This window comes from Chiloscyllium plagiosum, unplaced genomic scaffold (assembly GCF_037043375.1).
Source record: "Chiloscyllium plagiosum isolate Xiang-an unplaced genomic scaffold, Cpla_swu_hap1 HiC_scaffold_37, whole genome shotgun sequence".
In the NCBI taxonomy this organism is placed as follows: domain Eukaryota; kingdom Metazoa; phylum Chordata; class Chondrichthyes; order Orectolobiformes; family Hemiscylliidae; genus Chiloscyllium; species Chiloscyllium plagiosum.
Window position 1 is genome coordinate 101,131,369 of NW_028270175.1, and position 143,844 is coordinate 101,275,212.

The following is a 143,844-nucleotide window of genomic DNA, read 5'->3' on the forward strand; positions in this document are numbered from 1 at the left end:
TCTCTCTCTCTCTGTTCCTCTCTCTCTCTGTCCCTACCTATCTCTGTGTCCTCACTCTCTCTGTGTACCTCCCTCTCTCTCTGTGTACCTCTCTCTCCGTGTCACTCTCCTTCCGTGTCCCGCTCTCTCTCCGTGTCCCTCACTCTCTCCGTGTCCCTCTCTCTCCGTGTCTCTCTCTCTCCGTGACCCGCTCTCTCTCCCTGTCCCTCTCTATCCCTGTCCCTCACTCTCTCCGTGTCCCTCTCTCTCTCTGTGTCCCTCTCTCTCTCTCTCCCTGTCCCACTCTCTCTCCCTGTCCCTCTCTCTCTCCCTGTCCCTCTCTCTTCGTGTCCCTTTCTCTCTCCCTGTCCCTCTCTCTCTCTCTGAGTCCCTCTCTCTCCCTGTCCCTCTCTCTACTTGTCCCTCTCTCTCCCTGTCCCTCTCTCTCTCGGTCCCTCCCTCTCTCTGTGTGTCCCTCTCTCTCACTGTCCCTCTCTCTCTCCCTGTCCGTTTCTCTATCCCTGTCCCTCTCTCTCCCTGCCCCTCTCTTTCTCTCTGTCCCTCTCTCTCCCTGTCCCTCTCTCTCCCTGTCCCTCTCTCTCTCCCTGTCCCACTCTCTCCCTGTCCCTCTCTCTCCCTGTCCCTCTCTCTTTGTGTCCCTTTCTCTCTCCCTGTGCCTCTCTCTCTCTGTGTCCCTCACTCTCTCCGTGTCCCTCTCTCTTCCTGTCCCTCTCTCTCCGTGTCCCTCTCTCTCTCCCTGTCCCTCTCTCTCTCTATGTGTGCCCTTCTTTCTCCCTGTCCCTCTCTCTCCGTGTCCCTCTCTCTCCGTGACCCGCTCTCTTTCCCTGTCCCTCTCTATCCCTGTCCCTCACTCTCTCTGTGTCCCTCTCTCTCTATCCCTCAGTATCTCTGTGTCCTCACTCTCTCTGTGTACCTCTCTCTCCGTGTCCCTCTCCCACCGTGTCCCGCTCTCTCTCCGTGTCCCTCACGCTCTCCGTGTCCCTCTCTCTCTCTGTGTCCCTCTCTCTCTCTCTGTTCCTCTCTCTCTCTGTCTCTAACTATCTCTGTGTCCTCACTCTCTCTGTGTACCTCCCTCTCTCTCTGTGTACCTCTCTCTCCGTGTCACTCTTCTTCCGTGTCCCGCTCTCTCTCCGTGTCCCTCACTCTCTCCGTGTCCCTCTCTCTCCGTGTCTCTCTCTCTCCGTGACCCGCTCTCTCTCCCTGTCCCTCTCTATCCCTGTCCCTCACTCTGTCTGTGTCCCTCACTCTCTCTGTGTCCCTCACTCTCTCTGTGTCCTCACACTCTCTGTTTCCCTCTCTCTCTGTGTGTACCTCTCTCTCCGTGTCCCTCTCCCTCCGTGTCCCGCTCTCGCTCCGTGTCCCTCACTCTCTCCGTGTCCCTCTCTCTCTCTGTGTCCCTCTCTCTCTCTCTCCCTGTCCCACTCTCTCTCCCTGTCCCTCTCTCTCCCTGTCCCTCTCTCTTCTGGTCCCTTTCTCTCTCCCTGTGCCTCTCTCTCTCTGTGTCCCTCACTCTCTCCGTGTCCCTCTCTATCCCTGTCCCTATCTCTCCGTGTCCCTCTCTCTCCCTGACCCTCTCTCTCCCTGTCCGTCACAGTCTCTGTGTCCCTCTCTCTCCCTGTCCCTCTCTCTCTCAGTGTCTCACTCTCTCTCCGAGTCCCTCTCTCTGTGTCGCTCTCGCTCTCTACCTGTCCCTCTCTCTCTCTCTGTCCCTCTCTCTCTCTGTCCCTCTCTCTCTCTGTCCCTCTCTCTCTGTGTCTTTTTCTCTCTCCGTGTCTCTCTCTCTCTCCGTGTCCCTCTCTCTCTCCATGTCCCTCTCTCTCCCTGTCCCTCTCTCTCTCCAGGTCCCACTCTCTCCCTGTCCCTCTCTCTCCGTGTCCCTCTCTCTCTCCCTGTCCCTCTCTCTCTCTTTCTGTCCCCCTCTCTCTCTCTGTCCCTCTCTCTCTCCCTGTCCCTCTCTCTCTCCCTGTCCCGCTCTCTCTCTGTCCCTCTCTCTCCCTGTCCCTCTCTCTCTCTCTGAGTCCCTCTCTCTCCCTGTCCCTCTCTCTACTTGTCCCTCTCTCTCCCTGTCCCTCTCTCTCTCGGTCCCTCTCTCTCTCTCTGTGTCCCTCTCTCTCTCTCTGTTCGTCTCTCTCTCTGTCCCTAACTATCTCTGTGTCCTCACTCTCTCTGTGTACCTCCCTCTCTCTCTGTGTACCTCTCTCTCCGTGTCACTCTCCTTCCGTGTCCCGCTCTCTCTCCGTGTCCCTCACTCTCTCCGTGTCCCTCTCTCTCCGTGTCTCTCTCTCTCCGTGACCAGCTCTCTCTCCCTGTCCCTCTCTATCCCTGTCGCTCACTCTCTCTGTGTCCCTCACTCTCTCTGCGTCCCTCACTCTCTCTGTGTCCTCACACTCTCTGTTTCCCTCTCTCTCTCTCTCTGTGTACCTCTCTCTCCGTGTCCCTCTCCCTCCGTGTCCCGCTCTCGCTCCGTGTCCCTCACTCTCTCCGTGTCCCTCTCTCTCTCTGTGTCCCTCTCTCTCTCTCTCCCTGTCCCACTCTCTCTCCCTGTCCCTCTCTCTCCCTGTCCCTCTCTCTTCGTGTCCCTTTCTCTCTCCCTGTGCCTCTCTCTCTCTGTGTCCCTCACTCTCTCCGTGTCCCTCTCTCTCCCTGTCCCTCTCTCTCCGTGTCCCTCTCTCTCCCTGACCCTCTCTCTCCCTGTCCGTCACAGTCTCTGTGTCCCTCTCTCTCCCTGTCCCTCTCTCTCTCTGTGTGCCCTTCTCTCTCCCTGTCCCTCTCTCTCCGTGTCCCTCTCTCTCCGTGACCCGCTCTCTCTCCCTGTCCCTCTCTATCCCTGTCCCTCACTCTCTCTATGTCCCTCTCACTCTCTATCCCTCACTATCTCTGTGTCCTCACTCTCTCTGTGTCCCTCTCTCTCTCTGTGTACCTCTCTCTCCGTGTCCCTCTCCCTCCGTGTCCCGCTCTCTCTCCGTGTCCCTCTCTCTCTCTGTGTCCCTCTCTCTCTGTGTTCCTCTCTCTCTCTGTCCCTAACTATCTCTGTGTCCTCACTCTCTCTGTGTACCTCCCTCTCTCTCTGTGTACCTCTCTCTCCGTGTCACTCTCCGTCCGTGTCCCGCTCTCTCTCCGTGTCCCTCACTCTCTCCGTGTCCCTCTCTCTCCGTGTCCCTCTCTCTCCGTGATCCGCTCTCTCTCCCTGTCCCTCTCTATCCCTGTCCCTCACTCTCTCTGTGTCCCTCACTCTCTCTGTGTCCCTCACTCTCTCTGTGTCCTCACACTCTCTGTTTCCCTCTCTCTCTCTGTGTACCTCTCTCTCCGTGTCCCTCTCCCTCCATGTCCCGCACTCTCTCCGTGTCCCACACTCTCTCCGTGTCCCTCTCTCTCTCTGTGTCCCTCTCTCTCTCTGTCCCTCTCTCTCTCTCTGTGTCCCCCACCCACTCCGTGTCCCTGACTCTCCGTGTCCCTCTCTCTCCGTGTCCCTCTCTCTCCGTGACCCGCTCTCTCTCCCTGTCACTCTCTCTCCCTGTCCCTCTCTCTCTCTGTCCCTCTCTCTGTCTCTGTTCCTCTCTCGCTCCGTGTCCCTCTCACTCTCTTCCTGTCCCTCACTCTCTCTCTGTGTCCCTCTCTCTCTGTCCCTCTCTCTCACCTTGTCCATGTCTCTCCGTGTCCCTCTCACTCTCTCCCTGTCCCTCACTCTCTCTCTCTCTGTCCCTCTCTCATAATCCCTCTCTCTCTCCGTGTCCATGTCTCTCCGTTTCCCTCTCTCTCCGTGTCCCGCTCTTTCTCCCTGTCCCTCTCTCTCTCCCTGTCCCTCTCGCTCCGTGTCCCGCCCTCTCTCTCCCTGTCCCTATCTCTCTCTCTGTGTCCACCTCTCTCTCTGTCCCTCTCTCTCTCTGTGTCCCTCACCCATTCCGTGTCCCTCTCTCTCCGTGTCCCTCTCTCTCCGTGTCCCTCTCTCTCCGTGACCCGCTCTCTCTCCCTGTCCCTCTCTCTCCCTGTCCCTCTCTCTCTCTATCCCTCTCTCTCTCTGTCCCTCTCTCTCTCCGTTTCCCTCTCTCTCCGTGACCCGCTCTCTCTCCCTGTCCCTCTCTATCCCTGTCCCTCACTCTCTCTGTGTCCCTCACTCTCTCTGTGTCCCTCACTCTCTCTGTGTCCTCACTCTCTCTGTTTCCCTCTCTCTCTCTCTCTGTGTACCTCTCTCTCCGTGTCCCTCTCCCTCCGTGTTCCGCTCTCTCTCCGTGTCCCTCACTCTCTCCGTGTCCCTCTCTCCCTCTCTGTCCCTCTCTCTCTCTGTCCCTCTCTCTCTCTGTGTCCCCCACCCTCTCCGTGTCCCTCACTCTCCGTGTCCCTCTCTCTCCGTGTCCCTCTCTCTCCGTGACCCGCTCTCTCTCCCTGTCCCTCTCTCTCCCTGTCCCTGTCTCGCTCCGTGTCCCTCTCACTCTCACCCTGTCCCTCACTCTCTCTCTGTGTCTCTCTCTCTCTGTCCCTCTCTCTCTCCGTGTCCATGTCTCTCCGTGTCCCTCTCTCTCCATCTCCCGCTCTTTCGCCCTGTCCCTCTCTCTCTCCCTGTCCCTTTCGCTCCGTGTCCCGCTCTCTCTCCCTGTCCCTCTCTCTCTCTCTCTGTCCCTCTCTCTCTCCCTGCCTCTCTCTCTCCGTGTCTCACTCTCTCTCCGTGTCCCTCTCTCTCTCCATGTCCCTCTCTCTCTGTGTCGCTCTCTCTACCTGTCCCCCTCTCTCTCTCTCTGTCCCTCTCTCTCTCTGTCCCCCTCCCTCTCTGTCGCTCTCTCTCTCTCTGTCCCTCTCTCTCTCCGTGTACCTCTCCCTCTCCGTGTCCCACTCTCTCTCCATGTCCCTCTCTCTCCCTGTCCCTCTGTCTCTCCATGTCCCACTCTCTCCCTGTCCCTCTCTCTCCGTGTCCCATTCTCTCTCCCTGTTCCTCTCTCTCTTTCAATGCCTCTCTCTCTCTGTCCCTCTCTCTCTCCCTGTCCCTCTCTCTCCCTGTCCCTCTCTCTCTCTGTCCCTCTCTCTCCCTGCCCCTCTCTCTCTCTCTGTCCCTCTCACTCTCACTGTCCCTCTCTCTATGTGTCCCTTTCTCTCTCCCTGTCCCTCTCTCTTCCTGTCCCTCTCTCGCTCTGTCCCTCTCTCTCCCTGTCCCTCTCTCTCCCTGTCCCTCTCTCTCCCTGTCCCTTTCTCTCTCCCTGTCCCTCTCTCTCTTCCTGTCTCTCTGTCTCTCTCCCTGTCCCTCTCTCTCTCCCTGTCCCTCTCTCTCCCTGTCCCTCTCTCTCTCTCTGTCCCTCTCTCTCCCTGTCCCTCTCTCTCCCTGTCCCTCTCTCTCTCCCGTCCCTCTCTCTCTCCCTGTCCCTCTCTCTCCCTGTCCCTCTCTCTTCGTGTCCCTTTCTCTCTCCCTGTGCCTCTCTCTCTGTGTCCCTCACTCTCTCCGTGTCCCTCTCTCTCCCTGTCCCTCTCTCTCCGTGTCCCTCTCTCTTTCCCTGACCCTCTCTCTCTGTCTGTCCGTCTCAGTCTCTTTGTCCCTCTCTCTCCCTGTCCGTCTCTCTCTCCCTGTCCCTCTCTGTCTCTCTGTCCCTCTCTCTCCCTGTCCCTCTCTCTCTCCCTAACCATCTCTCTTCCTGTCCCACTCTCTCTCCCTCTCCCTCTCTCTCTCTGTGTCCCTCACTCTCTCCGTGTCCCTCTCTCTCCCTGTCCCTCTCTCTCTCTGTCCCTCTCTCTGTCTCTGTTCCTCTCTCGCTCCGTGTCCCTCTCACTCTCTTCCTGTCCCTCACTCTCTCTCTGTGTCCCTCTCTCTCTGTCCCTCTCTCTCACCTTGTCCATGTCTCTCCGTGTCCCTCTCACTCTCTCCCTGTCCCTCACTCTCTCTCTCTCTGTCCCTCTCTCATAATCCCTCTCTCTCTCCGTGTCCATGTCTCTCCGTTTCCCTCTCTCTCCGTGTCCCGCTCTTTCTCCCTGTCCCTCTCTCTCTCCCTGTCCCTCTCGCTCCGTGTCCCGCCCTCTCTCTCCCTGTCCCTATCTCTCTCTCTGTGTCCACCTCTCTCTCTGTCCCTCTCTCTCTCTGTGTCCCTCACCCATTCCGTGTCCCTCTCTCTCCGTGTCCCTCTCTCTCCGTGTCCCTCTCTCTCCGTGACCCGCTCTCTCTCCCTGTCCCTCTCTCTCCCTGTCCCTCTCTCTCTCTATCCCTCTCTCTCTCTGTCCCTCTCTCTCTCCGTTTCCCTCTCTCTCCGTGACCCGCTCTCTCTCCCTGTCCCTCTCTATCCCTGTCCCTCACTCTCTCTGTGTCCCTCACTCTCTCTGTGTCCCTCACTCTCTCTGTGTCCTCACTCTCTCTGTTTCCCTCTCTCTCTCTCTGTGTACCTCTCTCTCCGTGTCCCTCTCCCTCCGTGTTCCGCTCTCTCTCCGTGTCCCTCACTCTCTCCGTGTCCCTCTCTCCCTCTCTGTCCCTCTCTCTCTCTGTCCCTCTCTCTCTCTGTGTCCCCCACCCTCTCCGTGTCCCTCACTCTCCGTGTCCCTCTCTCTCCGTGTCCCTCTCTCTCCGTGACCCGCTCTCTCTCCCTGTCCCTCTCTCTCCCTGTCCCTGTCTCGCTCCGTGTCCCTCTCACTCTCACCCTGTCCCTCACTCTCTCTCTGTGTCTCTCTCTCTCTGTCCCTCTCTCTCTCCGTGTCCATGTCTCTCCGTGTCCCTCTCTCTCCATCTCCCGCTCTTTCGCCCTGTCCCTCTCTCTCTCCCTGTCCCTTTCGCTCCGTGTCCCGCTCTCTCTCCCTGTCCCTCTCTCTCTCTCTCTGTCCCTCTCTCTCTCCCTGCCTCTCTCTCTCCGTGTCTCACTCTCTCTCCGTGTCCCTCTCTCTCTCCATGTCCCTCTCTCTCTGTGTCGCTCTCTCTACCTGTCCCCCTCTCTCTCTCTCTGTCCCTCTCTCTCTCTGTCCCCCTCCCTCTCTGTCGCTCTCTCTCTCTCTGTCCCTCTCTCTCTCCGTGTACCTCTCCCTCTCCGTGTCCCACTCTCTCTCCATGTCCCTCTCTCTCCCTGTCCCTCTGTCTCTCCATGTCCCACTCTCTCCCTGTCCCTCTCTCTCCGTGTCCCATTCTCTCTCCCTGTTCCTCTCTCTCTTTCAATGCCTCTCTCTCTCTGTCCCTCTCTCTCTCCCTGTCCCTCTCTCTCCCTGTCCCTCTCTCTCTCTGTCCCTCTCTCTCCCTGCCCCTCTCTCTCTCTCTGTCCCTCTCACTCTCACTGTCCCTCTCTCTACGTGTCCCTTTCTCTCTCCCTGTCCCTCTCTCTTCCTGTCCCTCTCTCGCTCTGTCCCTCTCTCTCCCTGTCCCTCTCTCTCCCTGTCCCTCTCTCTCCCTGTCCCTTTCTCTCTCCCTGTCCCTCTCTCTCTTCCTGTCTCTCTGTCTCTCTCCCTGTCCCTCTCTCTCTCCCTGTCCCTCTCTCTCCCTGTCCCTCTCTCTCTCTCTGTCCCTCTCTCTCCCTGTCCCTCTCTCTCCCTGTCCCTCTCTCTCTCCCGTCCCTCTCTCTCTCCCTGTCCCTCTCTCTCCCTGTCCCTCTCTCTTCGTGTCCCTTTCTCTCTCCCTGTGCCTCTCTCTCTGTGTCCCTCACTCTCTCCGTGTCCCTCTCTCTCCCTGTCCCTCTCTCTCCGTGTCCCTCTCTCTTTCCCTGACCCTCTCTCTCTGTCTGTCCGTCTCAGTCTCTTTGTCCCTCTCTCTCCCTGTCCGTCTCTCTCTCCCTGTCCCTCTCTCTCTCTCTGTCCCTCTCTCTCCCTGTCCCTCTCTCTCTCCCTAACCATCTCTCTTCCTGTCCCACTCTCTCTCCCTCTCCCTCTCTCTCTCTGTGTCCCTCACTCTCTCCGTGTCCCTCTCTCTCCCTGTCCCTCCCTCTCCGTATCCCTCTCTCTCTCCCAGACGCTCTCTCTCTCTCTCTGTCCCTCTCAGTTTCTGTGTCCCTCTCTCTCTCTCTGTGTCCCTCTCTCTCCCTGTCCCTCTCTCTCTCTCCCTGTCCCTCTCTCTCTCTCCCTGTCCCTCTCTCTCTCCCTGTCCCTCTCTCTCTCCCTGTCCCTCTCTCTCTGTGTCCCTCTCTCTGAGTCCCTCTCTCTCCGTGTCCCGCTCTCTCTCCCTGTCCCTCACTCTCTCTGTGTGTCCCTCTCGCTCCCTGTCCCTCTCTCTCTCTCCCTGTCCCTTTCTCTCTCCCTGTCCCTCTCTCTCCCTGTCCCTCTCTCAGTCCCTCTCTCTCCCTCTCCCTCTCTCTCCCTGTCCCTCTATTTCTCCCTGACCCCCTCTCTCTCCCTGTCCCTCTCTCTCCCTGTCCCTCTCTCTCCCTGTCCCTTTCTCTCTCCCTGTCCCTCTCTCTCTTCCTGTCTCTCTGTCTCTCTCCCTGTCACTCTCTCTCTCCCTGTCCCTCTCTCTCCCTGTCCCTCTCTCTCTCTCTGTCCCTCTCTCTCCCTGTCCCTCTCTCTCCCTGTCCCTCTCTCTCTCCCATCCCTCTCTCTCTCCCTGTCCCTCTCTCTCCCTGTCCCTCTCTCTTCGTGTCCCTTTCTCTCTCCCTGTGCCTCTCTCTCTGTGTCCCTCACTCTCTCCGTGTCCCTCTCTCTCCCTGTCCCTCTCTCTCCGTGTCCCTCTCTCTTTCCCTGACCCTCTCTCTCTGTCTGTCCGTCTCAGTCTCTTTGTCCCTCTCTCTCCCTGTCCGTCTCTCTCTCCCTGTCCCTCTCTCTCTCTCTGTCCCTCTCTCTCCCTGTCCCTCTCTCTCTCCCTAACCATCTCTCTTCCTGTCCCACTCTCTCTCCCTCTCCCTCTCTCTCTCTGTGTCCCTCACTCTCTCCGTGTCCCTCTCTCTCCCTGTCCCTCCCTCTCCGTATCCCTCTCTCTCTCCCAGACGCTCTCTCTCTCTCTGTCCCTCTCAGTTTCTGTGTCCCTCTCTCTCTCTCTGTGTCCCTCTCTCTCCCTGTCCCTCTCTCTCTCTCCCTGTCCCTCTCTCCCTCTCCCTGTCCCTCTCTCTCTCCCTGTCCCTCTCTCTCTCCCTGTCCCTCTCTCTCTGTGTCCCTCTCTCTGAGTCCCTCTCTCTCCGTGTCCCGCTCTCTCTCCCTGTCCCTCTCTCTCTCTGTGTGTCCCTCTCGCTCCCTGTCCCTCTCTCTCTCTCCCTGTCCCTTTCTCTCTCCCTGTCCCTCTCTCTCCCTGTCCCTCTCTCAGTCCCTCTCTCTCCCTCTCCCTCTCTCTCCCTGTCCCTCTATTTCTCCCTGACCCCCTCTCTCTCCCTGTCCCTCTCTCTCCCTGTCCCTCTCTCTCCCTGTCCCTTTCTCTCTCCCTGTCCCTCTCTCTCTTCCTGTCTCTCTGTCTCTCTCCCTGTCACTCTCTCTCTCCCTGTCCCTCTCTCTCCCTGTCCCTCTCTCTCTCTCTGTCCCTCTCTCTCCCTGTCCCTCTCTCTCCCTGTCCCTCTCTCTCTCCCGTCCCTCTCTCTCTCCCTGTCCCTCTCTCTCCCTGTCCCTCTCTCTTCGTGTCCCTTTCTCTCTCCCTGTGCCTCTCTCTCTGTGTCCCTCACTCTCTCCGTGTCCCTCTCTCTCCCTGTCCCTCTCTCTCTCTCTGAGTCCCTCTCTCTCCCTGTCCCTCTCTCTACTTGTCCCTCTCTCTCCCTGTCCCTCTCTCTCTCGGTCCCTCCCTCTCTCTCTGTGTCCCTCTCTCTCTCTCTGTTCGTCTCTCTCTCTGTCCCTAACTATCTCTGTGTCCTCACTCTCTCTGTGTACCTCCCTCTCTCTCTGTGTACCTCTCTCTCCGTGTCACTCTCCTTCCGTGTCCCGCTCTCTCTCCGTGTCCCTCACTCTCTCCGTGTCCCTCTCTCTCCGTGTCTCTCTCTCTCCGTGACCAGCTCTCTCTCCCTGTCCCTCTCTATCCCTGTCGCTCACTCTCTCTGTGTCCCTCACTCTCTCTGCGTCCCTCACTCTCTCTGTGTCCTCACACTCTCTGTTTCCCTCTCCCTCTCTCTCTGTGTACCTCTCTCTCCGTGTCCCTCTCCCTCCGTGTCCCGCTCTCGCTCCGTGTCCCTCACTCTCTCCGTGTCCCTCTCTCTCTCTGTGTCCCTCTCTCTCTCTCTCCCTGTCCCACTCTCTCTCCCTGTCCCTCTCTCTCCCTGTCCCTCTCTCTTCGTGTCCCTTTCTCTCTCCCTGTGCCTCTCTCTCTCTGTGTCCCTCACTCTCTCCGTGTCCCTCTCTCTCCCTGTCCCTCTCTCTCCGTGTCCCTCTCTCTCCCTGACCCTCTCTCTCCCTGTCCGTCACAGTCTCTGTGTCCCTCTCTCTCCCTGTCCCTCTCTCTCTCTGTGTGCCCTTCTCTCTCCCTGTCCCTCTCTCTCCGTGTCCCTCTCTCTCCGTGACCCGCTCTCTCTCCCTGTCCCTCTCTATCCCTGTCCCTCACTCTCTCTATGTCCCTCTCACTCTCTATCCCTCACTATCTCTGTGTCCTCACTCTCTCTGTGTCCCTCTCTCTCTCTGTGTACCTCTCTCTCCGTGTCCCTCTCCCTCCGTGTCCCGCTCTCTCTCCGTGTCCCTCTCTCTCTCTGTGTCCCTCTCTCTCTGTGTTCCTCTCTCTCTCTGTCCCTAACTATCTCTGTGTCCTCACTCTCTCTGTGTACCTCCCTCTCTCTCTGTGTACCTCTCTCTCCGTGTCACTCTCCTTCCGTGTCCCGCTCTCTCTCCGTGTCCCTCACTCTCTCCGTGTCCCTCTCTCTCCGTGTCGCTCTCTCTCCGTGACCCGCTCTCTCTCCCTGTCCCTCTCTATCCCTGTCCCTCACTCTCTCTGTGTCCCTCACTCTCTCTGTGTCCCTCACTCTCTCTGTGTCCTCACACTCTCTGTTTCCCTCTCTCTCTCTGTGTACCTCTCTCTCCGTGTCCCTCTCCCTCCATGTCCCGCTCTCTCTCCGTGTCCCACACTCTCTCCGTGTCCCTCTCTCTCTCTGTGTCCCTCTCTCTCTCTGTCCCTCTCTCTCTCTGTGTCCCCCACCCACTCCGTGTCCCTGACTCTCCGTGTCCCTCTCTCTCCGTGTCCCTCTCTCTCCGTGACCCGCTCTCTCTCCCTGTCACTCTCTCTCCCTGTCCCTCTCTCTCTCTGTCCCTCTCTCTGTCTCTGTTCCTCTCTCGCTCCGTGTCCCTCTCACTCTCTTCCTGTCCCTCACTCTCTCTCTGTGTCCCTCTCTCTCTGTCCCTCTCTCTCACCTTGTCCATGTCTCTCCGTGTCCCTCTCACTCTCTCCCTGTCCCTCACTCTCTCTCTCTCTGTCCCTCTCTCATAATCTCTCTCTCTCTCCGTGTCCATGTCTCTCCGTTTCCCTCTCTCTCCGTGTCCCGCTCTTTCTCCCTGTCCCTCTCTCTCTCCCTGTCCCTCTCGCTCCGTGTCCCGCCCTCTCTCTCCCTGTCCCTATCTCTCTCTCTGTGTCCACCTCTCTCTCTGTCCCTCTCTCTCTCTGTGTCCCTCACCCTCTCCGTGTCCCTCTCTCTCCGTGTCCCTCTCTCTCCGTGTCCCTCTCTCTCCGTGACCCGCTCTCTCTCCCTGTCCCTCTCTCTCCCTGTCCCTCTCTCTCTCTATCCCTCTCTCTCTCTCTGTCCCTCTCTCTCTCCGTTTCCCTCTCTCTCCGTGACCCGCTCTCTCTCCCTGTCCCTCTCTATCCCTGTCCCTCACTCTCTCTGTGTCCCTCACTCTCTCTGTGTCCCTCACTCTCTCTGTGTCCTCACTCTCTCTGTTTCCCTCTCTCTCTCTCTGTGTACCTCTCTCTCCGTGTCCCTCTCCCTCCGTGTTCCGCTCTCTCTCCGTGTCCCTCACTCTCTCCGTGTCCCTCTCTCCCTCTCTGTCCCTCTCTCTCTCTCTGTCCCTCTCTCTCTCTGTGTCCCCCGCCCTCTCCGTGTCCCTCACTCTCCGTGTCCCTCTCTCTCCGTGTCCCTCTCTCTCCGTGACCCGCTCTCTCTCCCTGTCCCTCTCTCTCCCTGTCCCTGTCTCGCTCCGTGTCCCTCTCACTCTCACCCTGTCCCTCACTCTCTCTCTGTGTCCCTCTCTCTCTGTCCCTCTCTCTCTCCGTGTCCATGTCTCTCCGTGTCCCTCTCTCTCCATCTCCCGCTCTTTCGCCCTGTCCCTCTCTCTCTCCCTGTCCCTTTCGCTCCGTGTCCCGCTCTCTCTCCCTGTCCCTCTCTCTCTCTCTCTGTCCCTCTCTCTCTCCCTGCCTCTCTCTCTCCGTGTCTCACTCTCTCTCCGTGTCCCTCTCTCTCTCCATGTCCCTCTCTCTCTGTGTCGCTCTCTCTACCTGTCCCCCTCTCTCTCTCTCTGTCCCTCTCTCTCTCTGTCCCCCTCCCTCTCTGTCGCTCTCTCTCTCTCTGTCCCTCTCTCTCTCCGTGTACCTCTCCCTCTCCGTGTCCCACTCTCTCTCCATGTCCCTCTCTCTCCCTGTCCCTCTGTCTCTCCATGTCCCACTCTCTCCCTGTCCCTCTCTCTCCGTGTCCCATTCTCTCTCCCTGTTCCTCTCTCTCTTTCAATGCCTCTCTCTCTCTGTCCCTCTCTCTCTCCCTGTCCCTCTCTCTCCCTGTCCCTCTCTCTCTCTGTCCCTCTCTCTCCCTGCCCCTCTCTCTCTCTCTGTCCCTCTCACTCTCACTGTCCCTCTCTCTACGTGTCCCTTTCTCTCTCCCTGTCCCTCTCTCTTCCTGTCCCTCTCTCGCTCTGTCCCTCTCTCTCCCTGTCCCTCTCTCTCCCTTTCCCTCTCTCTCCCTGTCCCTTTCTCTCTCCCTGTCCCTCTCTCTCTTCCTGTCTCTCTGTCTCTCTCCCTGTCCCTCTCTCTCTCCCTGTCCCTCACTCTCTCTGTGTCCCTCACTCTCTCTGTGTCCCTCACTTTCTCTGTGTCCCTCTGTTTCTCTGTGTCCCTCACTATCTCTGTGTCCTCACTCTCTCTGTGTCCCTCTCTCTCTCTGTGTGTCCCTCTCTCTCCGTGTCCCTCTCCCTCCGTGTCCCGCTCTGTTTCCGTGTCCCGCTTCTCTCCGTGTCCCGCTCTCTCTCCGTTTCCCTCTCTCTCTCTCTGTGTCCCTCTCTCTCTCTGTCCCTCTCTCTCTCTCTGTGTCCCTCACCCTCTCCGTGTCCCTCTCTCTCCGTGTCCCTCTCTCTCCGTGTCACTCTCTCTCCGTGACCCGCTCTCTCTCCCTGTCCCTCTCTCTCCCTGTCCCTCTCTCTCTCTATCCCTCTCTCTCTCTGTCCCTCTCTCGCTCCGTGTCCCTTTCTCTCTCTCTCTGTCCCTCACTCTCTCTCTGTGTCCCTCTCTCTCCCTGTCGCTCACTCTCTCCGTGTCCATGTCTCTCCGTGTCCCTCTCTCTCCGTGTCCCGCTCTTTCTCCCTGTCCCTCTCTCTCTCACTGTCCCTCTCTCTCCGTGTCCCGCTCTCTCTCTCTCCCTGTCCCTATCTCTCTCTCTGTGTCCCTCTCTCTCTCTGTCCCTCTCTCTCTGTGTCCCTCTCTCTCTCCCTGTTTCTCTCTCTCTCTGTGTCCCTCACCCTCCCCGTGTCCCTCACTCTCTCTGTGTCCCTCACCCTCTCCGTGTCCCTCTCTCTCCGTGTCCCTCTCTCTCCGTGACCCGCTCTCTCTCCCTGTCCCTCTCTCTCCCTGTCCCTCTCTCTCTCTATCCCTCTCTCTCTCTGTCCCTCTCTCGCTCCGTGTCCCTCTCTCTCTCTCTGTCCCTCACTCTCTCTCTGTGTTCCTCTCTCTCCCTGTCGCTCACTCTCTCCGTGTCCATGTCTCTCCGTGTCCCTCTCTCTCCATGTCCCTCTCTCTCCGTGTCCCTCTCTCTCCGTGACCCGCTCTCTCTCCCTGTCCCTCTCTCCCTGTCCCTCTCTCTCTCTATCCCTCTCTCTCTCTGTCCATCTCTCGCTCCGTGTCCCTCTCTCTCTCTCTCTGTCCCTCACTCTCTCTCTGTGTCCCTCTCTCTCCCTGTCGCTCACTTTCCGTGTCCATGACTCTCCGTGTCCCTCTCTCTCCGTGTCCCGCTCTTTCTCCCTGTCCCTCTCTCTCTCCCTGTCCCTCTCTCTCCGTGTCCCGCTCTCTCTCTCTCCCTGTCCCTATCTCTCTCTGTGTGTCCCTCTCTCTCTCTGTCCCTCTCTCTCTGTGTCCCTCTCTCTCTCCCTGTTCCTCTCTCTCTCCGTGTCTCACTCTCTCTCCGTGTCCCTGTCTCTCTGTGTCGCTCTCTCTCTACCTGTCCCTCTCTGTCTCTCTCTGTCCCTCTCTCTCTCTGTCCCTCTCTCTCTCTGTCCCTCTCTCTCTGTGTCCCTCTCTCTCTCTGTGTCCCTTACTCTCTCCTGGTCCCTCTATCTCTCTCCATGTCCCTCTCTCTCCCTGTCCCTCTCTCTCTCCATGTCCCACTCTCTACCTGTCCCACTCTCTCCGTGTCCCTCTCTCTCTCCCTGTCCCTCTCTCTTTCTGGCCCTGTCTCTCCCTGTCCCTCTCTCCCGCTGTCCCTCTCTCTCCCTGTCCCTCTCTCTCCGTCTCCCTTACTCTCTCTGTGTCTCTCACTTTCTCTGTGTCCCTCTCTCTCTCTGTCCCTCTCTCTCTGTGTCCCTTACTCTCTCTGTGTCTCTCACTTTCTCTGTGTCCCTCTCTCTCTCTCTGTCCCTCTCTTTCTCTGTGTACCTCTCTCTCCCTGTCCCTCTCTCACCCTGTCCCTCTCTCTCCCTGTCCCTCTCTCTCCCTGTCCCTCTCTCCTTGTCCCTCTCTCTCTCCGTGTTCCTCACTCTCTCCCTGTCCCTCTCTCTCCCTGTCCCTCTCTCTCTCTGTCCCCCTCTCTCTCTGTGTCCCTCACTCTCTCTGTGTCCCTCACTCTTTCTGGGTCCCTCTCTCTCTCTCTCTGTGTGCCTGTCTCTCGCTGTCCCTCTCTCTCTCTCTCTGTGTCCCTCTCTCCCCCTGTTCCTCTCTCTCTCTCTGTGTCCCTCACCCTCCCCGTGTCCCTCTCTCTCTCTCCCTGTCCCGCTATCTCCCTGTCGGTCTCGCTCCCTGTCCCTCTCTCTCTCTCCCTGTCCCTCTCTCTCTCCCTGTCGGTCTCTATCTCTCCCTGTCCCTCTATCTCCCTGTCCCTCTCTCTCTCCCTGTCCCTCTCTCTCTGTGTCCCTCTCTCTCTCCCTGTCCCCTTCTCTCCGTGTCCCTCTCTCTCCCTGTCCCTCACTCTCTCTGTGTCCCTCTCTCTCTGTGTGTACCTCTCTCTCCCTGTCCCTCTCTCACCCTGTCCCTCTCTCTCCCTGTCCCTCTCTCTCCCTGTCCCTCTCTCCTTGTCCCTCTCTCTCTCCGTGTTCCTCACTCTCTCCCTGTCCCTCTCTCTCCCTGTCCCTCTCTCTCTCTGTCCCCCTCTCTCTCTGTATCCCTCACTCTCTCTGTGTCCCTCACTCTCTCTGGGTCCCTCTCTCTCTCTCTGTGCGCCTGTCTCTCCCTGTCCCTCTCTCTCCCTGTCCCTGTCTCTCCCTGTCCCTCTCTCTCCGTGTCCCTTACTCTCTGTGTGTCTCTCAATTTCTATGTGTCCCTCTCTCTCTCTGTCCCTCTCTCTCTGTGTTCCTTACTCTCTCTGTGTCTCTCACTTTCTCTGTGTCCCTCTCTCTCTCTGTTACCCTCTCTCTCTGTGTCCCTCTCTCTCTCTGTCCCTCTCTCTCTCTCTGTCCCTCATTCTCTCTGTGTCCCTCACTCTCTCTGTGTCCCTCACTCTCTCTGTGTCCTCACTCTCTCTGTGCCCTTCTCTCTCTCCCTGTCCCTCTCTCTACCTGTCCCTCTCTCTCCGTGTCCTGCTCTCTCTCCCTGTCCCTCCCTCTCTCCGTATCCCTCACTCTCTCTGTGTCTCTCCCTTTCTCTGTGTCCCTCTCTCTCTGTGTCCCTCTCTATCTGTGTGTCCCTCTCTCTCTTTCCCTCCCTCTCTCTGTGTGTCCCTCACTCTCTCTGTGTCCCGCTCATTCTCTGTGTTCCTCTCTCTGTCTGTGACCCTCTCTCTCTCTGTGCTCCTCTCTCTCCCTTTCCCTCACTCTCTCTGTGTCCCTCACTCTCTCTGTGTCCCTCACTTTCTCTGTGTCCCTCTCTTTCTCTGTGTCCCTCACTATCTCTGTGTCCTCACTCTCTCTGTGTCCCTCTCTCTGTGTGTCCCTCTCTCTCCGTGTCCCTCTCCCTCCGTGTCCCGCTCTGTCTCCGTGTCCCGCTTCTCTCCGTGTCCCGCTCTCTCTCCGTGTCCCTCTCTCTCTCTCTCTGTGTCCCTCTCTCTCTCTGTCCCTCTCTCTCTCTCTGTACCTCACCCTCTCCGTGTCCCTCTCTCTCCGTGTCCCTCTCTCTCCGTGTCCCTCTCTCTCCGTGACCCGCTCTCTCTCCCTGTCCCTCTCTCTCCCTGTCCCTCTCTCTCTCTATCTCTCTCTCTCTCTGTCCCTCTCTCGCTCCGTGTCCCTCTCTCTCTCTCTCTGTCCCTCACTCTCTCTCTGTGTCCCTCTCTCTCCCTGTCGCTCATTCTCTCCGTGTCCATGTCTCTCCGTGTCCCTCTCTCTCCATGTCCCGCTCTTTCTCCCTGTCCCTCTCTCTCTCCCTGTCCCTCTCTCTCCGTGTCCCGCTCTATCTCTCTCCCTGTCCCTATCTCTCTCTCTGTGTCCCTCTCTCTCTCTGTCCCTCTCTCTTTCCCTGTTCCTCTCTCTCTCCGTGTCTCACTCTCTCCGTGTCCCTCTCTCTCTCTGTCGCTCTCTCTCTCTACCTGTCCCTCTCTGTCTCTCTCTGTCCCTCTCTCTCTCTGTCCCTCTCTCTCTGTCCCTCTCTCTCTGTGTCCCTCTCTCTCTCCGTGTCCCTCTCTCTCTCCGTGTCCCTCTATCTCTCTCCATGTCCCTCTCTCTCCCTGTCCCTCTCTCTCTCCATGTCCCACTCTCTACCTGTCCCACTCTCTCCGTGTCCCTCTCACTCTCCCTGTCCCTCTCTCTTTCTGGCCCTGTCTCTCCCTGTCCCTCTCTCCCGCTGTACCTCTCTCTCCCTGTCCCTATCTCTCTCTCTGTGTCCCTCTCTCTCTCTGTCCCTCTCTCTTTCCCTGTTCCTCTCTCTCTCCGTGTCTCACTCTCTCTCCGTGTCCCTCTCTCTCTCTGTCGCTCTCTCTCTCTACCTGTCCCTCTCTGTCTCTCTCTGTCCCTCTCTCTCTCTGTCCCTCTCTCTCTGTCCCTCTCTCTCTGTGTCCCTCTCTCTCTCCGTCTCCCTCTCTCTCTCCGTGTCCCTCTATCTCTCTCCATGTCCCTCTCTCTCCCTGTCCCTCTCTCTCTCCATGTCCCACTCTCTACCTGTCCCACTCTCTCCGTGTCCCTCTCTCTCTCCCTGTCCCTCTCTCTTTCTGGCCCTGTCTCTCCCTGTCCCTCTCTCCCGCTGTCCCTCTCTCTCCCTGTCCCTATCTCTCTCTGTGTCCCTCTCTCTCTCTGTCCCTCTCTCTTTCCCTGTTCCTCTCTCTCTCCGTGTCTCACTCTCTCTCCGTGTCCCTCTCTCTCTCTGTCGCTCTCTCTCTCAACCTGTCCCTCTCTGTCTCTCTCTGTCCCTCTCTCTCTCTGTCCCTCTCTCTCTGTCCCTCTCTCTCTGTGTCCCTCTCTCTCTCCGTCTCCCTCTCTCTCTCCGTGTCCCTCTATCTCTCTCCATGTCCCTCTCTCTCCCTGTCCCTCTCTCTCTCCATGTCCCACTCTCTACCTGTCCCACTCTCTCCGTGTCCCTCTCTCTCTCCCTGTCCCTCTCTCTTTCTGGCCCTGTCTCTCCCTGTCCCTCTCTCCCGCTGTCCCTCTCTCTCCCTGTCCCTCTCTCTCCCTGTCCCTCTCTCTCTCTATCCCTCTCTCTCTCTGTCCCTCTCTCGCTCCGTGTCCCTCTCTCTCTCTCTGTCCCTCACTCTCTCTCTGTGTTCCTCTCTCTCCCTGTCGCTCACTCTCTCCGTGTCCATGTCTCTCCGTGTCCCTCTCTCTCCATGTCCCTCTCTCTCCGTGTCCCTCTCTCTCCGTGACCCGCTCTCTCTCCCTGTCCCTCTCTCCCTGTCCCTCTCTCTCTCTATCCCTCTCTCTCTCTGTCCATCTCTCGCTCCGTGTCCCTCTCTCTCTCTCTCTGTCCCTCACTCCCTCTCTGTGTCCCTCTCTCTCCCTGTCGCTCACTTTCCGTGTCCATGTCTCTCCGTGTCCCTCTCTCTCCGTGTCCCGCTCTTTCTCCCTGTCCCTCTCTCTCTCCCTGTCCCTCTCTCTCCGTGTCCCGCTCTCTCTCTCTCCCTGTCCCTATCTCTCTCTGTGTGTCCCTCTCTCTCTCTGTCCCTCTCTCTCTGTGTCCCTCGCTCTCTCCCTGTTCCTCTCTCTCTCCGTGTCTCACTCTCTCTCCGTGTCCCTGTCTCTCTGTGTCGCTCTCTCTCTACCTGTCCCTCTCTGTCTCTCTCTGTCCCTCTCTCTCTCTGTCCCTCTCTCTCTCTGTCCCTCTCTCTCTGTGTCCCTCTCTCTCTCTGTGTCCCTTACTCTCTCCGTGTCCCTCTATCTCTCTCCATGTCCCTCTCTCTCCCTGTCCCTCTCTCTCTCCATGTCCCACTCTCTACCTGTCCCACTCTCTCCGTGTCCCTCTCTCTCTCCCTGTCCCTCTCTCTTTCTGGCCCTGTCTCTCCCTGTCCCTCTCTCCCGCTGTCCCTCTCTCTCCCTGTCCCTCTCTCTCCGTCTCCCTTACTCTCTCTGTGTCTCTCACTTTCTCTGTGTCCCTCTCTCTCTCTGTCCCTCTCTCTCTGTGTCCCTTACTCTCTCTGTGTCTCTCACTTTCTCTGTGTCCCTCTCTCTCTCTCTGTCCCTCTCTCTCTCTGTGTACCTCTCTCTCCCTGTCCCTCTCTCACCCTGTCCCTCTCTCTCCCTGTCCCTCTCTCTCCCTGTCCCTCTCTCCTTGTCCCTCTCTCTCTCCGTGTTCCTCACTCTCTCCCTGTCCCTCTCTCTCCCTGTCCCTCTCTCTCTCTGTCCCCCTCTCTCTCTGTGTCCCTCACTCTCTCTGTGTCCCTCACTCTTTCTGGGTCCCTCTCTCTCTCTCTCTGTGTGCCTGTCTCTCCCTGTTCCTCTCTCTCTCTCTGTGTCCCTCACCCTCCCCGTGTCCCTCTCTCTCTCTCCCTGTCCCGCTATCTCCCTGTCTCTCTCGCTCCCTGTCCCTCTCTCTCTCTCCCTGTCCCTCTCTCTCTCCCTGTCGGTCTCTATCTCTCCCTGTCCCTCTATCTCCCTGTCCCTCTGTCTCTCCCTGTCCCTCTCTCTCTGTGTCCCTCTCTCTCTCCCTGTCCCCTTCTCTCCGTGTCCCTCTCTCTCCCTGTCCCTCACTCTCTCTGTGTCCCTCTCTCTCTGTGTGTACCTCTCTCTCCCTGTCCCTCTCTCACCCTGTCCCTCTCTCTCCCTGTCCCTCTCTCTCCCTGTCCCTCTCTCCTTGTCCCTCTCTCTCTCCGTGTTCCTCACTCTCTCCCTGTCCCTCTCTCTCCCTGTCCCTCTCTCTCTCTGTCCCCCTCTCTCTCTGTATCCCTCACTCTCTCTGTGTCCCTCACTCTCTCTGGGTCCCTCTCTCTCTCTCTCTGTGTGCCTGTCTCTCCCTGTCCCTCTCTCTCTCTCTCTGTGTCCCTCTCTCCCCCTGTTCCTCTCTCTCTCTCTGTGTCCCTCACCCTCCCCGTGTCCCTCTCTCTCTCTCCCTGTCCCGCTATCTCCCTGTCGGTCTCGCTCCCTGTCCCTCTCTCTCTCTCCCTGTCCCTCTCTCTCTCCCTGTCGGTCTCTATCTCTCCCTGTCCCTCTATCTCCCTGTCCCTCTGTCTCTCCCTGTCCCTCTCTCTCTGTGTCCCTCTCTCTCTCCCTGTCCCCTTCTCTCCGTGTCCCTCTCTCTCCCTGTCCCTCACTCTCTCTGTGTCCCTCTCTCTCTGTGTGTACCTCTCTCTCCCTGTCCCTCTCTCACCCTGTCCCTCTCTCTCCCTGTCCCTCTCTCTCCCTGTCCCTCTCTCCTTGTCCCTCTCTCTCTCCGTGTTCCTCACTCTCTCCCTGTCCCTCTCTCTCCCTGTCCCTCTCTCTCTCTGTCCCCCTCTCTCTCTGTATCCCTCACTCTCTCTGTGTCCCTCACTCTCTCTGGGTCCCTCTCTCTCTCTCTCTGTGTGCCTGTCTCTCCCTGTCCCTCTCTCTCCCTGTCCCTGTCTCTCCCTGTCCCTCTCTCTCCGTGTCCCTTACTCTCTGTGTGTCTCTCAATTTCTATGTGTCCCTCTCTCTCTCTGTCCCTCTCTCTCTGTGTTCCTTACTCTCTCTGTGTCTCTCACTTTCTCTGTGTCCCTCTCTCTCTCTGTTACCCTCTCTCTCTGTGTCCCTCTCTCTCTCTGTCCCTCTCTCTCTCTCTGTCCCTCATTCTCTCTGTGTCCCTCACTCTCTCTGTGTCCCTCACTCTCTCTGTGTCCTCACTCTCTCTGTGCCCTTCTCTCTCTCCCTGTCCCTCTCTCTACCTGTCCCTCTCTCTCCGTGTCCTGCTCTCTCTCCCTGTCCCTCCCTCTCTCCGTATCCCTCACTCTCTCTGTGTCTCTCCCTTTCTCTGTGTCCCTCTCTCTCTGTGTCCCTCTCTATCTGTGTGTCCCTCTCTCTCTTTCCCTCCCTCTCTCTGTGTGTCCCTCACTCTCTCTGTGTCCCGCTCATTCTCTGTGTTCCTCTCTCTGTCTGTGACCCTCTCTCTCTCTGTGCTCCTCTCTCTCCCTTTCCCTCACTCTCTCTGTGTCCCTCACTCTCTCTGTGTCCCTCACTTTCTCTGTGTCCCTCTCTTTCTCTGTGTCCCTCACTATCTCTGTGTCCTCACTCTCTCTGTGTCCCTCTCTCTGTGTGTCCCTCTCTCTCCGTGTCCCTCTCCCTCCGTGTCCCGCTCTGTCTCCGTGTCCCGCTTCTCTCCGTGTCCCGCTCTCTCTCCGTGTCCCTCTCTCTCTCTCTCTGTGTCCCTCTCTCTCTCTGTCCCTCTCTCTCTCTCTGTCCCTCACCCTCTCCGTGTCCCTCTCTCTCCGTGTCCCTCTCTCTCCGTGTCCCTCTCTCTCCGTGACCCGCTCTCTCTCCCTGTCCCTCTCTCTCCCTGTCCCTCTCTCTCTCTATCTCTCTCTCTCTCTCTGTCCCTCTCTCGCTCCGTGTCCCTCTCTCTCTCTCTGTCCCTCACTCTCTCTCTGTGTCCCTCTCTCTCCCTGTCGCTCATTCTCTCCGTGTCCATGTCTCTCCGTGTCCCTCTCTCTCCATGTCCCGCTCTTTCTCCCTGTCCCTCTCTCTCTCCCTGTCCCTCTCTCTCCGTGTCCCGCTCTCTCTCTCTCCCTGTCCCTATCTCTCTCTCTGTGTCCCTCTCTCTCTCTGTCCCTCTCTCTTTCCCTGTTCCTCTCTCTCTCCGTGTCTCACTCTCTCTCCGTGTCCCTCTCTCTCTCTGTCGCTCTCTCTCTCTACCTGTCCCTCTCTGTCTCTCTCTGTCCCTCTCTCTCTCTGTCCCTCTCTCTCTGTCCCTCTCTCTCTGTGTCCCTCTCTCTCTCCGTGTCCCTCTCTCTCTCCGTGTCCCTCTATCTCTCTCCATGTCCCTCTCTCTCCCTGTCCCTCTCTCTCTCCATGTCCCACTCTCTACCTGTCCCACTCTCTCCGTGTCCCTCTCTCTCTCCCTGTCCCTCTCTCTTTCTGTCCCTGTCTCTCCCTGTCCCTCTCTCCCACTGTCCCTCTCTCTCCCTGTCCCTCTCTCTCCGTGTCCCTTACTCTCTCTGTGTCTCTCACTTTCTCTGTGTCCCTCTCTCTCTCTGTTCCTCTCTCTCTCTGTCCCTCTCTCTCTCTGTGTCCCTTACTCTCTCTGTGTCTCTCACTTTCTCTGTGTCCCTCTCTCTCTCTCTGTCACTCTCTCTCCCTGTCCCTCTCTCTCTGTCTCCCTCTCTCTCCCTGTCCCTATCTCTCTCTGATTCCCTCTCTCTCTCCCTGTCCCTCTCTCTCTCTCTGTCCCTCTCTCTCTCCCTGTCCCTCTCTCTCTCTCCCCCTGTCCCTCTATCTCTCGCTGTCCGTATCTCTCTCTGTGTCCCTCTCTCTCCGTCTCCCTCTCTCTCCCTGTCCCTCTTCCTCTCCCTGTCCCTCTCTCTCTCCCTGTCCCTCTCTCTCCCTGTCCCTCTCTCTCTGTCCCTCCGTCTCCCTGTCCCTCTCTCTCTCTGTGTCCCTCTCTCTCTCTCTCTGTCCCTCTCTCAACCTGTCCATCTCTCTCTGTCTCCCTCTCTCTCCCTGTCCCTATCTCTCTCTGATTCCCTCTCTCTCTCCCTGTCCCTCTCTCTCTCTGTGTCCCTCTCTCTCTCCCTGTCCCTCTCTCTCCGTGTCCCCCTCTCTCCCTGTCCCTCTCTCTCCGTGTCCCTCTCTCTCTCCGTGTCCCTCTCAGTCTCTGTGTCCCTCTCTTTCCCTGTCCCTCTCTCTCTCCCTGTCCCTCTCTCTCTCTCTGTCCCTCTCTCTCTCTGTCCCTCTCTCTCTCTCTCTGTTTCCCTCTCTCCCCCTGTTCCTCTCTCTCTCTCTCTGTGTCCCTCACCCTCCCCGTGTCCATCTCTCTCTCTCCCTGTCCCGCTATCTCCCTGTCGGTCTCTCTCCCTGTCCCTCTCTCTCTCTCTCCCTGTCCCTCTCTCTCTCCCTGTCGGTCTCTATCTCTCCCTGTCCCTCTATCTCCCTGTCCCTCTGTCTCTCCCTGTCCCTCTCTCTCTGTGTCCCCCTCTCTCTCTCCCTGTCCCCTTCTCTCCGTGTTCCTCTCTCTCCCTGTCCCTCACTCTCTCTGTGTCCCTCTCTCTCTGTGTGTACCTCTCTCTCCCTGTCCCTCTCACCCTGTCCCTCTCTCTCCCTGTCCCTCTCTCTCCCTGTCCCTCTCTCCTTGTCCCTCTCTCTCTCTCCGTGTTCCTCACTCTCTCCCTGTCCCTCTCTCTCCCTGTCCCTCTCTCTCTCTGTCCCCCTCTCTCTCTGTGTCCCTCACTCTCTCTGTGTCCCTCACTCTCTCTGGGTCCCTCTCTCTCTCTCTGTGTGCCTGTCTCTCACTGTCCCTCTCTCTCCCTGTCCCTCTCTCTCCCTGTCCCTCTCTCTCCGTGTCCCTTACTCTCTCTGTGTCTCTCAATGTCTATGTGTCCCTCTCTCTCTCTGTCCCTCTTCCTCTGTGTTCCTTACTCTCTCTGTGTCTCTCACTTTCTCTGTGTCCCTCTCTCTCTCTGTTTCCCTCTCTCTCTGTGTCCCTCTCTCTCTCTGTCCCTCTCTCTCTCTCTGTCCCTCATTCTCTCTGTGTCCCTCACTCTCTCTGTGTCCCTCACTCTCTCTGTGTCCTCACTCTCTCGGTGCCCCTCTCTCTCTCCCTGTCCCTCTCTCTACCTGTCCCTCTCTCTCCGTGTCCTGCTCTCTCTCCCTGTCCCTCCCTCTCTCCGTGTCCCTCACTCTCTCTGTGTCTCTCACTTTCTCTGTGTCCCTCTCTCTCTGTGTCCATCTCTATCTGTGTGTCCCTCTCTCTCTTTCCCTCCCTCTCTCCGTGTGTCCCTCACTCTCTCTGTGTCCCGCTCTTTCTCTGTGTTCCTCTCACTGTCTGTGACCCTCTCTCTCTCTGTGCTCCTCTCTCTCCCTGTCCCTCAGTCTCTCTGTGTCCCTCACTCTCTCTGTGTCCCTCACTTTTTCTGTGTCCCTCTCTTTCTCTATGTCCCTCACTATCTCTGTGTCCTCACTCTCTCTGTGTCCCTCTCTCTCTGTGTGTGTCCCTTTCTCTCCGTGTCCCTCTCCCTCCGTGTCCCGCTCTGACTCCGTGTCCCGCTTCTCTCCGTGTCCCGCTCTCTCTCCGTGTCCCTCTCTCTCTCTCCGTGTCCCTCTCTCACCCTGTCCCTCTCTATCCCTGTCCCTCTCTCTCCCTGTCCCTCTCTTCTTGTCCCTCTCTCTCTCCGTATTCCTCACTCTCTCCCTGTCCCTCTCTCTCCCTGTCCCTCTCTCTCTCTGTCCCCCTCTCTCTCTGTGTCCCTTACTCTCTCTGTGTCCCTCACTCTCTGGGTCCCTCTCTCTCTCTGTGTGCCTGTCTCTCCCTGTTCCTCTCTCTCCTGTCCCTCTCTCTCCCTGTCCCTCTCTCTCCGTGTCCCTCTCTCTCTCTGTGTGTCCCTCTCTCTCTCTGTCGATCTCTCTCTACCAGTCCCTCTCTGTCTCTCTCTGTCCCTCTCTCTCTCTGTCCCTCTCTCTCTGTCCCTCTCTCTCTGTGTCCCTCTCTCTCTCCGTGTCCCTCTCTCTCTCCGTGTCCCTCTATCTCTCTCCATGTCCCTCTCTCTCCCTGTCCCTCTCTCTCTCCATGTCCCACTCTCTACCTGTCCCACTCTCTCCGTGTCCCTCTCTCTCTCCCTGTCCCTCTCTCTTTCTGTCCCTGTCTCTCCCTGTCCCTCTCTCCCACTGTCCCTCTCTCTCCCTGTCCCTCTCTCTCCGTGTCCCTTACTCTCTCTTTGTCTCTCACTTTCTCTGTGTCCCTCTCTCTCTCTGTTCCTCTCTCTCTCTGTCCCTCTCTCTCTCTGTGTCCCTTACTCTCTCTGTGTCTCTCACTTTCTCTGTGTCCCTCTCTCTCTCTCTGTCACTCTCTCTCCCTGTCCCTCTCTCTCTGTCTCCCTCTCTCTCCCTGTCCCTATCTCTCTCTGATTCCCTCTCTCTCTCCCTGTCCCTCTCTCTCTCTCTGTCCCTCTCTCTCTCCCTGTCCCTCTCTCTCTCTCCCCCTGTCCCTCTATCTCTCGCTCTCCGTATCTCTCTCTGTGTCCCTCTCTCTCCGTCTCCCTCTCTCTCCCTGTCCCTCTTCCTCTCCCTGTCCCTCTCTCTCTCCCTGTCCCTCTCTCTCCCTGTCCCTCTCTCTCTGTCCCTCCGTCTCCCTGTCCCTCTCTCTCTCTGTGTCCCTCTCTCTCTCTCTCTGTCCCTCTCTCAACCTGTCCATCTCTCTCTGTCTCCCTCTCTCTCCCTGTCCCTATCTCTCTCTGATTCCCTCTCTCTCTCCCTGTCCCTCTCTCTCTCTGTGTCCCTCTCTCTCTCCCTGTCCCTCTCTCTCCGTGTCCCCCTCTCTCCCTGTCCCTCTCTCTCCGTGTCCCTCTCTCTCTCCGTGTCCCTCTCAGTCTCTGTGTCCCTCTCTTTCCCTGTCCCTCTCTCTCTCCCTGTCCCTCTCTCTCTCTCTGTCCCTCTCTCTCTCTGTCCCTCTCTCTCTCTCTCTGTGTCCCTCTCTCCCCCTGTTCCTCTCTCTCTCTCTCTGTGTCCCTCACCCTCCCCGTGTCCATCTCTCTCTCTCCCTGTCCCGCTATCTCCCTGTCGGTCTCTCTCCCTGTCCCTCTCTCTCTCTCTCCCTGTCCCTCTCTCTCTCCCTGTCGGTCTCTATCTCTCCCTGTCCCTCTATCTCCCTGTCCCTCTGTCTCTCCCTGTCCCTCTCTCTCTGTGTCCCCCTCTCTCTCTCCCTGTCCCCTTCTCTCCGTGTTCCTCTCTCTCCCTGTCCCTCACTCTCTCTGTGTCCCTCTCTCTCTGTGTGTACCTCTCTCTCCCTGTCCCTCTCACCCTGTCCCTCTCTCTCCCTGTCCCTCTCTCTCCCTGTCCCTCTCTCCTTGTCCCTCTCTCTCTCTCCGTGTTCCTCACTCTCTCCCTGTCCCTCTCTCTCCCTGTCCCTCTCTCTCTCTGTCCCCCTCTCTCTCTGTGTCCCTCACTCTCTCTGTGTCCCTCACTCTCTCTGGGTCCCTCTCTCTCTCTCTGTGTGCCTGTCTCTCACTGTCCCTCTCTCTCCCTGTCCCTCTCTCTCCCTGTCCCTCTCTCTCCGTGTCCCTTACTCTCTCTGTGTCTCTCAATGTCTATGTGTCCCTCTCTCTCTCTGTCCCTCTTCCTCTGTGTTCCTTACTCTCTCTGTGTCTCTCACTTTCTCTGTGTCCCTCTCTCTCTCTGTTTCCCTCTCTCTCTGTGTCCCTCTCTCTCTCTGTCCCTCTCTCTCTCTCTGTCCCTCATTCTCTCTGTGTCCCTCACTCTCTCTGTGTCCCTCACTCTCTCTGTGTCCTCACTCTCTCGGTGCCCCTCTCTCTCTCCCTGTCCCTCTCTCTACCTGTCCCTCTCTCTCCGTGTCCTGCTCTCTCTCCCTGTCCCTCCCTCTCTCCGTGTCCCTCACTCTCTCTGTGTCTCTCACTTTCTCTGTGTCCCTCTCTCTCTGTGTCCATCTCTATCTGTGTGTCCCTCTCTCTCTTTCCCTCCCTCTCTCCGTGTGTCCCTCACTCTCTCTGTGTCCCGCTCTTTCTCTGTGTTCCTCTCACTGTCTGTGACCCTCTCTCTCTCTGTGCTCCTCTCTCTCCCTGTCCCTCAGTCTCTCTGTGTCCCTCACTCTCTCTGTGTCCCTCACTTTTTCTGTGTCCCTCTCTTTCTCTATGTCCCTCACTATCTCTGTGTCCTCACTCTCTCTGTGTCCCTCTCTCTCTGTGTGTGTCCCTTTCTCTCCGTGTCCCTCTCCCTCCGTGTCCCGCTCTGACTCCGTGTCCCGCTTCTCTCCGTGTCCCGCTCTCTCTCCGTGTCCCTCTCTCTCTCTCCGTGTCCCTCTCTCACCCTGTCCCTCTCTATCCCTGTCCCTCTCTCTCCCTGTCCCTCTCTTCTTGTCCCTCTCTCTCTCCGTATTCCTCACTCTCTCCCTGTCCCTCTCTCTCCCTGTCCCTCTCTCTCTCTGTCCCCCTCTCTCTCTGTGTCCCTTACTCTCTCTGTGTCCCTCACTCTCTGGGTCCCTCTCTCTCTCTGTGTGCCTGTCTCTCCCTGTTCCTCTCTCTCCTGTCCCTCTCTCTCCCTGTCCCTCTCTCTCCGTGTCCCTCTCTCTCTGTGTGTCCCTCTCTCTCTCTGTCGATCTCTCTCTACCAGTCCCTCTCTGTCTCTCTCTGTCCCTCTCTCTCTCTGTCCCTCTCTCTCTCTGTCCCTCTCTCTCTGTGTCCCTCTCTCTCCGTGTCCCTCTCTCTCTCCATGTCCCTCTCTCTCTCCATGTCCCTCTCTCTCCCTGTCCCTCTCTCTCTCCATGTCCCACTCTCTACCTGTCCCACTCTCTCCGTGTCCCTCTCTCTCTCCCTGTCCCTCTCTCTTTCTGTCCCTCTCTCTCTCTGTCCCTCTCTCTCTGCCTGTCCCTCTCTCTCTCTCCCTGTCCCGCTCTCTCTCTATCGCTCTCTCTCCCTGTCCGTCTCTCTCCCTCTGTGTCCCTCTCTCTCCCTGTCACTCTCTCTCCCTGCCCCTCTCTCTCTCTGTACCTCTCTCTCTCTCCCTGTCCCTCTCTCTACTTGTCCCTCTCTCTCCCTGTCCCTCTCTCTCTCTGTCCCTCCCTCTCTCTGTGTGTCCCTCTCTCTCACTGTCCCTCTCTCTCTCCCTGTCCGTTTCTCTCTCCCTGTCCCTCTCTCTGCCTGTCCCTCTCTCTCCCTGTCCCTCTCTCTCCGTGTCCCTTACTCTCTCTGTGTCTCTCAATGTCTATGTGTCCCTCTCTCTCTCTGTCCCTCTTCCTCTGTGTTCCTTACTCTCTCTGTGTCTCTCACTTTCTCTGTGTCCCTCTCTCTCTCTGTTTCCCTCTCTCTCTGTGTCCCTCTCTCTCTCTGTCCCTCTCTCTCTCTCTGTCCCTCATTCTCTCTGTGTCCCTCACTCTCTCTGTGTCCCTCACTCTCTCTGTGTCCTCACTCTCTCGGTGCCCCTCTCTCTCTCCCTGTCCCTCTCTCTACCTGTCCCTCTCTCTCCGTGTCCTGCTCTCTCTCCCTGTCCCTCCCTCTCTCCGTGTCCCTCACTCTCTCTGTGTCTCTCACTTTATCTGTGTCCCTCTCTCTCTGTGTCCATCTCTATCTGTGTGTCCCTCTCTCTCTTTCCCTCCCTCTCTCCGTGTGTCCCTCACTCTCTCTGTGTCCCGCTCTTTCTCTGTGTTCCTCTCACTGTCTGTGACCCTCTCTCTCTCTGTGCTCCTCTCTCTCCCTGTCCCTCAGTCTCTCTGTGTCCCTCACTCTCTCTGTGTCCCTCACTTTTTCTGTGTCCCTCTCTTTCTCTATGTCCCTCACTATCTCTGTGTCCTCACTCTCTCTGTGTCCCTCTCTCTCTGTGTGTGTCCCTTTCTCTCCGTGTCCCTCTCCCTCCGTGTCCCGCTCTGACTCCGTGTCCCGCTTCTCTCCGTGTCCCGCTCTCTCTCCGTGTCCCTCTCTCTCTCTCCGTGTCCCTCTCTCACCCTGTCCCTCTCTATCCCTGTCCCTCTCTCTCCCTGTCCCTCTCTTCTTGTCCCTCTCTCTCTCCGTATTCCTCACTCTCTCCCTGTCCCTCTCTCTCCCTGTCCCTCTCTCTCTCTGTCCCCCTCTCTCTCTGTGTCCCTTACTCTCTCTGTGTCCCTCACTCTCTGGGTCCCTCTCTCTCTCTGTGTGCCTGTCTCTCCCTGTTCCTCTCTCTCCTGTCCCTCTCTCTCCCTGTCCCTCTCTCTCCGTGTCCCTCTCTCTCTGTGTGTCCCTCTCTCTCTCTGTCGATCTCTCTCTACCAGTCCCTCTCTGTCTCTCTCTGTCCCTCTCTCTCTCTGTCCCTCTCTCTCTCTGTCCCTCTCTCTCTGTGTCCCTCTCTCTCCGTGTCCCTCTCTCTCTCCATGTCCCTCTCTCTCTCCATGTCCCTCTCTCTCCCTGTCCCTCTCTCTCTCCATGTCCCACTCTCTACCTGTCCCACTCTCTCCGTGTCCCTCTCTCTCTCCCTGTCCCTCTCTCTTTCTGTCCCTCTCTCTCTCTGTCCCTCTCTCTCTGCCTGTCCCTCTCTCTCTCTCCCTGTCCCGCTCTCTCTCTATCGCTCTCTCTCCCTGTCCGTCTCTCTCCCTCTGTGTCCCTCTCTCTCCCTGTCACTCTCTCTCCCTGCCCCTCTCTCTCTCTGTACCTCTCTCTCTCTCCCTGTCCCTCTCTCTACTTGTCCCTCTCTCTCCCTGTCCCTCTCTCTCTCTGTCCCTCCCTCTCTCTGTGTGTCCCTCTCTCTCACTGTCCCTCTCTCTCTCCCTGTCCGTTTCTCTCTCCCTGTCCCTCTCTCTGCCTGTCCCTCTCTCTCTCTCTCTCTGTCCCTCTCTCTCCGTGTCCCTCTCTCTCCGTGTCCCGCTCATTCTCTGTGTCCCTCTCTCTGTCTGTGACCCTCTCTCTCTGTGCTCCTCTCTCTCCCTGTCCCTCACTCTCTTTGTGTCCCTCACTTTCTCTGTGTCCCTCACTTTCTCTGTGTCCCACTCTCTCTGTGTGTCCCTCACTATCTCTGTGTCCTCACTCTCTCTGTGTCCCTCTCTCTCTGTGTGTGTCCCTCTCTCTCCGTGTCCCATTCCCTCCGTGTCCCGCTCTGTCTCCGTGTCCCGCTTCTCTCCGTGTCCCGCTCTCTCTCCGTGTCCCTCTCTCTCTCCGTGTCCCTCTCTCTCTCTGTCTCTCTCTCTCTCTGTGTCCCTCACCCACTCCGTGTCCCTCTCTCTCCGTGTCCCTCTCTCTCCGTGTCCCTCTCTCTCCGTGACCCGCTCTCTCTCCCTGTCCCTCTCTCTCCCTGTCCCTCTCTCTCTCTATCCCTCTCTCTCTGTCCCTCTCTCGCTCCGTGTCCCTCTCTCTCTCTCCCTGTCCCTCACTCTCTCTCTGTGTCCCTCTCTCTCCCTGTCGATTACTCTCTCCGTGTCCATGTCTCTCCGTGTCCCTCTCTCTCCGTGTCCCGCTCTTTCTCCCTGTCCCTCTCTCTCTCCCTGTCCCTCTCTCCGTGTCCCGCTCTCTCTCTCTCCCTGTCCCTATCTCTCTCTCTGTGTCCCTCTCTGTCTCTCTCTGTCCCAGTCTCTCTGTGTCCCTCTCTCTCTCTGTCCCTCTCTCTCTGTGTCCCTCTCTCTCTCCGTGTCCCTCTCTCTCTCCGTGTCCCCCTCTCTCTCCATGTCCCTCTCTCTCCCGGTCCTTCTCTCTCTCCATGTCCCACTCTCTCACTGTCCCTCTCTCTCCGTGTCCCTCTCTCTCTCCCTGTCCCTCTCTCTCTTTCTGTCCGTCTCTCTCTCTGTCCCTCTCTCTCTCCCTGTCCCACTCTCTCTCCCTGTCCCGCTCTCTCTCTGTCCCTCTCTCTCCCTGTCCGTCTCTCTCTCTCTCTGTCCCTCTCTCTCCCTGTCACTCTCTCTCCCTGCCCGTCTCTCTCTCTCTGTCCCTCTCTCTCTCCCTGTCCATCTCTCTACTTGTCCCTCTCTCTCCCTGTCCCTCTCTCTCTCTGTCCCTCCCTCTCTCTGTGTGTCCCTCTCTCTCACTGTCCCACTCTCTCTCCCTGTCCGTTTCTCTCTCCCTGTCCCTCTCTCTGCCTGTCCCTCTCTCTCTCTGTCCCCCTCTCTCTCTCTGTGTCCCTCTCTCTCCCTGTCCCTCTCTCTCTCCGTGGCTCACTCTCTCTCCGTGTCCCTCTCTCTGTGTCTCTCTCTCTCTACCTGTCCCTCTCTCTCTCTGTCCCTCTCTCTCTCTCTGTCCCTCTCTCTCTCTGTCCCTCTCTCTCTGTGTCCCTCTCTCTCTCCGTGTCCCTCTCTCTCTCCTTTTCCCTCTCTCTCTGTCCCTCTCTCTCCGTGTCCCATTCTCTCTCCCTGTCCCTCTCTCTCCGTGTCCCTCACGCTCTCCATGTCCCACTCTCTCCCTGTCCCTCTCTCTCCCTGTCCCTCTCTCTCTCCCTGTCCCTCTCTCTCTTTCTGTCCCTCTCTCTCTCTCTGTCCCTCTCTCTCTCCCTGTCCCGCTCTCTCTCTGTCCCTCTCTCTCCCTGTCCCTCTCTCTCTCTCTGAGTCCCTCTCTCTCCCTGCCCCTCTCTCTCTCTCTGTCCCTCTCACTCTCACTGTCCCTCTCTCTACGTGTCCCTTTCTCTCTCCCTGTCCCTCTCTCTTCCTGTCCCTCTCTCGCTCTGTCCCTCTCTCTCCCTGTCCCTCTCTCTCCCTTTCCCTCTCTCTCCCTGTCCCTTTCTCTCTCCCTGTCCCTCTCTCTCTTCCTGTCTCTCTGTCTCTCTCCCTGTCCCTCTCTCTCTCCCTGTCCCTCTCTCTCCCTGTCCCTCTCTCTCTCTCTGTCCCTCTCTCTCCCTGTCCCCCTCTCTCCCTGTCCCTCTCTCTCTCCCTGTCCCTCTCTCTCCTCCTGTCACTCTCTCTCCCTGTCCCTCTCTCTTCGTGTCCCTTTCTCTCTCCCTGTGCCTCTCTCTCTGTGTCCCTCACTCTCTCCGTGTCCCTCTCTCTCCCTGTCCCTCTCTCTCCGTGTCCCTCTCTCTTTCCCTGACCCTCTCTCTCTGTCTGTCCGTCTCAGTCTCTTTGTCCCTCTCTCTCCCTGTCCGTCTCTCTCTCCCTGTCCCTCTCTCTCTCTGTCCCTCTCTCTCCCTGTCCCTCTCTCTCCCTGTCCCTCTCTGTCTCCCTGTCCCTCTCTCTCTCTCTAACCCTCTCTCTTCCTGTCCCACTCACTCTCCCTCTCCCTCTCCCTCTCCCTCTCTCTCTCTGTGTCCCTCACTCTCTCCGTGTCCCTCTCTCTCCCTGTCCCTCCCTCTCCGTGTCCCTCTCTCTCTCCCAGACGCTCTCTCTCTCTCTGTCCCTCTCAGTTTCTGTGTCCCTCTCACTCCCTGTCCCTCTTTCTCTCTCTGTCCCTCTCTCTCTCCCTGTCCCTCTCTCTCTCTCCCTGTCCCTCTCTCTCCCTGTCCCTCTCTCTCTCCCTGTCCCTCTCTCTCTGTGTCCCTCCCTCTGAGTCCCTCTCTCTCCGTGTCCCGCTCTCTCTCCCTGTCCCTCCCTCTCTCTGTGTGTCCCTCTCGCTCCCTGTCCCTCTCTCTCTCTCCCTGTCCCTTTCTCTCTCCCTGACCCTCTCTCTCCCTGTCCCCCTCTCAGTCCCTCTCTCTCCCTGTCCCTCTCTCTCTTCCTGTCCCTCTGTCTCTCTCCCTGTCCCTCTCTCTCTCCATGTCCATCTATCTCCCTGTCCCCCTCTCTCTCCGTGTCCCTCTCTCTCTCGCTGTCCCTCTCTCATCCTGTCGCTCTCTCTCTCCCTGTCCCTCTCTCTCCCTGTCCCTCTCTCTCTCCCTGTCCCTCTCTCTCTCCCCAGTCCCTCTATCTCCCTGTCCCTCTCTCTCTCTCCGTGTCCCTCTCTCTCTCCCTGTCCCTCTCTCTCTCTCCGTGTCCCTCTCTCTCTCCCTGTCCCTCTCTATCTCTGTCCCTCCCTCTCTCTGTGTGTCCCTCTCTCTCACGGTCCCACTCTCTCTCCCTGTCCGTTTCTCTCTCCCTGTCCCTCTCTCTGCCTGTCCCTCTCCATCTCTGTCCCCCTCTCTCTCTGTGTCCCTCTCTCTCCCTGTCCCTCTCTCTCTCCGTGGCTCACTCTCTCTCCGTGTCCCTCTCTCTGTGTCGCTCTCTCTCTACCTGTCCCTCTCTCTCTCTGTCCCTCTTTCTCTCTCTGTCCCTCTCTCTCTCTGTCCCTCTCTCTCTGTGTCCCTCTCTCTCTCCGTGTCCCTCTCTCTCTCCGTGTCCCTATCTCTCTGTCCCTCTCTCTCCGTGTCCCATTCTCTCTCCCTGTCCCTCTCTCTCCGTGTCCCTCACGCTCTCCATGTCCCACTCTCTCCCTGTCCCTCTCTCTCCGTGTCCCTCTCTCTCTCCCTGTCCCTCTCTCTCTTTCTGTCCCTCTCTCTCTCTCTGTCCCTCTCTCGCTCTGTCCCTCTCTCTCCCTGTCCCTCTCTCTCCCTGTCCCTCTCTCTCCCTGTCCCTTTCTCTCTCCCTGTCCCTCTCTCTCTTCCTGTCTCTCTGTCTCTCCCTGTCCCTCTCTCTCTCCCTGTCCCTCTCTCTCCCTGTCCCTCTCTCTCTCTGTCCCTTCTCTCCCTGTCCCCCTCTCTCCCTGTCCCTCTCTCTCTCCCTGTCCCTCTCTCTCCTGCTGTCCCTCTCTCTCCCTGTCCCTCTCTCTTCGTGTCCCTTTCTCTCTCCCTGTGCCTCACTCTCTGTGTCCCTCACTCTCTCCGTGTCCCTCTCTCTCCCTGTCCCTCTCTCTCCGTGTCCCTCTCTCTTTCCCTGACCCTCTCTCTCTGTCTGTCCGTCTCAGTCTCTTTGTCCCTCTCTCTCCCTGTCCGTCTCTCTCTCCCTGTCTCTCTCTCTGTCCCTCTCTCTCCCTGTCCCTCTCTCTCCCTGTCCCTCTCTGTCTCCCTGTCCCTCTCTCTCTCCCTAACCCTCTCTCTTCCTGTCCCACTCACTCTCCCTCTCCCTCTCCCTCTCTCTCTCTGTGTCCCTCACTCTCTCCGTGTCCCTCTCTCTCCCTGTCCCTCCCTCTCCGTTTCCCTCTCTCTCTCCCAGACGCTCTCTCTCTCTCTGTCCCTCTCAGTTTCTGTGTCCCTCTCACTCCCTGTCCCTCTTTCTCTCTCTGTCCCTCTCTCTCTCCCTGTCCCTCTCTCTCTCTCCCTGTCCCTCTCTCTCCCTGTCCCTCTCTCTCTCCCTGTTCCTCTCTCTCTGTGTCCATCCCTCTGAGTCCCTCTCTCCGTGTCCCGCTCTCTCTCCCTGTCCCTCCCTCTCTCTGTGTGTCCCTCTCGCTCCCTGTCCCTCTCTCTCTCTCCCTGTCCCTTTCTCTCTCCCTGTCCCTCTCTCTCCCTGTCCCCCTCTCAGTCCCTCTCTCTCCCTGTCCCTCTCTCTCTTCCTGTCCCTCTGTCTCTCCTCCTGTCCCTCTCTCTCTCCATGTCCATCTATCTCCCTGTCCCCCTCTCTCTCCGTGTCCCTCTCTCTCTCGCTGTCCCTCTCTCATCCTGTCGCTCTCTCTCTCCCTGTCCCTCTCTCCGTGTCCCTCTCTCTCTCCCTGTCCCTCTCTCTCTCCCCAGTCCCTCTATCTCACTGTCCCTCTCTCCCTCTCCGTGTCCCTCTCTCTCTCCCTGTCCCTCTCTCTCTCTCCGTGTCCCTCTCTCTCCGTGTCCCTCTCTCTCTCCCTGTCCCTCTCCATCTGTGTCCCTCTCTCTCTGTGTCCCTCTCTCTCCGTGTCCCACTCTCTCTCCCGGTCACTCTCTCTCCCTGCCCCTCTCTCTCTCTCCCTGTCCCTCTTTCTCTGTGTCCCTCTCTCTGTGTCCCTCTCTCTCTCCCACGCTCTCTCTCCGTGTCCCTCTCTCTCCCTGTCCCTCTCTCTCTTCCTGTCCCTCTGTCTCTCTCCCTGTCCCTCTCTCTCTCCATGTCCATCTATCTCCCTGTCCCCCTCTCTCTCTCCGTGTCCCTCTCGCTCTCCCTGTCCCTCTCTCTCCCTGTCGCTCTCTCTCTCTCTGTCCCTCTCTCCGTCCGTGTCCCTCTCTCTCTCCCTGTCCCTCTCTCTCTCTCCCTGTCCCTTAATCTTCCTGTCCCTCTCTCTCTTTCTGTCCCTCTCTCTCTCTCTGTCCCTCTCTCTCTCCCTGTCCCGCTCTCTCTCTGTCCCTCTCCCTCCCTGTCCCTCTCTCTCTCTCTGAATCCCTCTCTCTCCCTGTCCGTCTCTATCTCTGTGTCCCTCTCTCTCCGTGTCCCTCTCTCTCCCTGTCCCTCTTTCTCTCCCTGTCCCTCTCTCTCTCCCTGTCCCTCTCTCTCCCTGTCCCTATCTCTTTCTGTGTCCCTCTCTCTCTCCCTGTCCCTCTCTCTCCGTGTCCCTCTCGCTCCCTCTCCCTCTCTCTCTGTGTCCCTCTCTCTCTCCGTGTCCCTCTCTCTCTCTCTCTGTCCCTCTTAGTCTCTGTGTCCCTCTCTCTCCCTGTCCCACTCTCTCTCTCTGCCCCTCTCTCTGTCCCTCTCTCTCTCTGTTCCTCTCTCTCTCTGTGTCCCTCACCCTCCCCGTGTCCCTCTCTCTCTCTCTCCCTGTCCCTCTCTCTCCCTGTCCCTCTCTCTCTCCCTGTCCCTCTCTCTCTCTCTCTCCGTGACCCTCTCTCTCTCCCTGTCGGTCTCTATCTTTCCCTGTCCCTCTATCTCCCTATCGCTCTGTCTCTCCCTGTCCCTCTCTCTCTGTGTCCCTCTCTCTCTACCTGTCCCCTGCTCTCTCCCTGTCCCTCTCTCTCTGTGTCCCTCTCTCTCCGTGTCCCTCTCTCTCTCCTGGTCACTCTCTCTCCCTGCCCCTCTCTCTCTCTCCCTGTCCCTCTTTCTCTGTGTCCCTCTCTCTGTGTCCCTCTCTCTCTCCCTCGCTCTCTCTCCGTGTCCCTCTCTCTCCCTGTCCCTCTCTCTCTTCTTGTCCCTCTGTCTCTCTCCCTGTCCCTCTCTCTCTCCATGTCCATCTATCTCCCTGTCCCCCTCTCTCTCTCCGTGTCCCTCTCGCTCTCCCTGTCCCTCTCTCTCCCTGTCGCTCTCTCTCTCTCTGTCCCTCTCTCTGTCCGTGTCCCTCTCTCTCTCCCTGTCCCTCTCTCTCTCTCCCTGTCCCTTAATCTCCCTGTCCCTCTCTCTCTCTCCGTGTCCCTCTCTCTCTCCCTGTCCCTCTCTCTCCCTGTCCCTCTCTCTCTCCGTGTCTCTCTCTCTCTCCCTGCCCCCCTCCCTCCGTGTCCCTCTCTTTATCCCTGACCCTCTCTCTCTCTCTATGTCCCCCATCTCCCTGTCCCTCTCTCTCTCTCCCTGTCCCGCTCTCTCTCCCTGTCCCTCTCTCTCCGTGTCCCTCTCTCTCCCTCTCCCTCTCTCTCTGTGTCCCTCTCTCTCTCCGTGTCCCTCTCTCTCTCTCTCTGTCCCTCTTAGTCTCTGTGTCCCTCTCTCTCCCTGTCCCACTCTCTCTCTCTGTCCCTCTCTCTGTCCCTCTCTCTCTCTGTTCCTCTCTCTCTCTGTGTCCCTCACCCTCCCCGTGTCCCTCTCTCTCTCTCCCTGTCCCTCTCTCTCCCTGTCCCTCTCTCTCTCCCTGTCCCTCTCGCTCTCTCTCTCCGTGACCCTCTCTCTCTCCCTGTCGGTCTCTATCTTTCCCTGTCCCTCTATCTCCCTATCCCTCTGTCTCTCCCTGTCCCTCTCTCTCTGTGTCCCTCTCTCTCTACCTGTCCCCTGCTCTCTCCCTGTCCCTCTCTCTCTGTGTCCCTCTCTCTCCGTGTCCCTCTCTCTCTCCTGGTCACTCTCTCTCCCTGCCCCTCTCTCTCTCTCCCTGTCCCTCTTTCTCTGTGTCCCTCTCTCTGTGTCCCTCTCTCTCTCCCTCGCTCTCTCTCCGTGTCCCTCTCTCTCCCTGTCCCTCTCTCTCTTCTTGTCCCTCTGTCTCTCTCCCTGTCCCTCTCTCTCTCCATGTCCATCTATCTCCCTGTCCCCCTCTCTCTCTCCGTGTCCCTCTCGCTCTCCCTGTCCCTCTCTCTCCCTGTCGCTCTCTCTCTCTCTGTCCCTCTCTCTGTCCGTGTCCCTCTCTCTCTCCCTGTCCCTCTCTCTCTCCCTGTCCCTTAATCTCCCTGTCCCTCTCTCTCTCTCCGTGTCCCTCTCTCTCTCCCTGTCCCTCTCTCTCTCCCTGTCCCTCTCTCTCTCCGTGTCTCTCTCTCTCTCCCTGCCCCCCTCCCTCCGTGTCCCTCTCTTTATCCCTGACCCTCTCTCTCTCTCTGTGTCCCCCATCTCCCTGTCCCTCTCTCTCTCTCCCTGTCCCGCTCTCTCTCCCTGTCCCTCTCTCTCTCCGAGTCCCTCTCTCTCTCCCTGTCCCTCTCCCTCTGTGTCCCTCTCTCTCTGTGTCCCTCTCTCTCCGTGTCCTTCTCTCTCCCTGTCCCTCTCTCTCTCCCTCTGTGTCCCTCTCTCTCTCTCCCTGTCCGTCTCTATCTCTGTGTCCCTCTCTCTCCGTGTCCCTCTCTCTCCCTGTCCCTCTTTCTCTCCCTGTCCCTCTCTCTCTCCCTGTCCCTCTCTCTCCCTGTCCCTCTCTCTCCCTGTCCCTCTCTCTCCGTGTCCCTCTCTCTCCCTGTCCCTCTCTCTCCGTGTCCCTCTCTCTCTCCGTGTCCCTCTCTCTCTCTCTCTGTCCCTCTTAGTCTCTGTGTCCCTCTCTCTCCCTGTCCCACACTCTCTCTCTGTCCCTCTCACTCTGTCCCTCTCTCTCTCTGTTCATCTCTCTCTCTGTGTCCCTCACCCTCCCCGTGTCCCTCTCTCTCTCTCCCTGTCCCTCTCTCTCCCTGTCCCTCTCTCTCTCCCTGTCCCTCTCTCTCTCTCCGTGACCCTCTCTCTCCCTGTCGGTCTCTATCTTTCCCTGTCCCTCTATCTCCCTAACTCTCTGTCTCTCCCTGTCCCTCTCTCTCTGTGTCCCTCTCTCTCTACCTGTCCCCTTCTCTCCGTGTCCCTCTCTCTCCCTGTCCCTCTCTCTCTCCATGTCCCTTTCTCTCTCCCTGTCCCTCTCTCACCCTGTCCCACTCTCTCCGTGTCCCTCTCTCACTCCCTGTCCCTCTCTCTCTCCCTGCCCCTCTCTCTCTCTGTCCCTCTCTCTCTGTGTCCCTCACCCTCCCCGTGTCCCTCTCTCTCTCTCTCCCTGTCCCTCTCTCTCCCTGTCGCTCTCTCTCTCCCTGTCCCTCTCTCTCTCTCACCGTGACCCCCTTTCTCTCCTTGTCGGTCTCTATCTTTCCCTGTCCCTCTATCTCCCTAACTCTCTGTCTCTCCCTGTCCCTCTCTCTCTGTGTCCCTCTCTCTCTACCTGTCCCCTTCTCTCCGTGTCCCTCTCTCTCCCTGTCCCTCTCTCTCTCCATGTCCCTTTCTCTCTCCCTGTCCCTCTCTCTCTGTGTCCCTCTCTCTCCGTGTCCCTCTCTCTCTCCCTGCCCTCTCTCTCTCCCTGCCCCTCTTTCTCTGTGTCCCTCTCTCTCTGTGTCCCTCTCTCTCCGTGTCCCACTCTCTCTCCCTGTCCCTCTCTCTCTCCCTCCCCTGTCCCTCTCTCTCTCCCTGTCCGTCTCTATCTCTGCGTCCCTCTCTCTCCCTGTCCCTCTCTCTCTCCCTGTCCCTCTCTCTCCCTGTCCCTATCTCTTTCTGTGTCCCTCTCTCTCCCTGTCCCTCTCTCTCCGTGTCCCTCTCTCCACCTGTCCCTCTCTCTCCGTGTCCCTCTCTCTCTCCGTGTCCCCCCCTCTCTCTCTCTGTCCCTCTTAGTCTCTGTGACCCTCTCTCTCCCTGTCCCCCTCTCTCTCTACGTGTCCCTCTCGCTCTCACTGTCCCTCTCTCTCCATGTCGCTCTCTCTCTCTCTGTCCCTCTCTCTGTCCGTGTCCCTCTCTCTCTCCCTATCCCTCTCTCTCTCCCTGTCCCTTCATCTCCCTCTCTCTCTCTCTCTCTCCGTGTCCCTCTCTCTCTCCCTGTCCCTCTCTCTCTCCCTGTCCGTCTCTTATCTCTGTGTCCCTCTCTCTCCGTGTCCCTCTCTCTCCCTGTCCCTCTTTCTCTCCCTGTCCCTCTCTCTCTCCCTGTCCCTCTCTCTCTCCCTATCCCTCTCTCTCTCTCCCTGTCCCTTCATCTCCCTCTCTCTCTCTCTCTCTCCGTGTCCCTCTCTCTCTCCCTGTCCCTCTCTCTCTCCCTGTCCGTCTCTTATCTCTGTGTCCCTCTCTCTCCGTGTCCCTCTCTCTCCCTGTCCCTCTTTCTCTCCCTGTCCCTCTCTCTCTCCCTGTCCCTCTCTCTCTCCCTGTCCCCCTCTCTCTCTACGCGTCCCTCTCTCTCTCCCTGTCCCTCTCTCTCTCTCCCTGTCCCTTAATCTCCCTGTCCCTCTCTCTCTCCGTGTCCCTCTCTCTCTCCCTGTCCCTCTCTCTCTCCCTGTCCCTCTCTCTCTCCGTGTCCCTCTCTCTCTCCCTGCCCCCCTCCCTCTGTGTCCCTCTCTTTATCCCTGACCCTCTCTCTCTCTCTATGTCCCCCATCTCCCTGTCCCTCTCTCTCTCTCCCTGTCCCACTCTCTCTCCCTGTCCCTCTCTCTCTCTCCGAGTCCCTCTCTCTCTCCCTGTCCCTCTCTCTCTGTGTCCCTCTCTCTCTGTATCCCTCTCTCTCCGTGTCCCTCTCTCTCTCCCTGTCCCTCTCTCTCTCCCTCCCCTGTCCCTCTCTCTCTCCCTGTCCGTCTCTATCTCTGTGTCCCTCTCTCTCCGTGTCTCTCTCTCTCCCTGTCCCTCTTTCTCTCCCTATCCCTCTCTCTCTCCCTGTCCCTCTCTCTCCCTGTCTCTCTCTCTCTCCCTGTCCCTCTCTCTCTCCCTGTCCCTCTCTCTCCCTGTCCCTCTCTCATCCTGTCGCTCTCTCTCTCCCTGTCCCTCTCTCTCCGTGTCCCTCTCTCTCTCCCTGTCCCTCTCTCTCTCCCCCAGTCCCTCTATCTCCCTGTCCCACTCTCTCTCCCTGTCCCTCTCTCTCCCTGTCCCTCTCTCTCTCCCTGCCCCTCTCTCTCTCTGTCCCTCCCTCTCTGTGTCCCTCTCTCTCCGTGTCCCTCTCTCTCTCTCCCGGTCACTCTTTCTCCCTGCCCCTCTCTCTCTCTCCCTGTCCCTCTTTCTCTGTGTCCCTCTCTCTGTGTCCCTCTCTCTCTCCCTCGCTCTCTCTCCGTGTCCCTCTCTCTCCCTGTCCCTCTCTCTCTTCTTGTCCCTCTGTCTCTCTCCCTGTCCCTCTCTCTCTCCATGTCCATCTATCTCCCTGTCCCTTTCTCTCTCGACGTGTCCCTCTCGCTCTCCCTGTCCCTCTCTCTCCCTGTCGCTCTCTCTCTCTCTGTCCCTCTCTCTGTCCGTGTCCCTCTCCCTCTCCCCAGTCCCTCTCTCTCTCTCCCTGTCCCTCAATCTCCCTGTCCCTCTCTCTCTCTCCGTGTCCCTCTCTCTCTCCCTGTCCCTCTCTCTCTCCGTGTCCCTCTCTCTCTCCGTGTCCCTCTGTCTCTCCCTGCCCCCCTCCCTCTGTGTCCCTCTCTTTATCCCTGACCCTCTCTCTCTATGTCCCCCATCTCCCTGTCCCTCTCTCTCTCTCCCTTTCCCGCTCTCTCTCCCTGTCCCTCTCTCTCTCTCTCCGAGTCCCTCTCTCTCTCCCTGTCCCTCTCTCTCTGTGTCCCTCTCTCTCTGTGTCCCTCTCCCTCTGTGTCCCTCTCTCTCTGTGTCCCTCTCTCTCTCCCGGTCACTATTTCTCCCTGCCCCTCTCTCTCTCTCCCTGTCCCTCTTTCTCTGTGTCCCTCTCTCTGTGTCCCTCTCTCTCTCCCTCGCTCTCTCTCCGTGTCCCTCTCTCTCCATGTCCCTCTCTCTCTTCCTGTCCCTCTGTCTCTCTCCCTGTCCCTCTCTCTCTCCATGTCCATCTATCTCCCTGTCCCCCTCTCTCCCTACGTGTCCCTCTCGCTCTCCCTGTCCCTCTCTCTCCCTGTCGCTCTCTCTCTCTCTGTCCCTCTCTCTGTCCGTGTCCCTCTCCCTCTCCCCAGTCCCTCTCTCTCTCTCCCTGTCCCTCAATCTCCCTGTCCTTCTCTCTCTCTCCGTGTCCCTCTCTCTCTCCCTGTCCCTCTCTCTCTCCGTGTCCCTCTCTCTCTCCGTGTCCCTCTCTCTCCCTGCCCCCCTCCCTCTGTGTCCCTCTCTTTATCCCTGACCCTCTCTCTCTCTCTATGTCCCCCATCTCCCTGTCCCTCTCTCTCTCTCTCCCTTTCCCGCTCTCTCTCCCTGTCCCTCTCTCTCTCTCTCCGAGTCCCTCTCTCTCTCCCTGTCCCTCTCTCTCTGTGTCCCACTCTCTCTGTGTCCCTCTCTCTCCGTGTCCCTCTCTCTCTCCCTGTCCCTCTCTCTCTCCCTCCCCTGTCCCTCTCTCTCTCCCTGTCCGTCTTTATCTCTGTGTCCCTCTCTCTCCGTGTCCCTCTCTCTTCCAGTCCCTCTTTCTCTCCCTGTCCCTCTCTCTCTCCCTGTCCCTCTCTCTCCCTGTCCCTATCTCTTTCTGTGTCCCTCTCTCTCTCCCTGTCCCTCTCTCTCCGTGTCCCTCTCTCTCCCTGTCCCTCTCTCTCCGTGTCTCTCTCTCTCTCCGTGTCCCTCTCTCTCTCTCTGTCCCTCTTAGTCTCTGTGTCCCTCTCTCTCCCTGTCCCACTCTCTCTCTCTGTCCCTCTCTCTCTGTCCCTCTCTCTCTCTGTTCCTCTCTCTCTCTGTGTCCCTCACCCTCCCCGTGTCCCTCTCTCTCTCTCTTCCTGTCCCTCTCTCTCCCTGTCCCTCTCTCTCTCCCTGTCCCCCTCTCTCTCTCTCCGTGACCCCTCTCTCTCCCTGTCGGTCTCTATCTTTCCCTGTCCCTCTTTCTCCTTATCCCTCTGTCTCTCCCTGTCCCTCTCTCTCCGTGTCCCTCTCTCTCTACCTGTCCCCTTGTCTCCGTGTCCCTCACTCTCCCTGTCCCTCTCTCTCTCCATGTCCCTTTCTCGCTCCCTGTCCCTCTCTCTCTGTGTCCCTCTCTCTGTCCCTCTCCCTCTCTCTCCCTGCCCCCTCTCTCTCCGTGTCCCTCTCTCTCCGTGTCCCACTCTGTCTGTCACTCTCTGTCCCTTTGTCCCTCTCTCTCCATGTCCCTCTCTCTCCCTATTCCAATCTCTCTCCCTGTCCCTCTCTCTCCCTGTCCCTCTCTCTCCCTGTGTCCCTCTCTCTCCATGTCCCTCTCCCTCTCTGTCCCTCTCACTCTCCCTGTCCCTCTTTCTCCCTGTCCCTCTCTCTCTCCCTGTCCCTCTCTCTCCCTGTCCCTCTCCCTCTCCGTGTCCCTCTCCCTCTCCCTGTCTCTCTCTCTCTCTCTGGCCCTCTCTCTCTCTCTGTCCCTCTCTCTCTCTGTCCCTCTCTGTCCGGGTCCCTCTCTCTCCTTGTCCCTCTCTCTCCGTGTCCCTCTCTCTCTCTGTCCCTCTATGCAAGATAGGGGACTCTGCGACCCCCCATCAGGCACTCTGCTTCCCTTCCCAAGAACAAAGACACGGAGGAGTTCGTCCAAATCTATTTATTCAATTCTGCAGAACCGGGTGTTACCTCAATGGCTTCCCACGAGGCACACACACAGATTGTAATCCCCGCACGTTATATACATGTAGGAGTGGGCTGGGCCTTCTACTGTCTCAGCCAATGAGTGTTAAAGTTCCCCACTGTCCTCCTGTTGGATGAGATTATTTGGTTATTCACCCAGCCAATCAGTGTTCGAGTTCCCCGCTTCTCCCTTATATGGATGATGACGTACAGCCGTGGTTGTGGGCGGTCCCTCAGCCACGAGGAAAGCTGTTTCCATTGTTCCATTCATGAAAATCTGGGGGAGTGTCTGCTCGTGCTTACTACAAGGTAGAGAAGACTAAAATGGTGGCTTTGTACTTACTATGTGCTTACTACAACAGTTAATGATTTAAAAATTACACCACCCCCTACAAATCCCCCATGTCTTTTCTTACGGTTCGTAATTTTTAAACTGGGAGTTTCTTCTCCAGGGCGTCCAATAGCTCCCGAGCTTGTTTATCAAGCTGCCCGTCTCTAATGCTACCCCCGCCCAAGAGGGATTCAGACTGTTCCATCTCGAGGTTCATCCTTTCAACCTGCCCATAGGGAACATCCCTCTTAGTAAGGGCGGTTTCGATCAGTCGCTGAGTTAACCCCCTGGCGCAGGGAATGATGCAACACCCGAGGGCAGTTAGTACCCCTGCCACCACTATACATGAGACGAGAAAGGAAACGACCACCCCCTTCCATTTACCGAACCAAGCTTCCAACCAACCCGTGAGGCCAGAATCGATGCTCGAGTTTTCGGCGAGTTCATCCGCCAATGTGGTGAGCCCATCCAGGGCGCGGGTGATGGACCCATCAGGGGCTGTGTTGTTGGGGATGAAAGTGCAGCACTGAGTGCCTATCATGACACAAACACCCCCCTTCTCTGCCAACATCATGTCCAGGGCCAACCTATTTTCCCACGCCATTCTGCTCGTGGCGTCTAGTTGTTCTGCTATTCCCTTCACTGCATCCCGAGTATAATTAATGAACCTCTGCTGATTGTAGTAAATATAATTAATCCAATCCACGTTCTTATTGATGGTAACCCACCAAAACAGTGACGACTCAAAACCCGCCGCTATCTGGTTCTTAGCCTTGTATTCATCAGGAACACCCCTGGGGACCCCTATGACATCTAAATATATATTATCATCAAAAGAGGTCTCCAAAGCCCTCTTAGGTCTTCTACTGGAACGGGGTTGCTCTTGTTTTTCGAATGCCACGGTGAATGGGATGGCAAATTGAACGATTGCACAAGTGCCCGCCCATTTTTGGGGCAGGGTCGGTCACAGAATCCTCCCACCACAGTACCACCAGAGGTCTGCCCTAGGCACATGAATGTGGGAGTAATTCCTGCCCCCGGTAGTTTCGTTGACCCGCCGAATTGATCCGCTGCACTTGTCAAATGTCCCCACATCATTGTCCCATTGCGGTCCCGTCCGAGAGACGCAGGCTTGGTGCGTACCCGTTACCCCTGTGAATGACGGAGGGCGGGGCGCCCCTTTAGACCTGACGGGAGGAAACTTCAAACTTAAGGGTCGACAAGTGGGGTCGTTCCAGGCCTCTCGGTCCTGGTACAGCCTTACCATGCAGTCCAAGGCTTGTGGATGTTTCTCCCATCCCAGCGGGAATGGGACCACGTGAGGGTTAGGACGGGCACCCGTGCACGCGTAGCAATCACTCTTTTTCATGCTCCTTACCGTATATTTGACCCATTCCATCCAGGCATTCGCCTCCCCGTATCCCGTTTCTATTTCAAAGGTCCTTTCCAAGTCCATCACCTCAATTATCCTAACCTTTTCCTGCTCATCGGGGGTGGATGAGGCCCCAGACTCAGCTTCAATGACCGTGATGGTTGTGCAGCACAGCTGCAACCCCTTCTCGTCCTGCCTGGCCCCCAACCCTAATACCCAGGATCGTTCCATTATGGCTCGTCCCGTTGTTCCCCAAGGTCTTTAGGGTCAGATAGAGTGGATTGCACTGATTCTGCTCACAATCCCGCCCATGGGTGATGGGATCACGGACAATTGACACCATAGCCTGGACCCCGGGGGCCGGAGGCCTATTGATGCCTTCTTTGCCATGCAACTGTAATACTAACGTCTGACCCTGGAATCCCCTTTCTCTGTCTAGGTTACGCTTATTCTGATTCAGTTCACTTTTAGTCGCACAGGGCACCAACCCACATAGGTCTAAACTAAGTGTCTGTGTTGGCTTGTTGGCGGAACGGAGATGGAGAGCCACCGACGGTCCTCTGCCTGTTTTTTTTCCCAGAGGCCGAATTGGGTAACACGCACACTATGACCCATCCGAAGGATAATGGCAAAGCAAGTTAACAATACGATTGACTGCATTTTGTTGCAACACTCGTGTCCGGCCGGAGGACACAGTCCTTTAAACTCGCCAAAGTCCAATTAGTCTGTTCTCAGGGTCTCTGTTCCTTAGATGCCTCTGTCAGAGAGGTTTGTTTGTCCTCCGTCGGTTGTGGCACCGGTCCCTTGATCCGAGTATAATGTGTCCAGCCCTTTTCGGCCGTGCGGACAGCCGTTTCGGTAGTCAAAAGTACTAGGAAGGGACCGTTCCAAGTTGGTTCGAGGGTGCGTTGCTTCCAGCTTTTAATCAGGACCCACTGACCCGGCTTGATGGTGTGCACCGCAAACTCGAGGGGCGGCGTCTGTGCCAAAAGTCCCTGTTGGCGTAAACGAGATAGAGCAGACCCCAGAGCCACCACATATTTTTGCACAAACATGTCCCGAGACTCGAATAAGGGAGGTTCTCCCTTCGGCCCATGGAACGGGAGGCCAAACAGCATTTTGTAAGGGGAGACGCCCAAATCCCGTCTTGGCTGGGTGCGAATTTGCAACAGGGCGAGGGGTAGGCATTTGGTAACTGTCTTCAGGCCCTGCCTCCCTTCCCAAGAGATGGGGTATTGGTGCACTCTGACGTCGGGGCTCTGGGGCTTTAATTTTACCTCCACAGGTCGAATTGCGAGCCCCCCCCGGTTCCCTTTGGCGACCCAAACCCTAGGGTCTATCTCTGTCAATCGGGACTCACTAAGGTATGACATGGTAATGGCTAATTCTTCCTCTTCTCCCACTTCTATTCGTAGTCCGAAACGGACTATTAAATCCCGTCCCAACAACCCATTGGGAAGGTGCGGGAGGTGAAGGAGTTCCACTTAGAGCTCCTCCTCCTCCAGCCGCAAGGGTTGTGGTTCAAATATTCTTGCACTGAAAACCCCACCCTTTACTCCTGAAATGTTTAATGTTTTAGCCTGGAAGCCAACCCCCCTAGGATGGAGGGGGATTGAGGACCTGCCGGCGCCTGTGTCAACTAAGAAAGTAACATCTTGTCTAAATGGGCCCACCCGTAAATTTACCAGGGGTTCTTGGTCGGCCCGTGTTCCGATCCTCCCCTGACTTCCCTAATCCATTTGTTCGCGCTCCATTTCATACATCCCTTCTCGCTCCCTTTTAAAATCGGGACAATCCCTCTTGAAGTGTCCCAGTTTCCCGCAATGGTAACATCCGGCCGCCTGAGGCCGTTCGATTCCATAAGATCCTCCTCTCCCACTTCTGCCCCGTCTCGCTCCTCTCCCTCTCCAACTTTCCCTCGACCTTCCTCTTTCCATCCCATACCCTTCTTCCCCCATTCCGGTGGATTTACAAGCTTCCCGTACGGCTGCCACCATCATTTTTGTCTTCTGTTTCTCCCTTATTACATCCCTCTGAACGTACACCTTCTGTGCTTCCCGTAATAATTCTGCAACATCTTTTTCAGCCCAATCCTCCACTTTCTGTAATTTCTTCTGAATGTCAGGCCATGACTTAGTCACAAAGTGCACCTTAAGCATGCCCTTGCCTATTTCCCCATCGGGGTCTAAACCTGAATACTTTCGCATGGACTCCCGCAAAGGGTCTAAAAACTCATTCGGGGATTCATCCTTTTTCTGTCCAACTTCGAATGCTTTCGCTAAATTCCGCTGTTTAGGCACGCAGGTTTTGATTCCCCTGATTATAAGGTTTCTGAGGTCTGTCATATTAGCCTGTCCCCCCTCCTCATTATGATCCCACCGGGGGTCCTTTAAGGGGTACTTCTGCTCTCCACGCTGAGGGCCGTCCTGATGCTCCCTATCCCAAATGACCATTGCACTATTCCGGATCATGACAATTTCATCGTAATTAAATAGTATTCTCATCATGGCCTGCAATTCGGCCCATGTGTATATACTGGGCCCCAGACATTGATCTAATTGTGTTCCCACACTGACAGGGTCGTCCAGTAGACGGGGTAGTTCATTACGGAGTTGTCGGATATCCCCAGAATTTAAAGGTTGTACTACGAATCCGGTCCGTTCGTTCCCAAACGGCACCTCTCGTAAAGGGTTCATCTGTTCAACATTGTTAACCCTCTCAGCACCCAATCTCTCTTCTTGATCTCTCCGCATCTCAATTCGGGCTGATCTCCTAATGCCTGGGGTGGGCTCTTCTTCCCTTCCTGTGTCCCCCCCAGCAGGCTCTCCCTCACTGAGCATGACCTGCCGGGAACCGGGATTATCCGACGCAGGAGGGAGGTCCGCGCTGGACGCCTGGCCGTGCGCGGGTTGTACATACGGGGGCGGGGCAGAAGGGGGCAAACCGTCGGTGAGGACGTCCCAAGACTTCTGGGGCTTTCTCGGGTCTGTTTGGGGAATCAGAGTTAGAGACTTGTGGGATCCCCGCAGTCACTCACCAACCAGGCGGCGGCGTATTTGCTCTCTTCTGGGTCAAACGGTTGTTTTCTGTTAACATATATATTTAGGAGTTGACACACCCAGTCTTCATCAGACCCATACTCGGGCCAAACTACCGAGGGGGCGCGGATAGGTTTTTTGGTCCATATAAAACAACAATATTTTATCATAGTCTCTTTCTTTAAGTCCTTTGTCCTACTGCTTTCCGTCCATAAACTCAATTTCCGACCGAGTGGACTATCGGGGGGTATTTCTTTTCCATTTACAGTCCTCCCTGACTTGTCCTTAGTGGACCTAAAAGTCTGATTTCCCATGGTCTATCTTCGGTCCTGGTCTTAAACGCCTAAAGCATTTTCACAGATAACCGTCAAAACCACAATTTCCCATGGTCTATCTTCGGTCCTGGTCTTACACGCTTAAAGCGTTCTCACAGATGACCGTCAAAACCACAATTTTCCATGGTCTATCTTCGGTCCTGGTCTTAAACGCTTAAAGCGTTCTCACAGATGACCATCAAAACCACGCGGCCAACAAGGAAGAACAAAAAGAAACTCTCTCACCTTGATTCGTGCACGAAGTTGTCTGGCCTTTTTAAATGTGTGTACCCCCGTGTATAGTCACTAACCGGTCGTCCCAGCACTCGTCCGTGTGTTCCTTTTCTCGGGATCCAAAATTATTTTAATGAGCCGGGTCACTCTCTTGGCCGACGGCTGACGGACCAAGGCGATCCAGTGAGCAGTATAAATATATACCAGACGCGTCTTGTTGTATCAGACTTGATCCACGAGCCGAAGAGAGCCCCGGCAATAATTATTGCATCCCGGACGAGCCCCCAATTGTGCAAGATAGGGGACTCTGCGACCCCCCATCAGGCACTCTGCTTCCCTTCCCAAGAACAAAGACACGGAGGAGTTCGTCCAAAACTATTTATTCAATTCTGCAGTACCGGGTGTTACCTCAATGGCTTCCCACGAGGCACACACACAGATTGTAATCCCCGTACATTATATACATGTAGGAGTGGGCTGGGCCTTCTACTGTCTCAGCCAATGAGTGTTAAAGTTCCCCACTGTCCTCCTGATGGATGAGATTATTTGGTTATTCACCCAGCCAATCAGTGTTCGAGTTCCCCGCTTCTCCCTTATATGGATGATGACGTACAGCCGTGGTTGTGGGCGGTCCCTCAGCCACGAGGAAAGCTATTCCCATTGTTCCATTCATGAAAATCTGGGGGAGTGTCTGCTCGTGCTTACTACAAGGTAGAGAAGACTAAAATGGTGGCTTTGTACTTACTATGTGCTTACTACAACAGTTAATGATTTAAAAATTACACCACCCCCTACAGAGATCCAGTAGATGTAGTGTACCTGGACTTTCAGAAAGCTTTTGATGAAGTCCCACATAGGAGGTTAGTGAGCAAAATTAGGGCGCATGGTATTGGGGGCAAAGTACTAACTTGGACTGAAAGTTGGTTGGCTGACAGGAAACAAAGAGTAGTGATAAACAGCTCTATTTTGGAATGGCAGGCAGTGACCAGTGGGTATCGCAGGGATCAGTGCTGGGACCGCAGCTTTTTACAATATATATTAATGATATAAAAGATGGTATTAGTAATAACATGAGCAAATTTGCTTAGATACTAAGCTGGGTGGCAGGGTGAAATGTGAGGAGGATGTTAGGAGATTACAGGGTGACCTGAACAGGTTAGTTGAGTGGGCAGACGCATGGCAGATGCAGTTTAATTTGGATAAATGTATGGTTATCCACTTTGGTGGCAAGAACAGGAAGGCAGACTACTACCTCAATGAAATCAATTTAGGTAAAGGGACAGTACAAAGAAACCTGGGTGTTCATGTACACCAATCAATGAAGGTAAGCATGGAGGTACAGCAGGTAGTGAAGAAGGCTAATACATTGCTGGCCTTCATAACAAGAGGGATTGAGTATAAAAGCAAAGAGGTTCTTCTGCAGCTGTACAGGGCCCTGGTGAGACCACACCTGGAGTATTGTGTGCAGTTCTGGTCTCCAAATTTGAGGAAATACATTCTGGCTATTGAGGGAGTACAGCGTAGGTTCACAAGGTCAATTCCTGGAATGCAGGACTACCTTACGCTGAAAGACTGGAGCGACTGGGCTTGTATACTCTTGAGTTTAGAAGACTGAGAGGGGATCTGATTGAGACATGTAAGATTACTAAAGGATTGGACACTCTGGAGGCAGGACACAGCTTAAAAATATGGGGTAGACCATTTAGGACAGAGATGAGGAGAGACTTCTTCACCCAGAGAGTGGTGGCTGTGTGAAATGCTCTGCCCCAGAGGGCAGTGGCGGCCCAGTCTCCAGATTCATTTAATAAAGAGTTGGATAGAGTTCTTAGGGATAGTGGAATCAAGGGTTATGGAAATAAGGCAGGAACAGGATACTGATTAAGGATGATCAACCATGATCATATTGAATGGTGGTGCAGGCTCGAAGGGCAGAATGGCCTACTCCTGCACCTATGGTCTATTGTCTACAGAGATCTTAATCATGGTCAGGGAGAGAAACAGAGGAAACACATTCACTTTCAACACAGAAGATGGCATTTCGCAAGGAAAAAGATTCAGCTGCATTAAACATTTGAATTAAACATTTAAATTAAGATCAGTTAAATGTTTTTGTGGAACGTGTCAGATTGGAAGCAAGACCCGGGGAGACAGACCCCCAGCAGAATGAGAATTTGAAAATTGAAGTATTTCCACATCAGAAACCAGGTTAGGTCACTGAGTGCAGGGCTGATGGGTGAATGGGTCTCAGTGAGAATTGGGGAACAGACAGCAGAATTGCATTGCAGATATTGCAGCTCGAAACTGCGTATTTATGTAGTGCTGTAGACCACAGCAGCAGGAGAAGCAGACCTGCATTCAACCACAACCTGTAACTTTTTGCCAGGGTAACACCTCAATCTGTCATTACCATCTATGACTAATTACAACCCCCTCAGTCCCATCATAACAGCCAAATTGGTGGGAGTTCTTTTTGACAGAGATGTCAAGCAGCACAGAAGTAACCTGTTCAGTGTGGTTTACGATAGATCCCCATGTGGAGATGGTGCTGTGGAAATGTCACTGGATTATTAATCCAGACCAGGCTAATACTCTGGCAGCGGGTGGAAGTTAAACGCAATTAATAAAATATCGAGATCTAAAATCTGGTGTCAGTAACAGTGACCTTGAAGCCAATATGGATACAGAATTTTCTTCTCCAATGTACTTTTAGGAAGTGAATCTCCCGTGATTTTCTGGGCTGGCCTAAAACTGACTCCAAAGACCATGACATGTGATAAACATTTCAATGGTCTCTGAAACGGCCAATCAAGGCACTCATTTGTATCAAACTACTCCGAGGTCTGAAAGGATGAAACCGGACAGAACATCCGGCCTCAGCATCAGTGTCGGAAAAGGAAATGGGAACACACTCCTGTCGACCATGCAGATTCCCCCTTCCTAACATCTGAGTGCTTGTGACAACATTTATCGAGCTTTCCCACAGACTGCACAGAAACATTGGGAAAGGAGTAGGTCATACAACACTTTGAGCCTCCCCATTCTAGTTCATGAAAAAAATCTCCGCAATGCACTTACCCCACACGATATCCATATCCGTTAATGTGAGTAACCTTGGGAAGCTATAAAATAGGCGGTGCAGTAGTACGTTTGGTCCATCGAGTTTGCTACCCAACTCAATGTCATGATTGCTGGTCCTTCATTTCCACACCGTACTCCTGCTCTCCCACCATCCTTTTACTGTCTCTAAATCCTTATTTATAATTAGTGTCTTGGTTTCCAGGTGCAAGCGAATTCCCCACGTTCCCCAGTCAGTGAGTACAGGCATTTATTCTCATCTCAATGCAGAGTGACCTGCCTGTACCAGCCAGGGGAATTATCATTCCTGCTTCCAATATGTCTCACCCTGTCAGACTTTTGTATATTTCACTGATTTCTCCACTCATTTTCCCAAACCCCATGGAATACTGGCTCAGTCACCACAACCTCTGTTCCCACAACAAGCTCGCCATCCCAGATATCAATCTGGTCATCCTTCACTGCTCTCTGTCAATGTCAGGTTTGTCCTTTATTAGGTATGGATATGAGAACTGTCCACAATACTGCACAATGTTTGAGATGATGTCTCACCAAGGCCCGGTACAGCTACAGTAAGACACCATTTCTCCTGGACTCACATCCCCCTGAAATGAAGGTCAGCACACCATTTATCTTCTTTCCTGCTTTCTTTCCTGCAATATTGCTTTCAGTGACTGGTGTACAAGGAGATCCAGATCATTTTCAATATTATAGCTCCCCACTTGCTGGTTGTATATACACTGGGCAGCGTGCCAATGCCATGCCCAGTATTGACTTCTGGTTACAGAACGCACTGCGCTGCAGGGACCTCAGAGGTTTATGTAGAAGGAAACAACAAAAATGAGCATACGTCCCTTTGTAAATCAACATGTTTCAACCAATCCCTTTCAAATGGTAGGCTGCCAATTTATCGTTTCCACCAAAGGGCACACCGTCACTTCTATCCACATTGTTCTCTCTCTGTCACGTATTTACCCATTCACTCCACTTGTCTTAGTCTTCTCGGTGCTTTTTTACAACCTCCTCACCCACTCACAATCCCACACCCGTTAGTGCTGTCAGCAGGCTGGGATATATTGTATCTGATTCCAGCAACCCAATGTTTAAAGGGCATTGTGAACACCTGGGCACTAAGCACTGATCCCTGCGACACCTCAGCAACCTTCCTCTGTTAATTTATGTTTATTTATTTCGTTAATCTGGGTGTCACTGGCTGGGCCAGCATTTATTACCTGACCCTAGTTGCCCTTGAGAAGGTGGTGGTGAGGTGCTTTGTTGAACGCTGCAGTCCACCTGCTGCTGTTGACCTCCAATGCCATTATGGAGGGAATTCCGGGATTCTGACCCAGCGACTATGAAGGAGCGGTGATGTATTTCCAAGTCAGGATGGTGAATGGCTTGGAGGGAACATAAACATGATAGTACTTCCATACATCTGCAGCCCTTGTCCTTCTAGATAGACGTGGTCGTGTGTTGGGAAGATGGTCTCTGAGGATCTTTGATGAATCATTTCACTGCAGCATATAGATAGTAAAACACTGCTGCTGCTGAGCGTTGATGGTGGTGCATTGTGGATATAGGGACAATCGAACTGGTTGCCTTGTCCTGGATGGTATAAAGCTTCTTGAGTGTTGTTGAAGCTGCACTCATCAAGGCAAATTGGGAGTCTTCTATCACACTTCTGACTTTTGCATTGTAGATGATGGACAGACTTTTGGAAATCAGGATGTGAGTTACTCGCCACAGTATTCCTCGCTCCTGACTTGCTCTTGTAGTTATTGTGTTTATGTGGTGAGACCAGTGAGTTTCTGAGAAATGATTACCCACCATGACTTTGATACTGGGGGATTCAGTGATAGGAACACCATTGAATACCAAGGGGCAGGTTAGATTGTACTTTATTGGTGATGGTCACGGTCTAGCATTTGTGTGGCCTGAATATTACTTGCCATTTGTCAGTCTGGATACTGTCCAGATCTTGTCGCAATTGAACATGGACTGCTTCAGTATCTGACGAGCCACAAATGTTGCAGAATATTGTACAATCATTGGCGAACATCCCCACTTCTGACCTTAAAATGGAAGGAAGGTCATTGATGAAGCAGTCCTGAAGAAGTTTTCGGCCACTGCTCGAGGGACTCCTGCAGACTTGGAGCTGAGTTGACTGACCTTTATCAACCATGACCATCTTCCTACGTGTCAGATACGATTCTAACCAGCAGGGAGTTTGCCTCTGATACCCATTGATTCCAGTTTTGTTGAGGCCCCTTGATACTACACTTGGTAGAAGGCAGCCTTGACTTAAAGGGCTGTCACTATCACCCCACCTCTGTAATTAAGCTCTTTTGTCCATGTTTGATCCACGGTAATGAGGTCAGGAGCTGATTGGCCCTGGTGGAGACCAAACTGGTCGTCATTGAGCAGGTTATTGCTGAGCAAGTGCTGCTTGAAAGCAATGAGATCTTCCACCACTTTACTGATGATCGAGAATAGACTGATGAAGTGGTAATTGTCCGGATTGGACTTGTTTTGCTTTTTATATACAGGAGAGACTTTGGCAATTTTCTACATAATCGGGGAAAGCTATTGTTGTAACTGTATTGAAACAGTTTGGCTAGGGGAGTGGCAAGTTATGGAGCACACGTATTCAGTACTATTGCCAGAATGTTGTCAGATTATGGACCCTATGGAGTATCCAGTATCTCCAATCATTTCTGGATATCGCGTGGACTGAATCAAATTGGCTGATGACTGGAAACTGAATCGCTGTGGACAACTGGAGGATCATCCACTCAGCACTTCTGACTGAAGATTGTTGCGAATGTATCAGCCTTATCTTATACACTGAAGTGCTGGGCTCTTTCATCATGGAGGAAGGGGTTATTTGTGGAATCTCTTCCTCCAGTGAATTGTTTAATTGTCCCCAATGTTTCTCGACTAGATGTGGAAGAACTGCAGAGCTTAGATCTGAACCGTTGCTTGTGGGATCACTTAGCTCTGTTTATCACTTACTGCGTATGCTGTTTGGCGCACAAGTAGTCCTGTTTGGTGGCTTCACCAGGCTGACACCTCATTGTCAGGTATGCCTGGTGCTGCCCCTGCCATCCTGCACACTCCATTGAACCAATGTTGATCCTCTGGATTGATGGTAATTGTTGCGAGGGGGATAGGCCAGGCCATGAGTTATGCGGGAGTACAATTCCACTGCTATTGATGACCCACAACACCTTATGGGCATCCAGATTTGAGCTGCTAAATCTGTTCGAAGTCTGCCCTATTAGGCACCGTGATAGTACCACCCAAAATGGTTGAGGCTATTCTCAATGTGCCGGTGTGACTTTATCTCCACAATGACTGTGCGTGGTCACTCTTAACGATACTGTCATGGACAGATACTTCTGCAACTGGCAGATTAGTAAGGCTGTGGTCAAGTATGTATTTTCCTCTTGTTGGTTCCTTCACCACCTGCCGCCAGTTATATCCTTTAGGACCCAGCCAGCTCGATCAGTAATGCTGTAGCTGAGACACTGTTGGTGGTGAACATTGAAATCCCCCACCCAGAGTACATCCTGCGTACGTGCTACCCTCAGTGCTTCCTCCAAGTATTGGTTAGCATGGAGGAGTACTGAGTCATCAGTTGAGAGAGCCTGGTACATGGTAATCAGCAGGAGGTTTCCTTTCCCATGTGCAAACTAATGCCATGAGACTTCATGGGATACGGAGTCACTGTTGAGGACTCCAAGAGCAATTCCCTTCCAACTATATCCCACTGTGCCGCCACTTCTGCTGTGTCCGTCCTGCTGATGAGACAGGAGATATCTGGGGAAGGTAATGGGGAGTCTGGGACATCGTCATACTCACCGAATCATACCTTTCAGAAAATGTCAGGCTATTACTTGTCGAGTCTGTTTTTTTCGATTCACTGTTTCCTGCCAGCTGTCCCATTCTAGAAACATGTCCATATATTAGCCCCAATCCACTCAGATTTGATTTTGCAAATTCGGCTTGGAGCTTTACCAACATTTTTCTAAAAACCAAAGTGTTTTACATCCATTGCTTCTCTTTCATTTGTCTCCCAGTTTGTTGCTCAAACATAATTTCCATTTTATAAATCTATGTTGGTGTTGTCTATGACCATTACATTCAGCAACAATAATTTCTGCTAAACCATTTACTTACTATGTTTATTGTTCCATGTACTCTACCATTTTCCCACACCAGACTCGGTTTTCCTTGTATTGTTAGAAAGTTCTGTGAAGACAGAACTGAAGTAGTGGCTTCATAGTTCTACCATTTCCCTGTTCCCCATTCTCCATTCTCTGGTTTCAATCTGTAAGGAAATTGCACTTGTTTTCTCATATTTCTCACATTGACATAATGTACCAGGCTAACACAGTTCACTCTGATAACCCTTATGAATATAACTCTGCAGAAATCCATCAATTCCTGCCTTAAACTGCTCAATAATTGACCTTCCGCACCATATACTCACAGGGAGATAGACTCTGTGCCAACAGAAATACAGCACGATCTATACTAGTTCCACTTTCCTACAGCAGGCCCATAGCGTGGAATGTTATGACACTTCAATTGCTCGTCCAAGTACTTTTTAACGATTGTGAGTTGATCATTCCCCTCTCAGGAAGTAATCCCCGAACCCCAGACCTCGAGGTGAAAAAATGTTTAAATCATCTCTGAACCTCAAACCCTTCACTTTAGATTACATTACAGTGTGGAAACAGGCCCTTCGGCCCAACAAGTCCACACCGACCCGCCGAAGCGCAACCCACCTATACCCCTAACCTAACACTATGGGCAATTTAGCATGGCCAATTCACCTGACCTGCACATCTTTCGACTATGGGAGGAAACCCACACAGCCACGGGGAAAATGTGCAAACTCCACACAGTCAGTCGCCTGAGGCGGGAATTGAACCCGGGTCTCTGGTGCTATGAGGCAGCCATGCTAACCACTGTGCCACCGTGCCGCCCACACTTTAAAATTGTGCTCCTTTGTACTTGACCCTCTCACTGAAAGGAACAGCTGCTGCCAATCCACCCTGTCCGTGTCGCTTATAATCTTATCCTTCTGAATCACTGACTCCTCAGCTTTCGTTGCTCCAGAGAAAACAACCCAAGCTTATCCAGCCTCTCTCCATAGCTGATATGATCCATTCCAGGGAACATCCTGGTGAATCACCTCTGCACCCTCTCCAGTACAATCACATCCTTCCTGGAATGTGGTTCCCAGAACTACATACAGTACTCCATTTTGGCCGAACCAAAGCCCTGTATTGCTCTTATAATCTACACCCTGATTAGGAAACGCTACACCCAATGTCCAGTTCTTAACTAGTCCATTAACCTGTCCAGGAGAAAGTGAGGAATGCAGATGCTGGAGATCAGAGCTTAAAAATGTGTTGCTGGAAAAGCGCAGCAGGTCAGGCAGCATCAAAGAAGCAGCAGAATCAACGTTTCGGGCATAAGCCTTCTTCAGGAATCTGCCCGAAACATTGATTTTCCTGTTTCTTCGATGCTGCCTGACCTACTGCGCTTTTCCAGCAACACATTTTTAAGCATTAACCTGTCCAGTCACATTCAGGGATGTGTGGAGAAGCACAATCTGAGCTTCCCAGTGTGCTGCCATTCATTGAGTCCTCCCCTGCCTGGTTCCATCTCCCAAAGTGCATCACCTCATATTTATCAGGGTTACATTCCATCTGCCATTGATGCGCCCATCTGACCATTCCATCTGGATCTTCCTGTAAACTTAAGGCCTTCCCCCTCACTGCTAACCACTCAGCCAATCTTAATGTCAAACATACACTTACTTATCACACCTTCCCCACTCTCCACCTCGCCCCCTTCCACATTCAGATCTATATTTTGTTATGAATAACACAAACAATAAGGGACACAGCACTGATCTCTGTGGTACACCAGGGGACACTGGTCTCCAGTCACACAAACAGCCTTCTCCCACCACCCTCTGTCGCCTGCTACTAAGACAATTTTCGTTGTAACTTGCCAAGTTATCCATCATATTGTGAGATTTTACTTTATTTTTCAGTTTCCCAGGTGGAAATTTGTCAAAGGCCTTCCTACAAAACTAAATAATCTACCTCCTCAAACTAATTCAATCAAATCCATTGGATGTGACTTCCTCCTGATAAAGTCATGATACTTATCCCTGATCAAACCTTGCATCTCTGATTGGAGTTCGATTTTCTCCCTCCCTATTTTATCGAGTAGTTTCCTTAACAGTGATCTGGGCGGCACGGTGGCACAGTGGTTAGCACTGCTGCCTCACAGCGCCAGAGACCCGGGTTCAATTCCCGGAGTTTGCACGTTCTCCCCGTGTCTGCGTGGGTTTCCTCCGGGTGCTCCGGTTTCCTCCCACAGTCACAAAGATGTGCAGGGTCAGGTGAATTGGCCATGCTAAATTGCCCGTAGTGTTAGGTTAGGGGCATGGGTGGGTTTCGCTTCGGCGGCTCGGTGTGGACTTGTTGGGCCGAAGGGCCTGTTTCCACACTGTAATCTAATCTAATACTCGCTCGTCTATAGTTCCCTGGCCTATCTCGCCCACCCTCACTGTGAAGTGGAATTGTATTAGCAGTTCTCTAGTTCTCTGGTACCTCCCCTATGGTCAGATTCTAATTAGAATATTCAGTCAGTGTCTTTCCTCCTTTGACCCCTACAGCCGCCTGTGATACAACTCATTCAGATATGGAAATTGGTCCAAATTTGTACAGAACAAACCTCAAATCACTGCTCGTATTTTTAATCAATCTGTTCAAGAGCTTCCTAGTCCATCTTCTTGAATTCTGTACCTGCATCCTCCTTCTCCCAAGTAAAATAGATGTGAAGGTCTCATGTAACAATCCATCAATGTTCTAGGGCTTGGCACACAGATTGCCCCTTTGGTTTCTAATGGACTCTAACTGTTTGCTGATTATTCTCTTCTACTTGTCCGTGTATAATATCGTGGGATTCTCCCAGATCTCGCCTACTTGTACTTCTTCATGTCCCTCTGTTATTCAGTTCTTTCGATGTTTCTAAGATTCACTACAATTAACTCTCATGTTTGAAACTCGAGATTACAGGCTGAGGTTCCCCATCAGACAATTTTGCCATTTAACGGATTAATCTGGATAATACCTTTTAAAGTTCCTCTGTAGTCAATATATTCTTTCTTAGATTGGGACTCCGAACGATACACAATATTCTACGTTTAGTCTCACCAACGCTCGATGCAACTGGTGCACGACATCCTCTATCTTCCAATTACATTCACATGAATGTAAACTTAATTTTTACTTTACCATTTGCATATGTTCTTCCCAATACCTCTCGCTTTAATTTTCATTATGAACTTGCTGTGTGAGTTCTTTAAAAAAAGCTCCTGAATATCCAACTATCCGTTATACATTGGTTCTTCATTGCCTATGTCCACAAGAATCATCTTCAAACCATTCCAAAACAATGTTTGCCACTTCTGGTTTTCCTTTCATCGGTACATTCTCACACTCCCCAGTTATGTTATTACCTTTTAAATATCTAGTAGCATGTTCTTTGTAATCGAGTCCAACAGATACCTGACTGCCGATGACAAGATAATTGGTCTGCAGTTCACCATTCTCCAAATTCGTACTTTCTTAAACTATTGTATATTTATAACCTTTGCCTTATCCAGATTGGCTAAATGACTTTCGGGAATGTGTCGGAAAATAAAGTGAAAATCCTCGATGCAATCAACATGTCTATTGCTGCTTCCTCTGAAATTCTTGTATGATGTGCATCTAGTCTGTCAGATTTATAAATATTCAATCCAGCTTTCTTTTCAAAGATAACCTCAACATTAATAAGAATGATCTTAGACATTAATTACACAAGTCTCATGGTCACTTGGCATTTCTGGAAGAATTTCTGGACATTCTTCCATGAAGATAGACGCAAAGAAACTGTTTCTTTTTCCTGCAATTTCTCTGTTCTCTGCAATAAATTATCCTGAACGCACATCCACTGTTCCACATTTGACCTTGTTTTTATTTTGTTTTCATACATTGATAGATGCCTTTTAGCAGTCTTTATGGTTTTCTTTCGTTTGCATGCTTTTTCTCATTTTGATTGTTTTCTCAGTTTCTTGATCATCCTTTGCTGGGTCCTACATTTCTCTGAATCCACTGGCTCACTGCAACACTTGACATTTTTCTAAGCTGCCTCCTTTTATCTAATAGGAAGATGAAGGTGGGGTTCAATGTTATAGTCGGAGAGGAGGGTGGAGCAGATTGATAGGAAGGAAGGTGGACACATAGGAACATTCAAAAGAGCGGTGCTAATTTGGAAGTTTTGAGTAGGATAATGTGGGATTAGGGGAAATAGAGAAATCCACTATGAGCCCCTGTGGTTGGAAGGTTCCAAGACAGAAGATGAGATTTTCTTCCTCCAGGCTTCTGGTGGCTTGGGCTTGGCGATTGAGCAGGCCCAGTGCCCTCATGTCCTTGGCAGAGTGGGAAGGGGATTTAAAGTTCTCTGTTGAAACTTTATTGCTGGAACAGCACAGCAGGTCAGGCAGCATCCAGGGAACAGGAGATTCGACGTTTCGGGCACAGGCCCTTCTTCAGGGCCCTTGCTCATTCCTGAAGAAGGGCCTGTGCCCGAAACGTCGAATCTCCTGTTCCCTGGATGCTGCCTGACCTGCTGTGCTGTTCCAGCAATAAAGTTTCAACTTTGATCTCCAGCATCTGCAGACCTCACTTTCTCCATTTAAAGTTCTCAGCCAAAAGGCGATGGAGTTGTTCAGTGTGGCTGTCCCAGAGATGTTCGCTGGAATGATCCACAAGTTCACCTCCTGCCTCGCCAATGTAGAGAAGACCACTTGGGTTTAATGTTTGCAGCAGATGAGACGTTCTCTCTCCCTTAATCACCTATCACTTTCATCCTCACCTTCATCTATCTATCGCAATCCCAAATACCTCCCCCGTCGCACCCCCTTCTCATTTATCTCTCATCCCCCTTGGCCCATAAGCTTCTTTCCTGATGAAGAGCTTCAGCCCGAAACATCGATTTATCTACTCTTAGTATGCTGCCTGACTGTGCTTTTCCAGCACCACACTCTTCGACTCTGATCTCCAGCATCTGTCGTCCCTATTTTCTCCTCACACCTTGATGGCTTGCATGACTCAGATTTATAACGGTTACTTCAAATAAAACAAAATCTGTCGTGTACTCAAACAGCATAAAAGAAAACCAATACATTGTGGTCACTGTTCCCAAAAGGTCCTTTCCAGTTTCAATTAGCTCTTCTGATCACTCAGCACCAATTCCTAAATAACCTGATCTTGAGCTCAGTGTTCGACATAATGTTAACGCAAACCATCTCACACGTGCTCATGAGATCCATTTTTCACAGCATCAGCATTCAATTGGGTTAACACAGTTTAGATATAATGTAAACATTACATTTTTACTGCAGTAGCCACCAATGTGTAAATCTCATTTCCTGTTTTATAACATGTCCAGCATTTGTATTGCAGCTTTCACTTTGATATATAACTCCCATCAATGTTTGCTCCTCCTTGCTGTTTTTGTGCTCCACTTTACTAGATTAGATGCCAGTGTGGAAGCAGGCCCTTCGGCCCAACAAGTCCACACCGACCCGCCAAAGTGTAACCCACCAATACCCCTACATTTACCCCTTACCTCACACTACGGGCAATTTAGTATGGCCAATTCACCTGACCTGCACATCTTTGTGACTGTGGCAGGAAACCGAAGCACCCGGAGAAAACCCACGCAGACACGGGGAGACCGTGCAAACTCCACACAGTCAGTCGCCTGAGGCAGGAATTGAACCCGGGTCTCGGGCGCTGTGAGGCAGCAGTGCTAACCACTGTGCCACCGTACCGCCCACAGGATACATTGGAATGTGAGCGACGTGGGCTCTGGGGAGATGAATGGTAGAGATCATCTCACCACATCGTTTATGATCTTCTCAAACTTTAATTTCTACATATCTCCCGTTATGCTGATGGAGTAGAGAAGGGCAATGATCTTCCAACAATGCTCTGTATTCTCCCAGAGAGCTGAGACAGCTCTAAGCTGGGTGGAAACCTTAAAGCAGGCTGGTAAAGTGTTGCTGCTGCTGTACGGGGTCTTAGTGAGATCACATCTGGAGTAGTGTGTACAGATTTAATCTCTTCAATGAAGAACTGATGTTTTAAATTGGACCCAGCTCAGAGATGGTTCCCTCAACTCATTCCTGCATTGAAGGTGCTAACTTATAATGGAAGGATGATCAGGTTGACCCAGTAGCCATTGGAGTCTACAAAAATTGAAGATGATCTTATTTGAACATAGATGACAGAAGGATTCAACATGTGAAGTGAATTACACAGATAGCGGAGGAATCCATTCCGTTCTCAAGCCTGTTACACAGGTACTACAGGAGGATATTCAGGCCTTCTAACCTGTTACACCAAAACAGGATGAGGTTATTCAGCCTGGAGCCTGATATAGACTTACAGAAGGAGGCCAATCATCCACTCGAGCCTATGCTGCACCAGTATCCTGTTAAACAGCAACAGGATCAGTCCATTCAGCCTCCTCAAGTCTGTAACTTCGGAACTGGAAGAGGTCACACATTGACTTGAGATTGTTACACTGGGATAACAGGAGGCCATTCAGACCCGCCGAGCCTATTGCAAGGGAATTGGATGAGGATAAAAACTATCTGAGACTTCTTTCATGAGAAAGGAAGAGGTAATTTAGACACGTGTCTGTTGTATGGGAACAAGAGAAGACCAATCAATCCCTTGGTCCTATCTCCGGGATACATGAGGAGACCGTTCAGTATACCCACCTGTTTTGGCGAAGTATGAGAAGACCCATCAGCCCCTCAAAATGTTACACAGCAACAGGAAGATTCCATTATCTCCCAATCCTCTAAAGCATCAACAGGATGAGGCTATTCTGGCCTTGGAGCTGACAACATGGGAACACCAGAAAGACGTCAGCCCATCGATATTGTACACCAGCAGGATGATGACTCCATTCAGTGACACAGCAATTGGAGCAGATCTCTTAAAGCCTTGTGCACATTAACCAGGAATTAAAAAAAAAACGTAAAGGTTTTCGAAAGGGTTAGGGACTAAAGTGCAACAATAAACTATTGTAATTTAAGGCAAATTATTAGAATCCATTGTTCAGAACATTTGCAAACTTAAACCACAATTCGTCAGAGTCAACATGGTTTTAAGAAGGCTAAATCGTGTTTCAATTATTTGCTTGAGTTATTTGAAGATGTCACAAACAAGGCGGATCGTGGGAATTCTGGAGACAGAACATATCTGGTCTTCCTGCAGGCATCGGATATGTCGCTTCTCCAAAGAGTAAGTGGTAAGATGAGACAACATGGGTCTAGGAGTAATTAGTTCGCTTGGATGGAGGATTGGTTATCCAACAAAATGTAGTCAAATGGAATAAATGCATCATTTTCTTTTGGCAAATGCAATTTATGGAGTGCCATTGATTTCAGTACTCATGCCTCAACCATTCCCTATCGATGTTATTACTGTACTCAGTTGACAGGATAGAAAATACGATGCCACATTTTCAGATGACACTAACATTGGTGGGAAATTACTTCTGAATGATGATGCAAGAGATTTTAAAACTATATGGATAGGTTGGGTGAATGGGCCAACATTTGGCAAGGAAAATTAAAGTGAATAAATATGGAGCTATTCAAGTTGGCCAGTGTAATAGAAAGACAAATTATTATCTAAATGGAGAGAAAGTTCAAAGTGCTTAGGTGCAGAGGGATCTGGGTGTCTGCTTGCATATCATAGGAAACCTGCATGCGGGTACTGCTAGTAATGAGAAATGCAAGCATAATTTCAGTGGTGATTTATAAAAGGATAGAGTAGAAAGGTAGGGAGTGTTGGTGTAGCTATGCAAGGCATTAGTGAGGATGCAACTGGAGTAAATTTGGGTGTCCTGCAGAATGAGCTATTTCCATTGGAGGCAATTCAGAAGAGCTTCATTAGATTGATTCTATATTTGAAGTGTTTGTCTTATGAAGAGAAATTGAACAGATATACAGATGCTGAGTTTGGTGATGTCGCTGTGGTAAGCAAGAGATTAAATTACCAAGAGAGGGTGGAAAGTCTGCAAATAGATTCAGAGGGGTAACGATAATAGATAATAGTTTGGCAGGTGGAATTTAACATGATATAACCTGTCATTTCATTTACAGTACTAATGGAAAGCAATATGTTACTGAAATGGAGAGAGATTACAGGACTTAATAATAATGTGTACTGGGGGTGTTCACTCAGATCCGTTCAGACATGGGAGGTTTTGCTCCATCCCTGATCGTCAGCTCCCAGACACTCCAAGTGACCCCATTGCTCTCCGAACACATGGAATACTTTGATGTGGTTGATTGGTGGTGGGGACGGTGTTTTGAAACGTGCATCAAGGGGACGGCCTTTATCCAAGATATATTCATTTCTTTCTACGTGGAGACCTGATGACGATGGGAATGGCTGACTGCTTCTGAATGAAGAGGCCATGACTGCTGCCAGGACAGTGGGTATTCACCAATATGATGCACTGTGATGGGCACACTGTAACATTAATAGAGAGAGAACACCTTCAGTTCCTCTACCTCTCCCCATTGACATGGATACCCTGCAGATGCCATGTCTGTTCAGGGAGAAACAATCTATACACCTCATCCACCATATATATCCTCCTTCACCGAATGGTGGCATTGATGTTGAGATACTGGGAAATGATAGATATGTCACCTAGTCCTGCCTGGAAAGTTATGGATCATAGAAGCTGAATGAAACAGTGACCCTCACAGCCACTGGCAGCATCATCCTCCCCCTGGTGTGAAGCTGCAGGTCGTGTTGAAGGAGGTGACACCATTCTATGACCAGCTCCTTGTTCAGTCAGGGACCCTCACACTCTGCTCCTTGGTTAAGTGGAGCTTGGGAAGCTGTTCCTGGAAAACCCGGGATGGATATAGTAGATCCCTTTCCCCGTACACACACTCACTCCGTGGTTTCAGAGCTTCCCCTCTCTGCAGCTTCTGCTCCATTTGTTGTTCGTGTTACACACCCATATGCTGTAACTACATTCCCCATGCTCCATCCAGAGTTGGGTCACCAAATCCTCAGGTCTCCCTGAATGTCTGAAGAAGCTCACAGCACAACTTCCAGCAAACCATCCCCAGCACCTCCACTAACTATTCAATTACAGGAGCCAGTCAGAAACCCCTCGGTCCAAGCGTTGTGGACCAGTCCAGATCCCCCCAAAATATTTTAGGAATGCCGTTTAGCTCCAAACCTTTCCTTATTTTGAATATAGATGTGAAGTGTGCCTTACAGATATATTGTGACTGGTCAAACCACTCGACACTGAGCAAAATATAATCTTTTCAAATGCTTAGTTAAAATACAATCAATGAAAATAAAATTTTGGGATAGCTTATATGTTGGAACACTTACACAAACAATAGATACCATACCTTCTTGGTTTACACCGCTTGGTACAAAGATATACTCAAATACAGATCCTTACAGCAGTTTTCCAATCCAGGGGAAAACAACATCAACAAAGATCTCAGAGAGAAAAGCAGCTGGGGATCATGTATTGAAACTTGCAACCCTTCTGGGATCCCCAGCAGCTTCTGAATGCTGCAGCTAAAAACAAAATGAGGAAAGCTGGTCTGGGAGAGCTGGCCACTGCCCTTCCATTGTTACCACCACTTTAATGAAACCTGAAGGCTTTCTCAGTTATTTGCTTTAACTGTTTTCAGACAACAGTTCTGCACCTCTGCATTTAAAACCTCTATTTAAAAAAATCCAAGAGAAAATAACCTTTTTACAGTGATAGTATCCTCACGACTCCACCTTTAATAAAATAATCGATCAATATACAACCGTAGATTAATTTGAGACCTCCGAGACTTCCTCTGTTGGTAGTCTGTAATGCATGTATATATATATATATATATATATAACATTGACTTTGAGCATACAAATGTTCTCAACTAGATTCGATTTCAATCATTTTACTCCTGCCACAGAATGCCTTTGTCTTTCTTCATCCAAGTCTCCACAACGTGTCAAAATGTCGGTATTCTCACCTTGTCTCCTGTATAATTTGAAATTGAATGGCAGTAATAATAAGCTCAATCGAAACAGACTGGTCTTTCCTTCCCTAAACTTCTCCAAAATTATAAGGGTTCATGATCAGTGATAAAAATTTGGCTCATGTATGTTATTCGCAACTTAAATACTGAAACGTTGTAACGCTAACACGAAGCTCAAGGCTTCCTTCCCATTGTGGAATAAATCTATTGATGTTTCCAACGGACACTCCAACCACACGTTACATTATGGAGCACTTCTCATCTCTCCAAAAGTTCTTCTGAATGACATAGCTCCTCATGTCTCAGCATAAAAGAATTACATGCTTCTGTACCTCTTAATGCTATAACCTCTTTCCCTGCTACCCCTGGCCTATGCCAGTAAAGCTTACTTTCACAGGTATATATTTTAGGATCTCGCGCATTCTTCTCCATGACTCACAGAAACCAAACTTTGATTTCTGAACCAAATCATCATCATCAGCCATTTCAGCGTCTCATCTTGCCATTGTAACTGCTCTTCCACACGTGTTCTCACGACTGCAGGAAGTGAATTATTGAACTTCTCCAACATAAGAATCTCTCTAACAGTGTCATAGCTTTGCTCTGTTTTAAGACCCACTGTTCAAAATTACTTTGTTTTATCCTTTCAAACTCAATGTGAGTTTAACCAGGGACCGTTTTCTAGATTCCTGAAACGCTGTCTGTCGGCTTCTAGCACAGGCTCATATGCACTTCAGATGGCTTTCTTCACCACCCCATACTCCCCAGATACCTCCTCCGATAGGGATGCAAATACCTATCAGCTTTGTTTGGATCAACTAAATCCACATGGTCACTGGCCACTGCATTAGTTTAGCCACTTTCTCAAATGAAATTCAAAAGGCTTCCCCATCCTTCTCATCAAATTTAGATAATGCCTGGGTGAATTTAAACAGAACCTCATCAGGCCATTGGCTACTACAGGGTTGCTCAACCTCACAATCCTCCTCATCCAGCCTACCATCTACCTTGATCTCCGCCTTCTATGTCAACCTTCCTCTCTAATTGCTAACTGTTTAAGTTGGAACTCTTTGCTTTTCTTCTCTCCTTTCCTCTCTTTCTTCTTCATTTCCTTTTCTTTTATTTCTACTTTTCATCATAATTCAAACTGTTTCAATTCCTTCTCATGTTCAAAGTTACTCATTTGAAATTGAATTCTAGCCATTTAGAAAGCGTCTGATGGCGGTTCCAATGTAATTCTGGAACTATAGCTGTAATTATCTCTCATTTTCTCACAGACAAAAGCAAACCCAACTCCAGCTTGTCTGTCAATTCCTACAGCTTTGCCTTCATTACCTTTTGTAAAACCCCCAAGTTTACTTCTTCCACACCCAGAGAACTCTTAGTGGCTAAAAGAATCTTTATACACAAAACAACCGAACTCAACATCCGGAACAAAAGACACTAACAACTACCATATGCGACCTTTGAACCGAATAGTCTCCCGGTGCATAATCTCCAGTGTCTGCATGAGCTTATTCTGGATTCTCTGGTTTCCTCACACAATCCAAAGATGTGCATGTCAGGTGAACAGGCCATGCTAAATTGTTCATAGTTTTCAGGGATGTATGTGGGTTAGGATCCTTTTCGGGGTAAATATTAGGGTAGAGGAATGGGTCTGGGTAGGTTACTCCTCGGAGGGTCGGTGTGGACTTGTTGGGTCGAATGGCCTGTTTGCAGACTGTAGGGATTGGAATTCTAAACCCAATTTGGTGTTATCGATTTAGAACCAGACAAGAGTCCCCAGTTTGCTATCGACCAACTAGACTGCCTCAAACCAGTTTAAGAGGGTAACTTGGATGCCACCCTTTTCTTATTTTAAAGGTAGATGTGAATTGGGTGTTCCAGATGTAATGCTACTAGTCAAACCCACCCACCATTAAGCAAAACACAATATATTTAAACACTCTAATGAAAATCCATACACAATGAAGAGAAATTTAGAATAATTTAACTATTGGAAACCTTAACCGAATAATTGGTATGTAATACCTTCTACAAATGAACAGTTCCAATATACTAACATTCCATAAACACACCCCTTGGTAAAAAGGAACATTCAGACATACATACTTCATACAGTTCTCCAATTCAGGAGGAAACAGCATCAAGTCAGTTTTCAGAGAGAGTAGCAGCTGGGGATAAGTTACGAGGCCGTTGTTACTGCTATTTATTATAAACTCTAAAAGCGTCGTAAGTTATTTACTTGAGCCGTTTTCAGTAGGCAGTTTGGCCTTTAAGGTCTCTTATTTTAAAAAGGAGAAAATCATCTTTTTTAAAAAAAAAGTGACAGCATTGTCACACAATTTAGATGCCTGTTCCTTTACTTAAGGGACTGCCTCGTGTTACTGATCGCAAGGTGACCGCAGAGGGACAAATTCAGGTACAGACCAAGCTACAAGGATGTGTCTCATAACTTCTAAAACACCCCTGTCCATGGACCATCACATGGGACATATCGCGAAGTGAACAACAGCCTGAAACACACCATTTCAATCTTTCTGAACTACGCAATGCCAGCACTTGATACACTAGGGAGCCAAAAGCTAAGCCCAGGGAAAGACACAGAGGGACATAAAGATTCACATAAAAGATAGAAACAGACAGTTAATTAATGGAAAAGATATTATGGAAATATGGGGAATCAGACAGGGCAGTGGGACGAACTGGAGAAGTGAGAACTTCGAGAGTAAAATTACAAGAATGAGAACATTGAATAAAGACATTGTCAGATCAGCTGGAATGGTTTGTTACATCAAATTCTCAATCTGCTTCACAGAACATCACAAACAACATAAACTGGGACAAGATGACAGCCCAGCATGGAGAGCTGTGCAGACCATGCTAGTATGTTGCTCAGTAAACTGCACTATCTGCCCAGCATAGTGAGTATTGCAAACTTTACTATCATATGCTAACCATACTCGCATCAGGTTACCGCCTACAATGGGAAGTTTTGCTGCGTGTGTGTGTGTGCTCATCAGAAACTGAGAGAGAGTGCATGTGTGCGTGTGCGCGATTGGCGTGGTTGAATGCGAAACTCATTTTTTGAGAAGGAACGCACACGGAGGAAACTATTTCAAATACGAACAACTGGCAGGCTTTTTGTTAATAAACAGAAAGGGAACGAGAGAAGTTTCATGGACAGATGAGGTAAAATGTTTGAGAATGTTAAAATAAAGGCATTGCCAGTCACAATAGCAATATACATCGGCATGCACATGAATGACAGATGGATGGGAGTTTGGCGTGAGTTCGAAGCAGATTTGCTTTGGCAGGTTTCAAGCTGGGAGCGGCAGCAGCAGATTATTGGCTTCATTAAGACTGTATTTCATAGCTCAAGATTCAAACAGCAGATGGAATAAACCAGTGCGATATATTCTGGAGTGGTGAGTATTTCCAGTTAGAAAAGGCCAGGGAATGGCGTGAAGAATGAGCTCATAGTCAAAGGGATCACACACAGTTGTGACTTGTCTGCTTCAGCTGCAGATATTGGCCAGGGATGGGATGGAAACAGTGGAAGGAAGTGAAGTTTGTAACCAGAACAGTACAGAGTGACCTCCATGCTGTTAATATTTAAATAACAAAGGCCATGATACAATAAGTTATAGTTCTACGCTGGAGCTTAGTAGGTCAACATAGAGACCCATGAGTAACACTGCCAGAGCAGAGAGGGAGACAGTAATTTAACACGTTCATTGATGTAGTTAGTAGCATTCTGTCGATTGAATATCTGGATTGAGAGTTTCAGCAGGAACAATAATAGCGACAAGAAGTGTAGACTATATGAAAGACCAGTAATACAGTCATAACTAGTTTGTAGAGAAAAATAAAACTTGACAGTGACACTTACCAGGAACGCCAAACATACCTAGGAAAGGATAATAAAAATATTGAACAATCAGAAGAGCGTAATTGATCCGCAATGATAATGACCACCAATAAAATGCAGAAAGATACCAAATATAATTGGATAAACTCATATCTATTGTTGGAACATGCCAGTCCAATGATTCATCCATTGATTCATTCATCTGATCCATTTTTGAACATTCCAGTCTAATGTTTTCAGATTCTGATCTCTCCTCCCCCTCTCTCTGGATCTGCTGATCCCTATCAGTGCTGTCGGTGATGCTCCCGCTCATGTTATGGGATAACACATTGAACGACGCCCATTTATCCTTAAAACCCTCCACTGGGATAATTAGAATCAATGCAGATTGGCATTAATCACAGTCACTGAACAAACACTGGGAAACCGAGCAAAGGCTACGACAACGGATGAATGGGCACCACACAACAATCAACAGACAGGAGTGTTCCCTCCCAGTTGAAGACCTCGGGCTTCCTGGTGACCATCGTCCAAGGCGGACTTCAGGACAGGCAGCAGCGAAAAGTGGCCGAGCAGAGGCTGACAGCTAATTTCGGTACCCATAGGGAGGGCCTCAACCGGGATCTTGGGGTCATGTCACATTACAGGTGACCACCATTGCACAATACACACACAGACACAGACACAGACACCACTACACGCATGCATACACAGGCACTCCTATACACACACATACACACGGGCACACATGTACACAGACACGCACACAGACAGTCCCACACACCCTTACAGACACCCAAACTCACACAGGCATCCGCTCAGAGACTTAGACCACGCTACACTCATGCACACACATTTACACTCTCTCTTACAGACACTCACAGCACCCACCCAGACACGCACACAGACTGCCACACTCACATATGCACCCCCTCACAGACTTAAGACACTACATCACAACACATACATATACACTCCCTCTCACACTCACGACCCTCAACCCAGAAAAACACACATACACAAACAGACGAACCTTCATGCACACATACGTTTTGTGGGGTGTATGTGTACTTGCAGAGTTACATTGTACTTTGCTCAAAAATTGCATGAATTCATGTAAAACTCTGAGCTCAAAAACTGCAGGAATTCATGTAAAACTATATTCTCACTTTTCAGATTAGAATCAATCTAAACATCATGGCATAGACAAGAGAACACAGGGGGCTAACACTTTCAACATTTTATCTCGGTAACAGTCAATGTTACAGTTAACCTGAAAATGCAACTTTTTTAAAAAAAAAGGTTTTGTGATTTACACAAGAAATAAGTGAAACGATCATGGTATTCGAGCAGATGAAAGACTGAACAGACAATCAAGGTATTTTTCAATGGATAATTTCAGTTACATCACACTGTAAATTTTTGCTATAAATTCTGTGCCTTAGAATTGTGTCCTCCACTATCACCTGATGAAGGAGCGTCGCTCCGAAAGCACGTGTGCTTCCAATTAAACCTGTTGGACTATAACCTGGTGTTGTGTGATTTTTAACTTTATACACCCCCAGTCCAACACTGGCATCTCCAAATCATGACTAAACAAACAGCTCAGTTAACCAGTTCCACACATCACTTTTCATATCAGTATAAAAGGGAACATTTACTGGGTTTGGATGGAATGGGTGAGGATTGCTGAGGGATAGACCATAAATCTTTATAATCTTTTTGTAACTTGTATATGAGAGTATTAACAGAACACTGCAGGGGTCTATATATATTCCACTCTGTTTATGAAAGGAGGCAGTTATAAAACAATAGATCGGCTGCATAAAAAAATGTCGAGTGGGCAAGTTTCTAGATACCTTAACACAAAGTATGATATTATTTACCAGTGTGAGGCTACTCCTGATTTTAAGTGCCCTGCTACCAAATCCTTTCATAACCTTGAGACGGACCATTGAGATTGCTGCTCAGCAACAGGCCGAAGCAATTCTGTCCCTATGGGCCTCTTACAGAGGGATAAGAGAAGACCATTCAGCCCATATTAGCCTGTTGCTACTTGAAAAGGTCGAAATTTAGAATATTGGTACATTTTGCCAACAGAATCATTCAAAACAAAGAGACGCGTCGCTGCAGCTGTATGAAGTGTTACTGAGAAGGCACCTGGAGTACATTGTGTTGTTTGTGTTTCTGTAACTGAGAAGGGATGGACCTCCATCAGATACACTTTAACGGCTGCTCGCAATCCACGGGTTGCTGTGTCATTTAATGTCTCGGATCTGTTATATAAGGACAGGAGGAGGCCATTCTGCCTTTCCAGTCTATTACAGAGGGCCACGAGGAGCCCATTCAGCCTCTCGAGCCTGTTACAGCGGGGCAGGAAGTGTTTATTTAACTTTCAAGTCTGTAACACATATACATTAATTTTAAATTAGTTTTGGAATAGGAAAGACCTGATGTTAACATTAAAGTTCTAACCTTGAATAAGGCAAATTTTGAAAGTGTTAGGCGAGCCCTGTGAAAGGCTGATTGGGATACCCTATTCGCAGGTAAAGAGATGGTTGGAAAATACAAGGCCATGAAAACTTGGTTTCAGAGAGTCCAGAGCCAACGTGTTCCTATTAGTGAGAGGGGCAAGTCTGGTGGGTGCATGGAGTGCTGGATGGCTAGATATATTGATCCTCTGGTCAAGGTAAGGAAGGAGGCATATGTAAGGTAAACAGAGTTGTTATCAAGTGAATCCCGAGAGGTGTATAAGGGCAATAAGTGTATAGTTAACGGGGAAATCGGGCCAGAAAAATGTGGACATGAGATGGCTTTGGAAATAGGATTAACAAGGCATTGAAGAAACTCTACAAATCCTTTAATGGCAAAAGATTAACTAGGGAGAGAATAGGGCTGCTTAAAGATCAGTAAGGCTACTTTATGTGTAGAACCACAGGAGATTGGAGGGATGCGAAACAAGTTTTTCTCCTCAGTATTTAATGTGGAGGAGATTACAAGAGCGAGAGAATGAAGACATACATAGTGATATCTTGAAAAATGCCTATATTACAAGGAGGTGTTGGACATTTTAAAACATATAAAGGTGAACAAATCCCTAGGACCTGATCAGTTGTATCCCAGATGTTTGTGGGAAGTTATGAAAGAAATTGCTCTGCATTTTGCTTATATATTTGTATCATTGATTTTAACAGGTGAGGTGTCAAAAGACTAGAGGACTGCTAACATAGGGTCATTATTTAAGAAAGTAAGGAAAAACCAGGTAACGATAGATTGGTGAGCCTGACGTCATTGGTGACTCAATTGTTGGAGGGGAATTTGAGGGAAAGGAAGTATATGCATTTGGAAGGTCAAGGACTGAAGAGGGCTTTGTACATTGGAGATCACATCCTACTGACTCGGTGGAATTTTTTGAATAAGTGATGAAGATGATTGATGAAGGCAGGACAGTGGATGTTGTCTTTATGGAATTCAGTAAGAAAACCAAAATGTTCTACATGGTAGACTGGTTAGCAACGTCAGACTGCCTGGAATCCAGGGAGAGTTCGCCATTTAGATCCCAAATTTTCTTGGATATTGGAGAGAGGGCGTGACAGTGGACATTTGTTCATTAAACGTGGAGACATGTGACAAGTGGCGTGCCAAATAGACCAATAGTGGGTCCACTGCTTTTAGTCACTTATACAAATTATTTGCATTTGAGTATATGAAGTACAGTCAGTAAGTTTGCAGATAATACTTAATTTGTTGGTGTAGTCGACAGTGAAGAATGATCTCTCAGACTATAATGGGACCTTGCTTAGGTGAACCAAGGAGTGGCACTTGGGATTTATTTTAGTTAAATGTGAGGTGTAGCATTTTGGCAAGACAAATCAAGGCAAGACATGTAGGTAGGGTCCTGTCGGAAGCTGCCAATCAAGGAGAACTCCATCGAAATTATCGAATCCCTACAGTGAGGAAACAGGTTATTCGGCCCATCGAGGCCACACCGTCCCTCTAAACAGTATTCCATTGGACAAACTCCTACCCTATCCCTCTGAGCCTGCGTTTCCCATGGCTAATCCACCTCGCCTACACATCCCTGGGTACTATACACAATTGAGCATGGCCAATCTATCCTTATCTGTATATCTTTATACTGTCAGAGGAAAACATAACATCCGGAGGAAAATCACACAGACACGGGGAGAATGTGCAAACACCACACAGGCAGTCATTCAAGGATGGAATTAAACCCAGATCGCTGCGCTTTGAAGCAGCAGTACTAGTCACTGAGCTACAGTGTCACCATGTGGTGCAGGTTCTCCGTTCGTTGAAAGTGCCATCACAGGTAGACAGCGCAGTGAAGAAGGCACTTGGTGATCTTTCCTTTTTTGGTGAGTGCTTTGAGTCTAAACATTTGCATGACATGTTGCATCTGTACAGGACATTTGTTTGGCTACTTTTGTAATATTGCCTTTAATTCTGGTCTCCCTGCTGTCGGAAAGGTGTTGTCAAACTTGAAAGGGTGCAGAAGAGACTTAAAATAATGTTGCAGGTGTTGGAGGGTTAGAGTTACAGGGAGAATTTGAATAGGCTGGGACTATTTTCAATTGTTGAGGCTGAGGGGGGATCTTAAAGAGTATTATAAAATCATGAGGGGCATAGTCAATGTCTTTTCCCCAGGATTGGCAAGTCCAAAATTAGAAGACAAAGATTTAAGATGAGAGGGGAAAGATTTAAATAGAGACATTTTCACACAGAGACTGCTGCGTGTATGGATTGAACAGCCAAAAGAGGTATTGGAGGCAGGTAAACTTACACCATTTAAAAGGAATTTGGACGGATACATGCATGGGAAGTGTTTATAGGGAAATGGGCCAAGTGCTGGCAAGGGGGACGAGATTTATTTAGGATATTTGGTCGGTATGGACGATCAGACTGAAAGGTCTTTTTCCGTGCTGTACTTCTCTGAAACTCTATTGCCTTTTGAGTGTATAACACAGGAACAGGAGGAGGCTATTCAGCTTCTGAATTCTGTCAGTCAGCTTGTTTGCTCAATTGCTGAGAGTAAAATACAAAAGTACATCATTCAGATTTTGATAGTGTTTTACAGAAACAGGAGAAAGGCTTTTAGTCTAGAGAAGCTGTAAGGAATGTGAAGAGGCCATTCAGCCCCTCAATTCCATTCCACAGGAGCAGCAGGTGAGCACAGAGCTATTGGAGCCTGTTAGTCAGTAGCAGGAGCAGGTCATCTACTTTCGCAAACCTTGGATCAGGAGGCAGTCATTCAGTTGCTCAAGATTGGGACACAGAAACAGGAGGGTGTTATTCAACTGCTTGAGACTGTGACACAGGGACAGGAGGGAGTCACTCAGTGCTCGAAACTGGGGCACAGGGAAATCTGGAGGTTAGTGAGGCCCCAGGATCCTGTTACACAAGGACAGCAGGAGGTGACTCACTCCCCACCAGTATGGGGCATTAGGAGAGAAGGGACGTTTGCTTGGAACAAACAGGAATTTGTTAATGAATAAATTGCATTAGTGGTCCATTCAATTCTTCCACAACATTCATTAAGACTACGGCTGATCTGACGGTGGTTCCATCATTCTATTTTACGGAGACTGTCCTCTCTGCAGCCTGTACACCGTTTGTTGGTCATGTTGCAGACCCAGATACTGTAACAACAGTCGCCATGACTCATCCAGAGGGATGGGTCTAACCGGATGAGTCAAGATTTGAAGAGTCCAATCACAAGAAGTAAAACACAAAATAAAGGCATTGCCAGATGTCTAGTACTCTCACATTCGCAACCCAACTCACATAACCAACCCATCCATTACATATTCAGGATGGAGCACTTTGTAGATCCGGCTCGTGTACAGCTGTATGCAAGCCAACAATGTACAGAGTGAAACACTGTGCAGCCCACACCAATGCTGGGTCTATAATCCTGGGCTAAATGTCCAGCATGTAGAGCTGTGCAGTCCGCACTGGTTTATCCATATATAAACCCAGGCTGTTGCTTTGTTCGGTAACACTGTGTTAGATCACTGCCCAGTGTGGAGAAACATGTAACCAATGCTGGAAGTGACAGGATGTACAGCTCCCATCCATTTACTGCTCTATATCTCCACTGTGCCTTGAAAAGGGATGCTGCGAATGTGCAAGTCACTGCGAGGAAGAGATGTAAATAGGAACAATTTAAATGCCAATAGTTCTGATTAAGGCACGTATAACTGAGGTAATATCCAATAAGGTTTTGTGAATGGTGCAAAGAAGTAAGGGGGGGTGGTAATGTTATAGTGGTTGCACTATAAGTCTTCAAATAATCAATAGGAATTAGAGAAACAAATATTCAGGGAGACTGGCGAGACTTGCAGGAGCAATAGGGTTGTCATAATAGGTGATTTTAATTATCCTAACATAGACTGGAACTTCCAGAGTGTTAAGAACTTAGATAGAACGTAATTTGTTAAGCGTGTTCAGGAAAGCTTCCACGTGCAGCATGTAGATGATCCTACTCGGGATGGGAAAAACTCGACCTACTGTTGGGAAATAGGGTAGGATAGGTGATGGAGGTAAAGTGGGGGAGCATTCTGGGAATAGTGACTAGAACTGTATTAATTTTATAATAGTTATGGTAGGGACAAAAGTGGTCCACAGATTCAAGTTCTAAATTGGGGCAAGGCGTATTTTGTTGGACTTAGTCAGAGGATTGCAGGAGTTGATGGAGTAGTTTATTTCCAGGTAAAAGGATCCCGGGCAAGTGGGAGGGCTTCAAAAGTGAGATAGCTCGAGTTCAAGGTCTATATGTTCATGTAAGGGTGAAGGGAAAGTGAGGCTGGAAGAGAGAACCCTGGATGACAAGAGATATTGAGGTTCTGATCAACAAAAAAAGGAGACATCACTCAGGTACAGGCAGCTGGGATCAAGGGAATCCCTGGAGTAACACAGGGATACAGGAGTTTACTGAAGAAGGAAATCAGCAGGGCGAAAATGGGATATGAGATAGCCTTGGCTGAGCAGATTAGGGTGAATCCAAATTCAGTATAGTAAAGAATGCAACCACTATAACATTACTAGAGAGAGAAAATAGGACGTCTTAAAATCCAAAATAGACACGCATGTGTAAAACCTCAAGAGATCGTTGAGGTCCTCAATTTCTCTTCTGTATTTACCATGAAGAAATATACGAAGACCTATGACCTTTGGGAGGTGAATTGTCATATCTTGGCACAGTCCATATCACAGTAGAGGTGCTGTTGGACACATTAGAATGCACAAAGTCAGATAAATCTCTTGGTCCTGATCAGATATATCTAAGAGCACTGCACGAGGCGAGATAAGACAGTTCAGGGGCCAAGGACCCGGAAGACTGGGCAGTAGCAAATGTTGTGCACTTATTCAGAAGGGCTGCAAAGAAAAGCCTGGGAAATATAAGCTTCACATCTGTTTCCGGAAACCACTTGGGAAGGTTTGGAGATATAAGATATGCATGCATTTGGAAAGACAGAGGTTGATTTGGAACAGTCAGCATAGCTTTGTGCGTGGAGATCATGCCTTCCAAATTTTGATAGAGTGTTTTGAGGAAGTGAACAGGAGGTTTGACGACGGCAGGGTGGTGGACATAATCTATATGGATTTCAGTAAGGCGTTTGATAAGATTCCACATGGTGGGCCGCTCTAGAAGCTTAGATTGCATGGACTCCAAGGTAAACTGGCAAATTGGCGACACAATTGGCTTGACGTTATGAAGCAAATGGCTATGGTGTAGGTATGCTTGTTGGACTGGAGGCCTGTGACTTGTGGAGTGTCTCAGGGGTCGGTGTTGTGCCCATTGCTGTTTGCCATCTATATCAATGATTTGGACCAGGGTGAACAATGCAAAGTTCGTAAGTTTGCAGGTGACACTAAAATAGGAGGCATCGTTTACAGTGAGGAACGTTATCAGAAATTGCAGCAGGACCTTGATCAGCTGGGAATGTGGGCTGAGAAATAGCAAATGGAATTTAATATAGATAAGTGCGACATCTTGCATTTTGGAAAGTCAAATCTAGGTAGGAGTTTAATCAAGAATGAGAGGGCCTTAAGGAGTGTAGTGGAACAAAAGGACGTTGGCGATCAGGTGCACGGTTGTCTGAAATTTGATTCACAGATACACAGGACAGTGAAGAAGGCTGTTGGCACACTGGCCTGGACTCCCTGGGGTCGGGGAGTCCAGAACGAGAGAGCATAGGTTTAGGGTGAGAGGGGAAAGATATAAAAGAGACCTACGGGATAACTATTTCACACAGAGGGTGGTACCAGGTGAATGAGCTGCCAGTTGAAGTGGGAGAGGCTGATACAAGTGCAACATTTAAGAGGCATTTGGATGGGTAAATGAATAGGTAGGGTTTGGAAGGTTATGGGTCAGGTGCTGGCAGGTAGGACTAGATTGGTTTGGGACATGTGGTCGGCAAGGATGGATTGGAGCGAAGGGTCAGTTTCCATGCTTTATATCTCCATGACTCTATGACTTATACTAATCTCTGTTTTCTGGTGCACCATACTGGTGAGAAAGTCCAAAGGGATATTTTCCATGAGGAGCTTACAAAGACCCAAAAGACCCGAGGAGTTTTCAGACATCCAACACAACATTTTTCCTAGCACAGAAAGTAAGGATTTTTTCCCCATGTGCATCTGTGTAAGATACTCTGTGCAGGCCAAGGAAAAGAGAAACCGGGTCCATCTCCAATTCTGTCCCCAAGACCCACTCTACTACACCTAACACAGTGCTCCAATATATACGAAGCTTGCAGCAGGACCACATGCAATGAGCAAGAGTGCCTGTAGTCATTCTGCATTTAGTACATGCTGAAGATAATCCCACATTGAATTTTGAGAGAAACTCTGGTGTCAGACAGACCCTATGAAGATTTTTCAACTGCATGGAATATGTGCTATTACATATCAAAATCCTTCGAGCATTTTCACAAATATCCTCCCATTTCTCCGAAGAGATCTAAACCCCCAACTCTCTCGCACAGACGTCACGACGCTGCACAGTCTTGTGTGAGGGGACACTATCCAACTCATGATAAAGGATGCTGACAGAGAGGGTATTCGTAGCAAAAAGAACCCACTTATCTGTATCGGATCTATAAGTGTCTGTTAAAAGTCTTTTTTAATCAAATCTCTAATCTGGAAAAAAAAACAGAAGTCTCTGCTAAGTAGTCCATACTTACGAGTTATTTGACCAAATGATATCATTGTTTCTCCCTCAAGTAAGACATGGTGGCTCAGTGGTGTGTACTGCTAACTCACAGCACCAGGGTCACGGGTTTGGTTCCAGCCTTGGGTGACTGGCTGTGTGGAGTTAGTATATTCTCAACTGTGTCTGCGTTGGTTTCCTTCCCCAGTCACAAAGATGTACAGGTTAGATGAATTGGCCATTGCTAAATCGCTCATAGTGTTCAAGAATCTGTAAGTTGGGCCATTAGTCAGGGTAAATATAGGATGGTAGGGGAATGGGTTTGGGTGGGTTACTCTTCAGAGGGTCAAAGTGGACTTGCTGGGCCCAAGGACCTGTTTCCACACGGTTGGGATTCTACTAATTCTAAATCACCCAAGCAAGGTACCCCCCTCGCTGCCCACAGTTTAAATCTGGAATCCATCATCCCCGGTTGACAACACGGTATACCAATTATAGGGGTAAGAAATATGGTTATGGCTGTGTTGCCCTCGATCTGACGCATTGTCCTTCAACTTTTGACCGTATTGATCATCATTAGATTATGACAATACTCCATAAATGTTGTCATTTTATGTAAGAATAACAGACTAAGACGGGTTCACTTTGTCTGAGAGGGCTCAATGCCATATTGATGCCGAGACATCAGCGGCCCAGGCACTCACATACGATGAAAAAAAACTGAATTGATTGCTTTTAATCGGGGAAATCAACTCCTCACATTCCGTGGGGCAGTTGCAATTTTGTTAGCTTGATAAAGAATCGCTTATGGTGCCAAATAAAAGAGCTAAAGCAGCCATTATGTTTCTTAGAAACATCTTAGATTAGCTTCCTTACAGTGTGGAAACAGGTCCTTCAGCTCAACGAGTCCACACCGACCCACCACCCACTCCCCTATATTTACCACTACACCTAACATTACAGGCAATTTAGCATGGCCCATTCACTTAACCTGCACACTTTTGGACTGTGGAAGGAAAGCGTAGCACCCGGAGAATGTGCAAAGTCCACGCAGTCAGTCGCCTGAGGTGGGAAGTGAACCCGGGTCACTGGCATTGTGAGGCAGCAGTGCTAACCACTGTGCCGCCCACATGACTCTGTTCTCTGGGAAACATCAAAGAAAGCATTCACACAAGGTGTAGGAAATGAGGAAGGACATTCATTTTAATAACAGCTATCTGAATTATGTAATTTTGTCAAACAAATGGATATAATTCACGTTAAATAAATGATCAAAGACAAATGCAATGAATATACTGAAATAGGGAAACCACCCCGTGGCCATTTAAAAGGAAACCAGGATTTGCCCTCAGTATCAGGTATTTCCCTAAGACCTCCCATAGGCATGTCCTCCAACTTTGTAAAATTAATCTTATCGTCCAGAAAGGCAACAAGCGAATTAATGCATTGCATCACATGATCTACCGAAATTGCGGAATTTGACAAAAGAATTTAAGACCCTCATCTGCACCCAATATAATCTTACGTGACTTCTATCCCACTTCTGGGGCAGATATGTTGGTATCCCTACAGATGGCCTCCGCCAGTGGCTCAATCACCAACGTAAACAACAATGGTGAAAGGTGTCAACCTGGTCGGCTGCCTGGAGAAATATTAATATTACTGGTTGGCACACCATTAGTGAGAACCGCAACTAGAGGATCACGGTAAAGGACCCTCAACCACTTGATAAAAACTTTGCGTAGACCAAACCGTTCTAATGTACAGAAGAGATCCGGCCACTCAACCCAATCAAATACCTTCTCTCATCTAAAGAGATCAGTAATCCCTGGACAGATTGTTATTGACACTCTTGGATCATATTGAGTAACCTCTTTACATTGTAGGAACATCTGCGTCCCTTTATAAAGCCTGTTTGGTCCTCTTTGGCAACGGAAGGCAGCAAAGTTTCCAGCTTTCATGCACGGGTCCCAGACAGGATTTTGAAACCAACATTTAAATGTGAGATTGTCGTGTAAGAAGCACAATCCTTCAGGGTCTTCCTCCTTCGGCATCAGAGAGATATGGAGGGAGGGGTTCGTGACTGTATGAGTGACAGAACGTGCTAAACATCAGCCCTGACAATAGGTTTATACATTATGTATAAAATTCACGAGGAAATCCATCAGGAACATGCGCCTTTACATTCTGAAGCTGCTTCACACTCTCCTGCGCTGACAATGGTCCTTTAAGGCACAACACTTATTCAGGGATTACTCCTGGAAGACCCAGGTTCTTGAAACATGACTCCATTAAAATCCATCTATCCTCACAATGTTCAGTCTGAAATAATTCGGTGAAAAATCTGGGACAGGAGACATTAATCTTTTTGGAATTGAAGGTAAGGATGCCAGTACCTTCCCTAATTGAGGTAATGGCTTAAGAGGGGCGATCGTTTTCCTGGCAAGATAGAATAAATACCTGCCTGGCTTATCACCATGTTCAAACAGCCTTTGTTTTGCAAAACTAAGTTCCTTCTTGGCTGTCTGTGTGAGCGTGGAATTCACTGTCGACCGAAGCGTTGTAATCCTCTGCAGCTTAGCCACTGAGGGACAATCACAGTATCCACTGTCGGCTGCCCTCAGCTTTGCCTCAAACCAGCATTCCTGCACCCCCTTCTGCTACATCATAAGGAATAATTATTCCCTTGGCATAAGCCTTAGCAATTTCCCATAGAATGGATGAGTTATTGGTTGAATCTGAATTAATGGCAAAGAAAGATCAGTATTCATGGCAGTGGTCAGCACATTGGCACAATTGTTAGCACTGCTGCCTCACAGCGCCAGAGACCCGGGTTCAATTCCTGCCTCAGGTGACTGTCTGTGTGGAGTTTACACATTCTCCTGTGTCTGCATGGATTTTCTCCCACAGTCCAAAAATGTGCAGGTTAGGTAAATTGGCTATGCTAAATTGCCTGTAGTGTTAGGTGAAGGGGTCAATGTCAGCGGGTGGGTTGGTGTGGACGTTTTGGGCCAAAGGGCCTGTTTCTACACTGTAAGTAATCTAATATAACTACTCAATTAACCAACTATTCTTAAGAATAAAGGGATGCATTCGCTAGTGTCTCGAATCTATTATATTGCGCTTCATGGTCAGAAATGGTAATATTTCCAATTGTGCAGGATGCCACCGAATCTAAGATTGTTGCAGGAATGGGGAAGATATCAACCCTCGTGTGGCAATTATGCCGGTTAAAGAAGAAAATAAAATCCCTACTTGTGATGTGGATCTGCCACCAGACATCCACCAGCTCTCGTTCTGCACAGATATCCACAAATTGCTTACATTATAACGAGGGTATTGGGGCACCTTTGGACATTCTGTCCACCGTGGAGTCCATAAGACATGAAAACTTATACAATAATGTGCCACGATGCACGATAACTGAATTTGGAAAATGCATCTGCCAGGAATGTAAGAGGGTACGCTGGGAGTTGGGGGTGGGGGGCAGCAATAAACATTCAAAATACTATATTTTTTACTGTAGTTCAAGGCTGTGGGTATTATGAGCCTCCCGTGAGTGTCAAATACAATCTAATGGGTTAAATGGAAGATTCTTTTTATCCATTATGGCTTCTCCCCTCCGCATAATATTAAAAGACGAGAAATAAATCCGACCAAGCTCGACCTGCTGTAATGTCAAATGTTCCTTGTCCTCAAGGTGCATCTCCTGCAATAGGACAACATCCACCTTCTCTTTTTAATACTAGAAAGTAATTTTTTCCTCTCTTCTGGCAAATGGCTCACCTTAATGCACCAGGTAGACCATTTAAGCACATCATTACCCAGAACACACTGTAGCAACATTTGAACTCGAGAGAGGAAGAACTCGAATTACTGATCATTAATAAACAATGTCTCATAGAGCTTAAAAATTACACAATTAAGGCTACTACAACTACCAACTCTCAAAACATTCAAAAACTAAGCATTTTAAATAAATGGCTGGGATGGAGTGAGTTAGGGAACCACTTTGCCCGTTCTGTGATGCAGTGTCCAACAAAGCAGACCTTCCAGATCGCCACCATCTTGGATTTCCCCTTAAAATTTTATTGATATTATCATTTCATTTTGCATTATATTCTTGGATGTGCTGGAGCAGTGTGATTTTTTTTTCCACTGTCAGCATTTCCCCAACACTGCTCATTCCTGCAATTCCCCGATAATCCTTGACTCCGTTATTCTTTATGAACCTTCTGTCTGTGCCTCAAACATATTCAATATCTCTACCTCCAATGCTCTGCAGGGAAGAGAGTTCCAAATACTCTCACCATTGAGAAAACAAAAAATAACTTCATCTGTGTGAGAGATTATTTTTGTCTCCTTACCTGAGAAAGGATATAATTAAATTGGAAGCAGTTCGGAGATGTTTCACTTCATGTATTCCAGGAATGATGGTCTTATATTATGGAGGCTTTAACGGGTTACTCTTGGAATGAGAGGGGATCTTATTGAAACATACAAAACCTAGAGGAGAGTGATCAGATAGATACACCACTGGGTGTTTGTATCGTCCAAACTTCTTGTTGTTTTTATAGAATCTCTACAGTGTGGAAGGAAGACATTCCGTCTATCAAGTCCACATTAACCCTCGTAACAGTATTCCCCCCGGACCTGCCCCCTACTCTATCCATGTAACCCTGCATTTCCCATGACTAACCTATCTAACCTACACATCCCTGGGCACTATGGACAATTTAGCATGGCCAATCCGCTCTAAGCTGCATATCTATGGACGATGGGAGGAAACTAGAACACTGGGAGAAAATCCACATAGACATGGGAAGAATGTTCAAAGTCCACATAGAGGGTTGCCCGAGGTTGGAACTGAACGCAGCTACTTGGTGACGGGAGGTATCAGTGCTAACCACAGATCCACCATGTACATCCGTTAGTTTTGTTAGTTACTTGTGGCTAACTAAAGAAATCTTCCTGACTTGTTCCAGTCACTGAACCTGACTCAGTTTGAGAACTTTATCATCGGCCATATCACCAACCTGGTTACATTTAAAATTTGGTGTCAGCAGTGGAGGAATGGGATGAGAAAAGGAAACAGTGATACCTCCAACATCCGTCAGAGCAGGAATTAGGATAAATCCACAAAGTGGGATTTCAGTCAAGTGGGAATTCACTTTCGCAGACGTTTGGGGTGGCTGGACCTTTATATTACATCGAAGCTGGCTTTGTCTGATTTTCCATGGACAGGTGAATCAGGGATAATGGTGTATGGAAAGAAAAGTGCAGCTGGGACCACAATGAGATGAGCCATGACCTTATTTACTGGTGGAGTAATGTGAAATGGCTGAATGGCTCACTTGTGTCCCTCAGCCCTTGTTCTGATGTTCCATTCAGCCCTCGGACATGCTAAACAGGGGCAGATCGAGGCCACTCCGATGATTCGGTGTAGTTTTTGAAATGTACTTGGAAAATCCAGGCTGGATCAGGAAGTGTCCACCACCCCCACCCCCAGTCCCTGTTTCCAGGCTTACCCTCTCTGTAACTTCTGCCCCATAACTTCAGCCACATACCCCACCCAGGGTTAAAACAACAAATCCTCTGCTCTCCCTGAATGCAACATTGCACAACACGATTTCCAGCAAAATAACCCGTTACTTTCCAAAAGCATAACACGTGAAATTAATACATCGGCCCCTCAAGCGAACGCTGTCATTTAATAAGAACATGGCTGATCTACTACAGGGCTCAACTCCACTCTCTTGCCGACTCCTTGCATCCCTCCACACCTCTCTGAGTTAGGGAATTCCAGACATTCACTACTTTCGGAGAGAATACATTACTCTGCATCTCAGATTGAAATCGATGTTCCTTATTCGGTATCTATATCATCGAGTTCGATACTTTGCACAAGAATGGAAAAAAACTTCTCAACATCTACCTTCTCCAACCCCTTCCGTGTCTTGTCGGTTTCAGCAGTATCATTCCTCATTCATTTAAATCCCAATGAATTATTGCCTCACCATCTTAGAGATTCTCAGTAACACAACCCTTTCTTCCCAGGAAACCGCCTAATGTACCAACCAAGTTACTTGCTGCATCAGCATGCTGACCTTATGTTTCATGCACAGGAAAACTCCAATGCCTTTACTGTTCCTTTTCTGGAAGTCCTCTCCATTCAGTAACAGCCTACCTTTTGATTCTCAGTGTCATCCTCAAACTCGGATGTATATTGCATTCAACTCCGTCCTTCAGGCCGTCAGCATAGTTTGCAAATAACTGATGCCGTCAGGCTGATATTTGTGGTACTCCAGCAGATAAACCTTTACCATAAAGATCCATTAATCCCGACTCTCCGATTTCTGTGTTAACTAATCATCATCCCATGTTAATACAGTATCCGACGTCCTGGAGCTTCTGTTTTGTGTAAGAACTTTTGTTTTGTAATACCTTTTGGAAAATCTCTGGAAAGCCTCGTGTCCACCAGATCCCCTTTATCAAGTCCGTTGTTACATTTTCAGGCATCTCCTGAAATACGTTGCATGATTTTACAGGGCAAAATATAATTTCCCTTTCACAAAACTACCTTGACTCTGCGTGCAGCTTTTCTAAATGTCCATGCTTGCCAGGTTTTCCAAACTATACTTGTCCTATCTGTTTTCATTAAGTCCATGTGCTTCTAAATGTTACCCATTCATATGTTTGTCAAATAAGTTTTAAATGTTGCAGCTGTCCTTGCACCTCCCACTTTTTCTCTGGAAGCTCATTCCATACCCACACCGCCCTCTGTGTAAAAACGCTGCCCCTTAGTCCCTTTTAAATCTACCTCTTTCACCTTAAACCTATTCCCTCTATGTTTGGATTCCCCTATCCCGTGGAAAAGACCTTGGCTATTCACCCTATCCATACCTCTCATGATTTTATAAGTTTCGATAATGTCACTCCTCAACATCCTACACTCTATTTGATGCTAACTTCAAGAACAAGGGTTTAAAGATAAGCACTGCAAATTTGAAACTATAGTAAACATGACAGGTAAACAATACTCAGCCCAAACTTCATACTGTGATTTCCTTTTTCTCTCTATTACAATACTAAGGCAGCATGAAACGCTTACTAGTGCCAATAAGAAGTCAAGCATCTGAATTCCTTTATCTGAAGGGGGTAATGATCACGACAGTGAAAACGTATCTGTGGCCAGATCTATATAATACCAGATGATCAACATTCTCCCTCCTGGCCTCCGTATAACTTTTTGTGGTTGTGTCTTTTTTATCTTGCATTCAATAGAGAGAACCCCTTTCACCCATTCACACCTTAAATTCGAGCCGTTATACAGAATATTTTCGTTCACCATTACTAAAAGTCCGTTTTTCTTTTGCCACACCCTCTTTTCCCTGCCACCCATCCTCCACATCTGCCAAGTGATTAAAAGGCCATTTTGCAATTGTATTCAGTTTTGAAGAATTGTCACACTGGAGTGGAAACGCTAACTCTATTTCTCTTTTTCTGCAGATGTTGAAAGACCTGCTGAGTTTCTCCAGAAATGAATAGGCGCAAAACAAGTTTTCAATTAAATCAATAATAATGGATACTGGAAATAAAAATAAAAAACCTTTATAGAAGGTTCATTGGACCTGAAAGTTTAACTTTGCATTCAGTCCAGAAAATTCTGCAACATCTTTAGCAATTTCTTCAGCAATTTCTGTTTATGAACAACGACATATTGTTAAAGATGCCCAAAAACCCTGTCCAACATGGAGCGTCATACACTGGGAGCTGAACAGTAACGCATGGTGACAAGTTCCTTGACTCTGAAACTGCATAAGGCTGGCACCACTGATGCTGCAAAACTCTGAATCATGGTCAGGGAGAAAAACAGAAGGAAACACATTCACTTCAAATACAGAAGATGACATTACTGAAAGGAAAAGATTCAGATTAGTACCTTAAATGGATATTGTTTATGTAACAAATTGGAAGCGTGACACAAAGGAAAGACTTCCAACAGAATGAGAATATAAAAATGGAAGTATTTCCGCGTCAGAAACCAGAGTAGGTCACTGAATACAGGGCTGATGGGTGAATGGGTCTCGGTGTGAACTTGGGGGGGGGGGGGGGGGGGTGTCAGTCAGTAGAATTGAATTGTAGATACTGCAGCTAAAACTGGGTTATCATCTGATGCTGTAGATTTCAATGACAATCTGTAACTTTTCCCCCAGGATAGTCCATCCATCTACTATTTCCATCAAGCCGATCCATGGATCAGTGACGAGTGTGGGTGAACATGGTCGGGTCGGAATCACGTGTACCTAAACCTGATGACAATCCATTAAAGCTACCGCACTTGACTGGTTGCACGAGAACAGCAGGACCAACATCTGATACAGAGAGAGATGATCCTAAGACTAACAAATCAGATATAAGCTCTCTCGTCCTGTTAAATCCATGCGTAAAAGTCGATGGACCATTAAACAACTTACTGGAGGAGAGGACTCCACAAATATCCCCATCCTAAATAATGGTACCGCCCTGTGCATCCATGTAAAATATACAGTATCTGCACCATCCTCAGCCAGACGTGTTGAGTCGATTACCCACCTCACCCTCACTGTGATACCTTCAGAATTACAGATGCCCGTCTTCAACCAATTCAATTCACTGCAACAGCTGGACAAAGTAGATACGACAAAGGCATTTGGCCCTGACACCATTCCTGCAATAGGACTGAGGACTTTTGCTACAAAACAAGCCGTGTACCTGAGGAAGCTGTTTCTTTCCAGCTCCAACTCTGACAACTCCCTGGCAATGTGGGTAATTAGCAACTGCAGTTCTCACTTTCTCCTAATGTGGGTAATTACTCAACTATGTCCCATCCCCTAAGAAGGGAATAATTACAATCGGAACAATTACCACCCCTCAGTCCCATCACGATAGTCATATTGGATGGGGTTATTTTTGGTAGAGCTGTCAAACAGCACAGAAATAATTGGTTCAGTGTGGTTTCCGATAGGCCCGCATGTGGAGATGGTGCTGTTGTGGAATTGACATTGGATTGCTAATCCAGACCAGGATAATTCTCTGGCAACTGGTGCAATTTAAAAACAATTTTTTCAAATATCGAGATCTAATACCTGGTGTCAGTAATACTGATCGTGTGTTCAAAATCGATTATAGACGTCGATCTCCTTCCCCAGTGTACTTTCAGGAAGTGAATCTCCCGTGCTTTCCTGGTCTGGCCTAAAAGTGACTCCAGACACGCAGACGTGTGATACACTCTTCAATGGTCTCTGAAATGAGCAAGCAAAGCACTCAATTCCTGAAGAAGGGCTTATGCCCGAAGCGTCGATTCTCCTGTTCCCTGGATGCTGCCTGACCTGCTGCACTTTTCCAGCAACACATTTCCAGCTCTGATCTCCAGCATCTGCAGACCTCACTTTCTCCTCAATTGTATCAAACTGCTCCGAGGTCTTAAACGATAAAGCCGGAGAGAACACCCGTCACCAGCCTCGTTATCAGAAAAGGGAATAGGAAACACAATCCTGACGACCCTGCAGAGACTTCCTTCCTAACAGCTGAGAGCTTGTGACAACATCTACAGAGCTTTCCCACACAGTGCACAGAAGCATCGGGAAAGGAATACGTCATACAACTCATTGAGCTTTCCTTATTCTAGTTAATGGCCGAACATCTCCTCAACGCAGTTTTCCCCATACAATATTCATATCCCTTAATATGTTTAAACGTTGTGAAACATAAAATGAGAACTGCTGTAGTGCATTCAGCCCATCAGGTTTGCGCCTCCATTCAATGTACAGACAGTTCACTGATAACGCGTATTGATTAAATACAATTTGGCTGCAATGCAATTCATGAACCTTTTTCTATAAAGTGAACTGGCGTTCACTGTGACGCGATTCCTTGCCTGGCACCAGCTGAACAGCAAATCCTGCCTCAGAAACCCTCTCTCTACAAAAGGTACAATCAATGTGTTCAGCAAAAACAGGAATGCAATCGGCTCTGCAGGCCTTGAAACTGAGCCTGAAACTGGGAATTGTAGTCTATATTTAGAAAGCACTTTATTTCAAACTGTGGGGAGAATCTTGGGGAGAACTGGAATTCGGCATCGGCATCAGATGGTCAGTCAGCCCCCGCGCGCTTTCTGGTGAAGATTGTGGTGAAAGATACAGTGCTCCAGTGAGGGACTGTATTGTGAAAGCGTTACATTTACAGCACTGTTCCATTACAACATGTAATTTAAAGATTTATTTCGACTTTCCTATTGTGTGTTAGATCAAATTTAATTTTTGGTTTTTACTGATATTTTGGGGGGTTCGCCACTTACTCTCTTTTTTCCATAGACCCCATTATTAATATTGCACGATTTTGTACAACACAGTGTTGCACAGGAACACAGTTATTGCGTTATTGGAGAACAACCTGGAATGATAGCTGATTTTCTATCTTCACACCATACTCCTGCTCTCTCCCTATCCCTGTAGTTTCCAGAAATCCTTATTTATAATCAGCCCCTTGACTTCCACAGCCTGATCTGGGAGAGAGTACCACTCGTTCGCCAGTCTCCGAGTGCAGACATTTATTCTCATCTCAATGCAAAGTGGCCTGTCTGTATCTAATATTGTGGCCCTTTGTTTTAGACATCCCAGCCAGGGGAATTACCATCCCTGCTTCTAATCTGTCTCGCCCTGTCAGAGTGTTATATATTTCACTGAGATTTCCATTCATTTTCCTAAACGCCATTGAATACTGGTCCAGTTGCCCCAAACTCTGATCCCACAACAAGTCTGTCATCCCAGAAATCAGTCTAATCATCCTTTGCTGCTCTCCCACAATGTCAGGTTGGTCGTCTGTTAGGAAAAGAGACCAAAGCTGCACACAATACTGCACAATGTTCGAGATGGGGTCTCACCAAGGCCCTGTACAGCTGCAGTAAGATACATTTACTCCTGTACTCAAATGACCCTGAAATGAAGGTGAATACAGCATTTATCTTCCTTCCTGCTTTCTGCTCCTGCAATATTGCTTTAAGTGATTGGTGTACATGGCGATCCAGATTCCTTTCAAAGTTACAGTTCCCCACGTGCTGGGCCTACATACAATGGTCAGCGTGCCAATACCATTCCCAGTATTGACTTCTGGCTTCAGAACCCAATGCCACACAGGAGGGCTACGCAGAAATTAACAAAAATGCAGCTTAAGTTCATTTATAGTGCAACATTTTTCAACCACTCCTTTTTCAAATGAGAGGCTGCCAGTGCATTGTTCACATCAAAGTACATAACATCTCATCTCCCCATTACTCTCCACCTCCCACATATTTGCCCAGTCACTCCACCTGTCTCAATCACCTTGGAACATTTTTATATCCTCCTCATCCACTCACAGGCTGACATCGTTTGTGCTGTCAGCAGACTTGGGAATATTGCATTTGCGCCCCTCACCCAAAGATATGATGTGTATTGGGAATAGCTGGAGCCCAAGACATGATCCTTTCAATATCCTCCAAGCCTTCCATTTAAAAATAAAACATTCTTTTATTCCTACTCACTGTTTCCTGCCAGCTCTCCCATTCTAAATCTATGACCATATGTTAGCCCGAGTCCCATAGGATTCGAATTTGCACAATAGGCTTGGGGCTTTATCAAAAATCTTTCAGATAGTCCACTCGCATGGCATTGATACCTCCTACATAATTTTACTAAAAGCCACTTTCTCAAATATGATTCCCATTTCATAATTCTCTGTTGACTTTGTCTATACCCATTAATTTCAATCCAATACTTTTTCTAAACTGTTTAGTTGCTATTTTCATTCTATTCCTTTTTCCTCACAAGACTAAAGTTCCCTGGTATTGCTAGGAAGCTTTCTTTTTTGTTTTGTTTTCTTCTGTGAAGGCATAATTAAACTATTTGCTCCATAGTTCAGCTATTTTCCGGTCCTCAATTATTTGGTATCAGACTGTAAGAAATCTGCAACTTTTTTCTCTTAATTTTGCCATTGACATATTTCCAGAAAATATTACAAGTTCTCTCTTATCAACTTTGTTAAGATAATCTTCAGAAACCCATCAATTCCTACCTTAAGCTACTCAATGATTGACCTTCCACAGCCATACAATCACAGAAGCACAGACTCTGTACTACCAGAAATACAGCACAGTCTACATTCGGCCCACTTTCCGACACAAGACCTTAGCCGTGAATCTTAAAGCATTTGAAGTGCACAACCATGTCGTTTCTAATGGTTTGAGGTTACCATGACAACTCCACTCTCAAGAAGTGCATTCCAGACCCCAACACGCTCTGGTTGAAAAACAATTCTCAAATCTTCACTAAACCGCAAATCCTTCACTTTTAAAGTGTGGCCCTTTGAGTAACAGCAACAACTGCTGTTTATCCTCCCTGTCCATGTACCTCGTAATCCTGTCTTTCTGAATCACAGACCTCGCAGCCTTCTCTCCTCCAAACTAAACAACTTGAGGTTAGCTAGCCTCTCTCCATAGCTGATATGCTCCATCGCTGGGAACATCTCTGCACCCCCTCCACTACAATCACATCCTTCCTGTAATGATGTTCCCAGAACTACGCACAGTATTCCATCTTGCCCTCACCAATGTTCTGCATAGTTCTTATAATCTATGGCTCGATTAATAAAGGCTATGTTTACATTCCCCCAGCCTTTCCAAGATTGTGTATTAATCTGTGCAGTCACATTCAGCGATGTGTGGAGAAGACCCTCTGAGCTTTCTAGTGTGCTGCCATTCATTGAGTACTCCCCTGACTGGTTCCTTCTTCCAAAGTGCATTACCTCATAGTTATCAGGGTTACATTCCATCTGCCATTGATCCACCCATTTGACCATTCTATCAGTATGTACCTGTAACATAAAGCCTTCCTCCTCACTACCAACCACCCGACCAATCTTTGTATCAAATACAAACTTATTTATTACACACCCACCCCTCGTCCATATTCACAGCTGCATCATTTATGAATATCACAAATAATAAAGTTAAAGATCTCTCAACATCAGTTACATCACGTGTTTGTGCACTTTGATGAAGAAGCAGCGTTTCGAAAGCTAGTGCTACTGAATAAACCTGTTAGACTATTGTCTGGTGTTATGCTATTTTTAGATTTGTCCACCCCAGCCCAACACTAGCACCTCCGAATCACAAATAATAAGGGACCCAGCACTGATGCCCGCGGTACACTAGCCTCCAATCACAAAAACAGCCTTCTATCACTCCCCTCTTTCTCCTGCTACTAAAGTTGATTTAGATGCAACTTGGCAAGTCGCTGAGTCTTACGTGTTCAGTGGTTATTCTGTTCCGCTTGACACACTTGTAGGTTATCTGGGGATTCTCTGTAATCTTGCCCTGCCTTGCCCCTGTGTTAGGCAGTCCCCTCCACGCGCAGAATTTCCTCTTTATTGCAGTCTTAAATGGTCTGTCCCTTATCCTGCCTTTATTTGCTTTGAAGGTGGATCAGACAGCCTGATAAATTTCCTGTTAATTTCCAACTTGTCGTATGTTTTGTGAGTTTTATAAAGTTCACAGTGACCCACCGCTGATTCGTTGAAACTTTACAGAACACCGGCCGAGTTTCCTCATCACGCAATCTCGCCATCTGAGGGATTTATCTGGATATTGTCCATTACACTTCCTCTGTGGTCAGTATATTCTTTCTCAGATTTGGTCACCAAAACTGTTCTCAATACTCCAGGTACAGTGTCACCAACACTCTGTGAAACTGCTTCAACATGCCTTTACATCTATATTCTGACTCCCTTAAAGGAAGGCAAACCAAACTTTAAGTTTCCACTTACATATATTCCTTCAAATACCCTTCACATCATTGCATTTTCGAACTCACTGTGTGAGTTCTTATAGAAAGCCTTCTGATAATTTAAGATATTTCAATTCTTATGGATCCCCATTATCTATGCTGTAAGAATCAAAATCAAACAATTCCAAAGTTTGTCAAGTATGATTTCCCTTTCAGAAATGCATACTGAGTCTCTCAAAGTTTGCTGTTAATGTCTAAATATCCAATATCACATCCTATATAATAGATTCCAACAGTTTCCCGACAAATGTCAAATTAATTTGTCAGCAATTCTCCACACTATCTCTTTTTCCCTTTGTAGATGCTTGGATCCCTACTATGCGTCTATAGTGCTTGGATTACGTTTACTAATGTACATTTATCTACACCAGCTTCCAGACTCTGCAGAATGTACGGGAAAATAGAACGTGGTCATCGACAATGCAATCAATACTTCTGTTTGTGATTTATTTCTGAAGAGTTTGGTACGAAGTACATCTGGTTTGTCAAGCTTCGCAATGCTCAATCCAGCTGCATGTTCAATATTGCCTTGTTACTGATATGAATTGACTTTATGTCTTTACTTCCACAAGTCCTAAACGATCACTTCGTATTTCTGGGTGATTTTCTGGATCTTACTCCATTAAGACCAACGTAAAGTAACTGGTCATTTGCTTTGCCATTTCCCTGTTATGCACCATAAACTCGTCTCTCCCGATTGCAAATTTCCACATTTGACTATGTTTTTTTTTTCTTTTGAAATATAGATCATATATTTTTGCAGTCTTTTTGCTTGCATGAATGTTCGCTTTTTGATTTCCCGATCAGTTTCATGGACTTCCCTTTTCTGGATTGCAATTTTTTGAGAATTCTTAGGATTGCACAATGTCTGGAATTCTTCTGAAGTCACATCCTGTGATTAATATATTCTTTAATTTGTTATGTTAATCATCATTAGGTCACTTTCCCACGCTTTCGTGTTTTCACCTGAATAAGTAGACATATCTTTCAGACTATGCAGTAATTCTATAAATCTCCTGGTCCTGACCAGATATATTCAGAAACACTGCAGGAGGACAGAGAAGTAATAGTGGGGGCCCTGGTTGGTACTTTTGTATCATCAGTGGCCAAAGGATGAGGTCCCGGAGGACTGGAAGGTAGTGAATGCTGTGACCTTATTCAAGAAGAGCTACAACAAAAAACCTGGGACCTATAGACCAGTAAACCTGACATCTCTAGTAGACAGGTTTCTTGAGAAGACGATATACATGCATTTGGAAAGGCTGGGTGTGATTATGTGCAGTCAGCACGTCCTTGTGCATGGTGGATCATGGTTCAAAGATTTGTGAGAGTGCTATGGCGAAATGACCAGTAACTTTGACAAGGGCATGGTGGTATACGTAGAGTATATGGATTTCAGTAAGGCCTTCGGTAAGGTTCCACATGGTAGGCTGCTCTGGAAGCTTAGATCATATGGAATTGAGGGGGAGCTTGCAAATCAGATCCAAAATTTGCTTGATGGTAGGAAACATAGAGTTATAGTGGAAGGATGCTTGTTGGACTGAAGGCCTGGGATGAGTGGAATACCTCAGGGATCGGTTCTGGGACGATTACTGTTTGATTTATACATGTATATTGTATATATATTTACATATTACACACACCTATGATTTAGATGTGAATGTACAGGCATGAATTATAAGTTTCAAGGTGGCACTAAAATAGTCAGTATCGTGGACAGTGAGGAAGATTATCAGAAATTTCAGAAATTACAGCAGTGCCTTAATTAGGTGAGGAAGTTTGCCGAGAAATAGCAAGTGGAGTTTAATACAGATAGGTGTCAGTTCTTGCATTTTAGAAAGTCAAATCAAGATGGGAGTTTCATGGTGAATGGCAGGGTCTTAAGGAGTGTATTGAGACAAAGTGACTTTGGAATTCTGGTTCAAGGTTCTCTGAAAGTGGAGTCGCAGGGAGATAGGGCAGTGAAAAATGGCATTTGGCACGCTGACCTTCATCAGTCAGAGTAATGAGTATCGAAATTCGGGAGTTATGTTGCAGTTATACAGGATGCTGGTGAGGCAATACTGGTAGTGTTATGTTCAGTGTTGTTCACTTTGCGATAGGAAGGATATTATTAAACTGGAAATAGTGCAGAACAAATATAGAAGGATGTTGCCCGGACTCAATGGTCTGGGATACAGTGAGGGGTTGGGCAAGATAGGAGTTTTTACTTTAGAGTGTATGAGACTAAGGGGGATCTGATAGCAGTTTATAAGATCATGGGAAGCATGGATAGAGTGAATGCACTCAGTTTTTTTTTTCCCACAGGATTGAGCAACCCACCGACGAGAGGGCATCAAGTTAAGATCCGAGGGGAAAGAGTTATAGGGGACCTGAGGGGCAACTTCTTTTACACACAGAGTGGTATGCACATGGAATGAGATGCCAGCAGAAGTGGTTAAATTCACAAAATTTAAAATGCATTTGGACAAATACACGGATAGGAAAGAAAAAGAAGGACATGGGGCAAGGGCAGGGAAATTGGATTAATGTGAATGGACATTATGTTTGGAATGGAACAGTTTGGGCTGAAGGGCCTTTCTCCGGACTGTCGGACTCTTTGACTCTCACAATCATTGCTTCTCCCATTGAATGTTATATTATACTTCCCTAATTCAGTGGAGTGTACTTGACCCTCTAGCCTCCGGGCTTCCATGGTGTTTGACCAGAATGTTCATACATTCGATACTGTATTCAGACGCCCGTGTAAAAATGCAACATATTGATGTCACTATTCCTCAAAAGCTGCTTCAGAGCAAGGCTATTAGTTAATCCTCCTGACAAAGCAACACCAAATCTGAAATAACCTGCTCTCCAGTTTGGTTCACAACGTACTGTTCAACCTACCCAATACACACTTACGGAAGTTTTTTCTTCACAGTATTAGTAGTCACTGCAGTTTCAGTGCAATTTGAGACCATCTATTGTTACTGCAGCACCACGATTATTTATTACTCATTCACAGGATGAGGGCGTCGCTGGATTACCAGCATTTATTGCCCATGCCAGAGGGCAGTTAAGAGTCAGCAGCGTTGTCTTGAGTCTGGAGTCACATGCAGGTCACACCAGGTAAGGACAGCAGTATCCTTCACTCATGGACATCAGTGAACCAGATGAGTTTTTCCAACAATCGACAATGGATTCCTGGTCATCATAAACGCTTGATTCCAGATACATATTGAATTCAAATTTCACCATCCGCCATGGCAGGATTTGAATTCATGTCCCCAGAATATTACCTGGGTCTCTGGATTAAGAGCCCAGCGATAATATCACTGTGTCATTGATCCCCCTTGCATATACTTGCATACTTAATTTCCATAGCATATGTTGTAAAGTATTTACGTGACAGATTTAGTTTTGATATGTAACACACTAATGTTTGCTTCATCTTGCTATTTGTAAGATCCACCCAAACTGATTCTGTGGGAAGTGAGGGAAAGGGTCTGTGGCGTTATTAGCGATAGACTTGGACAAGACTTTCCGGGAGACTCACCTCAACGCTGAGATGATCTGAAGAATTGGTCAGCAATACAGGACAAGCATCAATATTCTTCCCTCCCACTTTGCCAGGATAAGTGTCACCATATTCTTCTGCTCCCTCGCACTCGCTGTATATCTTTTGTAACACATACCTCCGAACAAGGCTCACACTTTATCTTCAAATAAGGCTCAAGCACGACCACACTCACTGTTGACTTCAGCAACTTTCTTCCCCCACTTTTTCTGTCACTGACGCAATAGCGCCGCACACTAATACCACTGCATGGATACAACACTGTGGTCAGACTCCCTCTGGACATCTCACACTTCTCCCCTTCCCCTATACCAGCATTGACAGCAGGGACACCCACTCCCACCCTCACTACGTCCGTTCTCTTCTCCCATTCCAGGAGAAACATCCTGGAATATGACATAAAGGGCCAAGCCGGGTTTTAGAGTGCCCGATATCCGTTCCCTCACCCTCTACCTCGAGATGTGGGGAAGATCCTGGAAAGAGCCAGAGAGGACCAGGACACCTTGTGTGGAGATTCTGAAACATCGACGTCCCACCAACCAAGTAAGCAGCAATGTTCAGTAAAGAGCAATTCTCAATTTAAACTCGCTGGTATTCCCAATCTCATCTCTCTCACTTTTCAGGCTTAGTTAAAAGCATTAATGAAAGACTAAAAATACAAATAATGTTTATTCTCTTCAGTAAAAATGTTAAAAAGAAAAAAAATAAACGATATAAGTTCATTACGAAATATCTAAAACATGACGTTCATTCCAAATTATGGGCAATCCCTAGTAAATACTCGACATCATTTCTCTCACTAAATCTTCTTACGAGTGTTTGTATTCCAGCATCTGCTTCTTTAATTTCAACGGAATATCGTGCCCTGCTATCAAATGCTCATAGCAAATGTCCCCTCCTGTCTGAACTTTTCGTAAACTGTCAATATATTTCCAAATAACTGGATGTTCCACATCAAGTTCGCATTGTCATCTCCTGTGGCAGCTTCTGCATTATTGTTTATTTTGTCCTCATTGTTTAAAGTTCTTTCATATAAATTCCTCATTCCAAATGGTAAAAGCAGTGAACGCCGACCATTTCCTCTGTGTAATCTTCTACCTGCATTGTTATCCTCGAACCAGTCCAGCAGCGGTTGCAATTGATCTGGAAGCGCATCAGACAAATGTTGAATAGCTGCATGATTTTTTTCAATCGGAATAAATGCAAGGCCAATTATCATTTTAGCTCTGAAATAAAACTCTGAGTCAATGTTGTACTTACTCAAAAGTGTCTTTTCAATATTTTTACTAAAGCGAATAAACATTATTTTTATTTTTATTGCTTTGATTAATGCTTTTATCTAAGCCTGAAAAGGAATAAATATGAGCTGTGCTGAAATAGTTCTGCGGCAAAATGAGCTGCACCAAACAGGCCGCACCAAACAGAATGAAGTACTCGGTAAATTACAAAGCACAGGGGGACGCCATATAACCATCCCAGGCTGTTATGCAGAAGCAGGGATGTTCTGGGTAGCTGACAGGAAATGCAGAGTAGAGATCATTTCTCATTTTGTGTTTGGAAAGCTGCAACGAGTGGAATTCTTCAGGGATCTGTATGAGGTCATCAACAAGTTGCAATCTATTCTAATGAACCGGATGAAGGAGACGGAGCTCAGTTTCATCATGCACCAGGATAGTCATTCAATAAGATGTCAAATGGCGACATAGCGTCTGCAATGGATACAGACAGGGGACGGCACAGCGTCTGCAATGGAATAATACAGAGGGGGGCGCAGAGCATCTGCAATGGGATACAGACAGTGGAGGGAGTACTGTCTGCAGTGGGATGCAGACAGGGGGAGAGCAGAGCGTCTGCAATGGTACTGACGGGGATGGCAGGGCGTCTACAATGGGATACAGACAAGGGAGGACATAGCATCTGCAATGGGATAGGGACAGGAGGAGGGCAGAGCGTCTGCAATGGGATACTGACAGGGGAGGGCAGAGCACCTGCAATGAGATACAGACAGGGAGAGGGCATAGGGTATGCAATGGGATAGGGACAGGAGGCGGGCAGAGCGTCTTCAATGGGATACATACAGGGGAGGGCAATGCGTCTACAATGGGATACAGACAGGGGAAGGGCAGAGCGTCTGCAATGGGATACAGACAAGGGAGGGGAGAGCATCTACAATGGGATATAAACGGCTGAGGCACGTGCATCTGCAATTGAATACAGGCAGGGGAGGCATAGCGTCTGCAGTGAGGTACAGACGGGGAAGGCAAAGCATCTGCAATTGGATACAAACGGAGGGGGTGGGGGCAGAGCGTCTGCAGTGGGATATAGACGGGCAGGGCAGAGCGTCTGCAATGGGATACAGACAAGGGAGGGGAGAGCATCTACAATGTGATACAGACGGCTGAAGGCAGTGCGTCTGTAATGGAATACAGACGGGGGGAGGGCAGAGCGTCTGCAATGGGATACGGACAGGAGGAGGGCAGAGCGTCTGCAATGGGATACAGACAGGGGGAGGGCAGCGCGTCTGCAATGTGATACAGACAGGGGGAGGGCAGAGCGTCTGCAATGGGATACAGACAAGGGGAGGGCAGAGCGTCTGCAATGTGATACAAACAGCGGAGGGCAGAGCGAGGGCAGCGCATCTACAATGGGATACAGACAGGGGAGGGCAGAGCGTCTGCAATGTAATACAGATTGGGGAGGGCAGAGCGTCTGCAATGGGATACAGACAGTGGGAGTGCAGAACGTCTGCAATGGGACACAGACTGGGGAGGGCACAGCATTAAGCAATGGCATACAGACAGAGGATGGCTGTGAGCAAAGCTTCAGCAGATAAAAAAGCTGTACAATATATATGTGATGGAAATTTTCTGTTTTGGGGAAAAGACGAAACAGCAGAAATTTATTTAAATGCAAGGAGAATGCAGAACTCAGTGTTCCAGAGGGATTTGTGTGTCTTAGTACATGAATCACATCAAATTAACCTGAAGATGAAGAAAGTGATTTGGAAGGTAAATGTGATTCTGTTTCGTGCAAGGGATGTTGGGTATGATCTTAGCGATGTTGTCTGCATCAGTACAGGGCATTGCTGAGATTACATCTGTTGTATTCTGTGTAGTTATAACTGTCTAAACTGAAAATAAAAAAAAAACAAAATTGGTTTCGAAACGTCTCAAAGATGTTTCTCTTTACTCATTCTTGGGATGTAGGCATTACGTTATGAAGAATTAACAGTTCGGCCTGAAAATGAGGGTTGTTTTATTGACCATATAGGATCTTGAGAAGAGTGTAGTTGGTGAATACCGGATGGATATTTCTTCTTGTGTGGGAGTATAAAACTGGGGAAATACTTTAAGAATAAATCAGGTTTAAAGGAAAGGTCATTGGACAGAAACATTGAACTGTGAATTCTCTTCCTACATGCTGACAGACAGGCGGAGCTTTTCCAGCAATTACTGTATATATTTAAGAATATTCATTTTAACACAGATATTGTGAAGACATGAAACGCTTATTGTTACATTATGCAAGCACATATTAACACATCTTCAAAACAAGTATGACCATTTATTATTAATAAATTGATTCTACAATAACGCACTGACCTGGAGTCGAGAATGCGATGGAGTCATACAGTTCAGACAATGTTCAAGAAGAGCTCACAGAGTCCAGTGTGGGACTGATAACGTTACTGATTTAACTTACAGATGGAAAATGTAGCCTATCTGTAGAGGAACATTCTATTGCTCCATTTCTGTTTCCCTGTCGCTCATCGCAGCAATGAGTGGGAGTGAAAAAAAAGCCCAGTCGTCTTTCCCACTAATGGGGAATTCCTGATGAGGATTCATTGGAATCTCCCCATTGCCTGAAGCAAAACAATTCAGCCAAATTCAACTGTTTCATGAAGAAATCCCATTGCCAGAGGTTGTGCAAGCAGAATAAAAACAGAATTATCCGACTCGATAGTGAGGGGAACAGATAGGAGATTCTGTGGTTGCAAATGGGAATCCGGAATGGTGTGTAGCCTCCCACATGCCAGGGTCCTGGTTGTCTGAGAGCGGCGGCAGAAAGTTCTCACCAGTGGTGCGGGTGGGGGTGGGGGGCGCGGCAGGAAGCAGCCAGAAGTCATTTTGCACATTGGTACAAAGAACAGTGACACAGGTAGAAATCGTGATGACATCCGACATAGTGATTGTAGAGAGTTAGGGAAAAGGATAAAATAAAGGACCATGACAGTGGTAATATTCAGTTTACTTCCTCTGCTCCGTGCTAGTGAGTGTAAGAAGAGGAGAATATGGCAGATGAAGGGGTGGCTAAAGAATTGGTGCAGGGGGCAGAGATTTTTGGATCACTGGGATCTTTTGTGGGGCAAGGTGACGTGTTCAGGAAGGACGGGTTGTACCTGAACTGGAATGGGACCAATATCCTAGCAGGCGGATTTGCAACTGCTGCAAGAGGGTTTCAACTAGATTGGCTGGGGTTGGGGAGGGGTGGGATGCTCAACAGCATGGAGGCAGGTGCGAGGCTGGAAGGAGATACAGTAATCAGAAACTGTAAAATGAAGAGACAAGTCAGGCTAGACAACGACAGGGAGCAAAGAATGCCTGTTCGATTAAATTGCAACTGTTTCAATGCAAAATGGCTGACAGGTAAGGCCGATGAACTCAGGGCATTGATCGGTCGGTGGGACTGGGATATTATAGCCATTACTGAAACATGGCTAAGAGAGGGACAGCACTGGCAGCTTAATGTACCAGGGTACAGGTGCTTTATGCGGGACAGAGATGGTGGAAAGAGGGGACCAGGAGTTTCATTTTTGATTAAGGCGAATATCACAGCAGTAATCAGAGATAAAATAACTGATGGATCATCCTGTGAGGATTGTCTGGGGAGCTAAGAAATAAGAAGGGAATGCTGATAGTATTTGGATTGTACTATAGGCCCCCAAATAATAAATGAGGAATTAGGGGAACAAAAATATGGAGACAGACTAGGGAGACTTGCAGGGCCAATAGGATTGCATTAGTAGGAGATTTTAATTTTCCTAATATGACATAGAATTAAGGACGGGACGAAACTTGACCTACTCTAAGTTCTAGGGCAGGACAGGCGACTGAGGTGACGGTGGGGGAGCACTCTGGGACCAGTGACCATAGCTCTATTAATTTTTAAATAGTTATGGAGAAGGACAAACCTGTTCCACATGTTCAAGTTCAAACTTGGGGCAAGTTGAATTTTGGTGGAATTAGACAGGAGCTTGGAGGAGTTGGTTGGAGGCGTTTGTTGGAGGCGAAGGGACCTCCAGCAAGTGGGAGGCCTTTAAAAGTGACATGTCTGCAGTTCAAGGTCTATATGTTCCTGTGAGGGTAAAAGGCAAGGTTGGTAGGAAGAGGGAACCTCCGATGTCAGGAAATATTGAAGCTTTGACCAGCAAAAAGGAGGCGTGGCTCTGGTCCAGGCAGCTGGAATCGAGGGAATACCTGGAGGTGTACAGGGGATACAGTACTTTACTAAAGGAGGAAATCAGGAGTGCAAAAGGGGGTCACACGATTGTTTTGGCTGAGAAGATTAGGGTGAATTCAAAGAGTTTCTTTAAGTATATTAAAGTAAAAAGAATAACTAAATGAGAATATGACCCCTCAAAGTCCAAAGTGGACATGCATGCCGAGAACCGTAGGAGATTTGCGAGATTCTTAATGAATATTTCTCGTCTGCCTTTACCGTGGAGAAAAACATGAAGAGTAGGGAGGTTAACAAAGGTAGTAGCGTTATCTTGGGGTGAGTCAATATCACAGGAGAAGACGTGTTGAATGCATTAGAATGTATAAAGGTGAATAAATCTCCTGGTCCTAAACAGGTGCATCCAAGAACACTGCAAGAGACTACAGAAGAAACTACGGGGACCCTGGCTGGTATTTTTGCATCATCGTCAGCTACTGTTTAAGTTCCAGAATATTGGAGATTAGCAAATGTTGTGCCATTATTCAAGAAGGGAATCAAAGAAAAATCTGGCATCTATAGATTAGGAAACCTAACATCTGTGGTCGGTAGGTTACTTGAGAAGTCTCTGAGGGATGTGATACACATGCATTTGGAAAGATAAGGTTTGTATAGAAATAGTTTTTTTTTGACAAGATTCAGTATGGAAACAGGCTATTTGGCCCAACAAGATCACACCAGTATTTACACATAACACGATGGGTAACTTAGCATGGCCAATTCACCTGACCTATACATGTTTGAATTGTGGAAGGAAAATGGTGCACCCAGAGGAAACCCACACAATCACAGTGAGAATGTGCAAACTCCACACAGAGAGTCACCCGAAGCTGGAAACAAATCCGGATCCATGACACTATGAGGCAGCAGTACAAAACACGGAACCACCATGCCACCCTTGCTTTTTTCAACACAGTTCAATGACACAGGGACAAAATCTATTCTGCCCTTCACCCATGATGCACATTCCAATATCACATACCATGGATGATTTATTATCCATTAAAAATGTCATCTTATTATTATTTATTAGTTTGTTATTATTCATTTTAATAATTATTATTAATAGTTGTTTTTAGACTGGAAAGATTGCATGGCTTTGTGAGTGGGAGATCATGCCTCTCAAATTTGTTTGAATTCATTGATGAAATGACCAGGAATGTTGATCAGGGGAGGGCGGTAGATGTCGTCTGTATAGTTTTCAGAACGGTCTTTGGCAAGGTTACCATTGATAGGCTGGTCTGGAAGGTTAGAATCGCATAGAATCCAGAGGGAGCTGGAAAATTGGACACACAATTGCCTTCATGGTAGTAAGCAATGGGTACTAGTGGAAGGATGCTCTCGGACTGGAGGCCTGTGACACTGAAGTGCCTCAGGGGTCGCTGCTGGGCCCATTGCTGTTTGTTATCTGTAAGAATGATATTCTGGCGAGTATTCATGGGCGGCAAGGTGGCACAGCAGTTAGCACTGCTGCCTCGCAGCGCCAGAGACCCGGGTTCAATTCCCACCTCAGGCGACTGACTGTGTGGAGTTTGCACATTCTCCCCGTGTCTGCGTGGGTTTCCTCCCACAGTCCAAAGATGTGCAGGCCAGGTGAATTGGCCATGCTAAATTACCCGTAGTGTTAGGTAAGGGGTAAATGTAGGGGTATTGGTGGGTTACACTTTGGCGGGTCGGTGTGGACTTGTTGGGCCGAAGGGCCTGTTTCCACACTGTAATGTAATCTAAAAATCTAATCTAATCGAATCTACAAGGCATGATTAGGAAACTTGGGACACAAAAATAGGTGGTATCACGGACAGTGAGGAAGTATATCAGAAATTGCAGCAGGGCCTCAATCAAACTGTAGAAGTGGGCCGAGGAATATATTGGCAACGTTAGATCAAGGTCGGAGATTCATGATGCTTGGTAGGACTTTAAGGAGTGTACTTGAGCAGAGTTTATGTCCACCGTTCTCTGAAATTGGGGTCATATTTAGACATGGTAGTGAAGAAGATTTTTGCCACACTAGCAAGCATCGGTCAGGGCATGGAGGCAAGCAGAAGGGAAGTTATGTTGAAGTTATTCAGGAAGTTAGTGAGGCTGCACTTGTGTTCAGTTTTAGCAACATTGCGATCGGAAGGATATTTTTAATTTGGAATGTGTGCAGAGAGAATTTACAAAAATGTTGCCAGAACTCAACAGTATGAATTATAGGGAGAAGTTGGACAAGGGAGGACTTTTTTCTTTAGAGAATAGAAGACTGAGAGGGATCTTATAGAAGTTTACATGGATAGGGAAAATGGATCCAGTTTTTTTTTTCCTAGAGTTGGGGAATCGAGGAGGAGAGGGCATTAGTTTAAGGTGAGAGGGGAAGGAATGAAAGGAAACTGGTGGAAACTGCTGGACACAGAGAGTAGTACACAAAGGGAATGAGCTGCCAAGGGAAGTGGTTGAAGCATTTGTATTAACGATATTTAATGGGCATTTGGGCAAGTACATGGACAGGAAAGGACGAGAATGCTATGGGCCAAGTGCTGGGAAATGAGGTTAGTGTGGTTGGATATTTGGGTCAGCATGGACGAGTTTGGGCCAAAGGGCCTCTCTGCCTCTCTCCATGCTGTAGGACTTGATGACTCTACAAATAGAACAGCATTTGGATCAAACTCTCATGTTTCCTTTGGTCATGAGTTCGAATCATTTTTGGACAATGTTCTTTCAAGTTAACTTTGCAGATATTTTGCTTTTCAGTTTGTTATCGACACTACGTGTGTGTGTCTGTGTGTGCGTGTGTGTGCATGTGTGTGTGTGTGTGTGCCTGTGTATATATGTGTGTGTGTGTGTGTGTGTTTCTCAGTATTTTTCAAAGGGAAATATCAATGTACGTATTTGCAATATCTTCTCGTCATTCCTCTTTCCATCATAGTTTGAGCAACTTTGTTTTGTCATAAACGTGTTGGTTTAGTAGATTAAAGAAATGTGCCTGACTTGTTCCTAACACTGACCCTGACACACTCTGAGAACTATATCATTTGGCCACATCACCAACCTAGTTGTATTTTTTTTGTGGCCACTGGAAGCTTGGGGCTAGAAAAGGGAGCAATAAGCCAAAAAAAACACATGGAATTATCGACTCAATCAGCCAACGTCAGTGTCGAGGGGTTCGTTGGATGGGATTCTGAGGGATAGGATTTACATGTATCTAGAAAGACAAGGAGTGATTAGGGGTAGTCAATATGGGTTTGTGTGATGGAAATCATGTCTAATTAATGCGATTGAGTATTATGAAGAGGTGGCAAAGAAGATTGAAGAAGACACTGTGGTGTACATTGTTTACACAGACTTGAGCAAGGCATTTAATAAGGTTCCCCATCGTAGACAGATTACTAAAATTAGGTTATATGTAATCTAGGAAAAGCTAACCAATTGGATACAAAATTGTATTGAAGGTTATAGAATGTTTTCCAGACTGAAGACCTGTGGCCAGCGGTGTGCTGAAGAATCAGTGCTGAGCTCACTACTTTTCATCATGGCTATAAACAACTTTGATGCGATTATCGGAGGCATGGTTAGTAAGTTTACAGATAACATCACCAAATTGGTGCAGTGGACAGTGAAGAAGATTATCTCAAAATATAAAGGGATCCTTGACCATCAATAAACCAAGAACTGGCAGATGGAGTTTAATTATATATTTGTGAGGTTTTGCATTTTGGTAAGTTAAAGCGGGATAGTGCCCTGGGGAATGTTGCTGAACAAAGAGACCTACGGGTGAAGATTCATAGTTCGTTGAAAGTGGAGTTTAGGTCGGTAGAGTGCTGAGGAACGTGGTTGGCATGCTTGCCTTAATCGGTCAGAACATTGAGTACAGGAGTTGGGATAGCGTGTTGCGCTTGTACAGGACGTATGTGAGGCCACTTTAAGAATACTGCATACATGTCAGTTCACTCTGCTAAAGGATGGATGTTGTTAAGCTTGAAAGGCTTCATAAAAGGTTTACGAGATTTTCTGGAACCTGAGGGTTTGAGCTACAGGGAGATGATGAACAGGATGGGGCTTTTCCCCCTGGCCTGTCAGAGGCTGAATGGTGACATAATAGAGGTTTAGAAAAGTCCTGAGAGGCATGGATAGTCTGAATGGGCAAGATCTTTTTCCCAGAACTAGATGGCATAGGGTAAAGGTGACAGGGCAAAGATTTAGAAGGGACCTAAGGTGAAACTTTTTTATACAGAGGCTGGTGGGTGTACTGTCAGAGGAAGTGGTGAAAGTGGGTACAATTACACGTTTAAACTGTAACTGGTATATCTGGTATCTGTAAAAGGTACATAAGTAGGAATGGTTCAGGGGGATGTGGCAAGTGGGACGAGATCTGATTAAGATGCTTGATTGGCCTGGACAATTTGGACAAAACGATCTGTTTCCACTCTGTCTGGCTCTCTTATTCTCACAGCGATATGAGGAAAAATTCTAAAAGGGCCATTCGAATGGGAATTCTCTTCGCCAGAAGTTTGTGGTGCCTCTCTGATTACAAGTATTCACAGCTGAGTTAGTTAAAGATTTGACAGAGAAGTCAATCACGGACAAAGGGAGACAGACAGGAAGATGAGGCTGAGACCGCAATCTGATCAGCCACAATCTTAATGCTTGGTGGAGAAGGCTCAACTTCTGTAATGACCCACTCCTGCTCCTCAGTCCCATGTTTCTGTGTTCCATTCAACCCCTCTATCCTGCTAGACAGGAGCAGTTGGAGGCCACTTACTGTTATAGCATGGTGCACAGAAACAGAGGAGACCATTTCGTCCCTCAAAACTGTCCCACACGGTTTGGGACATTTGGAAAATGTAATTGGAAGGCCCAGTTTAGGTATGAAAGAGGTCGCTCATCTCTTTTTACAGAGCTCCCCCTCTCTGTAACTTGTGCTTCATTTGTTGATCATGTTTGAGACCCAGATTCACTGTGAATATCAAATCTCATACAGCAATGGCTCATAAAATCAGCTGTTCTCCCTGATTGCAACATTACATAAAAGACCTTCCAGTAAAATAACACCAACTAACTTTCCAATAACAGAATGGGAGAACATCAGGAGCAGGGGCAGGTCATTCCCATCCCAAGCCTGTCTTGGCCTTCACTAAGATCAAGGCTGACCTGCTCCAAGTCTCAAATCTTCTTGAGCACTCCCATAAAACACAGAACAAAGAACAGGACTGATTTGGAGATGCCGGTGTTGGGACTGGGGTTTACAAAGTTAAAAAACACACAACACCAGGTTATAGTCCAACAGGTTTAATTGGAAGCACACTAGCTTTCGGAGCGACGCTCCTTCATCAGGCGATAGTAGAGGGCTGAATCCTAACACAGAATTTATAGCAGAAATTTACAGTGTGATTTATACATTGAAACTTATACATTGAAAAATTGATTGTCTGTTAAGCCTTTCATCTGTTAGAATACCATGATAGTTTCATTTCTTTCATATGTAAAACAGAAAACTTTTCTTTAAAAAGTTGTAATCTCAGGTTAACTGTTAACAATGATGATAGCTCGACAATATGTTGAAAGTGTTGCCCCCCTGTGTTCTCTGCCTACGCCATGATTTTTAGATTGATTCTAATCTAAAAAGTGAGATATCGGCGTTTTACATGAATTCATGCAGTTTTTGAGCTCAGAGTTTTCCATGAATGCATGCAGTTAGGACCTTCAGCCTTCGATGTTGCACCGTTTGTCCAACTTTAAGATCAGACTCACCTTCATGCTTCCATTAACTTTGTTTCATGTGCCTTTCCAAGAGTCTCTTAAGTTTCCCTCACGCATTTGACTCTACTACCACCACTGGCAGTGCATTCGACACAACCACCACTCTCTGTGTAAAGAATCTACCTCTGATATCTCCCCTAAACCTTCTTCCAATTACCTTAAAATTATGCCACCTCGTGACAGACATTTCTGGGAAAATGTTTCTGGCTATTCACTCTCTCTATGCCTCTCATTATCTTGTACACCCCTATCAAGTTACCTCTCATCTATTTTTCCTCCAGTGAGAAAAGCCCTCGCTCCCTCACGGTTTCTTCATAAGACATGTCCTTCGGTACAGGCAGCATCCTGGTAAATATCCTCTTTACCCTATCGAAAGCTTCTTATCCTTCCGAAAATTAGGAGACCAGAACTGAACACAATATTCCCTGTGCGGTCAGAGCAGGGCTCTATCGAGCTGCAGCATAACCTCGTGGCTCTTAAACTCAATCCCCTTGCAACTGATAGCCAACACACCATACGCCTTCTTAACAACCTGATCAACTTGGGTAGCAACTTTGAGGGATCTGTGGACACGGACCCCAAGATCACCCTGTTCCTCCTCACTGCCAAGAATCCTCCCTTTAACCATGTATTCTACATTGACTTTCGAGCTTGCAAGTTGAATTACTTCAGTTGGAACTCCATCTGCCGCTTCTCAGCCCAGCTCTGCATCCTGTCCATGTTCCGTTGCAACCTACAATAGCCCTCCACATTCTGTACCACTCCAATCACCTTTGTGTCATCGGCAGACTTACTAGCCCACTCTTCAACACCCATATCCAAGTCATCTATAAAAGTAACAAAGAGCAGAGGTCCCAGGACTGATCTCTGCGGGTCACCACTGGTCTCTTTCAGTGATTTAACTCCCCCAACTCTCTGCGTAAGAGAAATCCTGACATTCACGACCCTCTGTTTGAAGATATTGTTCTCTGCTTCTTCACCATGACCTATTGATATGAACAAAAGAGGCAACGCAGGGGCTCAGGTAAGAGAGACTGGCCCTGAACTCAAGGCAGTATTTGCCTGAGGATTACATCAAGGAGCCTGAACAAGATCGCACTTAATGAGAATTAATTATGACGTCTACACTGCTTGGAGTCATTCATGGCACAAGGGAAGATGGTTATCATTGGTGGGAATCAATCATCTCAGCCGTGGGAAACATCTGCAGGAGATCCTCAGCGTCGCTTCTTCAGCCCAGGCATCTCCAGTTTGTCATCATAGAATCCCACCAGTGTGGAAGGAGGCTATTCAGCCCATTGAGTCTAAACTGAGCAGATTGGATTCCCTACAGTGTGGCAACAGGCCCTTCGGCATAGCCAGCCCACACCGACCCTCCAAAGTGTAACCCACCCAGACACAATTCCCTCTGACTAACATAATGGACAATTTAGGATTGCCAATTCACCTGGCCTGCATATCTTCGGACTGTAGGAGGAAACCGGAGCACTCGGGGGAAACTCTGCAGACTAGTGGGGAATGTGCAAACTCCACACAGACAGTTGCCTACGGCCGGAATCGATCTTGGGACCTTGGTGCTGTGAGGCAACAGTGTTAGCTACTGAGCTACCCTGCCAGTAGAAGAGGGGGCATTCACTGAAGTTTACAAAATTTTCAGAATACGTTGTCCCTCTTCAGCTCTTGAAACAGTCTGTGACCATGTGCAGTAAGACCTGGACAACATTCAAGATCGTGCTGTTAATGTCTGGGTAACATTTATATAACAGCACAGCACATTTCCACAGTAAAAGGAGGAGTTCATTCAGCACCTTAATCTGGTTTCACAAGAATGTGGGAAGCCATTCATCCCATCAAAACTACTGGGCAAGAAGAGGGATAGCCCATTCAGTCCCTGTTGCCTGTTGCACAGGAAGGTGGGAGTCTGCTCCTTCCACATGTCACATACAAAACAGAAAGAACCATTTCACACCCGGAGTCACTTACAAAGGAACAGGAAGAGGTTATTCAGCTTGTCAAGCCACTAACGCAGGAACAGGAAAGTGTCAGAGATGCTCCAACATCACAAACAAATGGAGCAGGGGCTGCACAGACAAACTGCTCCAAATTGATCCACATGGCTTAATTACTCATGGTACATCTGTGTTACTTTAACATGGTTTTCTGGCAGTCGGAATGCAGCCAACATTTTTTAGCCATTCTCCAAGTTTTCTTCCATCTCCAAGAAGGCAGACCCATAGTCTCCGTGGAGGTCAGAAGCCGTTGGGAAATAACTAACTGTTTCAGAATGAAGGTAATATGGCTGCTGTCAGGATTGTGTACAAGGTGACATTCAATGCAGTGTCACACAGTAACTGTGCATTCAAGTGTTTAGAGTTCAATCAGAGCCTGTACCTCGCTGTCAATCGACATGGCGGCTCTGCAGATGCATGTAAATGTCATGAATCAAACATCCAATGAAAAATATGACATTTTCACCCCATTCAGCTGTTTGGGTCCTAATGAGTTTCTGGCCAGACCCATCAAGCTTCAACTTCTTATTCTCTCACAGCGCTCCAGATTAAGCACATAGTTACTGCACGCTCTCCTCATGGTAACATCATGCCAGTGTTTAGTCTGGTCAAACTACTTTGCACTCTCTCAGTGACAAAAGGATCGTTATTTATAAAGCAGACCAAACCTTTACACAATGCACCAAATGCTCTCTCAACAAATCGCGATCAGTGGGAAAGATAGTCTAACTTTTGTACTTCAATAATTTTGCACGAAGGGCAACATATCATTTACTTACTGCCCCGTATGAATTCTGTCAGTGACGTATGACCAAAGACATCCAGGTCCTTTTCAACAAAAGCACTCGCCAACCTCTCTACCATTTAATAAATATAAATGTACATGATGGTATTTGTTGTTCACATCTGAATCATTTTTATACCTTGTGAACAGCTATTGTCCAAACACTGATCCTGCTGCCACCCATCAATCCTTCAGTCCAGAGAAAAACACTACTCTTCGCCTACCTCCATTACCCATTTTTTAATCCATGTGGTATACATTCCACCCCTACCTACCCATGGACTCTATCATTCCCCATTCTCCTGTACTCAAACATGTCAAGCGTCTTCTAAAAATACAAATACTCCACTCCCATTGGTCCTCAACTGTCGATGTCACAACGGGTAATCTCCACAAACAGGTTTATCAAAGATCATTTCCCTTTCCTGAATCTAGGCCGAACGTACCAAATCATATCATTATTCTCCAAGTAACTATTTGTCACGTTGCTTATAAAACGTTCCAATATTTTGTTCTCACAGCTGACATCAAGCTATTTAGTATTCTGTTTTCCCTCTCCATCCTGTTTTAAATATTTAAGTTTACAATAGTTGTTTCGCAGTCTGCAGCGTCCTTTCCAGAATCTAACTAGCTTTGAAGAATAATTAGTAATACTTTCATTAGCTCTGTTCTCATCTCCATCACTCTGGGATATAACTCATCAGATGCAATTTATGAAACTTCAACTCAATTAGATTTTCAATAACATACTCTTCAGTAATTCTGATTTCCAGCAGTTTCCCATTTTTACCAGTCACTCTGTTCCCTAATATTTCTGGAAATTAGTTTCTGTACCTTCCTCTGTGGAGATGGAACCAATGCATTAATCTCAGCTGGCAGATGATTTCAGTCAGCTCGTGAATACATTGGAGAATTGCACTTCGGAGATGGTAGATATATTACCCAATACTGCCTGCAAAGTTCCAGAATCAATCCAGTTTATTTCATCGTGAGTGTCAGCACAATCCTGTCCCTGGTGTGAGACTGCAGGTTATAATGAAGGAGGGGATACAGCTCAGTGACCACCTCAATTTTGAGACAAGCTGGTTTTACACTTTACACCAGAATGGGTGCTGCTTAGACAAATGTTCCTGGAAATCCCAGAGAGTATAGTACAGTGCCCTGCTCCTCCCTGTTCACACAGCTTCCCTTCTTTGGAGTCTCAGCTCCATTTGTTTCCCATGGACCCAGACACACAGTAAATGCAGTATTCAGAGTGGGGTCCACAGACCCTCAGGGCTCCCTGAATGAACCAAGTAGCTGACATCAGAATCCTGAGAACACCATCCACAGAGCCTCCACTGTCTTTCTAGATGACAGCAGCAAGTCAATTCTCCACACCCATAGTGCGTCCATTCAGTGTTGAAAATGCCTCGGTCTCCTCAGTTTCTCTTCCTGGCTGAGAAAGCTGTTACATCTCCACACAGTCACACAGTAACAGTTCTCTCTCCAAAGAAGCAGTTGACAATGTAACATTATGTTTCTCTATATCTCAGCAACTATAAGTATTGCTGAAGGAATTGATCACCACACTCAGAGACGACAGATAGAGGGAACGTCACTCACCTGAAGCACGAACATCCGGTAATAGCTATAATATTCAGGAATATGTGAAAAAGGGAAATGTTAGAATAACTTCCCATTCTATTTTCCTTCCAGTCCATCATCAGCAATCCTTTTGCTTGCTTTTCTTTTCTCTCCCTCTCTCTCTTTGTCTCTCTCTTGCTGCACATGATCCACTCACCACAAATCTCCCGCTCTCCCTTCCAACCATCCCTGATATAATAATATTATTTCCCAGTTGCATTCAGTTTTGATAGGGTCACTGAACTCGAAACGTTCAGTCCCAACAGACTGCCATACCTGCTGAGATTCTCCAACATTCTTTCAGACGGTGGAGAATTGTATTTCAGATCTCCATCATCGACATTTCCTTGGTTATTTCACCTTTAATGTTGTTGTTTCCCGGGACGCCAGCATCACTGGCAAGGGCAGCATTTGTTGTCCATCCTAACTGCCCTTGACCATGCGACCTTTTTTCAAGGAAATATGGAGCCAACCACATTGCTGTGGGTCTGACAGGACTCTTAGTCCAAATAGGGCAAAAATGTTAGGTTTCTTTACCAAAAGTTACCTATAAAATAATAAAAGAAATTCTGATGGATTATGGTTGCTATGAGTGAAATTCGGTTTCATTCCAATTTTTGTCACTGGAATTAAAATTTAGTCATCAACATAGGTAAGATTTCAAACAATGCTTCTCGAGTCATAACCTGTGCCTCTGAGTTACACGGTCAGTGACGTTATTACTCTGATACAGAGTCCCTATTGTGAAGTAACTACAGAGCAAGTTTGTAATCAAACTCTTTGTAACTGGAAGAGAAGTCAGATGAGAACTGGAGCCACATAATCTGTCGTTAATTAAAGGATAGATGATGGCGAAGTCAGCAACAGAACTCAGGCAGAGCTGGAGATTGGGGATATTATGTTGGTGGGTGTCAGTAGGTTTGATGACAGAGGGAATATGGAGACATAAAACAGCTCACAGTAAAAAGGAGACTCAAGGTTCCAAACAGTCTTTTTCCTTCTCAGATGTTTACGAGTAAGTAGGTTGGAAATACATGAAAAGGTTGTGACGTTTGTGACTGAAAGTTTATGTATTTGTTAAATATAATTAACCAGAATAACAATAACAGTCAGCATCATTTATAGAATTGACAGAGATAAGCTTACCAGGAACACCAAAAATAGCGAGAATGGGATAGTCCCCAGCTTGAATAATCATCAGTCCGGCTCGTATCCGCCATTCTAACCATGCCCAATCCCGTGAAAGATAATAAAGACCCCAAGATAAACTCCTGTCCATTGTTGTAACATTCCAGTCTAATTATCTCAGATTCTGATCCATTGCTGGAATATTCCAGTCTAATTTTCTCAGATTCTGATCCATTGTTGGAACATTCTAATGTTCTCACATTCAGGTCTCTCTCTCTTTCTCTGTAGCTGCTGATCCAAGTTCTGTTGAGGATGACGCTGCCCCTGATACATGGCGAAACAGGTTGAAAAAAGCCCCTAATAATGGAAGAGGGAAACCCTCCAGTGACCCAGTTAGGCCCAGGGAGACTGGTATTAATCACAGTCACTGAACAAACAGTTTCAATTAACCCCTTTCACGGGAACTCTGACATATCACAATAATACTTGGTGTGGGTGGGATTTTGATATCACTGATTATTGGGCTAATGGCATATCTCCAGCTGTAAATGTAGAGGTGAAGCAGAGAGATAATGCTTTTCTTCAGAAGTTCGAAGATTCTACTGTGTTTTGGCAGGGTAGGAATTGCTGAGCTCCCGAGGCCATTTGTTGTCTGATCACCAGGCCTGCTGCATCTTTTCGTTTTATTTATTTATGTTTAACTTTGACATTTATCTGTCGAGCATTAAACGGCTGAGGTGGGTTGAGGCATTTTTCAGAGACACTTACAGTGCCATAGACGGTGCAGATACAGTCATTTCCTTGCGGCCTGTTCCTGTGGAGTGATGGTCAAACTCTCACAGAACCAGGATTCTTAGTTTTACCTTTTGCCAGTTATTGCTCGGGTTTCAGCAGGGTTGGAAGGCAGGAAAACTATCGCAGGTGCTACACACTCTCTCTGTGATTTCTCTCGGAACTTTCTTTTGATGTTCTTTCCTCCTGGATTGGAGAATTGCATGTCAGACAATCTGTTTCCTGAATTTGTTTTTTGACATTTGTGTGCTTATTGTATGATACCATATTGGAAAAGTTATTGTATAGTAGTTAAATAAACTATTATTCTGCTAGGTTTTCCAACAGAATTACGTTATTGCAAGTTCGCCTTCCTTTTGTTGTCTTTTGTGTTTGAATAAATTGTGTTTTGCTTAATGTCGAATATTTTGACCAAGTAAATTCTGTCTGAAACACAACTCCCCCTATTTATCAGCGGAACGGGCTGAGCTGGAGGAATGATATCGGATACTCAATCCACCTCACAGATCTAGCCCAGAAACGTATACGCCCAGACGAGATACCTGCTCAGCATGAAGCATTGCGTAGACAAGACTAGTGTACTGCTCAGCAATCCGTCCATGATCGAACACTGGTTAAAGCTCACCAGTTCACTACTTATCTGTCCAACAGTGCACTGTTTCAAGGAATGATAGATGAACAGGATATTGGTGTAAGTTAAGATGATGGAGAGGTTTGAATAAGCATTTGTCCTGCAGATTTGTAAATGGGAGTACAGTCAGCAGAGTCTTCGCCTCATTGGGCTGAAGCTAACAATAATTTGTCTCAGTGCCATTTTCATTGACTGTGACAGAGGGAATGTCTGCACGAGGCAGAGCTAGTTTCCTGGTGCTATCTTATTGAACTCACCTCATTAACTACCCACTCCACTCCATGGTGTCGCTCTCATTCAATGCCAATCCAATTCTCTCACCCATCATGGCTGGAGGTACTCGCCATCGTCCGTATGCCCATGGATATTCCGTGATCCCTGGCACTGCTGCCATCTTGAAAAGGCCAATGGATATACGGTTGAGCTTTCTCAGTTTGGAGCTGCCCTGCACAGTTTACCCGAGCATGGCAGATAAGGGGAAATTTCACCACAGCTTGCCGACAGGGGCATGGAGATCCTGGTGAATGAGCTAGTACAGAGCGGAACCATTCTCTTCCCAGAGGGGCCGCACCACCAGTCCCACCGAGCATGGTCTGAGCTCACCATCCAGCTTAGTGCAGTATCTGCGGTCTGAAGAAATTTCCAGCAATATAGGACTAGCATCAATAACTATCTATCAGGATAAGGGAGGCTGTATTCTCTCTGCTCCCTCATGCTCACCGTATATCTGTAATAGCACCTATCCACCAAATAAGGCTCCATCACTCTCACTGCTGCATGCAGCACCTTCTCTCACTGTCACCTATGCAATACCCCCACATGGTGATGAAATGTTCTCATGAGTGCTATTTCTAGAAATCTCTGGATGATGTCATTTGTACAATGTTCCAGATAATTTTCAAAATAATTCCCAACTTTAGCAAATCCCAGTATGTTCGGCATCAGAGGAAGGAGCAGAGTTTTACTTTTTTTAAATCACTCAGGATGAAAGTGCATCAAGAGGCCATTAATCTTCAAAAATATGCTCCACTGTTCAGACAAAGGGAGCACCGAAACACTTGAAGAGTAATTCTGTTCTTGAAGACAGGTGCCATATATGTGGGTCTCCAGTTTCGCTGGAACACTCCTGTAATCCAGAGAGTTATAGAATATTTCACACAGTGCCACCAAAACACTCTGTAACCACTTCTATTAAGACCAGTTTACTATTGCTAATGACCTGTTTACCCTTGATCTTTTCTGTTTTAGGAAATCTTTGTTCGTTTTGTTAGAGACAATGCAAGAACTTTCATCCGACTACAATTTTGTTTATATTATTGAACGATTTTGCGCCTTCCTCTGTGAGGAACGATGTAAATTACTGTGTTAAATTCTTTGCCTGTTCCCTGAAACCAAATCCCCAGTCACATCCTCCAGGTGTCCCACATATACACTCCTGCCTTTCTTCCAAGGGTCACACACACATCATAAACGTGTTTTATTCGATAGGGGAAAACTCTTGCGGTTAGTTATTTTTTATATTTCTTGCCAGTTTTGGAATATTTTTCTTTGTATTTTGTTTTAAACAATCTGCTTCTGGTTCCAAAAATAAACTTCCCAAATGTGGCCGACGCAAGTGCTCGCCAATCTGAATTCTTCAGTTTGTGAGTGATTAGTATCCTTCACAGCCTTTGTGCATCATGGGTGGTTCGTCTTCACATCTTCACATCATCTTCTTGTTGACCAGAGACCATCATTGCTGAGCGTTATTAAGCAGTATATGCTTAAATATCTCCCCCACACATCTACTGACCTTCACCTGAGTCTAGTTTCACATTCTGTTTTACACCAAATATAAGACATAAATCGGCAATTGAAATACCTGGCTCTTTTCAACCATTTGGGGGAACCTCCTTATGTGGATGCGCACATGATCAGCTGAGAGTGACTCCATTCTCCCAGTTTCTCTGGCTCTGTGATTTCTGTTTGATGATGCCACATTCCAGTGGGAAGCTTCCTACGTGACCACCTTTTCTCTCAAACAAGAAATCCTCTAACTCTGATGGACTGAGCCTTCAGCTGTTACTGTCCCGTCTCCCTCATTTATGCCCTCAATCCGTCCCCTCCTTCCCAGAACAATGACATATCTCCCCTTGTCCTCACTTCCTACTGCACTAGAATCTGCATTTACAGAATCGTCGTCCGCCACTTCCACCACCTCCAGCAGGACAGCACCATCAAACACATCTTCCCCTCCCGTTCACTGTCAGTATTTCACAGGGACCATTCCCTCTGTGACACCCTCCACCACCCGAACACTTCCACACTGCCCCCCATGGCCCATTCCCATGCAATTACAGAAGCTGCAACACTTGCTCATTGACTTCATCCTTCCTCACAGTCCAAGGCCGCAACCCAACTTCCAAGTGAAGCAGCATTTCACTTGTACTCTTTCAATCCAGTCTTTGCTGCTCACAATGCAGTCTCCTTCACATTAGCAGGCCAATCAGAAACTGCTTTGAGGAACATCTCCACTCTGTATGAATGACCCCAACCTTCTGATTATTCGCCATTACAATAATCTACCTTGCTCTGAAGCTAATGAGAATTCTTTGAAGAGGTAACAAGCAGGTTAGATAAAGGAGAGCCAATGGGAGTTAACTATGTGGACTTGCAGTAGGCATCTGATAATGTACCACACAGGAGGCTGCAGAGTTAGACAAGGGCCAGTGGTGTAATTGGCCAGGTACTAACATGGATAAAAGGTTGGCTGTCTGGCAGGAGGCACAGTGGAGATAAACTGGTCCTTCTCAACGTAGTAGCCGGTGACTAGTAGTGTTCCACAAGGGTCAGTGTTAGGTCCACAACATTTCACTTTAGAGGTTAATGATCTGGATGGCAGAACTGAGGGCATTCTGGCTACATTTGCAGATGATGCAAAGATAGTGGAGGACCGTGTATTATTCAGGAGGCAGGGAGACTGCAGAAATATTTCGAAAGTTCAGGTGAGTGTGAAAAGGAGTGGCAGATGAAATACAATGTGGGAGAGTGCGAGGTCATGCATTTTGTTATGAAGAATGCAGGCATGGAATATTTGCTAAATGGGAAGAAAATTCCGAAATCTGAAGTGTAAAGGGACTTGAGATTCCAAGTCCCTTCGCTTAAGAGAAACTTTCAGGTTGAGTCAATAGTTAAGAAGGAGAAAGTGAGGTCTGCAGATGCTGGAGAGTAGAGCTGGAAATGTGTTGCTGGAAAAGCGCAGCAGGTCAGGCAGCATCCAGGGAACTGGAACTGGAGATTCGACGTTTCGGGCATAAACCCTTCTTCAGGAATGAGGAAAGTTTGTCCAGCAGGCTAAGATAAAAGGTAGGGAGGAGGGACTTGGGGGAGGGGCGTCGGAAATGTGATAGGTGGAAAGAGGTCAAGGTGAGGGTGATAGGTCAGACTGGGGTGGGGGCGGAGAGGTCGGGAAGAAGATTGCAGGTTAGGAAGGCGGTGCTGAATTCGATGGATTTGACTGAGACAGGGTGGGGGGGAGGGGAAATGAGGAAACTGGTGAAATCCGAGTTCATCCCTTGTGGTTGGAGGGTTCCGAGCCGGAAGATGAGGCGTTCTTCCTCCAACCGTCGTTTTGTTGTGGTCTGACGATGGAGGAGTCCAAAGACCTGCATATCCTTGGTGGAGTGGGAGGGGGAATTGAAATGTTGAGCTACAGGGTGGTTGGGTTGGTTGGTCCGGGTGTCCCAGAGGTGTTCTCTGAAACGCTCCGCAAGTAGTTAAGAAGGCTATATATGAAGTTCTCATCCATCTCAAGAGTACTATAGTATAAAGGTAAGGATTATGACGCTTTCTACGTCTCTGGTCAGACAACATCGCCAGCATTTTGTACCTCATACCTTAGGAAGGACGTATTCAACTTGGTGCATTTCGAGAGAAGGTTCACCAGAAATGAAAAGCTTAACACATGAGGAACATTTGCGGGCTCTAGTTTATATTCGATGGAGATTAGAAGGCTGGGGGAGGGATCTGATTGAAACTCACAGAGTTAGCACAAGCTAAGAGCAAACGGAAGACCCTTTCAAACGGAGACAAGATGAAACTTCTTTAAGCAGAGAGTGGTGAAACTGGAAATCCTTACCACCGAAGGCTGTGGAAACCAGATCGTTGAGTATATTTAAAACAGAGACGGATACGTTTTTGATTGACAACGGGATCAAAGGTTACGAAGATATAGCAGGGAAATGGGGTTGAAAATCTGTCAGTCATAATTGAATGGTGGAGCAGACTCGATGGACTGAATGTCTTCTTTTCAGCTCCTATAGCCTTGTGGCCATATACAATTTCAGTCCTGGAAGGTGCGCTGGCTCAGTGGTTTGCAGTGCTGCTTCACAGCAACAAGGACGTGAGTTCCATTACATCCTCGGGTGACTGCCTGTGTGGGGATTGCACATTGTCTGCGTGGATTTCCTCTGGGTGCACCGGTTTCCTCCCACAGTTCAAAGATGTGCAGGTTAGGCGAATTGCCCATGCTAAATTGCACATACTGTTCATGAATGTGAGGTTAGGTGCAATAGTCATGGGCCAAAGTATAGTAATAGGGTAGAGAATGGGTTTAGTTCGGATACAATTTAGATGGTCAGCATGGACACATTGGGTCAAAGGGCCTGTTTCCACACTGTAGGGATGTTAAGAAAGTGCACACAGCTGCAATTTTCCAATGAAGTTCAACCCAAGCTCGAGTAACACTTCACTTTACACTTTGGTGCGTTCCACTTGTAGGGGTTAATATTCAGTTCCATAAATTCGCAACTTGATCCCATTATGGCAGTTCTTCATTTATCATAAACCTTCCCTCCTGGGCTCTCTATGATTGTGTCTTGTTTATCTTGCACTCAACAGAAAGAAAATCCATTTCTAATACTTGCACATTAATTTTCACCCATTTTACATCTGTGTCTCTTTCACCACAATTTAAAGCCCATTTGTCTTTTGCACTGGGCCTCCAAACACTCTTTCCCACCTCTACCAAGGTGGTAAAACGCTCACTTTCAAACCCTTTCTGAAGCAGTTTTACACTGGACTTGAAAGTTTAACATTGTTTCGTTGTCTCTGCAGACGTTGCCAGACCAACTGAGTTCGTTCAAAAGCGAAAGGTCACAGAACTTTTTTTCAATATAGCAAAGACCAGTGGATACTGGAAATAGGAAACAAAAACAAAAATTGTTGCAGACACCAATAGCTTTGAAGAACAGTCACAGGACCCGAAAGATTATCTCTGCTTTCACTTCACAGATGCTGCCAGACCTGTTTAGTGTTCTTAAACAAGTTTCAAACACGTGTGTCAAAAGTGCTCAAATGCCCGGTCCAACATGCAGTTCCATGCACCGGGAAGTGAACAATAACTCAAAGTGCACAAATTCATTTGTTTTATAACTACATAAAGCTGAGTTCTGAATCATGGTGAGGGAGAGAAACACATTCACTTTCAACAGATGATGGAACTACTGGAAGGGAAATGATTCAGATTCAGAAGAAAATGTTAAAAGCGTTTGAGGAACGCAAAATTGGAGGCATGACATCATGAAGGGACCCGAACAGGACGAGAATTTTTTAAAAAGCGTTCCCACATCAGGAATCAGGATAGGTCATGGAGTACAGGGGTGATGGGTGAATGGGTCCCGGTGTGAACTGAGGACTGGCAGCAGAATTGTATTGCAGATATTGCAGCTCAGGCTGGGAATTCATGTGATGCTGCAAATCATAGCAGCAGCAGTAGCAGCAGCAACAACAACAGAACCAGAATTATATTCAACCACAATCTGTAACATTTTCCCCGGGATAATCCCTCAGTCTAACATTACCATGAAGCTGATCTATGGTACAGTGATGCGTGTGGGAGAACATGCCAGGGTCAGAAACCTATGTACCTGAATCTAATGACAATGCATTAAAACTACTGCATTTACTGCTTACATTAACAAACAACAGAAATAATGTCTGATAGAGAGGGTGCAATGATCCCAAGACTATGACCACTTCTTTTCAAACCAACTAAGAATTGTTGCTGATCTGTCTACCTTTGTTCTTATCTGATTGTTAGAAACCTTGTTCCTTCTGTTCGAGACGGTTCAAGGACTTCCCTCCTATTACAGTTTTGTTTGTATCATTGATATACTTACAGTGCCTTTCCCTGTGAGGCATGATGTAAAATACTGGTGTAAATTATCTGCCTATTTCCTATAGCCAGTTCCTCATTCACACTCTCCAAATGGACTCAGTATGCGTTCCTGACATCATTTCTACCTAAGGTCACACAGTCATCTTGAACATTGTTTATGTACACAGAAAAGCTTGTGATGCTTGTTTTTATATTTCTTGCTAATTTGCTTACATTAAATCTTTTCCTCCCATACTTCGCTTTCACGATTCATACGGTCATATCACGCACAACCAGACCCTTTGGTCCAACCTGACCATGCTTGCCAGGTTTTCCAAAGTAAACTAGTCCCATCTGATTGCATTTTGTCCATGTGTCTCTAAACGTTTACTATTCCGATGTTTGTACAAACGCCTTTTAATTGTTATAGCTGTACTTGGATTTACCATTCTTCCTCTGACAGCTCTTTCCATACACACATCCCCCTCTGTGTGAAAACGTAGCTGCTTTGTCCCATTTTAATCTTCCGCGTTTCACCTTAAAGCAATATCCTCTATGGTTGGACTCCCCTATCCTGTGGAAAACACCTTGGCTATTCACCCTATCCATGCCTCTCATGATTTTATAAACTTCTATAATGCCACCCCTCAACCTCCTACACTCCATCTGATAATAACTTCAAGAACAAGCATTTAAAGGTAAGCACTGCAAAATTGAAACAATATTCAAAATGACAGGTAAACAACACTCAGAGCAAAACTTCATAGTGTGATTTGTTTTTCTCCATGTTACAATACGAAGGAAGCATGAAACTCTTCCTAGTATCAAAAGGAAGTCAAACACCTGAATTTCTTTGTCTAAAGGGGGTGATGATCTCTCCAGTAAAAACGTATTTCTGATCAGATCTATGTAAGAAAGGGAATTCTTAGACCACACGGACAGCGTGCGTTTGCCTTTAGCAGGGTGAGATGAAGTCTGAGTATACCTTTTGAAATTTGGATCACAGTGTGAATTCAGTGCAAAGGGGGAGAGGTGTTTTCAATAAGGTTTACTCCAAGAAGGAAACTTTCCAGAATGAGATGTGAGTGGGAGGTGTAAAGCAGCATGAATGGTGAGGCCGAGCCACACTGAGACTAGAGGCAAAATGGCAGCACAAAACACAGCTTGATGCTAGTGCAGGGAAAGTAGACTCAATCAAAGAGCTTCAAGTGAAGTGGGGAGGCATCATAATGTTAGAGAATGTACTCAGTAATTTGAGAGAGAGAACCTGGAATCAGGAAGGGGAGAGGAGCAGCGAAGAGGATGGAGCAGCAATGGCAGGGATTTCTGGGGATAATTCAGGAAGCACAACTTAAAGTCATGCCCAGCATCTGCTTATGGTCACGAGAATAAACATCCTAATTCTGGCCCTACACTAATGCTCGTCAATAGTATCCTTGCCAACCTTTGTCAAACATGGGTACTTCATCTTCTTACGGAGTCCTTATTTTTGAAACAAACAATAATTGCTGAGCATTATGGGATAACTGCTTGAATGTCTGCCGATATATTAGCACGGACCTTCCCCTCAGTCTATATCCACATCTCGCTTCAAACCAGATGTGAGACAGAAATCCTCAATTTAAATACATGGTTCTTTTAAATAATTCAGGGGGATCTTCTGCATGTAGCTAAACACATGATCAGCGTAGGCTTATTGCATCCTCCCAGTTTCTCCATCTCTGTTGTTTCTGTTTGATGATGCCACATTCCAGTGAGCTTCCTCTGACGTGACCTCCTTTTCCTTCAAACCAGAAATCCCCTAACTACGGTGGACAGGGCCTTCATGTGACTGCCCTATCTCCCACGCTTCTGCCCTCACTCCATTCCCTCCTTCCCAGAACAATGAAAGACCTCCCCTTGTCGTCGCTTCCTACTGCATTAGAACCAACATTCACTGACAACATCCGCCACTTCCACCATCTCCAGCAGGACAGCAACATCAAACACATCTTCCACTCGCGTCCACTGTCAGCATTTCACAGAGACCATTCCCTCTGTGATACCCTCCATCAACCCGAACACTTCCCCACACCCCCATGACACCTTCCCATGCAATTACAGAAGCTACAACACGAGCCCATTCACCTCTTCCCTCCTCACTGTCCAAGGTCCCAATCACATCTCCCAGGTAAAGTAGTATTTTATTTTACTCTTTCAATCCGGTCTCCTGTCACAATGCAGTCTCCTTTATTGGGGAGACCAAACAGAGACTGCTTTGAGGAACACTTTCACTCTGTCTGTAGGAATAACCCTGACCCTCTCATTTCTTCCCATTTCAATAATCTGCCTTGTTCCCATCCTAGCATTTTGGTCCTGAGCTGCTGCAATGTTCCAATGAAGCACTATTCAAGCTCGAGCAACATCTCACTTTACACTTTAATGTGTTACAGCCTGTAGTTGTTAATATACAATTCCAAATTCGCAGTCTGACCCCATTATGGCTGTTCTCCATTTTTCATGCATTCTGCTTCCTGGCCTAACAATGATCTTGGCCTCCCAATGATCTCGTCTGTATCTTGTTTATTCTGCACTCAATAGAGGCAACCCATTTCTCCCATGTACGCTTTAATTTACACCCATTTTACATCTGTTCCTCTTTCACCACAATTAAAATCTCATTCCTCTGTGCCATTGCACTTCCACATGCTCTGTTTCCCATCATCCCTCGTCCACTTTTGCCAAGGCAATAAGAAGCCCTTTTCAGTTCTGAACAAGGGCCACGCTGGACTTGAAACGCTATCTCTGTTTCTCTGTCTCCACAGATGCTGCCATACATGCTGAGTTTCTCCAGAAATTTCTGGTTTTGAACATGTTCAAAGATGTGTGTCAAAGCTGCTCAAATGTCCTGACCCACATGGAGTGCAATGCACTTGGAAGTGAAAAATAACACAAGGTGCAGAAATAACTTGGTTCTGAAACTACATAAGACTGGAATCATTGACGCTTCAGAGTTCTTAATGAAAGCCTTGGAAAGAAACAGAGGGAAACACATTCAATTTAAATACCGAAATTGGTACGACTGGAAGGGAAATCATTCAGATGAATGTTAGAATTAGAGTCGTTGCAGTGTGGAAACAGGCCCTTCAGTCCAACAAGTCCATACCGATCCTCTGAAGAGTAAACCAACCAGACCCATTCTCCTATTTTATATTTACCCCTGGCTAATGCACCCAACCTACATATCCCTGAACATTACAATTCACCTAATCTGCACATTTTCGGTTTGTGGGAGGGAACCAAAGCACCCAGAAGAAACCCACAGGGAGAATGTGCAAGTTCCACATAGACAGTCGCCAGAGGATGGAATCGAACCTGGGTCCCTCGCACTGTGAGGCAGCAGCACTAACCACTGAGCCATGGTACTGCTTCACGGAATATATTTAGGAGTTTTGAAAAAAAATTACAAGAGGTGTGACACCATGGACAGACACTCAGAGGAATGAGAATATTAAAATGGAAGTGTTACTACATCAGAAACCAGAGTAGGTGAAGGGATGATGGGTGAATGGGTCTCGGTGTGAACTGGGGGTAGACAGAAGAAATGCATTGCAGATATCGCAGGTTTCCTGACTGCCCCGGACGACCCATCGTCTCAGCCTGCTCCTGCCCAACCGAACTCATCTCGGCATACCTCGACACGGTCCTGTCCCCATTAGTCCAAGAACTCCCCACCTACGTTCGTGACACCAACCACGCCCTCCACCTCCTCCAGGATTTCCGCTTCCCCGGTCCCCAACGCCTCATCTTCACCATGGACATCCAGTCCCTGTACACCTCCATCCCCCATCACGAAGGACTCAAAGCACTCCGCTTCTTCCTTTCCCGCCGTACCACCCAGTACCCTTCCACCGACACCCTCCTTCGACTGACCGAACTGGTCCTCACCCTGAACAACTTTTCTTTCCAATCCTCCCACTTTCTCCAAACAAAAGGAGTAGCCATGGGCACCCGCATGGGCCCCAGCTATGCCTGCCTCTTCGTAGGGTATGTGGAACAATCCATCTTCCGCAACTACACTGGCCCCACCCCCCATCTTTTTCTTCGCTACATTGATGACTGTATCGGCGCTACCTCGTGCTCCCACGAGGAGGTTGAACAGTTCATCCACTACACGAACACCTTCCACACCGACCTCAAATTCACCTGGACAGTCTCGGACTCCTCCCTCCCCTTCCTAGACCTTTCTGTTTCTATCTCAGGCGACCGAATCAACACGGACATCTACTACAAACCAACCGACTCCCACAGCTACCTGGACTACACCTCCTCCCATCCTGCCCCCTGTAAAAACGCCATCCCATTCTCCCAATTCCTTCGTCTCCGCCGCATCTGCTCCCAGGAGGACCAGTTCAAAATACGTACAACACAGATGGCCTCCTTCTTCAAGGACCGCAATTTCCCCCCCGACGTGGTCGACGGTGCCCTCCACCGCATCTCCTCCACTTCCCGCTCCTCCGCCCTTGAGCCCCGCCCCTCCAACCGCCACCAGGACAGAACCCCACTGGTCCTCACCTACCACCCCACCAATCTCCATGTACAGCGCATCATCCGCCGTCACTTCCGCCACCTCCAAACAGACCCCAGCACCAAGGATATATTTCCCTCCCCTCCCCTATCAGCTTTCCGTAGAGACCACTCCCTCCGCGACTCCCTTGTCAGATCCACACCCCCCACCGACCCAACCTCCACTCCCGGCACCTTCCCTTGCAACCGCAGGAGGTGCAACACTTGCGCCCACACCTCCCCCCTCACTTCTCTCCAAGGCCCCAAGGGAAACTTCCATATCCGCCACAGATTCACCTGCACCTCCACCCACATCATCTACTGCATCCGCTGCAGCCGGTGTGGCCTCCTCTATATTGGGGAGACAGGCCGCCTACTTGCGGAGCGATTCAGAGAGCACCTCTGGGCCACCCGGACGAACCAACCCAACCAACCTGTGGCACAGCATTTCAACTCCCCCTCCCACTCCACCGAGGATATGCAGGTCATTGGACTCATCCACCGCCAAACCACAACAACCCGACGGTCGGAGGAGGAGCGTCTTATCTTCCGACTGGGAACCCTCCAACCGCAGGGGATGAACTTGGACTTCACCAGTTTCTTCATCCCCCCTACCCCCACCTTGTCTCAGCCGGATCCCTCCAGCCCGGCACCGCCTTCCTGACCTGCAGTCTTCTTCTTGACCTCTCCGCCTCCATCCTACTCCGACCTATCACCCTCACCTTGACCTCTTCCCACCTATCACATTTCCAACTCCCCTCCTCCAAGTCCCTCCTCCCTACCTTTTATCTTCTCCTGCTGAACACTCTCTGCTCATTCCTGAAGAAGGGCCTGTGCCCGAAACGTCGAATCTCCTGTTCCCTGGATGCTGCCTGACCTGCTGTGCTGTTCCAGCAATAAAGTTTCGAATTTGAAAGGGAAATTCTTCCGAACAAGAATAACAGCTCCCCTGCTTTTTGAGCTAAAAGAAGAAAAAAAAGGCCTGATCAAATCCACCCTGTTCTTTATCCAACAGGTGTGTCTCCTGTAGGAGAGCTATATCAACTCTTTCTTTCTTAAGTTTTGATAATATTTTCTTTCTTTTGACTGGGGAATTACTCCGCTTGTCATTCCAGGTGCACCACTTAACCAACTGATCAACCATAATCATCCGGGCAAATCCGAGACCCCTCGGGAGGGGAAACCCTATCCAGAATATCCCGAACATAGAGCATACAAAATTCACAGAAATAAATGGTTCTCTGATACACTCACAACAATATAATAAAATCTATTTCTAAATAATAAAAAAAAATAAAACGTATTTAAATGAAGAGTTTCCCCCTTGTTCCCAGGGGATGTCACTTCCTCTCCAAAGGTCCATCGTATCCTCTCCCAACCAAGCCCCACCCTTGACCCAGGCGCTCCTCAATAGGATGAGGAGAATTCAGATATAACACAAAGCTAGAGTTAACAGTGAGTACCCTACCACGCCGCACCTCACACACACACACACAGACCAACACCTGGATATATTTGGTAATGTTAATACCATGTATAAACATAAATAACTATAAAATTACAACCTCAACAAATAATAATTAAATAGAATAATACAGAATAACAAGGGAAAACAACCCCGCTCCTAGAGACAGAGGTAAAATAGAATAAGGTAACTATCTCCTCCCACCAACATTAACTAAACATACATACACACACATACATACCCACATACATACATGCATAGAATAATGGAAAAAAACCCACCCGGGGGCGGGGGGGGGGGGGGGGGGGAGAAAAAAGTCGTTAAATAGAGAACAAGTAAATAAATCCCTCACCCCACCCCAAGATAATATGAAACAATAATGTAAGAAAAAAGAAAAAAAATGGGGGGATATTAACCGGAGTGGAGGAAAGGCAAACCAACATCCATTATCTCTTACAATTTATCTAAGAGAGTCCAAGAATTCCTTAGACTTTTCTGGCGATATGAAGTTATACACGGATCCTTCATGGTTAAAGCGTAGCGTCGCTGGGTTGTGTAAGGAGTACTGAATATTTAAGTCCCTTAAACAGTTCTTCGCCTCGTCGAGTGATTTCCCCTTTCGGACCAGAGCTGGGGAAATGTCCTGGAATAACATGATCTTGGATCCTTTATAGATCATGGCTTGGGAATGTTTACCAAGATTTCTAGAAGCTTCTAGGAGTATCTGTCTCTCCCTATAGCTCTGCAGCCGGAACAGGATCGGGCGTGGGCGCTGGTTCGAGCTGGGCTCACATATTGCGACCCGGTAGGCGCATTCTAACCTTACCTGGCCTGATCCAGTTTCCAGATTTAAAAGCTGTGGCAGCCACTGCTCGAGAAACGCTGTAAGCTGGCCTTCCTCTTCCCGTTCGGGAAGACCCAGCAAACGAATATTTCTTCAATGTGATTCTCTCAGGTCCGGACTCGCTGTTCCACGGCCGATTGCGCTGTAGTTTCGGAGGTCGCGGCCTTTAGCTCCGTCCCTCCGACTCGGCGATTTCTTTAATGTCTCGGTCGTGCTTTTGTTTGGCCGAGAGTGAGTCCCAGCGACTTCTGGCTTCTTCAATGAAAGCGTCTTGTTTAGAGATGATTTCCACAAGGCTTGTCACCGTAGGTAAGTCCCCCGGGACGGCTGTGGACGCCTCTGCTGCAGCTGGAGAGGGTGGGGGAGGGGGTCCTGCTTGCTGAGAGCTGCGGGCTCCCTTCCCTTTGGTTATTTTTACTAAAGATTAGATTGTTTAAATTTAATACTAAGCAACTAATTAAATTAAACAGCTAATTTAAATGATTTGGTGAGTGTGGTGGGGGTGGGTGACCCACTTTACACAAGTCTTGGGAGGAGCACTATAGACTCAGACTTGCTGGGTCGCCGCCATCTTGGATCCCCGTGTTATATTAATTCTGAAGTTCTCTGACCCACAGTAACAAGTTTTGGTGCCTGGAGAGATAAGCTGGTCCAGTGAAGGGCACAGTGGACAATTAACCATGATCTCTTCCTATTTTCTGACATGCAGCGACATCGAAATATCTGTTCAAACAAACAGATTCCTCATATTAATATCAGCACACTTCAGATTGGCAGGCCACTGTGTTCAGTACCCTCTGGTTTTGGTTGTTCTTAGCTGTACTGGGATTAGTCTCCCATTCCCCCTCAGTCACTGTACCTGTGGACCTACTGCTGTGGTTCCACACACCCCTCCCCCACCGCCGCCACACACTAGTTTAAACCCTCGTAAAGTACAGAAGCAAACCTGTCTGCCAGGAGATTGCTGCCAGTTCAAGTCCATCCCGCCCATCTTGTCTATATCCTACCAACCCGGGAATCCCAATGATCCACATATCGGAGATTGTTATCAGTTCATGTGCATCCTGTCCTTCATGTGTGTATCCTACTGACCCATGAATCCCAATAATCCACATATCGTAAATTGCTGCCAGTTCAGGTTAATTCCGTTCTTTTTGTGTATTTCCTACCGACTCGGGAATCCCAATGATCCACATATCGGAAGTGCTTCCTCCCAGACCAGCATTTTGATCGTGTATTTAACTGTGCCACCTTTCTATTCCTAACCTCACTCGCACGTGACATATTCTAATGTCTCCAAAATTCAAATATCCTTTCAGCACAACCCCATCAAGGCCTTTTCTTTAAACTGGATAGACTTGATAATAAAAACTTAAGTGTGACGTCAGGAAAGTGAGACCACTGAATCAGTCCAATGACTACCCGACCTGATATCTATCCCCGCCACCAAACCTGTTTGACAAGGCATACATATGGACCATCTAGTTGCAGATGGACGAGGATAAACAGAAGATTAGAAAATGTCAGAGCAGATGGATGTAATTCAGCCTGTTTACTCAGCTTTGCTATTCAACTGGATTCTAGTTATTCTATTCCTTTCAATGGCAGAGTCGTTACACAGCATCCCCAGCGGGTCAGAAAGTTCCCAGTATCGTTGCGTGCACAGTCTTGCGAAGGGAGTATCCAGTGCCAGGCAATGGCGTAGGCGAAGTCCCAGGGGTGGCACAAGGAAAAGCTGCATGTAGTGATGATGGACTGAGGGAACTGAGAGAGATGGAATGGGCATCCAGGAACACTGCACTCAGACAAGTGGTCGGGCAAGATTCCTAAACACCAGAGGAACCCGCGAACCACAGCTGCTTTTACAAAAAAACCTGTCACATTTGCTGCATTTCTCCATCGAACAAAAGCAAAAATAATGTAGATGGTAGAAATCTGAAGCAAACACAGGGACTTACTGTGGAGAGAGAAAAGAGTTAATGTTCCCAATCCAGACATAGGAAGAATGTACAAAGTCCACACAGGCAGGGCCCAGAGATTGGAAATGAACCCAAGTCCCGAGCACTGTGAGGCAGCATTGCTGTGTCACCATGCTGCCCAATGATGGATAATTTGGGATAGTATAGTTAAAAAAACATAGATACTGCTCTCCGTGATCGGGATTAAGAGTCCTGAAGGTTGTGTTGCCTACATGGTGCTTGGGTTTGTGATATATCATTTGGGTTGCAGAACTTGGAGCGGGAGGGGAATGATCCAGTGGTCAGGGTCCAAATGACAATGAGAAGAGCGACGGGTAATACAGGACTGAACTATTATATTGGAATGCGTTCACTATATTGAATAACGTAAATGAGCTTGTAACTCATCCATAGTGGGCATTATTTGACATCGCTGCAAGAGGATCAGGATTGGGAGCTGAATATTCAAGGATATTCATCCTGTCGAAAAGATAGGCAGTTGGGCAGAGAGATAGAGTTGTCTCAGTATTAAGACTGGAATTGAATCAATAATCAACAATGAGAAATGAAATAAGGTAGAAGCTGTGCCGGTAGAATTGAGGAATCAAAAAGGTGAAAAAATGCAGTTGGAGTTATATACAGGGAGCTAGGGTGTAAGATACACCAGGATCTAGAAAGATCTGTAGGAAAGGTAAAGTTACAGTGGTCATGTGGGATTTTACTTTACAGATGGACTGGGAATTCAGATTGATAGTGGTTGGCAAGAAAGGGAATTTGTGGAATGTTTACGAGATGGCTTTTTGGAGCAGCTTGTGCAGGCAGACTAGATGAGGGGAGCTTAACCTGACTGTGATCATAATATGATTGAATTTACTCTGCAATTTCAGATGGAGAAGTTAGAATCAGAAGTAACGGTATGACAGCTGAATAAAGGCAAATACACAGACAAGAGTGAGGAGCTGTGTAGAATTGAGTGGGAGACGGGCCCAGCAGGAAAGACAGTACAACGGCAATGGCAAGAGATTTTTGGAGTAATTCAGGATACAGCAGAGATTTATCCTAAGGGAAAAGTGGCTTGTATAGGGAGTACGGGACAACCATAGCTGACGAGGGAAGTCAGGTATAGCATAAAAGCAAAAGAGAAATGATATAATGTGGCCAAGCGCAGTGGGAAACCTGAGGATTGGAAAGCTTACAAAGACAAAACAGAGGGCAAACAAAATAAAATAAGGAGGGAGATTATTAAATATGGGGGTAAGCTATCCAGTAATGTAAAGGAAGACTATAACAGTTTCTTTCGATGTGAAAAGTGCAAAAGAGCGGCAAAAGTGAACATTGGACTGCTGGGAAAGGATGCTGGAGAGATAGCAGTGGGGAACGAGAAAATGGCCAAGGAACTGAATAATTACTTTGCATCAACTTTCATGGTGGAAGGCACAAGTAATACCTTAATAATTCAAGAGACTGAGGGGCCAGAGCTGAGTATGATGGCCCCCACCATGGAGAACATGCTAGAAAAAAATGTAATGGCCCGAAGATGTTAAATAACCTTGACCAGATGGACTACATCCCAGTATTATACGGGAGATAGCTGAAGAGGGAGTGGAGGCAATCGTGGAGATCTTTCAGCAATCACTAGAGTAGGGAACGATCCTAGAGCACTGGAAGTGACACCCCTTTTTAACAAGGGAATAAGGAAAAAGACAAAAAAAAAAACATCATGAATAGTTTAACCTCTGTCGTGGGTAAGATCCTGAATCCATTGTGAAAGATGAGATTTCTGAATACGTGAAGGTGTTTGGTAAAATAGGGCAAAATCGGCATGATTTCATCAAGGGAAGTTAATGCCTGACAAATCTATTGGAATTCTTTGAAGAGGAAATGAGCAGGCTCGAACAAGCACAGACAATGGATGTTATCCACCTGGAATTCAGGAAGGTCTTTGACAAGGTGTCACACAGGAGATGACTGAGTATGATAAGGGTCCGTGGTGTTAGAGGCAAGGTGGTGGCATGGATAGAAGCTTGTCCGTCTGGCAAAAAGCAGAGAGTGGGGATAAAAGATTACTTCTCAGGATGGCAGCCAGTGACAAGTGGTGATCCAGAATGCTCAGTGATTGAATCATAACTTTTTACTTGTTACATTAACAATCTAGAGGAGGGAATTGAGGACACTCTGGCTAGGTTTGCAGACAATACAAAGACAGGCAGATTGACGGGTCGTATTGACGAAGTGGAGAGGCTGAACAAGGATTTGGACAGGTAAAGAGATAGTCAGATGCATTCCATCGTTCGAAAGTGTGAGGTCATGAACTTTGACACGAAGAATAGAGGCATGGTCTATTTTCTAAATGGCGAGAAAATTCAGAAATCTGAAGTGCAAAGGGACTTGGGAGTTCTGGTGCAGGATACGCTCAAGGTCAGCTTGCAGGTTGAGGCAGTAGTTAGGAGGGCAATTGCAATTATGATTGGGAGCATTTACTGCGAGAAGAATTGAACATCAGAACTAAATGTATACGGCTCTGGCCAGACCACATTTGGAGCATTGTGCTCATTTTTGAGCTCCATACCTCAGGAAGGATGTACTGGTCTTGGAGCGTGTTCAGAGATTTTCACGAGCATGGTCATAGGAATGAAAAGCTTATTGCATGAGGAATGTTTGAGTACTCTGGGTCTATACTTGATAAAGTTTGAAAGGATGAGAGGGAATGTATTTGTAATAGACAGAATACTGAACGACCTAGAGAGAGTGGATGTTGATAATATATTTCTGTTGGATTATAATCTGAGGTCACAGCCTTAGATGAAAGGGAACACTTTTTAGAACAGTGATAAGGAGAAAGTTATTTAACCATAGAATGGTGAATCTTTGAAATTTATTGCCACAGAAGGCTGTCGGAGAAAGTCATTGAGTATATTTGAGAAGGAGATAGATAGTTTTTGATTAACCAGGGGATGAAGGGTTATGGGGAGAAGGTCGGAGAATGGGTTTGAGAAACCTATCAGAGATGGTTGAATTACGAAGCAAACCCGATGGACTAACTGTCCTAATTTATGCTCCAAAGTCTTATAGTCTTTTGGTCTAAACCTTAAGGAAGTACCTTGCATCTCCGAGAAGATAGATTCATGTTCTTCATGAAGGTCAGAAGCTGTTGGGAATGGTTAACTGTTTTAGAATGAAGGTGTTGTGGCTGCTATCAGGGTGGTGGATAATATGACATTCAGTGCAGGATCACACACCAACTGCACTGTATTAATGTGGGGAGAGTTTATTCAAAACTTGGAACTCTCCGTCTCTCTCAATGGGGAGTAGGGGTTGGGGTGTGTGGGCGTAACGTTCGCCCAGGCACTTAAACTATCCCGAATCATGCATCCTGAGTGAAATAGCAGTCATGGAGTTTATCACCTTCCCATTGTCTGTTTCGAATATAAGGAGTGATTGTCCATCCCTCTCAGGGTTCAATGCAATCACATCTTATTCTCTCACAGCGCTACAGATCAACCTTCATTCACTCCTCGTGGTGCCATCATCCCAGGGATTAATCTGGTGGAACTCCTCTTCACTCTGCCTGTGGTAAGGAGATCACTCCATATAAAGGAAAGAAAATCTGTCCACAATACCCCAAATACTGCCTCAACAACACTCTCAGGTTTGATCACAATAATTCCTTTCCATCACTTAGCTGGCTCCATTTCTTTCGTGTGACACAGAAAACAATTAATTTACAATGCACTGCCACTGATGTAGAATTTAAAAACATCCTTATATCTGTAGGTCAGCATCAATAAAGCCAGCACCAGAGATGGACATCACTCAGTCTTGGAAGAGACTCAATCAGAAAGAATACATCTAAAACAGTGAATGGCTACCTACCTGAATGGAAATGGACCGGAAGAATATGAGATTCAGGCAGTGGAAGGGAGCTACCTTTCCTTTTGTTCTGCCTTCACGGGATGTGTGCAGCCATGGTCAGGCCAGCATGTTATGCCGATCTTGAACTGAGTGGCTATTTCAGCTGTTCCACAGGACAATAAATAGTTAAACAAATTGCCGTGGTTTGCAGTTAAACAGAGACTTGACCAGAGAAGGATGACCCACTGCCTTCTCTAATGGGCTTAAGGCAAGCCGATATCAACAGATTTTCATTCTGTGGTTCTAGAATACGAGCCAATGGCGTGACCACCATACACTGTCTGCCCATCGTTCAGATTTTGTGCAGAGAACAAGTTAAACATCTCAAGTGCAATTATTTTGTAATGGTCACGTGGTTAGAAGGGACTTGAAACAGATGTATCTGTAATTAACAAAGGAACAAACGATGGTTTATTCAGGAATTGGACTGAGGATGAGGAGGAGACTGGGATGTCTTAATGGTGGTACTGGACAGGATTAGTATGTGGGGAGGATATGGAGATGGAGAAAACGAATCAAAGAGGCTGAGAACAGTGTGTTTTACCCTCGCGTGTTGGTGAGTAATTTGTAAATAATAGTTTGCTAGTTATAATTTCTAACGAATGAAAATTTGATTGGAGCTGAAAACGTCGGCTTGCACCTTTACAAAATCTGCATATCATGAGCATCGAATCAGTTCAGACCATTTCACTAAACAGACAGAGTGACTTACCAGGAACACCAACTATAGCAAGGATAGGATAGTAACCAGCTTGAATAACCATCAGTACATCTTCAATCCGCGATGCCAATGAAATCCAAGGCTGGGAAAGCCAGTAAAGACCATAGGATAAACTCCTATCCATTGTTGGAACATTGCAGTCTAATGTTCCCAGATTCTGATCCAGTGTTGGAATATTCCAGCCTAATGTTCCCAGATTCTGATCCATTGTTGGAATATTCCAGTCTAATGTTCCCAGATTTCCATTTCTCGTGCCCTTCTCTCTGAAGCTGCTAATCCCTCTTATTGCTGTTGGACATGCTCCCGCTCGCTATGGGATAAAACACTGAAAGCATTCCCTTATTGATAGCAGACAGAAACTCTCTAGAGACGCATACCATCCATGGGGACTGACATAATTACAAACGCTGAACAAATAGCTCCAGTTAACCCCTTTGAATTCAAAGCTACTTTATTAAAATTCAAAATAACGTTGAACATTTATGCATTCTGGGTGTAATATGCGAGTGTGACTGAAGAAAGGGATGTTGAAGATGGCAGATTGATTGTGTGTAATCATTCAGTCAGCCTTGGATATGGAAGTAATGCCAGTAGTTTAACGGAACATAAACATGCTTCTCTGTTCATAAATGCGGAAATGAATCCCGTAACTACTGACCAGTCATTGCAGTATTTGTAAAACATTCAGAAAACATCTATCATCCATGCTCTGACAGCAGAATATGCCAAAAAAACTTGGGTTACAACAAACGAACGGCATGGATACGTTAACAGAGAATTGCACATGGCAAACACAGTTCAGTTGTTATTGCACGATCAGAGAGGGCAGCTGTGGGTCATGCTGTTGATGTTATCAATAGTAGTCATGATTTGGAGATTCCGGTGTTGGACTGGGGTGTACAAAGTTAAAAATCACACAACACCCGGTTATAGTCCAACAGGTTTAATTGGAAGCACACTAGCTTTCGGAGCGACGCTCCTTCATCAGGAGGATGAAGGAGCGTTGCTCCGAAAGCTAGTGTGCTTCCAATTAAACCTGTTGGACTATAACCGGGTGTTTTGTGATTTTTAACGATGTTCTCGATGTTAAGGAACTGTCATGAAGTGTCATTGAATGGCCTTCAATTACATTGGGATTTTGATATTGGGGAAAAGACAGAAGACGGAGAAGACTGGGTGGCATGGCTGATTAGACTGGTTGGAGGGACAGTGATGTTCCCCAGTTATCAGAATTGGAATGTTTCTCTTTGTAACTCAGATGAAGAACAGATTCAAGAATACATCTACAATGAGGAATTAGCAGACACAATATTAATGAAATGCGTTTATGCAATATAAAATACAGAAACAAAATGATTTTCTGCACCCACCAATATATGCAAAGTACAAAGAGATAAGGTTGTTAAAATACACTCCTGATATTGAGCTATATAAATTGAAATGTGAATTACATAACTTGGAAAGTGGTATGCAAACTTTATCAATCATTATTTGACCCACAGCTAAGATCGTAATTTCACCTCTGTCAGTGAATCCTCTCACTGAGATTCCATGGCCTCGTCTCTCAGTGGGCAGAGAGGGGGGGTGGGGGTGTCGTGGAGGCGGGGTGGTGGTTATCGTTTTCTGCTGCTCTTAGCACAGTCTATTTTTAAAAAAACTGTGCCTTTTCCATGGAACCAATCTATTGGCCTAATGGGTTCTGTTTAGCTGTCAGTAACCCAGCTCTGTGATATTGTTGGAAATAAATAATTTGGGATGACAGCCAGCATCAGCACAGTGCTCACAGTGTATGGTGCCCAGACAAAGGGCTTGCCGTCCAGAGGAATTTCTAAATAAAGCTTCTAACTTCTGTCTCTCCATTGTTATCCACCGTAATGCAGTCTTCTGATCTATCTAACTTCACTCTCATCTACCACCTCTTCTTCTTGCACTCAGTCAGTCGCTCCCCCTTCTATCCTCTCTCAGTTTATCGCCCTTCACTTGCTTTCTCTCTGTTTGTTTCTCTTTCACACAATCTCTCTTCAAACACTCTCTCTCTCTCCGATTGTGCAGTTGGAGAGCTTGTGACTCCACGATGGGCTGTCTGGCCTCCTTCCATGCCATAATAATTGAGGTTCTCTGACCCACAATAAATACTTCCTGGACAGACCTGCTGGTCCGGTGACAGGTACAGTGCACAACTACCCGTTATCTTTTCCTGCTCTTCTCTGGTGTACAGCTGCCTTGAAATGTCTGTTCAAATAAAACAGACTGAATGAAATCCGAGCAGTTGAGAAGGCGTTCATGAGTGTGAACTTCAATCAGGATTTAATGAAGGATGAGATTCCAGAATAACATAAACAATGAATGAAAAACAGGGTAACACAAGAAATGGCAGTTGAGTACAACATGTGGTTCCAAGTAGGTCTCATTGTATTACCAGAAAAGCGCAGCAGGTCAGACAGGCATCCAAGGAACAGGAGAATCGACGTTTCGGGCATAAGCCCTTCTTCAGGAATCGTCGATTCTCCTGTTCCTTGGATGCTGCCTGACCTGCTGCGCTTTTCCAGCAACACATTTTCAGCTCTGATCTCCAGCATTTGCAGTCCTCACTTTCTCCTAATTGTATTACCAATAGATTATCAATCTAGAAAAATCAGCTCCATTTCTGTGGATCCAGGTTGAATCCCGCCACTGCAGACGGTGGAAATTCAATTCAATAATGTAAAAATATCCCTGGAATTAAGAATCTACTGATTGAAATCATTGCCGATTATCAGACAAATCCATCTGGTTCACCAATATCCTGCAATTAAGGAATCTTCCATCCTCACCTGGTCTGGCTGACATGCAACTCTAGAATCTAAAGCAATGTCATTGACTCCCAATCGCCGTCTGAAACGGTCTAATGAGTCATTTAGTTGTACCAATCGCTACAACGTTTTTAACAAATGAAACCGGATGGACCACCTGGCATCGAAATGGGCATCGGAAAAGTCAACATAAGAAACATCACTGTAGAACCTGCAAAGTCTTCCTTACTAACATCTGAGGTCTGGTGCCAACATTGGAACAACTGCCTTACTTAAGGAATCATACCTTACGGAAATAACAGAAATTAAACATGGACAAAGGAGTCTCTTACTGATTACCACATAACGTCGTTCCTCAGCTGAATCAGTCCTCCTCCATGTTAAACAACACTTGGAGAAAGCATTAACTGTGGCAAGGGCACAAAGTGTATTCTGGCTGGGGGATTTCAAAGCCGACTGTCAAGAGTGGTTTGGCAGCAGTACTACTGATCATGCTGGTCGGTTCCTCAGGACATAGCTACTAGATTGGGTCTGCAGAAGGTGATGAGGGAATGAACGAGAGGGTAAAAAAAAAAACCTGACCTCATCCTTACCAATCTACCAACTGCAGATGTATCTGTCCATGACAGTATCGGTAAAAGTGACCACCACTCTCTCCTTGTGGATACAAAGTCTATTGTCTCCATAAACTCTATTGTGTTGTGTGGCACGATCTCCATGCTAAATGGCACAGACTTTTAGCAGATCTAGCTACTCAAGACTGAGCGTCCATAAGATACTGTGGACCATCAATAGCAGCAGAACTATACTCCAGCACAATCTGTAATGTCACGGCCCAGCATGTCCCCCACTCAACCATTACCATCAATCCAGAGGGTTAACCCTGGTTCAATGCAGAATGCAGGAGGGCATGCTAGGAGCAGAACCAGGAATATATAAAGAGAAAATGTTCATCTGCTGAAGCTTCCAAACCGAAATACGTGTGTGCCAGATAGCATAAACAGCAAGGGACAGACAGAGTTTAGCGATCACAGAACCAATGCATCAGAATTAATCCGTTCGTGAATGGTGGCGGACGATTAAACAACTCACCTGAGGAGGAGACTCCACAAATATCCCGAACCTCAATGATGGAAGAGCCCAGCATATCAGTGCAAAATTTAAGGCTGACGTTGCAATCTTCAGTCAGAAGTTTTGAGTGGATGATCCATTTCGGCTTCCTCCCGTGCAATCTTCAGCAAATTCGATTAACTGATATCGTGAAACGGTTGAAGGCACTGGATACTGCAAAGGCTATGGGCCCTCATAACATGCGGGCAATAGCCCTGAAGACTTGTACTCCAGAACATCCCGCTCTCCTAGCCAAGCTGTACCAGAATGTTTACAAACCGACAATGGGGAAAACTGCTCAACTATGTTCTGTACATAAAACGCAGGACAAATTCGACCCGTCCAAATACTGCCTAATCAGTCTACTCTCCATCATCAGTAAAATGATGGAAGGTGTCAACAGTGCTATCAAGCAGCAGCTGCTCAAAAAATAACCTGCTCAGTGACGCCCAGTTTGGGTTTTGCCAGGGTCACTCAGCTCCTGAACTCGTCACACCCTTGGTTCAAACATAGAAAAAAGGACTGAATTCCAGCCCTTGACATCAAGGCTGCATTCTGCCAAATGTGACACCAATGACACCAAGCACAAACGGTTTCGCGGGCCAACACTCCATTATTGGAGTCATACCTGACAGATAGGAAGATGGTCATTGTTGTTGGAGGTCAGTCATCTCAGCTCCAGGACATCTCTGCAGTAGTCCATTAGGATAATGCCCGAGGTCCAAACATCTTCAGCTGCTTTATCAATGACCTTCCTTCCATCATTAGGTCAGAAGTGGGGATATTCGATGATGACTGCACAATGTTCAGCACCATTCGCAAATGCTCAGATACGGAAGCAGTCCATGCCCAAAGAAACAATATCTGGGCAATATCCAGGCTTGCGCTGGCAAGTGGCAAATAACATTTGCGCCATATAAATTCAGACAATGACTGTCATCTATCAGAAACAATATAACCACTTTGTATTCAGCAGCATCATCATCACTAAACACCCCCACTATCAATATCCTGGGCGTATCATTGACCAGAAAATCAACTGGACTCGGCAAATGAATATAATAGCAGATCAGAGACTAGGAATACTGCACGAGAAACTCACCTCCTGACTAACCAAAGCCTGTCCATCATCTACAAGGCACAAGTCAGGAATGAGATGGAATATCGTCACTTGCCTGAATGAGTGCAGCCCCAACAACACTAAAGAAGCTTTACACCATCCAGGACAAAACAGTCCATTTGATTTGCACCACATCCACAAGCATTCACTCCCTTCACCATGGTCACTCAGGAGCAGCGGTGTGTACTATCTATAAGACACAATGGAGAAATTCCCCAAAGATCCTACATCGAGAACATACTACAGCGAGACTTCTGAGAACTAGGAAGAAGGCTGAAAAGCAGGACGTCCAAGGTGGTTATCTCCAGTTTGCTTCCAGTTCCCAGGGCTAGTGTGGCCAGAAACAGGGAGATATTGGACTTGAACATGTTGTTGGGGAACTGGTACAGGAAGCAAGGATTTAAGTTCTTGGATCACTAGAGTATATTTTGTGGTAAGCATAAATTCTACAAGAGACGGCTTGCACCTTAATAGGTGAGGGACCAGCATTCTGGCAGGCACGTTTTCTACTGCAACACCGCTACATTTAAATTAAGTAGCGGGGGGGGGGGGGGGAGGGTGGGGGGACAAGCTAGATGTTTAAAAAGGAAATTGAAGGGAAATTTAGAACAAGAGAAGTCAAGAAAGATAACTGTATCAATGAGGCAGAAAACTCGGAAAGGCATCATGCTGTAAGGTTGAATGAAATAAGGGTTGATGGGAAGGGTGAGAGCAGTAACAAATTAAAAATACTGTACATGAATGCACGAAGCATTAGACATAAGATGGATGAGCTTGAGGGTCTTTTGGAAATTGGCAGATACGATATTGTGGGGATAACTGAGACGTGGCTTCAAGTGGACAGGGCCTGGGAAATGAATATTCAAGGCTTCACGTGTTATCGTAAGGACAGACTGACGGGCAGAGGGGGTGGTGTGGCCTTGTTGGTAAGGGACGATATTCAGTCCCTTGCGCGGGGGGACCTAGAGTCAGGAGATGTAGAGTCAGTGTGGATAGAGCTTCGAAATACTAAGGGTAAAATTACCCTCTTGGGAGTCATCTACAGGCCCTCAAACAGTAGTCTGGATGTCGGATGTAAGTTAAATCAGGAGCTGAAATTGGCCTGTCGCAAAGATGTCACTACAGTTGTTATGGGGATTTTTAACACGCAGGCAGACTGGGAGAATCAGGATGGTATTGGGCCTCAAGAAAGTGACTTTGTGGAGTACCTCAGAGATTGATTCTTAGAGCAGCCGGTGCTGGAGCCGACCAGGGAGAACGCAATTCTGGTGGCTATTGTGTAACGAACCAGAATTGGTCAGAGACCTCGAAGTGAAGGAGCCATTGGGAAGTAGTGACCATAATGCAATAAGCTTCAATCTGCAATTTGAGAGGGAGAGGGTACAGTCGGAAGTGACAGTACTTCTGTTGAATAAAGGGAACTATGGAGCTATGAGGCAGGAGCTGGCCAAAGTTCAATGGTGCAATACCTTAGCAGGGATGACCGTGGAGGAACAATGGCGGATATTTCTGTGTATAATGCAGAAGTTTCCTGATCAGTTCATTCCTAAAAGGAAGAAAGATCCCAGGAGGAGGCATGGGCGGCCGTGGCTGACGAGAGAAGTAAAGAAACATATAAAGTTAAAAGAGAAAAAGTATAACGTAGCTAAGATAAGTGGGAAAACTGAGGACTGGGAAGCTTTTAAAGAGCAACAGAGGATTACTAAGAAGGAAATACGCAGAGGAAAAATGAGGTACGAAGGTAAACTGGCCAAGAATATTAAGGAGGATAGTAAAAGCTTTTATAGGTATGTGCAAGGCAAAAAAAATGGTTAGGGCAAAGATTGGGCCCTTGAAGACAGAAACAGGTGAATATATTACGGAGAACAAAGAAATGGCAGAGGAATTAAATGGGTACTTCAGATCTGTGTTCACTGGGGAAGACACCCTGAGGTAACAGTGGCTGAAGGACATGAACTTAAGGGAATTTATATTTGCCAGGATTTGGTGTTGGAGAGACTGTTAGGTCTGAAGTTTGATAAGTCTCCGGGGCCTGATGGTCTGCATCCCAGAGTACTGAAGGAGGTGGCTCGGGAAATCGTGGATGCGTTGGTGATTATTTTCCAGAGTTCAATAGATTCGGGGTCGGTTCCTGATGATTGGAGGGTGGCTAATGTTATACCACTTTTTAAGAAAGATGGGCGAGAGAAAGCAGGAAATTATAGACCAGTTAGTCTGACCTCAGTTGTGGGAAAGATGATGGAGTCTATTATAAAGGATGAAATGACTGCACATCTGGATAGTAGTAACAGGATAGGACAGAGTCAGCATGGAATTATGAAGGGGAAGTCATGCTTGACTAATCTTCTGGAATTGTTTGAGGATGTAACTCTGAAGTTCGACGAGGGAGATCCAGTAGATGTAGTGTACCTGGACTTTCAGAAAGCTTTTGATAAAGTCCCACACAGGAGGTTAGTGAGTAAAACTAGGGCGCATGGTATTGGGGGCAAAGTACTAGATTGGATTGAAAATTGGTTGGCTAATAGGAAACAAAGGGTAGTGATAAATGGCTCCATTTCGGAATGGCAGGCAGTGACCAGTGAGGTACCGCAGGGATCCGTGCTGGGACCGCAGCTTTTTACAATATATATTAATGATATAGAAGATGGTATCAGCAATAACATTAGCAAATTTACTGATGATACAAAGCTGGGTGGCAGGGTGAAATGTGACGAGGATGTTAGGAGATTACAGAGTGACCTGGACAAGTTAAGTGAGTGGGCAGATGCATGGCAGATGCAGTTTAATGTGGATAAATGTATGGTTATCCACTTTGGTGGCAAGTACAGGAAGACAGACTACTACCTCAATGGAATTAATTTACGTAAAGGGGCAGTACAGAGAGATCTGGGTGTTCTTGTACTCCAGTCAATGAAGGCAAGCATGCAGGTACAGCAGGTAGTGAAGAAGGCTAATAGCATGCTGGCCTTCATACCAAGAGGAATTGAGTATAGAAGCAAAGAGGTGTTTCTGCAGCTGTACAGGGCCCTAGTGAGACCACACCTGGAGTACTGTGTGCAGTTCTGGTCTCCAAATTTGAGAAAAGACATTCTGGCTATTGAGGGATTGCAGCGTAGATTCACGAGGTCAATTCCTGGAATGGCAGGATTACCTTACACTGAAAGACTGAAGCGACTGGGCTTGTATACTCTTGAGTTTCGAAGACTGAGAGGCGATCTGATTGAGACGTATAAGATTATGAAAGGATTGGACACTCTGTCAGTAGGAAACATGTTTCCACTGATGGGTGAGTGCCAAACCAGAGGACACAGCTTAAAAATACGAGGTAGACCATTTAGGACAGAGCTCAGGATAAACTTCTTCACCCAGAGAGTGGTTGCTGTGTGGAATGCTCTGCCCCAGAAGGCAGTGGAGGCCCAGTCTCTGGATTCATTTAAGAAAGAGTTGGATAGAGCTCTCAAAGATAGTGGATGGCAGGAACAGGATACTGATTAGGAATGATCATCCATGATCATATTGAATGGCAGTGCAGGCTCGAAGGGCTGAATGGCCTACTCCTGCACCTATTGTCTATTGTCTATTGTCTATTATCCTCAGACAACCTCTTCCAATCTCACAAACACTTCCATCTGGAATGGCAAGGGCAGTAGACTTTTGAGAACCCCACCACCTTCACATTCCCCTCCAAACCAGTCAACACCCTGATTTGGAAATATATCGCCTTTCCTTCACTGTTGCTGCGTGAAAACCCTGGAATTCCCTCTTTAATCAATAGTGGGTCTCCGCACAGCAGGTAGTTTGCAGCAGTTCGAGAAGGCAGCTCAGCACCAACTTCTCAAGGGCAATTGGGGACGGGTAAGAAATGCTGGGCACATCCAGCGATGCCCACATCCAATAAAAAACTTTTTTAAAAAAATAGTTCCAAGTTGAGTATCTCGATGGGACAGGTTATCTGATTTGAACACGAACAGGAAAGCAGTGCTTCTAATATTGAACATTTTAGACTTTTCTGTTATTAGATGTGTGTTCAGTATTCGATGGCGTATTGTTGCTGAGTGCTGTGATAAATTGCACCTGTTTTGTTTAAATGAACAATACTGGCGTAACAGGACGAATCCTTCGCGAAGTACCAGACAGAAAATGACATTCATCGTAGGGAGAATGTACTCCCGCCAGATTAGACTCACTGATAGCAGCTCATATTCAAAATATTGATGGAATACTGTTTGACACTGAATCCTCCCACCGTCCATATCACACGGGTTACCATTGCCCAGAACGTGAAGTCAAATCAACATACAAATACAAGGGTTACAACAGCAGGTCAGAGACTTACAAGTCTATACTGAATAATAGACCCGATGACCGAAAGGGCATGAGATATAGCAATAGATTTAGGCGATTCAGCCCATTCTTTCACTCTGATACTGTGCCATTTTGTCATTGTCTCTATGAAAAGTGGAAATATCTTCTACATACTGACTGTATCAACCTTTGCAGTAATCCATTAGTTTCAATCAGACCCCCCCCAAAGCCCCGCAATTCTTCTAAATTCCATTGAGAACACACTGCCGCTCTTATAACAAGCCGTCATCCCCAGGATGGATCACCTCCATCACCAGCAGATCTTTTTCCAGAGATAGTATCCAAAACAACTCACAACTGGCCAAATGCCGTCTGTCCATAGCCCATTACATTCTCAGCAGTATATCTCCCGTCTTGCATTCTTGCTCTCTTGAAATGAATGTGAACATTGCTTTTGCTTTCCTAACTGCCAAGTGAACATGCACGTTAACCATAAGAGAGGACGAATTGCTTCAAATTACTTTTGTGCTTCAGATTTAATGGATCTTATTAGAACATTGTGTCTCCTCTATTCCGCCTACCAAAGTGCATATTCTCACACGTTCCCATATTGTGTTCCATCAGCCACGTGTTTTCCCACAGTCCGAAACTGTTCAAGCCTTTCTGCAGCTTCCCCACTTCCTCAATATCATCTGCAAACTTAGAAAAACTGCCCTCAAGTCCTTTGTTCAGTTTGTTCGTATATAATATAGTTCCTGGCTCCCTAAGAACCGTCCACCATCTACAAGGCACAACAGTCAAGGTGCTTGACTCCATTCAGGTTTAAGCAGTTGCTTGACTTGAATTACACCTGTAAAGTCTTCAGTCCCTGCACCACTGACTCTCAGTAGAAGCACACCCTACCCCCTTTTGTTGTGAGTTTACTTCATTATGGCGCAGAATCCCAGTCTATTGATGTCACTCCTTCTCAACACTAACTGAGTGGTGCTCACACCAACCAATGTCACTGTGTATTGATGACGATGGAGGGAGGTCGGCGGGGGGATGTCTATGATTAATAACAGTGTGACTGCCAGGCTGAAACCTGCCCCGCCAGCCTCGGATGTACTTGTGCCTGCTGTCACCGCTGCAGGCATGATCAGTCTTCCCGCAGGTCAAATCAAGGAAAGCGACGGGCCTGGATAGTGTTCCCAGCTAAGCTCTCAGATCCTGTGAGGACCAACTCGCAGAGGTATTCACATTCAATTTCAGACTCTCCCTCCCAAAAGCTGAAGTCCCAACCTGCTTCAAAAAGACCAACATCAACCTTCATCATTGTGCTTCCAATTAAACCTGTTGGACTATAACCCGGTGTTGTATGATTTTTAACTTTGTACACCCCAGTCCAACACCAGCATCTCCAAATCATAACATCCACCTTGTAAGTGAGAAAGCTCATGCTTTAATGACTTAATGATTACCGCCCAATGGCTCTAACCTCAATAAACATGGAGTGATTTGAAAGGCTGGTTAGGGCCCATATCACCTCCAATCTCCCAGCCTGACTTGATCCCCGATACTATGCCGACTGATGTTACGGGTCCATAACAAATGCCGTATCCCGATCCCTGCACATATCCCTAGGACATCTGGACAACAAAGACACCTATCCAGACTCCTGCTCATTGACGACAGCTCCACCTTAAACATCATTATCCCCTCCAGATCTCAAAATTCCGTGACCTTAGTCGCGGCTCCACCCTCTTCAACTGGATCCACCGGTTGCTGACCCACAGACCACAATTAGTGAAGATAGGTATCTGCACCTCCGCCACAATAACACCCAATACTGGAGCTCCTGGAGGATGTGTCCTCAGCCCCCTACTGTACTCCCTGTACACACACGGTTGTGTCCCTCAGCCCCCTACTGTTCTCCCTGTACACGCACGGCTGTGTCCTCACCCCCGACTGTACTTCATGTGCACCAAGAGATGTGCCCTCAGCCCCCAACTGTACTCCCTGTACACTCACAGCTGTACCCTCAGCCCCC